The sequence below is a fragment of the Salmo trutta genome, chromosome 1 (assembly GCF_901001165.1).
Source record: "Salmo trutta chromosome 1, fSalTru1.1, whole genome shotgun sequence".
NCBI lineage: Eukaryota > Metazoa > Chordata > Actinopteri > Salmoniformes > Salmonidae > Salmo > Salmo trutta.
Genome location: NC_042957.1, coordinates 70,405,653 through 70,533,053, shown reverse-complemented (window position 1 = coordinate 70,533,053; position 127,401 = coordinate 70,405,653). Strand labels below are relative to the sequence as shown.

The following is a 127,401-nucleotide window of genomic DNA, read 5'->3' as shown; positions in this document are numbered from 1 at the left end:
TCGATTGAGGGACCTTACAGATTATTGTATGTCTGGAGTACAGAGATGAGGTAGTCATTAAAAACTCATGTTAAACATAGTGAGTCCATGCAACTTATTAGGTGACTTGTTAAGCAAGTTTTACTCATTAACTTATTTAATTTCAGACACTATATCCTCAGGCACCCCGTAGTGCCAGAAGATGTGTGTAAACAAGGCCTCCGCAGTCTGTAGGGCCGTAGGGAGACCGGGCAGAGGGAGGAGACGACAGGACTTAGAGAAACGATCCACAACAACCAGGATCGCAGTGTTACCCTGTGAGAGTGGAAGATCAGTAAGAAAATCCACCGACAGATGCGACCAAGGCCGCTGTGGAACGGGTAAGGGGTGTCGCTTACCTCTGGGCAGGTGCCTAGGAGCCTTACACTAGGCGCACACCGAGCAGGAGGAAACATAAACCCTCACGTCCTTAGCCAAGGTAGGCCACCAGTACCTCCCACTCAAACAGCGCACTGTCCGACCGATCCCAGGATGACCAGAGGAGGGTGACGTGTGGGCCCAATCGATCAACCGGTCACGGACAGCAAAAAGGACGTACAGATGCCCAGCGGGACACTGGACGGGAGCGGGCTCTGCACGTAACGCCTGCTCAATGTCCGTGTCCAGCTCCCACACTACCGGTGCCACCAGGCAGGAGGCGGGGAATATGGGAGTGGGATCCATGGGCCGCTCCTCTGTGTCATACACCCGGGACAATGCGTCTGCCTTCACGTTCTGGGAGCCTGGTCTGTAAGAAAGGGTAAACAGAAAATGGGTGAAAAACATGGCCCACTTTGCCTGGCGAGGGTTCAGTCTCCTCGCTGCCCGGATGTACTCCAGATTGCGGTGGTCAGTCCAGGTGAGAAAAGGGTGTCTAGCCCCCTCAAGCCAATGTCTCCACACCTTCAAGGCCTTGACGACAGCCAACAACTCCCGGTCCCCCACGTCATAGTTTCGCTCCGCCGGGCTGAGCTTCTTCGAGAAGAAGGCACTGGGGCAGAGCTTCGGTGGCGTACCCGAGTGCTGAGAGAGTACAGCTCCTATCCCAGCCTCGGACGCGTCCACCTCCACTATGAACGCCAAAGAGGGATCCGGATGGGCCAGCACGGGAGCCGAGGTAAACAGAGCCCTCAGGTGACTAAAAGCCCTGTCCGCCTCAGCTGTCCACTGCAAGCGCACCGGGCCCCCCTTCAGCAGTGAGGTAATGGGAGCCACTACCTGACCAAAATCCCGGATAAACCTCCAGTAGTAGTTGGCAAACCCTAAGAACTGCTGCACCTCCTTTACCGTGGTGGGAGTCGGCCAATTACTCACGGCTGCAATGCGGTCACTCTCCATCTCCACCCCTGAGGTGGAAATGCGATAGCCTAGGAAGGAGACGGACTGTTGGAAGAACAGACATTTCTCAGCCTTGACGTACAGGTCATGCTCCAACAAGCGACCAAGCACTCTGTGCACCAGGTCGGCACGTGTAGCACCACTACACCCTGCCCGTGCAGGTCCCTGAAAATGTTGTCTACAAAGGCTTGGAAGACTGATGGCGCATTCATCAACCCGTACAGCATGATGAGGTACTCATAGTGCCCAGAGGTGGTACTGAAAGCAGTCTTCCACTCGTCTCCCTCTCGGATACGCACCAGGTTGTAAGCGCTCCTGAGATCTAGTTTGGTGAAGAAGCACGCCCCGTGCATTGACTCTATCACTGTGGCTATGAGCGGTAGCGGGTAACTATACCTCACAGTGATCTGATTCAGACCCCGATAGTCAATACACGGGTGCAGATCTACCTCCTTCTTCACAAAAAAAACTTGAGGATGCGGGTGAAGTGGAGGACCGAATGTACATCTAACGCAGGGATTCAGAGACATATGTTTCCGTAGCCTCCGTCTCCGCCTGTGAGAGGGGATACACGTGACTCCTGGGAAGTGCAGCGTCTACCAGGAGGTCTATCGCACAATCGCCCCGTCGATGAGGTGGTAATTGAGTCGCCTTTTTAGAGAAGGCGAGAGCCAAATCGGCATGTTCAGGGGGAATGCGCACGGTGGAGACCTGGTCTGGACTCTCCACCGTAGTAGCACCAACGGAAAACCCTAAACACCTACCTGAGCACTCTCACGACCACCCCGTGAGAGCCCTCTGTCGCCAAGAAACAGTGGGGTTATGAGAATGGTGCCGGCTCACCTGGGGTGACGCCAGAGCACCCTGCCTGCTGCCTCGATCCCCAGAGGAACCAACCCGGCACCGACCGGCAGTGTGACCTCTGCGGCCACAGATGGTGCACGAGCGGGAACCCCCTCCGGTCTCCCTGCGCACTGCCCCTCCCAGCTCCATAGGTATCGGATAGGGGGTGAGGGAGTATGGAACCACCGGACCCCGATCAGAACGTCCGCGGGTAGCCAGCAGGTTATTCAACTGGATGGACAAGTCCACCAGCTGGTCGAACGTGAGGGTGGTGTCTCTGCTGGCCAACTCCCGATGGACGTCCTCGCGCAGACTGCAGCGGTAATGGTCGATCAGGGCGCTGTCGCTCCATCCCGCGCCGGCAGCCAGTGTCCTAAACTCCAGGGCGAACTCCTGGGCGCTCCTCGTCTCCTGCCTCAGATGGAAGAGGCACTCACCCGCCGCTCTACCCTCAGGCGGGTGGTCGAAGACTGCCCGGAAACGGCGGGTGAACTCCTGAAACTGGTCCAACGCCGCATCTCCCTCTCTCCACACAGCGTTGGCCCACTCCAGGGCTTTCCCGGTGAGGCACGAGACGAGGGCAGACACCCTCTCACGGCCCGATGGAGCCGGGTAGACGGTGGCCAAGTATAGCTCCAGTTGAAGCAGGAACCCCTGGCAGTTCGCAGCCTCTCCGTCATACTCCTGGGGCAGGGAGAGACGAATCCCACTGGAACCAGGTGGAAAAGGGGCGCTCAGAGAAGACCCCGGGTGTGCTGGTGGAGGCGCTGGAAGAACTCCCAGTCTCTCCCAGCAGTCCATAGTCTGGACAACGCGGTCCATGGTGGTGCCAAGATGGTGAAGCATTGCTGCGTGCTCCCGGACGCGCTCCTCCACCCTTATAACCGGGGTACCTGCTCCTGCTGACTCCATGGTGGGTCGGTGACTCTGTAAGGGTGCGTGCTGGTGGCAGGGAATTCAGGCGCAGGAGACCGAACTTGGTATAAACGGAGCAGTTAAATAAGTGCTCAAAACTCCGAAAACTAAAATATACAAAATAATACAAGTGGGTACAAAACCCGTTGCACATCAGAACATATCTTGCACAATGCTTACAAACAAACAATCACCGACAAGGACATGAGGGGGAACAGAGGGTTAAATACACAACATGTAATGAATGGGATTGGAACCAGGTGTGATATAAGACAAGACAAAACCAAAGGAAAATGAAAAGAGGATCAGCGATGGCTAGAAGGTTGGTGACTTCCACCGCCGAACGAACAAGGAGAGGGACCAACTTCGGCGGAAGTCGTGACATATATATATTTTACATATACTGCTCAAAAAAATAAAGGGAACACTTAAACAACACAATGTAAGTCAACGTCATTCACACTTCTGGGAAATCAAACTGTCCACTTAGGAAGCAACACTGATTGACAATACATTTCACATGCTGTTGTGCAAATGGAATAGAGAACAGGTGGAAATTATAGGCAATTAGCAAGACACCCCCAATAAAGGAGTGGTTCGGCAGGTGGTGACCACAGACCACTTCTCAGTTCTTATGCTTCCTGGCTGATGTTTTGGTCACTTTTGGATGCTGGCGGTGCTTTCACTCTAGTGGTAGCATGAGACGGAGTCTACAACCCACACAAGTGGCTCAGGTAGTGCAGCTCATCCAGGATGGCATATCAATGCGAGCTGTGGCAAGAAGGTTTGCTGTGTCTGTCAGCGTAGTGTCCAGAGCATAGAGGCGCTACCAGGAGACAGGCCAGTACATCAGGAGACGTCGAGGAGGCCGTAGGAGGGCAACAACCCAGCAGCAGGACCGCTACCTCCGCCTTTGTGCAAGGAGGAGCAGGAGGAGCACTGCCAGAGCCCTGCAAAATGACCTCCAGCAGGACACAAATGTGCATGTGTCTGCTCAAACGGTCAGAAACAGACTCCATGAGGGTGGTATGAGGGCCCGACATCCATAGGTGGGGGTTGTGCTTACAGCCCAACACCGTGCAGGACGTTTGGCATTTGCCAGAGAACACCAAGATTGGCAAATTCGCCACTGGCGCCCTGTGCTCTTCACAGATGAAGCAGGTTCACACTGAGCACATGTGACAGACGTGACAGAGTCTGGAGACGCCGTGGAGAACGTTCTGCTGCCTGCAACATCCTCCAGCATGACCGGTTTGGCGGTGGGTCAGTCATGGTGTGGGGTGGCATTTCTTTGGGGGGGTCGCACAGCCCTCCATGTGCTCACCAGAGGTAGCCTGACTGCCATTAGGTACCGAGATGAGATCCTCAGACCCCTTGTGAGACCATTTGCTGGTGCGGTTGGCCCTGGGTTCCTCCTAATGCAAGACAATGCTAAACCTCATGTGGCTGGAGTGTGTCAGCAGTTCCTGCAAGAGGAAGGCATTGATGCTATGGACTGGCCCGCCCGTTCCCCAGACCTGAATCCAATTGAGCACATCTGGGACATCATGTCTCGCTCCATCCACCAACGCCATGTTGCACCACAGACTGTCCAGGAGTTGGCGGATGCTTTAGTCCAGGTCTGGGAGGAGATCCCTCAGGAGACCATCCGCCACCTCATCAGGAGCATGCCCAGGCGTTGTAGGGAGGTCATACAGGCACGTGGAGGCCACACACACTACTGAGCCTTATTTTGACTTGTTTTAAGGACATTACATCAAAGTTGGATCAGCCTGTAGTGTGGTTTTCCACTTTAATTTTGAGTGTGACTCCAAATCCAGACCTCCATGGGTTGATAAATTGGATTTCCATTGATTATTTTTGTGTGATTTTGTTGTCAGCACATTCAACTATGTAAAGAAAAAACTATTTAATAAGATTATTTCTTTCATTCAGATCTAGGATGTGTTGTTTAAGTGTTCCCTTTATTTTTTTGAGCAGTGTATATACATAGTGCCTATAGAAAGTATTCAGGCCCCTTGACTTTTTCCACATTTTGTTAGGTTACAGCCACTAAAATGTATTAAATTGTTTTTTCCCCTCATCAATTTACACACAATACCTCACAATGACAAAGCCCACATTTTTTTCTCATTATTTTAGCAAATTTATTACAAATAAAACACGGAAATATAACATTTACTTAAGTATTCAGACCCTTTACTCAGTACTTAGTTGAAGCACCTTTGGCAGACATTACAGCTTCGAGTCTTTTTGGTTATGATACTACAAGCTTGGCACACCTGTATTGGGGAGTTATTCCCATTCTTCTCTTGAGATCCTCTCAAGCTCTGTCAGGTTATATGGGGAGCATTCTCAAGCTCTGTCAGGTTGGATGGGAGCGTTGCTTCACAGCTATTTTCAGGTCTTTCCAGAGATGTTTGATCGGGTTCAAGTCCAGGCTCTGGCTGGGCCACTCAAGAATATTCAGAGACTTGTCACGAAGCCACTCCTAGGTTGTCTTGGCTGTTTGCTTAGGGTCGGTGTCCTGTTGGAAGGTGAACCTTCGCCCCAGTCTGAGTTCCTGAGCGCACTGGAGCAGGATTTCATCAAGGATCTCTGTACTTTGCGCCGTTCATCTTTTCCTCAATCCTGACTAGTCTCCCAGTCCCTGCCGCTGAAAAACATCCCCGCAGCATGATGCTGCCACCACCATGCTTCACCGTAGGGATGGTGCCAGGTTTCCTCCAGACGTATCGCTTGGCATTCAGGGCAATCTTGGTTTCATCAGACCAGAGAATCTTGTTTCTCATGGTCTGAGAGTCATAGGTGCCTTTTCGCAAACTCCAAGTGGGCTGTCATGTACCTTTTACTGAGGAGTGGCTTCCATTGGGCCACTCTACCATAAAGGATTGATTGATAGAGTGCTGCAGAGATGGTTGTCCTCCTGGAAGGTTCACCCATCTCCACAGAGGAACTCTAGAGCTCTGTCAGAGTGACCATCGGATTCTTGGTCAGGGAGGTGACCAAGGCCTTTCTCCGCCAATTACTCAGTTTGGCCAAGTGGCCAGCTCTAGTAAGAGTCTTAGTGGTTCCAAACTTCTTCCATTTAAGAATGATGGAGGCCACCGTGTTCTTGTGTACCTTCAATGTAGCAGAAATGTTTTGGTACCCTTCCCCAGATCTGTGCCTTGGCACAATCCTGTCTCGGCGCTCTACGGACTAATTCCTTTGACCTCATGACTTGCTTTTTGCTCTGACATGAACTGTAAACTGTGGGACCTTATATAGACAGGTGTGTGCCTTTCCAAATCATGTCCAATCGATTGAATTTACCACAGATGGACTCCAATCAAGTTGTAGAATCATCTCAAGGATGAGCAATGGAAACAGGATGCACCTGAACTCAATTTCGTGTCTCATAGCAAAAGGTCTGAATACTTATGTAAATAAGGGATTTCAGATTTTTATGGGGTTTTGTGTGTAGATTTCCGAGGATTTGTTTTATTTAATCAATTTTAGAATAAGGCTGTTACGTAACAAAATGTACAAAAAGGCAAGGGTCTGAATTCTTTGCCAACACACTGTGTGTGTGTGTGTGTGTGTGTGTGTGTGTGTGTGTGTGTGTGTGTGTGTGTGTGTGTGTGTGTGTATATGTATGTATATATATATGTATATGTATATATATATATATATATATATATATATATATATATATATATATATATATTAAAAAAAATACAGTCGTGGCCAAAAGTTGAGAGAATGACACAAATATTAATTTTCACAAAGTCTGCTGCCTCAGTTTGTATGATGGCAATTTGCATATACTCCAGAATGTTATGAAGAGTGATCAGATGAATTGCAATTAATTGCAAAGTCCCTCTTTGCCATGCACATGAACTGAATCCCCAAAAAACATTTCACTGCATTTCAGCCCTGCCACAAAAGGACCAGCTGACATGTCAGTGATTCTCTCGTTAACACAGGTGTGAGTGTTGACGAGGACAAGGCTGGAGATCACTCTGTCATGCTGATTGAGTTTGAATAACAGACTGGAAGCTTCAAAAGGAGGGTGGTGCTTGGATTCATTGTTCTTCCTCTGTCAATCATGGTAACCTGCAAGGAAACACGTACCATCATCATTGCTTTGCACAAAAAGGGCTTCACAGGCAAGGATATTGCTGCCAGTAAGATTGCACCTAAATCAATAATTTATCGGATCATCAAGAACTTCAAGGAGAGCGGTTCAATTGTTGTGAAGAAGGCTTCAGGGCGCACAAGAAAGTCCAGCAAGCGCCAGGACCCTCTCCTAAAGTTGATTCAGCTGCAGGATTGGGGCACCACCAGTACCGAGCTTGCTCAGGAATGGCAGCGGGCAGGTGTGAGTGCATCTGCACGCACAGTGAGGCGAAGACTTTTGGAGGATGGCCTGGTGTCAAGAAGGGCAGCAACGATGCCACTTCTCTCCAGGAAAAACATCAGGGACAGACTGATATTCTGCAAAAGGTACAGGGATTGGACTGCTGAGGACTGGGGTAAAGTCATTTTCTCTGATGAATCCCCTTTCCGATTGTTTGGGGCATCCGGAAAAAAGCTTGTCCGTAGAAGACCAGGTGAGCGCTACCATCAGTCCTGTGTCATGCCAACAGTAAAGCATCTTGAGACCATTCATGTGAGTGGTTGCTTCTCAGCCAAGGGAGTGGGCTCACTCACAATTTTGCCTAAGAACACAGCCATGAATAAAGAATGGTACCAACACATCCTCCAAGAGCAACTTCTCCCAACCATCCAGGAACAGTTTGGTGACGAACAATGCCTTTTCCAGCATGATGGAGCACCTTGCCATAAGGCAAAAGTGATAACTAAGTGGCTCGGGGAACAAAACATCAATATTTTGGGTCCATGGCCAGGAAACTCCCCAGACCTTAATCCCATTGAGAACTTGTGGTCAATCCTCAAGAAGCGGGTGGACAAACAAAAACCCACAAATTCTGACAAACTCCAAGCATTGATTATACAAGAATGGGCTGCCATCAGTCAGGATGTGGCCCAGAAGTTAATTGACAGCATGCCTGGATGGATTGCACAGGTCTTGAAAAAAAAGGGTCAACACTGCAAATTTTGACTCTTCCATCAACTTTATGTAATTGTCAATAAAAGCCTTTGACACTAATGAAATGCTTCTAATTATACTTCAGTATTCCATAGTAACATCTGACAAAAATATCTAAAGACACTGAAGCAGAAAACTTTGTGAAAATTAATATTTGTGTCATTCTCAAAACTTTTGGCCACGACTGTACACAGGATGGATCATACACTGATTACTAATTAGGTCATAAAAGAAAGCGGCCCTGGAGGACGAAACCGACTTGACGGCTGGTTACACAAAGAAAGGGGGTTGGGTTTGAATGAAAGAGCGGGAAGACTGAGGAACAAAAGGATTGGATCTCTATCGGACCTTATGAAGCTATGCTATCGTAAATACAGAATGTTATGCATTCTAAATAACCACCCATTCGGAAAAGGAAAATGCAAGAAATATATTTACTCTGAGCTGTGCTTCGATAAATTGGTCAAAGATGGAAGGCTGGGTTGCCCAGCAGAGTTCCCCCTTGTCCTTTGAAGAATATTTCTGGGTGGATACGTTGTAGTACCCTGTGGTTCGTAAGAGATTGTTTGTTATTTCCTAGGCCACGCACATTTACAGCTTCTGCTGATAACTCGACATCTAAGACGTATCACTTCTTTAGTGAATAAGAGTTCAAAGTTCATACCAAGTTGCCATACTCAACTCGTGCCGTATTCTGGCTGGTGTAGTCCAGCGTGGTGATCGTCCTTCACATTGAAATTAGCCCTTTTGAACATATGGACACCAGTCCTCACGTTGTCGGGAACTGAAGTTAATTTCGTTAGGTTGTAGTTGATATTAGCCCTTTTAAACATATGGACATTAGTCCTCACGTCATTGGGAACACAAGGTTGACTTTCGTCAATGGGCTTTTGTAGTGGGGGAGAGAAGGGCGTGTTTCATAGTTCTCAACCAATGTCTATTCACTTGGGCTTGGCCAATGAGCGAGCATAGTTTACTTATGAATACAATTCTCTCATTTAAAAGCTAAAATTACGTTTAATCTTTTCACAAATAGTTTCATATTTAAACATTTAAATTGCACAACAATTCCATGTGAATCTGATAATTAGAACGTGTAGACTTTCCAAGATACAATTTATGTCGTTCTACCATCAGATATAATGTCCCAGACAACAACTGATCTGACATCATATTCTTTAAGTACCAACGGACACTTTCAACTGGTTGGATTACAGAAAGATTGTTCTTTTCCCTAACCTTTTGATGTTACATTACTCTCTCTATGTTAACAAAGGGCTTTCCAAGAGTCCATTCTGTAGAGTAGAGAGAGAAAAAGGGGGAACGGTATTCATGGAGGGGGGGGGGGTCCTAAACCTCACCAACAGGGCAACTTCATGACAATAGTAAGAACTTTCACTCTTCATTCGTAAAAAAAACCAGAGTGAAACCCGATTATTTGCTTATACTGTGTTGCCATGGTGTCCCTTTCAGAAAGGACACCAGGAAGTATGCTGAGGGGTTTGGAAGAATCAAATCTATATCAGAATTGGCACAAGATCATTGGTGACAAATATGCATATGCACCATCTTACGACACTGAATGGGTGACTGCTCCCCGTCCTCCCCACTTATTAGTGATGGAAGCTTCAACACTGAATGGGTCCATGACTGCTCCCCGTCCACCCCACTTATTAGTGATGGAAGCTTCAACACTGAATGGGTCCATGACTGCTCCCTGTCCTCCCCACTTATTAGTGATGCAAGCTTCAACACTGAATGGGTCCATGACTGCTCCCTGTCCTCCCCACTTATTAGTGATGGAAGCTTCAACACTGAATGGGTCCATGACTGCTCCCTGTCCTCCCCACCTATTAGTGGTGGAAGCTTCAACACTGAATGGGTCCATAACTGCTCCCTGTCCTCCCCACTTATTAGTGGTGGAAGCTTCAACACTGAATGGGTCCATGACTGCTCCCTGTCCTCCCCACCCGCGGGACACACTATTCAATAGCCAGTGAAATAGCAGGGCGGCAAATTCAAAACGACAAAAATCTCATAATTCAAATTTCTCAAACATACAACTATTATATCCCATTTTAAAGATACACTTCTCGTTAATCCAACCACATTGTCCGATTTCAAAAAGGCTTTACGGCGAAAGCATAACATTAGATTATGTTAGGACAGCACCTAAACAAGAAAAACCACACAGCCATTTTCCAAGCAAGGAGAGGCGTCACAAAAACCAGAAATACAGCTAAAATTAATCACTAACCTTTGATGATCTTCATCAGATGACACTTCGAGGACTCAATGTTACACAATACATGTATGTTTTGTTCGATAAAGTTCATATTTATCTTATTTTACTTTGGCGCATGATGTTCAGAAAATGTATTTCCTCCAAAACCCTCCGGTGAATGAGCACATCAAAAATACTCATCATAAATGTTGATACAATTTACAACAGTTATTGAAAGAATTATAGATACACTTCTCCTTAATGCAACCGCTGTGTCAGATTTCAAAATAGCTTTACGGCAAAAGCACATTGTTCAATATTCTGAGTACAGAGCTCAGCCATCAAAGCAAGCTATACAGTTACCCGCCAAGTTCTGGAGTCAACAAAACTCAGAAATAGTATTATAAATCTTCACTTATCTTTACTGATCTTCGTCGGAATGCACTCCCAGGACTCCCACAAGAAATGTTAATTTTGTTCGATAAACTCCATATTTATGTCCAAATACCTCCTTTTGTTCGCGCGTTCAGATCACTATCCAAAGGCAAAATGCGCGAGCGCAAAACCAGAGACGAAAAGTCAAAATGTTCCATTACCGTTCGTAGAAACATGTCAAACGATGTTTACAATCAATCCTTAGGGTATTTTTAACATAAATCTTCGATAATATTCCAACCGGACAATAGTGTATTCATTACAGAGGAAAAAGAAGGAACGGCGCGCCTGCTTGCCCGCGCAGTAAACAACTTGTTGGTCTCAGGCTTGAGACAGCTCTTATTCTCTCCCCAGTAACAGTAGAAGCATGAAACAAGGTTCTAAAGACTGTTGACATCTAGTGGAAGCCTTAAGAAGTGCAAAATGACCCCACTGACACTGTAGTTTGGCTAGGCAATCAATTGAAAAACTACAAACCACTTCCCGGCTGGATTCTTTCTCATGTTTTTGCCTGCCATATGAGTTCTGTTATACTCACAGACATCATTCAAACAGTTTTTAGAAACTTCAGAGTGTTTTCTATCCAAATTTACTAATAATATGCATATCCTACCTTCTGGGCCCGAGTAGCAGGCAGTTTAATTTGGGCACGTTATTCATCTGAATTTCCGAATACTACCCCGTCACCAAGAAGTTAAGGTCATCACAGGAAGTAATACTAGCAACCACAATAGAAATGCTGTGCTGACGAACAGCTAAAAGCACTATATTGCCTCTGACCTGATTATGAGCTGTAATTTTCTGTTAATTTCCTAATGATTTGACATGTTAAATCGCCAACATTCATCAACACCCAACAGGTGAACTACTACACATGATCAATGTTTATTATGGTGTGTCTTGTCCTTAATGTGCATCGGGCCAAGATTCACTCCTCAAACTCTCATCTCAGACCCGGCTCACAGCACAGAACTGGTGAGGTGAAGGATGGAGGGTGAACCCCACGGATGGTGTGAGGTCCAGATCATCCTCTGTTACTCCAGGAAGAGGAGAGAAATTAAAGTGCTGCAGGAGAGAGGTGAAGAAGAGGAAGAGCTCCATCCTGGTCAGACTCTCTCCCAGTCACACCCTACGACCTGTGAGAGAAAGACATGGGAGATAACATGAAGTCTGTCCAATAGATTATTCTAGAACCACTTCCTGCCCCGTGCTACAAAGGTACATTGAAGGAGTTATTAATACCTGCAGAAAAGGCCATGAAGGCGTCCCTCTTGATGAATCGGCCCTGCTCATCCAGAAAGTGGGCTGGGTTAAAGGTGTGGGGGCTCTCCCATTCGCTCTCGTCCTGCAGGACGGAGGTCGGTAGAGGAAACACAGACGTCCCCTACAACCAATAGAATTAGAGACAAATCCAGAGTATAAGAGATGATTGACATTAAAACATTTGCTATTAGAGATGGGGTTACTTACAGAGCAATTCAATTATCTCTAAATGTATACATTTTTGAAACATTACAGATTCAATCATATCTGGTGCTTTCTAGTATGACAGTACAGTTTCAGTATAAGAGATTTGTCTCTATAATGACGAATACATTATAGTCATGGGATTTACATGCAAATGTATGATGAAAACCGGGTATCTGACCTTTTTGATTAAGTATCCCTGGAAGGTGACGTCTCGGCTGGTGGTATGAGGGATGGACATGGGTACAATGTTGGTCAGTCTCTTGGATCACTGCATTAGTGTAGGGCAGGTTATTCCTATGACCCTGCTGATCTCCTCCTGGACCCGGTCTGAGACAGAAAGGATGGAGGACCAAAGTTACTATAAAGTTAAACCTCAACCTCAAGGGACCTTCAAACAAGAACTAGGAAGGTCGGAAATTCTAAACCAGAACTACAAAGGTTAAGCTACACAGAAACATGTTTTGTTGTATGTGACAAACGTTCTTTGTCGTAGCTACGCATGATCTTCAGTTTGTATCTGTATCTATTGGTCCTTACCCTGTATGTGGGTCATGAGTGGCAGCGCCCATCAAAGGGTTGTCCCTGTGGTGCCGGTCCCAGCAGCAAACAGATTCATCACAGAATACATGAGGTTATCGTCATGGTAGAAGGAGTCTATGGGGCCTGCATCCTGACAGACACAGACCCACAGTTAACATATAGAAGTCACATGGCTGATTCAAAGAACACACATGTTGATGACAACTCCAAGGTTATTTTAGTAAACTAAAACTAGCTAGTAAACTGAAATAATTATAAAAACTGAAACTGAAATATTTGGCTCTGAAACAATAATATAAAAACTGAAAATAAAAGTTAAACTAGGACCCCTATGTGATGTCACTGATATGTGATGCCACTGATGAAAGTTACTGCGTTAACTCTCCATAACTCCAGGGTCTGCTTTCGGACAAGGAACGAGTCCACGAAGCCTCTACACATCTGAGGGTTGATCATCTCTTATCTCCTTGTTGATGTCAACATTTTCCATCATAATTTCTAGTTTTTCAGCCACAGACCCAGCCAGGGAAACATGAAGTACACCGATCTCCTGATACAGTAAAGGAAAGCATTAGCTCATATCATTTTGCACCAAGACATCCAAAGGACTAGTTTTCCAGATCTGGGTCTGGTAAACTGCCTCTTAGTTTCCTGAGAAAAAAAGATTGAGAAACAAAGTGCACTAAATAAGTAGACGGTACCTGAATAGGTGCCGAGCCTGTAAGGTCTATGGTGTCATTGTCTGTCCACCATGTCTTGGAACTGAGGGTCATTGTATTCAAACCTGCTGCCGTACACAATGGAGATGGGGCCCCACAAGGGTGCGTTCTCAGCCCTCTCCTGTACTCCCTGTTCACCCATGACTGCGTGGCCATGTGTAACAGTTTAGCTTCCGTCCCTCTCCTCGCCCCAAACTGGGCTTGAACCAGGGATCCTCTGCCCACATCAACAACTGACACCCACGAAGCATCGTTACCCATCGCGCCACAAAAGCCGCGGCACTTGCGGAGAAAGGGGAACAACTACTTCAGGTCTCAGAGCGAGTGACATCACCCGATTGAAACGCTATTAGCGCGCACCACCGCTAACTAACTAGCCATTTCACATCGGTTACACTCACCCCCCTTTTGACCTCCTCCTTTTCTGCAGCAACCAGTGATCCGGGTCACTGCACCAATGTAACAGTTTAGCTTCCATCCCTCTCCTCGCCCCAACCCGGGCTTGAACCAGGGACTCTCTGCACACATCAACAACTAACACCCACGAAGCATCGTTACCCATCGCGCCACAAAAGCCAAGGCCCTTGCAGAGCAAGGGGAACAACTACTTCAGGTCTCAGAGCGAGTGACGTCACCCAATTGAAACGCTATTAGCGCGCACCACCGCTAACTAACTAGCCATTTCACATCGGTTACACTTGCACGCCTCCAACTCAATCATCAAGTTTGCAGACGACACTACAGTGGTAGGCTTGATTACCAACAACGACGAGAAGGCCTACAGGATGGTGGTGAGGGCCATCGGAGTGTGGTGTCAGGAAAATAACCTCATAATAATGTCACAAAACAAAGGAGATGATTGTGGACTTCAGGAAACAGCAGAGGGAGCAGCCCCCTATCTACATTGACGGGACAGTAGTGGAGAGGGTGGGAAGTTTTAGTTCCTCGGCGTACACATCACGGACAGAATGAAATGGTCCACCCACACAGACAGCGTGGTGAAGAAGGCGCAGCAGCGCCTATTCAACTTCAGGAGGCTGAAGAAATTCGGCTTGTCACCAAAAACACTCACAAACTTTTAGATGCACAATCAAGAGCATCCTGTCGGGCTGTATCATCGCCTGGTACGGCAACTGCTCCGCCCACAACCGAAAGGCTCTCCAGAGGGTAGTGAGGTCTGCACAACGCATCACCGGGGGCAAACTACCTGCCCTCCAGGACACCTACACCACCCAATGTTACAGGAAGGCCAAAAAGATCATCAAGGACAACAACCACCCGAGCCACTGCCTGTTCACCCCGCTGTCATCCAGAAGGCAAGGTCAGTACAGGTGCATCAAAGCACAGCCTCTATCTCAAGGCCATCTGACTGTTAAACAGCCATCACTAACATTGAGGGGTTGCTGCCAACATACTGACTTTAATAATGGAAAATGTATGTAATAAATGTATCACTAGCCACTTTAAACAATGCCACTTATATAATGTTTACATACCCTACATTACTCATCTCATATGTATATACTGTACTCTATACCATCTACTGCATCTTGCCTATGCCGTTCGGCCATCACTCATTCATATATTTTTATGTACATATTCTTATTCATTCCTTTACACTTGTGTGTATAAGGTAGTTGTGAAATTGTTAGGTTAGATTACTTGTTACTGCATGGTCGGAACTAGAAGCACAAGCATTTTGCTACACTCGCATTAACATCTGCTAACCATGTGTATGTGACAAATAAAATTTGATTTGAGATGATATTGAAGGCAGCACAATTCCCTGTTTAGTTGTGTCAAACGTGTTACCTGTTGACAATTGTTCAAATTTTTTTTTTTTTTTGCAATCTACTTCAATTGACTCCAGTAAACTCTGTTCTTGGAAGTTGAAAATGTATTAAATTTCAGTTTCAGTCACAAAGTCCTACAAATAGATCTTTGAACGACAGTAGTTGGCTAACTCATGTGTTTGTTTAGGTGAGTTTGTACTTCTCCTATGTTCCAAAGTAAGATTTCAGGGTGAGCAATTATTCAAATTCTCAAAACATTTGTACTATAACTTTTGGTTGAAACTCTAAATAGAGCTTATAGCCACACAGGTCAAGTTAAAAACTATTTTAGGAAATACAACAAGCTAAAAAAAAAATGTTTTTAAAGCAACTCAGGAATTCTCCTCACCTCACAAAGGGTGCGGTAGGGCCTCTTGAGATTCAGCTGGAGCATGTTACCAAGCAGGGGCAGTGGCCTGGGTCCTGGAGGCTCCTTCCCCTGTTCCTCAGAGCTGGAACCAGAGGAGAGGAGGCAGAAAAAGCACAGCCCCCAGCAGTGTCACCATGCTGGGAGTGGGGAGGAGAAGATCTTCTACATAACCCATCTTGTCAATCTGTGTTCACAGAAGCTCTACACTGGCCCACTGAGGACTTCCTTATTGATCTCTATGCCCCACCCTCAGGTACACAGGAATGTGGGGGAGGGACATGACTGAGGGTGGGATCTATTCAGGTGTAACTGCATTATTCATAGGTGCAATTGAGTTGGAGAGAGGCACTTGGTCCAAAGCCTGTTTTAGCATGGGCAGTGTCATGGAGGGCTTTCACCATTTGAAAGTAGTCAACTGAGTGGGTCTTTAAGAAGTAGAAATCAACTACTTTAAAATTGAGATAGCCCTCAATAGCACTGCCCATGCTGTCACGGAAGTATAGATGAGCTCTCTACTACATCTCTAGGATCCTTCTTCAACCCATAGGCCTTTTCTCAAATGGTTGGCTCAACTCCTGCGTCCTCTCTCCTCCATCCTCTCTTGCCTCCTTTTGAAAAAGGTCAAAGATAATCAAGGAGAGGTGGCGAGGAGAGGGAAAGTGGACAGAAATGCGCTTAGTTAAATGAGACTCCTTCTCCACTCGCTCGTCATCAGGCAAATTAAGTTGACTACTTCAAAATGGTCAAAGTCTTCAGTGGTGCTGCCCATACTAATATAGGCTTTGGGCCAAGTTCGCCCTCTATCCAACTCTATGGCAGGCTCAGAGCGCATGGCAGGCTCACAGCGCATTCGGAAATTATCCTCATCAATCTACACACAATATCCCATGATGATAAAGCAAAAACAGGTTAAGAAAAGTTTGCTAATTTATTACGAATAAAAAAATAGAAATATCACATTTTACATAAGTATTCAGACCCTTTACTCAGTACTTTGTTGAAGAACCTTTGGCAGCGATTACAGCCTTAAGTCTTCTTCGGTATGACGCTACAAGTTTGGCACACCTGTATTTGGGGAGTTTCTACCATTCTTCTCTACAGATGCTCTCAAGCCTTGTCAGGTTGGATGGGGAGCGTTGCTGCACAGCTATTTTCAGTTCTCTCCGGAGATGTTCGATTGGGTTCAAGTCCGGGCTCTGGCTAGGCCACTCAAGGACATTCAGAGACTTGTCCCGAAGCCACTCCAGCGTTGTCTTGGGTGTGTGCTTAGGGTCATTGTCCTGTTGGAAGGTGAACCTTTGCCCCAGTCTGAGGTCCTGAGTGCTCTGGAGCAGGTTTTCATCAAGGATCTCTCTGTATTTTGCTCCGTTCATCTTTGCCTCGATCCTGACTAGTCTCCCAGTCCCTGCCGCTGAAAAACATCCCCACAGCATGATGCCGCCGCCACCACGCTTCAAGGTAGGGATGCTGCCAGGTTTCCTCCAGACGTGACGCTTGGCATACATGGTTAGCAGATGTTAATGCGAGTGTAGCGAAATGCTTGTGCTTCTAGTTCCGACCATGTAGTAATATCTAACAAGTAATCTAACCTAACAATTTCACAACTACCTTATACACACACAAGTGTAAAGGAATGAATAAGAATATGTACATAAAAATATATGAATGAGTGATGGCCGAACGGCATAGGCAAGATGCAGTAGATGGTATAGAGTACAGTATATACATATGAGATGAGTAATGTAGGGTATGTAAACAATTGTGCCTTTTACTGAGGAGTGGCTTCTATCTGGCCACTCTACCATAAAGGCCTGATTGGTGGAGTGCCACAGAGATGGTTGTCCTTCTGGAAGGTTCTCCCATCTCCACAGAGGAACTCTAGAGCTCTGTCAGAGTGACCATCGGTTTCTTGGTTACCTCCCTAACCAAGGCTTTTCTTCCCCTGATTGCTCCGTTTGGCCAGGAGGCCAGCTCTAGGAAGAGTCTTGGTGGTTCCAAACTTCTTCCATTTAAGAATGATGGAGGACACAGTTCTTGGGGACCTTCAATGCTGCAGAAATGTTTTGGTACCCTTCCCCAGATCTGTGCCTCGACACAATCCTGTCTGGGAGCTCTACGGACAATTCCTTCGACCTCATGGCTTGGTTTTTGCTCTGACATGCACTGTCAACGGTATGCCTTTCCAAATCATGTCCAATTAATTGAATCTACCACAGGTGGACTCCAATCATGTTGTAGTAACATCTCAAGGATGATCAATGGAAACAGGATGCACCGGAGCTCAATTTTGAGTCTCATAGCAAATGGTCTGAATATTTATGTAAATAAGGAATTTCTGTTATTTTTAATACATTTGCTGTTTTTGCTTTGTCATCTGGGGTATTGTGTGTAGATTGCTGAGGAATATTTGTTTTAATCCATTTTCGAATAAGGCTGTAACATAAAATGTGGAAAAAGTCAAGGGGTCTGAATACTTTCCGAAGGCACTGTATAGGCTGACCATATTTTTCAACATAACGGAACAGCCTCAACAGAATGTAGAACACGGATATCACGTAGATATCATTATCTGTCATTATCTCATACTGTAATCCGCCTATACTGAGCAAGAGAATTTACTGATTAAATGTGATCACAAAACTGAATAAGAGGAAGTAGGAATACAGTTTAACCTCGATTGTATTTTAGGTCCGATTGTGTTTCACACTTTCTGAAGAAGCAGTTAGCAGATTGTGAACATGAACAAAGAATTGACACTAATCCCTCTCACAACTATAAAATACTTTTCTCCATGCTTCCTGGTAATATGAATGTCTTTGACCAACCCCTACTTTTCCATTCAGGGGAGTGAAAGAATAACCCAAGCCCAATAAAGGTTTCCCAGACAGATTTAGCATAGTCCTAGACTGGGAAACCGGCCCATAGGTTCCAGGTTGTATGACAGATATGCTAATCTGGCAATACACCAGGGAATAGGGAGGTCAAATAACTGGTCCTGCAAGATTTCTGTCCATCGTCAAAGTTTCTGTGCCTTTCCCTCTGAAAACACCAGAGAAAAACTAGGTTGTAACTGCTGAGGGTTTCTGTGCCTTCCCCTCTGAAAACACCAGAGAAAAACTGGGTTGTAACTACTGAGGGTTTCTGTGACTTCCTCTCTGAAAACAGTAGAGAAAAACTGGGTTGTAACTACTGAGGGTTTCTGTGCCTTCCCCTCTGAAAACACCAGAGAAAAACTGGGTTGTAACTACTGAGGAGATACACACGGGTCATGCTCTGATTCACAAACAAAGCATATAGGTGTTAACGGTATATGACCACAGTGTACTACTGGCTGAGACCAGCTGGTCCAGTTTTATACATTTGTAGAACAGCTGGCTTATTATTAGAAATACCTCATCATTGATCATGTATAATGGGAGTGTGGTGTTTCTAAAGTAAAGGAATACTAGTTTTTGTTTCAATTTGCATAGAGCAAATTTAATTTAAAAATAATAGCAGTAATTATACAGTAGACAAGGTTAGTTCCATGATACAGTACATATGAGTACAATGATGAAGATTCCCTTTTTTAAATATGATACATTGTATTTTATCCTAATCATATGCATCATCATCATCACAATGTTTTCAAGTTCTCTTTTACTTAACTCAAAATGAGATGTAGCTGTAAGACATGTCCATATAGATGAACTGGCATCTATGATATGTAGAAACGTAACAAAAACAATTTGTCAGGACAGAGCCCTGTATACTCAATAAGCCCTATTTTTTGTCTTCCAAACATGAACATCAGCCTCTATTTAAGTCTGGGGGGGGGGGGCAGAGTTGATCCTTCATGGTCCTTGTGTGAGGCTGTTTTACAGTCAGTTGCATTGATAAGTTAACCATCTTCAGAAACATTCTTTTAAAAAGGACAGTTTACTTTTTTAAGTGAAACCATCAACAACAAAAATCAGCTATCCCTTTAAGACGTTTACACTATGCTCCCATGACTACTGTTGATAGTTTAGATACATAACTACATCAACCAGTGTAGCATTGGGATAACATAGGAGACTTAGCATGTCTAGACAAGGGGACTAAATATTGGACTAGGCCTAAACATTTTCCACAAAGCAAAAACATGTATAAATGGAATGCTGGGACAAGAAGCAGGAATTCTCTGTCTGGACAGAACTACTTTCATTCTTGTGGAAGCTATTGTCTTTAAACCTCACATTCTCATTCAACCTCTTCATTCAATTACATTAAGGGTTTGCAAATGGGAACAAAACAGCCAATGGACGGAAATCAGTGACTGATTTGTTGACTGGACGGTGTGTTACTCTATAGTAAAGTACTCAACTCTATATTAAGAGGACGTAACAGTGCATTGGTCCATAGCTGTAAATCATCTACACATTGATAAGCAAAAACATCATTTTGTTTCAGCTTTCAGGAATAACATTGTAGTACTGTATTGTATAATTGACAGCAGTAAAGGGACAGCACACAAACAAATAAAGTTAACATGAAATGCTTAAGCTGCAGTTCAATTAGTGTGGGTAAACCAACCAAAAAACCCCTTACTTAAAGGGATAGTTCAGCGATTTCACAAGGTCATTGACCTATCCCTTAAAGTCAAATAACATATCTGTACCTCAGCAGGTGGATATAGTGATTCTGTAACTATGACACGGCATCAAACGTACTGTAGCCCTTAGAAAGGGAAGTTGTTCTTCAGTCAGTGGACACCATGCTAAGGATAGAAACCACACAGTCCAACATGCCCAAATCCTTCAAGACGTTTTTTCTTTCTGAATCTTGCAATTAGGAATTTCAATGATGGTCTGAGGACATCTCAATATCTAGCAGGCTTTTTGTGTGCCATGCAATGCAGTGCAGAGAGGTTGTTGTTCATTCAGACATGCAATTGTTAGCTAATGATCCTGCAACGTTTCTGCAAACCAATCTAATGATTTCCTACAGGAAGTGGCTTCAGTACCATGAATCTATTACATAATTTACATCCAACCAAAAAGGATGAGCAAGCGTTAGAGCATAGCATTTACCCTGGCATGGCATTAGCATGGCATTTACCCTAATAAAGAAAAAAAAAATTGTTGATTTGTTTTACAATTGCCTCACTTGAAGTGCCTCATTGTATATTTCAATCATATCAGTGATGAACAATACCCATTGTGCACAATTGTTTAGGGTCACAGTAAGAATCATATGAGGAGACCAAAATGATACATAAAGAAAGCTGCATACAAGTTCACAAAAAGGTCTATCACACATTCACAACCCTGCCTGTCACACATTCACAAGGCTGAATTGTATTGTACAGAGTAGACCACTCATATCCAGTGGTATCCAGTTGTTTACATGGTATTTAAACGTCAAAGACAAAAAAGGGGTAACATCTAAGATTCCTTACTTGGTCGTATAGCAGACCCCCCCCCCCAAACCGAACTCCCTAACCTTGCCTCTGGACTGACCTAAATGTCCAACACACAAACTGATTGAACAGAAGAGAAAGGAGTGGTTGATGGTTAAGACCCAGGCTTGGATCAACGGGTCCAGTCTGGTTGGCGGTCCAAGCCCAGCGGGGTTAGAGGGAGCCGGGGTAACACGGCCACGTTGAAGTCCGGGTGTTCAGGGATTCAACCTCTGCTCCATCACTGCACGGTGTCTGTTTGTGTGTATGTAAGTGTGTGTAGATCAAGACCTGATCATAGCTCGGTGGCGAGTTACATAGTCGAGTCCATGTACACAGGTCATCCACAAAGAGTGGAGAGATACACACGACGGATGGACAGACAGAAAAAGAGAGAAACAGAGAGCTGGAGCTCCCCCTCTTCTTCCACCTCGCGCCATCTATTTCCTGCTGCAGTGCTGGAACTGGGCGAAGCTGAGGAACACCTGTTCCAGGGAGATCTGGCTCACAGCGTAGTCGTCGATGTTGTACTTCTCTTTGGCTGCCTCCAGGGTACCAAACACCTTGGGGAGGATGAAGAGAGGGGAGAGAAAGAGGGAAATAAGAGGGTGAGTCAGTGCTTAGCCTGAAATCAAAAGCTGTATCTGACAACTTCCATAGTGTGGAGTAGTCAGATACAAATCGAAGGCAAATACACTTAGTGCCAAGAGTCATTACACTCTTCCTCCACTAGATGGTGCTCTTACACAGTCTAAAAAGACAGGTTAGGTCTCCACTAGATGGTGCTCTTACACAGTCTAAAAGACAGGTTGGCTGACAGGTAAAGGTCTCCACTAGATGTTGTTATTACAGTCTAAAAGACAGGTTGGCTGACAGGTAAAGGTCTCCACTAGATGGTGCTATTACACAGTCTAAAAGACAGGTTAGCTGACAGGTAAAGGTCTCCACTAGATGGTGCTATTACACAGTCTAAAAGACAGGTTAGCTGACAGGTAAAGGTCTCCACTAGATGGTGCTATTACACAGTCTAAAAGACAGGTTGGCTGACAGGTAAAGGTCTCCACTAGATGGTGCTCTTACACAGTCTAAAAGACAGGTTAGCTGACAGGTAAAGGTCTCCACTAGATGGTGCTATTACACAGTCTAAAAGACAGGTTGGCTGACAGGTAAAGGTCTCCACTAGATGGTGCTCTTACACAGTCTAAAAGACAGGTTGGCTGACAGGTAAAGGTCTCCACTAGATGGTGCTATTACACAGTCTAAAAGACAGGTTGGCTGACAGGTAAAGGGCTCCACTAGATGGTGCTCTTACACAGTCTAAAAGACAGGTTAGCTGACAGGTAAAGGGCTCCACTAGATGGTGTTATTACAGTCTAAAAGACAGGTTGGCTGACAGGTAAAGGTCTCCACTAGATGTTGTTATTACAGTCTAAAAGACAGGTTGGCTGACAGGTAAAGGTCTCCACTAGATGGTGTTATTACAGTCTAAAAGACAGGTTGGCTGACAGGTAAAGGTCTCCACTAGAAGGTGTTATTACAGTCTAAAAGACAGGTTGGCTGACAGGTAAAGGTCTCCACTAGATGGTGCTCTTACACAGTCTAAAAGACAGGTTGGCTGACAGGTAAAGGTCTCCACTAGAAGGTGTTATTACAGTCTAAAAGACAGGTTGGCTGACAGGTAAAGGTCTCCACTAGAAGGTGTTATTACAGTCTAAAAGACAGGTTGGCTGACAGGTTAGGGCCAAGGAGAAGGGTTAGGGAGTGAATAGGGACCGGCTGAGAAAGAGAAAGAAAGATAGTTACCTGTGCCCAGGTGAGAGTCTTGTCAGTTAAGTGGTAGTGCACCATGCCCTGGTGTTCATCTGTTAGTAGACTTCCTGTGGAGAGAAGGAAGTGATGTCATGTTAGACCAACCCCCTAAACCAGGTATTCCCAAACTGGGGTAGGCATAGCCTTGTTTCACTGCCAAAAATAAAATTAAACCATCTAGCATTCAGCGAAATAACACAATGTCAAATACAGGTAGCCTAGTCAAATAATTAACATCCAATCACATTAACCATTACTCTCTCGCGACAAAGCCTATTCCTCAGGAAACTAAAAAGATTTGGCATGGGTCCTGAGATCCTCAAAAGGTTCTACAGCTGCAACATCGAGAGCATCCTGACCGGTTGCATCACTGCCTGGTACGGCAATTGCTCGGCCTCCGACCGCAAGGCACTTCAGAGGGTAGTGCGTACGGCCCAGTACATCCCTGGGGCAAAGCAGCCTGCCTTCCAGGACCTCTACACCAGGCGGTGTCAGAGGAAGGCCCTGAAAATTGTCAAAGACCCCAGCCACCCCAGTCATAGACTGTTCTCTCTACTACTGCATGGCAAGTGGTACTGGAGTGCCTAGTCTAGGACAAAAAGGCTTCTCAACAGTTTTTACTCCCAAGCCATAAGACTCCTGAACAGGTAACCAAATGGTTACCCGGACTATTTGCATTGTGTGCCCTCCCGCTACTCTCTGTTTATCTTATATGCATACTCACTTTAACTATACATTCATGTACATACTACCTGAATTGGCCCAACCAACCAGCACTCCCACACATTGGCTAAGCGGGCTATCTGCATTGTATCCCACCACCCACCAACCCCTCTTTTACGCTACTGCCACTTTCTGTTCATCATATATGCATAGTCACTTTAACTATATCTACATACTACCTCAATCAGCCTGACTAACCGGTGTCTGTATTAGCCTTGCTACTCTTATTTTCAAATGTATTTTTACTGTTGTTTTATTTCTTTACTTACCCACCCACACACACACACACACCTTTTTTTTCGCACTATTGGTTAGAGCCTGTAAGTAAGCATTTCACTGTACTTTCTTTCACCTGTTGTATTCGGCGCACGTGACAAATAAACTTTGATTTGATTTGAAACCTTCACTCTTGCGCAGACATTTTGAAACGAAACATGACGAAATTTGAAAAATAAGCCGCGGGAGTTTGAGCTAGAATAGACGACTTTTGAGTAGTAAGACCTGTATAAAAGCAACAGATACCATTAATAAGAAGGGGGTAGAAGTGTCTTATATGGTGAGCTACCGAGTGGCTAGGACAGGCAAGCCCCAGACTATTGTGGAGGACTTAATTCTTCCTGCTGCCGCGGATATGGCTGGAACAATGCTGGGGGAAAAGGCCTAAAAAAACACACAGACAATGTCTTCATCAAACAACACTGTTACACGACACATCAGTGACATGGCAGGAGATGCTTTGAAACAATCACTGCTTCGCATACAAGCCAGTGAATTCTATGCGTTACAGCTGGATGAGTCAACAGATGTGGCAGGCCTGGCACAGCTCCTGGTATATGTCCGTTACATTTATAGGGGGTCAATTAAAGAAGACATCCTCTTCTGGAAACCACTGGAAACCAGGACAACAGGATAGGATATGTTTAAAGTACTGGACAGCTTTGTGCCATCAAATGGACTTTGGTGGTTAAGATGTGTTGGTATCTGTACTGATGGCGCGCAAAAGCCATGACAGGGAGACATAGTGGAGTGGTAACGCGTGTGTGCAAGCAGTTGCTCCCGACACCACATGGGTACACTGCAGCATCCACCGAGAGGCTCTTGCTGCCAAGGGAATGCCTGACAGCTTGAAAGACGTTTTGGACACTACAGTGAAAATGGTTAACTTTGTTAAACCAAGGCCCCTGAACTCTCGTGTATTTTCTGCATTATGCAATGATATGGGCAGCGACCATGTAATGCTTTTACAACATACAGAAGTGCGCTGGTCATCAAGGGTTATCAAGGTATTGACACATTTTTTTAATTGAGAGACGAGCTTAAAGTTCTCTTTACTGACCATAATTTTCACTTGTCTGACTGCTTGCATGATGACAAGTTTCTCATATGACTGGCCTATCTGGGTGATGTTTTTTCCTCGCCTGAATGATCTGAATCTAGGATTACAGGGACTCTCCGTAACTATCAATGTGCGGGACAAAATTGAGGCTATGATTAACAAGTTGGAGCTCTTCTCTGTCTGCATTAACAAGGACAACACACAGGTCTTTCCATCATTGTATGATTTTTTTGTGTGCAAATGAACTCAAGCTTACCGATAATGTCAAATGTGATACAGCAAAGCACCTGAGGGAGTTGGGTGCGCAATTACGTAGATACTTTCCCAAAACGGATGACACAAAAACCTGGATTCGTTATCCCTTTCATGCCCTGCCTCCAGTCCACTTACAGATATCTGAACAAGAGAGCCTCATCGAAATTCAGACAAGCGGTTCTGTGAAAATGTCATTTAAACAGAAGCCACTGCCAGATTTCTAGATAGGGCTGCGTTCAGAGTATCCTGCCTTGGCAAATCAGCTGTTAAGACACTGATGCCCTTTGCTACCACGTACCTATGTGAAAGTGGATTCTCAGCCTTCACTAGCATGAAAACTAAATACAGGCACAGACTGTGTGGAAAATTATTTAAGACTGAGCCTCTTTCCACAACCCAACATTGCAGAGTTATGTGCATCCTTTCAAATACACCCTTCTCATTAACCTGTGGTGAGTAATTCACAATTTTCAATGAACAAAAAGTTTTATATGTAAGATGGCTAAATAAAGCGGAAAATTATTGATTATTACTATTTGTGCCCTGATCCTACAAGAGCTCTTTGTCACTTCCCATGAGCCGGGTTGTGACAAAAACTCACACTCATTCTTATGTTTAATAAATGTGTCGTATAGTGTGTGTGTGGCAGGCTTACAATGATGGCAAAAAACAACATTTGAGAGTGCGCTGACCCTGGTGCTAGACGGGGTACACAGCTGGAGGTTGAATGTTTGAAGCGGTATGGGACTATAAAAATTTTAGGAACTATTGCCCTAAACCAATGACAGTCAAACATCTTGGATTATCTTTGAACCAGCCTCAGGGGGTGGGGTGCATACGTGCTCGTGAGTATTTGTGCATGTCTATGTGTGTGTGTGCGTACACTACGCGCGCCTGTATAAGTTTGTTTGTGTGTGTGCACCCGTGCATGTTCATGAGTCTGACTCAGAGTGTGTGTGCGTCTCTCTGACCTGGGAAGGTGCTCTCGATGAAGTCCTTGAAGAGTTGCAGGTCGCCATCCTCCACCTCCTTGTCCACTCGTACTTTAGCCAGTAGTGTGTAGCCACTGCCAAACTTACTCTTCAGGTGCTGGGGACTGCCCAGACACTTAAACTGACCGTTCACCATCACAGCCAGCCGGGTACACAGAGCCTCACATTCCTCCATACTACAGCAGAGAGAGAGAAGGGGAAGAACAGTGGAACAAAAGAGGAGAGGGAGAAAGATAAACCAAGCACGACAGCATCTATTTTATTCTCTGAGTCACTCTGTTCCTTTCTGTGACACAGTAATGACTGTACTGGAAGTTGGAGGACGATGATGGTGATTAAGAGGATGGTGTGTGTGTGTGTGTGTGCTATGCTGACCTGTGAGAAGTGATGATGATGGCCTTTCCAGACTCTCGTGTGCGCGTCACGGCGTCCCACAGCAGTCGCCTAGCAACCGGGTCCATGCCAGTGGACGGCTCGTCCAGGAAGATGACCGGGGGTCCACCAATCAGAGCCACAGCCGCACTCAGCTTCCTCTTATTGCCCCCGCTGGAGGGAGAGAGGTAGAAGGGGGGGGAATAGGAAGGGATTTGAGGGAGAAGGGATGGGGAGGGAGAGGGGCAAGAGGGAGAGAGAGGGAGGGGGCAAGAGGGAGAGAGAGGGAGGAAGGAGGAAACGGAGTGTGTTTGTACTCAGTAATATCTTGACATTCATGAGAAATGTCTCAAGAGAGAGGAGTAGTGTACACTATAGGACAAGATATATCTCTAGAGAGAGAAGGACTAGTGTACACTATAGGACAAGATATATCTCTAGAGAGAGAAGGACTAGTGTACACTATAGGACAAGATATATCTCTAGAGAGAGAAGGACTAGTGTACACTATAGGACAAGATATATATCTAGAGAGAGAGAAGGACTAGTGTACACTATAGGACAAGATATATCTCTAGAGGGAGAAGGACTAGTGTACACTATAGGACAAGATATATATCTAGAGAGAGAAGGACTAGTGTACACTATAGGACAAGATATATCTCTAGAGGGAGAAGGACTAGTGTACACTATAGGACAAGATATATCTCTAGAGAGAGAAGGACTAGTGTACACTATAGGACAAGATATATCTCTAGAGGGAGAAGGACTAGTGTACACTATAGGACAAGATATATCTCTAGAGAGAGAAGGACTAGTGTACACTATAGGACAAGATATATCTCTAGAGAGAGAAGGACTAGTGTACACTATAGGACAAGATATATCTCTAGAGAGAGAAGGACTAGTGTACACTATAGGACAAGATATATCTCTAGAGAGAGAAGGACTAGTGTACACTATAGGACAAGATATATCTCTAGAGAGAGAAGGACTAGTGTACACTATAGGACAAGATATATCTCTAGAGAGAGAAGGACTAGTGTACACTATAGGACAAGATATATCTCTAGAGAGAGAAGGACTAGTGTACACTATAGGACAAGATATATCTCTAGAGGGAGAAGGACTAGTGTACACTATAGGACAATATATATCTATAGAGAGAGAAGGACTAGTGTACACTATAGGACAAGATATATCTCTAGAGAGAGAAGGACTAGTGTACACTATAGGACAAGATATATCTCTAGAGGGAGAAGGACTAGTGTACACTATAGGACAAGATATATCTCTAGAGAGAAGGACTAGTGTACACTATAGGACAAGATATATCTCTAGAGAGAGAGAAGGAGAACAACAAATATAGCAAGAAAAGGGCTCTGTGACCTGCAAGTGCCTTACAAACACCAGATTAATTATTTTGTATGTGAACAATAGACGGCCTCCTGTAGTATGATCTGTGAAGAGATTTCAGCCACAAAAGTCCAGACACACACACACACACACACACACACACACACACACACTGTCCCCACCCCAAACCAACAAACACACACACACACACACACACACACAGTCCCCCACCCTGAAACCAACCCACACACAGTCCCCCACCCCCAAACCAACACACACACAGTCCCCCTCCCCCAAACCAACACAAACACAGTCCCCCACCCCCAAACCAACACAAACACACACACACACACTGTCCCCCACCCCCAAACCAACACAAACACAAACACACTGTCCCCCACCCCCAAACCAACACAAACTGTCCCCCACCCCCAAACCAACACATACACACACACACACACACACACACACACACACTGTCCCCCTCCCCCAAACCAACACACACACACTGTCCCCCACCCCCAAACCAACACACACACACACTGTCCCCACCCCCAAACCAACACAAATTCACACTGTCCCCCACCCCCAAACCAACACAAATTCACACTGTCCCCCACCCCCAAACCAACACACACACACACACACAGTCCCCCTCCCCCAAACCAACACACACACATACACTGTCCCCCACCCCCAAACCAACACACACACATACACTGTCCCCCACCCCCAAACCAACACAAACACACACTGTCCCCCGCCCCCAAACCAACACACACACACACACTGTCCCCCTCCCCCAAACCAACACACACACACACACTGTCCCCACCCCCCAAACCAACACACACACACTGTCCCCACCCCCAACCCAACACAAATTCACACTGTCCCCCACCCCCAAACCAACACACACACAGTCCCCCTCCCCCAAACCAACACACACACACTGTCCCCCTCCCCCAAACCAACACACACACACTGTCCCCCTCCCCAACACAAATTCACACTGTCCCCCACCCCCAAACCAACACACACACACACACACACTGTCCCCCACCCCCAAACCAACACACACACACACACTGTCCCCCACCCCCAAACCAACACACACACACACACACTGTCCCCCACCCCCAAACCAACACAAACACACTTTCCCCACCCCCAAACCAACACAAATTCACACTGTCCCCCACCCCCAAACCAACACACAGTCCCCCTCCCCCAAACCAACACAAACACACACTGTCCCCCACCCCCAAACCAACAAACACACACTGTCCCCCTCCCCCAAACCAACACAAACACACACTGTCCCCCACCCCCAAACACACTGTCACCCTCCCCAAACCAACACAAACACACACTGTCCCCCACCCCCAAACCAACACACACACACACACACAGTCCCCCTCCCCCAAACCAACACACACACTGTCCCCACCCCCGACCCAAGACAAATTCACACTGTCCCCCACCCCCAAACCAACACACACATTGTCCCCCACCACCAAACCAACATAAACACACACTGTCCCCACCCCCAAACCAAACACACACACTCCCCACCCCCAAACCAACACAAATTCACACTGTCCCCACCCCCAAACCAACACAAATTCACATTGTCCCCCTCCCCCAAACCAAACACACACACACTCCCCACCCCCAAACCAACACAAACTCACACTGTCCCCACCCCCAAACCAACACAAATTCACACTGTCCCCCACCCCCAAACCAACACACAGTCCCCCTCCCCCAAACCAACACAAACACACACTGTCCCCCACCCCCAAACCAACAAACACACTGTCCCCCTCCCCCAAACCAACACAAATTCACACTGTCCCCCACCCCCAAACCAACACAAACTGTCCCCCACCCCCAAACCAACACACACACACACACACACTGTCCCCCACCCCCAAACCAACACACACACTGTCCCCACCCCCAAACCAACACACACACACAGTCCCCCGCCCCCAAACCAACACACACACACACACACACTGTCCCCCGCCCCCAAACCAACACACACACACACACTGTCCCCCACCCCCAAACCAACACACACACACACACACACACACACACACACACACACACACTGTCCCCCACCCCCAAACCAACACACACACTGTCCCCACCCCCAAACCAACACACACACACACACAGTCCCCCGCCCCCAAACCAACACACACACACACACTGTCCCCCACCCCCAAACCAACACACACACTGTCCCCCACCCTCAAACCAACACACACACACACACACACACACACACACACACTGTCCCCCACCCTCAAACCAACAAACACACACTGTCCCCCACCCCCAAACCAACACACACACTGTCCCCCACCCCCAAACCAACACACACACACTGTCCCCCACCCCCAAACCAACACACACACACACTGTCCCCCTCCCCCAAACCAAACACACACACACACACACACACTGTCCCCCTCCCCCAAACCAAACACACACACACTCCCCACCCCCAAACCAACACAAACACACTGTCCCCCACCCCCAAACCAACAAAAACACACACTGTCCCCCACCCCCAAACCAACACAAACACACACTGTCCCCCACCCCCAAACCTACACACACACTGTCCCCCACCCCCAAACCTACACACACACACTTTCCCCCACCCCACCCCAACACACACACACACAGCCCCTCCCCCCTCACTCTCTCCTCTGAATGCTTACCTGTAGCTGCGGCACAGTTTGTCAGCATGGGGCTCCAGTAGTAAGGACCGTAGCACGTTCTCCACGCAGCCCGACACGTACTTCTCTGGAATCCCCCGGAGCCTAGCGTACATGCTCAGCGTTTCTCTTCCTGTCATGTGATCCAGGACAGCGTCGAACTGCGGGCAATAGCCAATCCGCTGCTGTACCTACGACACACGGGAGAGAGGGTGGTGTCATGCAAGGTGATTTTGTGAGTTTCATAGTATATTAGAACTGGTTTGTGTTCAAGAGGAACAAAGCGTAGGAAAACAGCCCCTAATTGAGAAGGTCCTATCTGTACACGTTCAATAAGAAATGCTAGCTTTTGTTTTCTGTTGCAAAATGCCTTGCTACGGTGTGACCTAATTAACTTTTAAGTAAGGGCGGCAGGTAGCTTAGAGGTTTGAGTATACCCGAGCCGACAAGGTGAAAAACCTGCCGATGTGCTCTTGAGCAAGGTAGTTAACCCTAATTTGCTCCAGGGATGCCGTACTACTATTTCACTGCACCTATCCTGTGTATGTGACATAAAAAACCAGTGCAAATGTTTTCCTCTCTCTCTCCTTCTCCATCTCTCCTACCTTCTTGACATCCCTCAGAATGCTGTAGCCGTCAATGTAGGCATCGCCAGAGGTGACGGTCTCGTCCCCGGTGAGCATCTTGAAGGTGGTGGTCTTCCCTGCTCCATTGAAACCCAGCAGGCCAAAACACTCTCCTTTCCCCACTGCTAGAGAGAGTCTGTCTACCGCCAGTACTGTTTCACCACTGCTGTATACCTGGAGGGAGGGAGGGAGTGAGGGAGATCACTGCTGTATACCTGGAGGGAGGGAGGGAGGGAGGGAGATCACTGCTGTATACCTGGAGGGAGGGAGGGAGGGAGGGAGATCACTGCTGTATACCTGGAGGGAGGGAGGGAGGGAGATCACTGCTGTATACCTGGAGGGAGGGAGGGAGGGAGATCACTGCTGTATACCTGGAGGGAGGGAGGGAGGGAGATCACTGCTGTATACCTGGAGGGAGGGAGGGAGGGAGATCACTGCTGTATACCTGGAGGGAGGGAGGGAGGGAGATCACTGCTGTATACCTGGAGGGAGGGAGGGAGGGAGATCACTGCTGTATACCTGGAGGGAGGGAGGGAGGGAGATCACTGCTGTATACCTGGAGGGAGGGAGGGAGGGAGATCACTGCTGTATACCTGGAGGGAGGGAGGGAGGGAGATCACTGCTGTATACCTGGAGGGAGGGAGGGAGGGAGATCACTGCTGTATACCTGGAGGGAGGGAGGGAGGGAGATCACTGCTGTATACCTGGAGGGAGGGAGGGAGATCACTGCTGTATACCTGGAGGGAGATCACTGCTGTATACCTGGAGGGAGATCACTGCTGTATACCTGGAGGGAGATCACTGCTGTATACCTGGAGGGAGATCACTGCTGTATACCTGGAGGGAGATCACTGCTGTATACCTGGAGGGAGATCACTGCTGTATACCTGGAGGGAGATCACTGCTGTATACCTGGAGGGAGATCACTGCTGTATACCTGGAGGGAGGAGGGAGGGAGATCACTACTGTATACCTGGAGGGAGGGAGGGAGATCACTGCTGTATACCTGGAGGGAGGGAGATCACTGCTGTATACCTGGAGGGAGGGAGATCACTGCTGTATACCTGGAGGGAGGGAGGGAGGGAGGGAGATCACTGCTGTATACCTGGAGGGAGGGAGGGAGGGAGGGAGATCACTGCTGTATACCTGGAGGGAGGGAGGGAGGGAGATCACTGCTGTATACCTGGAGGGAGGGAGGGAGATCACTGCTGTATACCTGGAGGGAGGGAGGGAGATCACTGCTGTATACCTGGAGGGAGGGAGGGAGGGAGATCACTGCTGTATACCTGGAGGGAGGGAGGGAGGGAGGGAGATCACTGCTGTATACCTGGAGGGAGATCACTGCTGTATACCTGGAGGGAGATCACTGCTGTATACCTGGAGGGAGATCACTGCTGTATACCTGGAGGGAGATCACTGCTGTATACCTGGAGGAAGGGAGGGAGATCACTGATGTATGCCTGGAGGGAGGGAGATCACTGATGTATGCCTGGAGGGAGGGAGATCACTGCTGTATACCTGGAGGGACGGAGATCACTGCTGTAGACCTGGAGGGAGGGAGGGAGATCACTGCTGTAGACCTGGAGGGAGGGAGGGAGATCACTGCTGTAGACCTGGAGGGAGGGAGGGAGATCACTGCTGTAGACCTGGAGGGAGGGAGGGAGATCACTGCTGTATACCTGGAGGGAGGGAGGGAGGGAGATCACTGCTGTAGACCTGGAGGGAGGGAGGGAGATCACTGCTGTATACCTGGAGGGAGGGAGGGAGATCACTGCTGTATATCTGGAGGAAGGGAGGGAGATCACTGATGTATGCCTGGAGGGAGGGAGATCACTGCTGTATACCTGGAGGGACGGAGATCACTGCTGTATACCTGGAGGGAGGGAGATCACTGCTGAATACCTGGAGGGAGGGAGATCACTGCTGTATACCTGGAGGGAGGGAGGGAGATCACTGCTGTAGACCTGGAGGGAGGGAGGGAGGGAGATCACTGCTGTATACCTGGAGGGAGGGAGGGAGATCACTGCTGTATACCTGAATGGAGGGAGGGAGATCACTGCTGTATACCTGAATGGAGGGAGGGAGATCACTGCTGTATACCTGGAGGGAGGGAGGGAGATCACTGCTGTATACCTGGAGGGAGGGAGGGAGATCACTGCTGTATACCTGGAGGGAGGGAGGGAGATCACTGCTGTATACCTGGAGGAGGGAGGGAGATCACTGCTGTATACCTGGAGGGAGGGAGGGAGATCACTGCTGTATGCCTGGAGGGAGGGAGGGAGATCACTGCTGTATGCCTGGAGGGAGGGAGGGAGATCACTGCTGTATACCTGGAGGGAGGGAGGGAGATCACTGCTGTATACCTGGAGGGAGGGAGGGAGATCACTGCTGTATACCTGGAGGGAGGGAGGGAGATCACTGCTGTATACCTGGAGGGAGGGAGGGAGATCACTGCTGTATACCTGGAGGGAGGGAGGGAGATCACTGCTGTATACCTGGAGGGAGGGAGGGAGATCACTGCTGTATGCCTGGAGGGAGGGAGGGAGATCACGCTGTATACCTGGAGGGAGGGAGGGAGATCACTGCTGTATACCTGGAGGGAGGGAGGGAGATCACTGCTGTATACCTGGAGGGAGGGAGATCACTGCTGTATACCTGGAGGGAGGGAGGGAGATCACTTCTGTATACCTGAAGGGAGGGAGGGAGATCACTTCTGTATACCTGGAGGGAGGGAGATCACTGCTGTATACCTGAAGGGAGGGAGATCACTGCTGTATACCTGGAGGGAGGGAGATCACTGCTGTATACCTGAAGGGAGGGAGGGATGGAGATCACTGCTGTATACCTGAAGGGAGGGAGATCACTGCTGTATACCTGAAGGGAGGGAGGGAGGGAGATCACTGCTGTATACCTGAAGGGAGGGAGGGAGGGAGATCACTGCTGTATACCTGGAGGGAGGGAGATCACTGTTGTATACCTGGAGGGAGGGAGGGAGATCACTGCTGTATACCTGGAGGGAGGGAGGGAGGGAGATCACTGCTGTATACCTGGAGGGAGGGAGATCACTGCTGTATACCTGGAGGGAGGGAGGGAGGGAGATCACTGCTGTATACCTGGAGGGAGGGAGGGAGATCACTGCTGTAGAACGGGAGGGAGGGAACGAACAGACAGACAGACAGACAGACAGACAGACAGACAGACAGACAGACAGACAGACAGACAGACAGACAGACAGACAGACAGACAGACAGACAGACAGACAGACAGACAGACAGACAGACAGACAGACAGACAGACAGACGTACCTTGCTGAGGTCCTGCAGTATGAGTGGGCTCCCCACCATAGACTCTACTATGGGCGAACACTCCATAACCCTCTTCCTCTCCTCCGCTACGTCCCTGTCCTCCGGCAGTAGGGCCGCATCCCCCATCAGAGGCAGCTAGGAGACATACTGACTGTCATTATCAATGAGGTCTTTTTATACTATTGGCATAATACAGCTGTAAGAAATTGCAGGAGGGAACAGTAATGTTGAATTTTGACATGTAGCCAACCACACCAAAATGATACCAGTTTTTCAGAAATCTGAAATTCTTAAGAGAAGAGTAGAATTTGCTCTCGACTACAGTCCTATATAAACAAATGGGCATTAGTTTAATCTCGCTCAGGGCATCAGGTGGGCACATTTTCTGAAAACTCCGCCCGCCCGGGGCATGAGGCAGCACCCTATAGTCAAGCCTCTGGCCCCTCCCCTTCTGACCTGTTTACGTCTGCTGGCGAGGCGGGTGAGGAAGCGGCGGAGGGTTTTGACACACTGCATCTCGATGATGAAGAGGAGGGTGATGAAGACTACACCCTGCAGGGACAGGGCCACCAGGAAGCGCCCCACCCCCGGCTCTGACATGGAGAAGTAGTTCTCCTGGTACGTGATGTCTGGAAGAGGGAGGAGCACCAGTCATGGCTACGAAGGGTTAACTAGAAAATAGCATGACAGGTTCTTCATCATCCTCATTACCATCGTCATAGTTAGAATCCTTCTCATCAACATTATTGTGATCATCATCACAATATTACTACAACTACATATCATGTAACACAGTGGTATTCAAACTTTTTCAGCCGAGCCCATTTTTTATTTTTCGCCAGCATTTCCGGGGACCCATTCTTATTTTATATTTTTTATTCTGGCGACCCCACCCTAAATCTAACATCAACCTTAAAAAAATTTTAAAAAAATAAAAAAATATATACTGCTCAAAAAAATAAAGGGAACACTTAAACAACACATCCTAGATCTGAATGAAAGAAATAATCTTATTAAATAGTTTTTTCTTTACATAGTTGAATGTGCTGACAACAAAATCACACAAAAATAATCAATGGAAATCCAATTTATCAACCCATGGAGGTCTGGATTTGGAGTCACACTCAAAATTAAAGTGGAAAACCACACTACAGGCTGATCCAACTTTGATGTAATGTCATTAAAACAAGTCAAAAGGAGGCTCAGTAGTGTGTGTGGCCTCCACGTGCCTGTATGACCTCCCTACAACGCCTGGGCATGCTCCTGATGAGGTGGCAGATGGTCTCCTGAGGGATCTCCTCCCAGACCTGGACTAAAGCATCCGCCAACTCCTGGACAGTCTGTGGTGCAACGTGGCGTTGGTGGATGGAGCGAGACATGATGTCCCAGATGTGCTCAATTGGATTCAGGTCTGGGGAACGGGCGGGCCAGTCCATAGCATCAATGCCTTCCTCTTGCAGGAACTGCTGACACACTCCAGCCACATGAGGTCTAGCATTGTCTTGCATTAGGAGGAACCCAGGGCCAACCGCACCAGCATATGGTCTCACAAGAGGTCTGAGGATCTCATCTCGGTACCTAATGGCAGTCAGGCTACCTCTGGCGAGCACATGGAGGGCTGTGCGGCCCTCCAAAGAAATGCCACCCCACACCATGACTGACCCACCGCCAAACCGGTCATGCTGGAGGATGTTGCAGGCAGCAGAACGTTCTCCACGGTGTCTCCAGACTCTGTCACGTCTGTCACGTGCTCAGTGTGAACCTGCTTTCATCTGTGAAGAGAACAGGGCGCCAGTGGCGAATTTGCCAATCTTGGTGTTCTCTGGCAAATGCCAAACGTCCTGCACGGTGTTGGGCTGTAAGCACAACCCACACCTGTGGACGTCGGGCCCTCATACCACTCTCATGGAGTCTGTTTCTGACCATTTGAGCAGACACATGCACATTTGTGGCCTGCTGGAGGTCATTTTGCAGGGCTCTGGCAGTGCTCCTCCTGCTCCTCCTTGCACAAAGGCGGAGGTAGCGGTCCTGCTGCTGGGTTGTTGCCCTCCTACGGCCTCCTCCACGTCTCCTGATGTACTGGCCTGTCTCCTGGTAGCGCCTCCATGCTCTGGACACTACGCTGACAGACACAGCAAACCTTCTTGCCACAGCTCGCATTGATGTGCCATCCTGGATGAGCTGCACTACCTGAGCGACTTGTGTGGGTTGTAGACTCCGTCTCATGCTACCACTAGAGTGAAAGCACCGCCAACATTCAAAAGTGACCAAAACATCAGCCAGGAAGCATAGGAACTGAGAAGTGGTCTGTGCAGAACCACTCCTTTATTGGGGGTGTCTTGCTAATTGCCTATAATTTCCACCTGTTGTCTATTCCATTTGCACAACAGCATGTGAAATTTATTGTCAATCAGTGTTGCTTCCTAAGTGGACAGTTTGATTTCACAGAAGTGTGATTGACTTGGAGTTACATTGTGTTGTTTAAGTGTTCCCTTTATTTTTTTGAGCAGTGTATATAAAATTTTTAAAAATCACATCAACAAACAACCTTTTACTCATTACATTTGTATCTCTATCAAAATGAAGAGAACCAATACATACATTTACACAATAACATTTTATTTTTCAAATTATCTTTCTCAATGACATTTTATTTTTCAAATTATCTTTCTCAATAACATTTGTATATTGTCCCATAAAATAATCCTCTATATTTTTGGTTCCCACCCCCCTCCCAAAGAAACTACTAATACAATAGGTATTCGTACTGAACTACAGACACTGTGATACAGCTACAGCTGCTGTCTCCCTGCTGTAGGAGAACACAGTACTCACTCAAAGCACGGCAGAAGGCCGTGGCCATGGGGTTGGAGGTGCAGAAGGTGATGAACTGGTAGTTCTGGTAGAACTGGCTGAAGGACATGCCCAGGCAGTAGTTAGGGAAGAGCAGGAACACCTTGTCCAGGTTACGAGACAGGTCCTGTAGATTTAGCTCTGGGAGGGGGAGAAGAGAGGAGGAGGGGAAACAGGAGGAGGAGAGGATGGGAAGAAGAGGAGAGAAGGGGAAACAGGAGAAGGAGAGGACGGAGGAGAGGAAATAAGATAAGAGAATCAAGGTAAGGGAAACTCATCAAATGTATTTCCACAGCGTATTTTGCCAGCCTTATCCCCAGTTCTGAAGCAAAGAAGTGCAGCAGTGTGCAGTAGGGGTTTGTTATTTTTCGCTGTTTACTAGCAGAGAAACTGGCTCGAAATCGCCAAATCTTAATGATTCCCCATGTAGTTAGAAGTGTAGTCTCTGAGCTGCCTAAAGGTTCAGTGTTCCAGTAGACCTAAGGACTTTTCACACCTCAGAACCAAACTGGGCCAAGCTGTACTTGCTACGCATCCCCACAGTTGCTGGACCATCCTGAAAATATCAGAGGCGGCACAGTTTGGTTTGGGTCGACGCGATAGTGTGTAACGCTAGTATCTAGTATCCTGGCCCTGGCTCTCACCTGGGATGGTCATGATGGTGACGGTGAGGAAGGTGGCGGTGCCGCTGATGATGTTGAAGATGGTGAGGCGGGTGTAGGCGGTGGCAGCGGCGGAGAACAGGAAGCTGAGCAGGTACATGAGGGGGATGACGGCCCAGCCATATAGGAGCAGGATTAATAACACATCAACCAGGTGGTTGTCCGCTATGAAGGCCTTGACCCCAAACGCCCGGAACACCACCTGTTGGGAGGGAGTGTTTGGATAGCAGCTAGTTTTCAGTATTCCCCTCCCCACTCATACCATTAACAGACAGTCCTAGCAAAATTCTTGCTTCAGAAATTGCTCTTGCTAAGAAACTTACTTTGTTTATTTTTTACCATTTTCAATGAAAACAATCACAGTAATGTACTTAATTGTTACCCAGAAATGATTTGATATTAATATAAAAACAGCTGCATTGGGCCTTTAAGTAAATCCAGATGGTATACTGACCAGCATGAGCATGCAGGGCAAGAAGAAGTTGACCAGGTCCCAGAGCAGTGCAGAGAACCAGAAGTTGGAGAGGTAGACGCCGCTGACCTGCTGTACGTGCTTGGACTTGAGTGAACGCTCTGTAACCAGGAGCAGGGCGAAGGTACTGGACAGGGATGCCATGCCATACATCAGGTTGATGGCGATGGCGAAGCCCGTCTGACCTCTGTGTCGAGGAGGGAAGGAGTGAGAGAGGGGGAGGGTTACCCTTTATTATTTAAACAGTCTCTAAACTTTCCATGTGAAAAAAGCAATTTTAATTGAATTGAGAGAGCGAGCCGGGAGAGAGAGAGAGAGCGAGCCGGAAGAGAGAGAGAGAGAGAGAGAGAGCGAGCCGGAAGAGAGAGAGAGAGCGAGCCGGAAGAGAGCGAGCGAGCGAGCGAGCCGGAAGAGAGAGAGAGAGAGAGCGAGCGAGCGAGCCGGAAGAGAGAGAGAGAGAGAGCGAGCGAGCGAGACGGAAGAGAGAGAGAGAGAGCGAGCGAGCGAGACGGAAGAGAGAGAGCGAGCGAGCGAGACGGAAGAGAGAGAGAGAGCGAGCGAGACGGAAGAGAGAGAGAGAGCGAGCGAGCGAGACGGAAGAGAGAGAGAGAGCGAGCGAGCGAGACGGAAGAGAGAGAGAGCGAGCGAGCGAGACGGAAGAGAGAGAGAGAGAGCGAGCGAGCGAGACGGAAGAGAGAGAGAGAGAGCGAGCGAGCGAGACGGAAGAGAGAGAGCGAGCGAGCGAGCGAGACGGAAGAGAGAGAGCGAGCGAGCGAGACGGAAGAGAGAGAGAGCGAGCGAGACGGAAGAGAGAGAGCGAGCGAGCGAGACGGAAGAGAGAGAGAGAGAGAGAGACGGAAGAGAGAGAGAGAGAGAGCGAGCGAGACGGAAGAGAGAGAGAGAGAGAGAGCGAGCGAGACGGAAGAGAGAGAGAGAGAGCGAGCGAGACGGAAGAGAGAGAGAGAGAGAGCGAGCGAGACGGAAGAGAGAGAGAGAGAGCGAGCGAGACGGAAGAGAGAGAGAGAGAGAGAGCGAGCGAGACGGAAGAGAGAGAGAGAGAGAGAGAGCGAGCGAGACGGAAGAGAGAGAGAGAGAGAGAGCGAGCGAGACGGAGAGAGAGAGAGAGAGAGAGCGAGCGAGACGGAAGAGAGAGAGAGAGAGCGAGCGAGACGGAAGAGAGAGAGAGCGAGCGAGACGGAAGAGAGAGAGAGATAGAGCGAGACGGAAGAGAGAGAGAGATAGAGCGAGACGGAAGAGAGAGAGAGATAGAGCGAGACGGAAGAGAGAGAGAGATAGAGCGAGACGGAAGAGAGAGAGAGATAGAGCGAGACGGAAGAGAGAGAGCGAGCGAGCGAGACGGAAGAGAGAGAGAGAGAGCGAGCGAGACGGAAGAGAGAGAGAGAGAGCGAGCGAGACGGAAGAGAGAGAGAGAGAGCGAGCGAGACGGAAGAGAGAGAGAGAGAGCGAGCGAGACGGAAGAGAGAGCGAGCGAGCGAGACGGAAGAGAGAGAGCGAGCGAGACGGAAGAGAGAGAGAGCAAGCGAGCGAGACGGAAGAGAGAGAGAGAGAGCGAGCGAGACGGAAGAGAGAGAGAGAGCGAGCGAGCGAGACGGAAGAGAGAGAGAGCGAGCGAGCGAGCGAGACGGAAGAGAGAGAGAGCGAGCGAGCGAGACGGAAGAGAGAGAGAGAGCGAGCGAGACGGAAGAGAGAGAGAGAGAGCGAGCGAGACGGAAGAGAGAGAGAGAGCGAGCGAGACGGAAGAGAGAGAGAGAGCGAGCGAGACGGAAGAGAGAGAGAGAGCGAGCGAGACGGAAGAGAGAGAGAGAGCGAGCGAGACGGAAGAGAGAGAGAGAGCGAGCGAGACGGAAGAGAGAGAGAGAGAGCGAGCGAGACGGAAGAGAGAGAGAGAGCGAGCGAGACGGAAGAGAGAGAGAGAGAGCGAGCGAGACGGAAGAGAGAGAGCGAGCGAGACGGAAGAGAGAGAGAGAGCGAGCGAGACGGAAGAGAGAGAGAGAGCGAGCGAGACGGAAGAGAGAGAGAGCGAGCGAGACGGAAGAGAGAGAGAGCGAGCGAGACGGAAGAGAGAGAGAGCGAGCGAGACGGAAGAGAGAGAGCGAGCGAGACGGAAGAGAGAGAGAGCGAGCGAGACGGAAGAGAGAGAGAGCGAGCGAGACGGAAGAGAGAGAGCGAGCGAGACGGAAGAGAGAGAGCGAGCGAGACGGAAGAGAGAGAGCGAGCGAGACGGAAGAGAGAGAGCGAGCGAGACGGAAGAGAGAGAGCGAGCGAGACGGAAGAGAGAGAGCGAGCGAGACGGAAGAGAGAGAGCGAGCGAGCGAGACGGAAGAGAGAGAGCGAGCGAGCGAGACGGAAGAGAGAGAGCGAGCGAGCGAGACGGAAGAGAGAGAGAGAGAGCGAGACGGAAGAGAGAGAGAGAGAGCGAGACGGAAGAGAGAGAGAGAGAGCGAGACGGAAGAGAGAGAGAGAGAGCGAGACGGAAGAGAGAGAGAGAGAGCGAGACGGAAGAGAGAGAGCGAGCGAGCGAGACGGAAGAGAGAGAGAGAGAGCGAGCGAGACGGAAGAGAGAGAGAGAGAGCGAGCGAGACGGAAGAGAGAGAGAGAGAGCGAGCGAGACGGAAGAGAGAGAGAGAGAGCGAGCGAGCCGGAAGAGAGAGAGAGCGAGACGGAAGAGAGAGAGAGCGAGCGAGACGGAAGAGAGAGAGAGCGAGCGAGACGGAAGAGAGAGAGAGCGAGCGAGACGGAAGAGAGAGAGAGCGAGATGGAAGAGAGAGAGAGAGAGAGATGGAAGAGAGGAGGGTAAAAAAAAGTCAGGAGGAAAATAAAGAAGGGCATGGAGCTGGGAGGAGTGACAGAAAAAAAGAAATAAAAGTAAGGGAGGAAGCAAATGATGTATTGAGTGGTGAGGTCGGCAGGTAGAGGGGAAAAGGAGGGAGAGAAAGAGATAAATATCATGAAACAATAAATATCCTGATAGCCAGGAGAACATCTTCACCAGACCTCTATCCTCTCATCCTTCTTTCACTCCATCCTTCCTGCCATCAATATACCTTCCCTGACCGAACCACTACCAATCTCTCTCCATCCTCTCACCTCCAAAAACACCTCCTGATGAATGGTGTTGGTCAATATCTCCCCCTCAGACTCTAACTTGTTATCAGCCTCTGTTGCTTCCCCATCGATCCAGCCAGACCTCCAGCAGGGCCGGGAGCTCATCGACTGGATGTGCATCCCAAATGGCACCCTATTCCCTACATAGTGTACTACTTTTGACCAGAGCCCGATGGGCCATGGTGAAAAGTAGTGCACTCTGTAAGGAATAGGTTGCCATTTGGGAAGTACCCTGGTTTAATTGGGGTTTAGTGGCTGTAACAGATGTGTTGACCACAGGTGTTTAAAGGATAGACAAGAATAAGGACCCAAAACAAGGTGGTTGATGGAAAAGTCAACTTCTATCTAAAAACAATAAGGAAGTTATGGACTGAGTCAGAGTGGCTCATGCAGAGTACCCAACTAAACATTCACTCCTCTTCTCAAATGTGTTCAAGATAACACCTGTGTTCCTTCCATACCCTCGTCTCCTTCTCTCCTCTTTTTTCATCCATTCTCCCTTCCTTTCCCATCCCCTCCTCTTTTCATAACACCCTCTCCACTTCCATACCACCATCCCTCCCTCCCCCTCTCCCTCTCTCCCTCCATACTCCCCACTCCCCACTCACTCTGTCAGCTGACTCTGGGCGCTCTCGGAGATGTTGCGGGGCATGGGCATGTTTCCCGTCATAATCGATGCGTTGGGCCCTGCCAGCATTTTGAACAGGGTGTTGTCCACCATCATCAGGGCTGTAGCGGCCGTGTGGTAGCCCTGGTTATTGAAGTAGGCCGTGACCTCGACCAACTTCCCCGTGCCGCCGCTGAACGATGCACCCACCACGCAGCGCTCGTTGAATGCCCCGCCCTCCTCCTCGGTCTTGGTGAGCACGTACTCCGTGAAGTCTGAGGAGAAGAAGCAGGGGATAGGGTGGATCAGTAAAGACAAGCTTTTTCCATGGGTGCATCTCTATGGTCTAAAGCCTGAAGTAGCTTCCACCATGCGTGTCTGAGATTGACTACATTGCAGACAACTGCACAGAATCACTGATCTACAAATCACCTTTCATCTCAAATAACTAGTGATCCCTTCCAACATGCTGACACGCTTACCGCTAATATTGACATCCTGGGCTTTCTGGACAGCCAATTGTGAGGAATACACCTGTGCCAGGGCGATTGCCAGCGGTCCCTTGCCGGGCTCCAGGGCCACGGGCACAGTGGTGGGGCCATAGCGGCCCAGTGCCAGCCTCAGCTGCGGTGAGTCGTGGCGCCCGGGGAAGGTCTTTGCCACCACCAGGGCCAGCACAGTGAAAACCAGGGGCACCAGGAACTGGGCCACAATCACTTTCCAGTTCCTCCAGCTATAGAGCGCCCGCTTCAGGAACATGGCATAGAACTGCTGCATGTACAGTCTGGCCTGGGGGGGAGACAGAGTACACACAGACAGACAGAGAAGATGTGTTAACAGGCAACCTTCTATATTGACATTTAGCATACTTCCTGTCTGAACTCACACACAAAAACTCTCCTCTCTCACCCCGGTGTTGAGCTTGATGTTGGAGCAGTCCTCGGAGATGAGCGTGCCGCTGTCAGTGAAGTCGGTGACGTCCGTCATGCCGCTGTAGCTGCTGGTGTCGTCCATGGTCCAGTCATGGGAGCGTCTCTCGTGTTGGTACTGCAGCGCCGGCAGCTGGATGGCCTGGATGTCCAGGCTAGAATCCACCAGCTTCCCCACTCTGGAAATACACAACAATGTACAGCTCAGTACAGTAGCAGTGTATCTAACCCAAACCCTGGATGTCCAGGCTAGAATCCACCAGCTTCCCCACTCTGGAAATACACAACAATGTACAGCTTAGTACAGTAGCAGTGTATCTAACCCAAACCCTGGATGTCCAGGCTAGAATCCACCAGCTTCCCCACCCTGGAAATACACAACAATGTACAGCTTAGTACAGTAGCAGTGTATCTAACCCAAACCCTGGATGTCCAGGCTAGAATACACCAGCTTCCCTACTCTGGAAATACACAACAATGTACAGCTTAGTACAGTAGCAGTGTATCTAACCCAAACCCTGGATGTCCAGGCTAGAATCCACCAGCTTCCCCACTCTGGAAATACACAAGAATGTACAGCTCAGTACAGTAGCGGTGTATCTAACCCAAACCCTGGATGTCCAGGCTAGAATCCAACAGCTTCACCACTCTGAGGACTCGCATAAGGAAATACAAACATAAAAAAAAGTGGACTTCTCTAGTCTGACAGTACACAGGGATCAATACAACTTAGTGGACTTCTCTAGTCTGACAGTAGACAGGGACCAATACAACTTAGTGGACTTCTCTAGTCTGACAGTACACAGGGACCAATACAACTTAGTGGACTTCTCTACTCTGACAGTACACAGGGACCAATACAACTTAGTGGACTTCTCTATTCTGACAGTACACAGGGACCAATACAACTTAGTGGACTTCTCTATTCTGACAGTACACACAGACAAATACAACTTAGTGGACTTCTCTACTCTGACAGTAGACAGGGACCAATACAACTTAGTGGACTTCTCTACTCTGACAGTAGACAGGGACCAATACAACTTAGTGGACTTCTCTACTCTGACAGTAGACAGGGACCAATACAACTTAGTGGACTTCTCTAGTCTGACAGTACACAGGGATCAATACAACTTAGTGGACTTCTCTAGTCTGACAGTAGACAGGGACCAATACAACTTAGTGGACTTCTCTACTCTGACAGTAGACAGGGACCAATACAACTTAGTGGACTTCTCTAGTCTGACAGTACACAGGGATCAATACAACTTAGTGGACTTCTCTACTCTGACAGTAGACAGGGACCAATATAACTTAGTGGACTTCTCTAGTCTGACAGTACACGGGGATGAATTTAGTTATAACAATTTAACTGAGCTTCCCTACTGAACGGAGCTTTATCAGGACAACATAAGGAAATTTACAATTTACAGTAGTTAGATACCTAGTATTAGATTATGACATAATTCAATTAATCTGTAAATTCAATTAACTATGCTGAGTTTTTCCAAACCATGTGTCCTGACCAGGAAACTTTAGTTTCAGGATCCATTTTTCCAGGTGGTCCGGAAGAATGTAGGAACCTTTCTTTGTACTATATGACATCTTGACCGTTTTAGACTGTACAAATGTATTTATAGACATGAAACATATTCATTCATAATTGGATGAATCTTTGTGTTCCGGAAGTGGCTTAAGGAGAGAGCACTCTGTGTGAATCAATGGATGTTGATGCTGAAATCTCTTCACAGAACTCAGGAACACACCCCGGGGTCTATTGTACACCAAACAAAGCAGCTCATCGGAGAGTACTTAATAAGTGGGAGTGTGTTTGTGTTATTGGTGATGGTGAGCATTTTATGTCATTCCAGCCCTGCTAACTCTCTCTCGCCTTCTCACTCTCTGAGGGGAAGAACAGGAGCTTGGACAACCACAATAGCCAGAACGCTATTTCGGTCCGTTTCAAATGAATGATTAATTCAGCCAGCCAATCTCCACAACGCCTGACACAGGCAGCGCCCCCCTCAAAGAGCTTCATCTAACAGTTCTATAAGTGGTCAACGAGACCCCTATCCAGGGTGTGAAAATGAAAATGGACTCGGGGCCTCTGCAGTAGCTGTATGAAATTGATAATGACCAAGAGACCGCATATGTAGTAAGATGAAAAGATGCGGAAATGACTTGGCCAAGGTAGGAACAGTCTGAACAGGTGTTAAATTAGGTGGCTTTCAGTATATTTGAAATGAAACTGAAATGGCAGGACTAATGTAGATGGTCCACCCCTTCAAAGAGCTGGGTGGGAATAAAGCTGAATGAAATTGATAATGGAAAGAGGCTGAATGTAATAGCCAGGATATGTACAGACTGAACACGTGTTAAGATGGTGGCTTTTAGTGGAGTTGAAAAGAAACCCTAATGATAGGACTAATGTCGATGGTGTTACACCTTTACCTACAGTACATGTATGTATCAGTGTGTACAGACTGAACACGTGTTAAGATGGTGGCTTTTAGTGGAGTTGAAAAGAAACCTCAAATAGAGGACTAATGAGGCTTTTGTAAACGGGTAATGATGGAGACACTCACTGATAGACCCACATTGTGAGGTAAAAATAATGAAGCCTGAAATGAGATATTTTGGAGGTAATTGCTATATTCTGTTTAGAGCCTTCACAGCTGTGTTCTACTGAAAAAACACGTGCCCACAAAACCCCTGTTGGCAATCACATTTTTCTGGATTTTTTTGTAACTCTCTCTCACTGTTCAAATAAATCTACCATTAAAATTATAGACTGATCATTTCTTTGTCAGTAGGCAAACGTACAAAATCAGCAGGGGATCAAATACTTTTTTCCCCTCACTGTACATTGACTTCAATATAAAACCTAGGAGGCTCATGGTTCTCACCCCCTTCCATAGACTTACACAGTAATTATTACAACTTCCGGGGGATGTCCTCCAATCTATCAGAGCTCTGGCAGCATGAACTGACATGTTGTCCACAAAATCAAAGGAACAGAGAATGAATTTAGTACTGAAAGCATAAGCTACAGCTTGCTAGCACTGCAGTGTATAAAATGTGGTGAGTAGTTGACTCAAAGAGAGATAAAGACAGTAGTTGAACAGTTAACAAATTAATTTCTTCCAAAATGAAAGAGAACCAAGAGAGAGACATTGTCTTTTTTTTTTACTTTCAGTTTCACTTACTTAGCTAGCAAATGCAGCTAGCTAGTTTAGCCTACTCAAACCCCCTGCTCAAACAGAGGGATGCCATGTTAGCTAGCTGGCTATGACGATCCAACACAACACTGGAATTCTTCCAAGTCAAGGTAAGCTTTTGATTTTACTAATGTAACTGTTAAACTGTTTACTGACTGCACACTAACGTTACTGCATGATTGTAGCGGGTTTAGTAACGTCTTTTTTCTATTAGCTATGTTGACTAGGACGTTACTTTAGCTAATATGATGACAACGATGTAGGCTTTAGTGGTTATGATATTTTTTGGCTTGGAAAGGTTTCTTCGCCTGGTCACATATAGCTGATGTGTTGTGCATTGAAGACGTCCACAAGCGAAGGGAAAAGGTGAGAGGAGGAGAGAGCATAGCTGTGAGAAGGAATACAACATGGCTGCTATGAAACAAATGTTCACTAGTGATCAGGGGTGTATTCATTCCAATATGCTGTAATAGAAATAAGGCCATGCGCATGAAACAAATCATCCTCCATCATCTTAAACTATATATATATATGTTTGGGTATGTGTGCACACTTAAAAGCCTGCAGGTACATACATACTCATGACAAGTGTTAATATTTATTACAACTGCAGGCTTTAAGTAAAGGTACTCTCCCTGGGAGCTGTGGTGAGAGGTCCAGACCTAGCTGGTACTCTCCCTGGGAGCTGTGTTGAGAGGTCCAGACCTAGCTGGTACTCTCCCTGGGAGCTGTGGTGAGAGGTCCAGACCTAGCTGGGAGCTGTGGTGAGAGGTCCAGACCTAGCTGGGAGCTGTGTTGAGAGGTCCAGACCTAGCTGGTGCTCTCCCTGGGAGCTGTGTTGAGAGGTCCAGACCTAGCTGGTACTCTCCCTGGGAGCTGTGTTGAGAGGTCCAGACCTAGCTGGTACTCTCCCTGGGAGCTGTGTTGAGAGGTCCAGACCTAGCTGGTACTCTCCCTGGGAGCTGTGTTGAGAGGTCCAGACCTAGCTGGTACTCTCCCTGGGAGCTGTGGTGAGAGGTCCAGACCTAGCTGGTACTCTCCCTGGGAGCTGTGGTGAGAGGTCCAGACCTAGCTGGTACTCTCCCTGGGAGCTGTGGTGAGAGGTCCAGACCTAGCTGGTACTCTCCCTGGGAGCTGTGGTGAGAGGTCCAGACCTAACTGGTACTCTCCCTGGGAGCTGTGTTGAGAGGTCCAGACCTAGCTGGTACTCTCCCTGGGAGCTGTGTTGAGAGGTCCAGACCTAGCTGGTACTCTCCCTGGGAGCTGTGGTGAGAGGTCCAGACCTAGCTGGTACTCTCCCTGGGAGCTGTGGTGAGAGGTCCAGACCTAGCTGGTACTCTCCCTGGGAGCTGTGGTGAGAGGTCCAGACCTAGCTGGTACTCTCCCTGGGAGCTGTGGTGAGAGGTCCAGACCTAGCTGGTACTCTCCCTGGTAGCTGTGGTGAGTGTGTGATCCCATACCTGAGGAAGACCTCCTCCATGGTGGTGACAGAGGCTCCATAGCTGGCGATGCCCAGCTCCTCTCTGTTCATCTCCAGCTCTGCAAACAGCAGCTCAAACCTGGAGAGGGAAGAACGTTGATCCATCAGAGATCAGTCAGACCCGGGTCTAAAACAGTCTTCTGTCATGGGGATCTATGGTTACATCACAGGTCGTTAAACAACCTCAACAGTGAGTCTATACTGCCTCCAGATAAAACCAACAATGATGGTAGGGACCAAAATACCACCCTATTCCCGTTTTACTGCACTACTTTTCACCAGGTCAAAAGTAGCGCACTAAATAGGGAATAAGGTGCCATTTGGGACATAAGCTATATATCTACTTGAAACATCACCCTTACCTCTAGAAGTAGAGGTGTCTGTAATCATACTGTAGCAAGCAGCAACACCCTCAGATTGGACCCAACTTGGGCTCATCAAAATAGACTGACAAGAATAGTATGTGTCACACTAAACACCGAGCTGTGGCCAGCGGCACTGATGGCCTGTGTGAGACTGGGTATTGATTTTGTCTTACCGGTTGGTGCTCTCTTTGGGCAGAATGTATGAGAGCTCAGCCCCAGCACTGCTCTCCAGCGTGGCATTGGGAACGTACATGTGGACCAGCTGTGTGATCTCAGACACGTTGCACAGCGCGTCCTTCACGATCACCATGTGGTAGCCAGCACCTGAGATGCAGGAGGATCAAGTTAGATCTCTGAATCACTCTCCTATCACCTCATGACATTCTAACCTCACCTCATAACTACTAGTTATTCACACTGTTCTGTCTTGTAGTCTTCACTCCCACCACTTCCACTTCTCACCCCTTCTATCCAACCCTTTTCTTTTCACCACTACATTCCACCTCTTCTCTCTGTTTCTACAACCTCTCCATCACACCTGTTCATTTCATCATCCCTCCTCTCTTCCCTCTCTACCCATTCTTCTTTTCTCCCTCCCTCCTCTCACCATATTTGTTCTTGAGAAACAGCGGCGAGCCGCAGCACTGCAGCTCTCCCCCAGCCATGATGACTATACGGTCCCCCAGCAGGTCGGCCTCGTCCATGAAGTGTGTAGTCAGCAGGATGGTGCGCCCGCGCTTCTCGCCCTGGAGCAGGTCCCAGGTGGCCCGCCGTGCCGACGGGTCCATGCCCGATGTGGGCTCATCCAACATCACCACCTGGAGGGGAGGAGTGGTGAGATGGAAGGATGGATGGACAAAAAGATTGAGACAGGGAGGAGGGGTGGAGGAAGGGGAAGATTGAGGGATGGAAGGGAAGGGACAGAGAAAGAGCCAGAGGGGTAAGATGTGTTGAAATAGCCTTGTGTGTTGCACATACAGTGCATCAAGTATTCATACCACATTTTGTTGTGTTACAGCCCAAATTCAAAATGGATTTCATAGATTGTTTTTCTCACCGATCTACAAACAATACCCCATAATGACAAAGTGAAAACATGTTTTTAGGAATTTTTGAAAATGTTTTGAAAATTAAATAAAAGTCTAATTTACCTAAGTATTCACACCCCCGAGTCAATACTTTGTAGAAGCACTTTTGGCATTGATTACAGCTGTGAGTAGGCTGGGTCAGTCTCTAAGAGCTTTCCACACATGGATTGTGCAATATTTGCCCATTTATTATTTTCTAAATTCTTCAAGGGCTGTCTAATTGGTTGTTAATCATTGCTAGACACCCATGTTCAGGTCTTGCCATAGATTTTCAAGTAGATTTAAGTCAAAGCTGTAACTTAGCAACTCAGGAACATTTACTGACTTCTTGGTAAGCAACTACAGTGTATATTTGGCCTTGTGTTTTAGGTTATTGTCCTGCTGAAAGGTGAACTCATCTCCCAATTTCTGGTGGAAAGCAGACAGAACCAGGTTTTCCCCTAGGATTTTGATGGTAGCTCCATTCCGTTTCTTTTTTATCCTGAAAAACTCCTCAGTCCTTAACAATTTCAATCACACCCATAACACAATGCAGCCACCCCGATGTTTGAAAATATGAAAAGTGGTACTCAGTAATGTGTTGTACTGGATTTTCCCCAAACATAACACTTTATATTCAGGACAAAAAGTGTATTTCTTTGCAAATTTTTTCAGTATTAGTTTAGTGCCTTGTTACAAACATGATGCGTGTTTTGGAATATTTGTATTCTGTACAGGTTTCTTTCTTTTCACTCTGTCAATTAGGTTAGTATTGTGGACTAACTACATTATTGTTGATCCATCCTCAGTTTTCTCATAGTAATTAAATTTTGTAACTGTTTTAAAGTCACCATTGACCTCATGGTGAAACCCCTAAACGGTTTCCTTCCTCTCCGGCAACTGAGTTAGGAAGGATGCCTGTATCTTTGTAGTTACTGGGTGTATTGATACACCATCAAAAGTGTAATTAATAACTTCACCATGCTCAAAGGGATATTCAATGTATCTACCAATAGGTGCCCTTTGCGAGGCATTGGAAAACCTCCCTGGTCTTTGTGGTTGAATCTGTGGTTGAAATTCACTTCTAGACTGAGGGGCCTTACATATTGTATGTGTGGGGTACAGAGATGAGTTAGTCATTCAAAAATCATTTTAATCTAGGGTATGTGGGACGAAATCGTCCCACCTAGTCAACAGCCAGTGGAATCGAGTGGCGCGATATTCAAATACCTTAGGAATGCTATTACTTCAATTTCTCAAACATATGACTATTTTACACCATTTTAAAGACAAGACTCTCGTTAATCTAACCACATTGTCCGATTTCAAAAAGGCTTTACAACGAAAGCAAAACATTAGATTATGTCAGGAGAGTACCCAGCCAGAAATAATCACACACCCATTTTTCAAGCTAGCATATAATGTCACAAAAACCAAAACCACAGCTAAATGCAGCACTAATCTTTGATGATGTTCATCAGATGACACTCCTAGGACATTATGTTATACAATACATGCATGTTTTGTTCAATCAAGTTCACATTTATATCAAAAACCAGCTTTTTACATTAGCATGTGACGTTCAGAACTTGCAAACATACCGAAAACTTCCGGTGAATTTACTAAATTACTCACGATAAACGTTCACAAAAAACATAATTATTTTAAGAATTATAGATACAGAACTCCTTTATGCAATCGCGGTGTCCGATTTTAAAATAGCTTTTCGGCAAAAGCACATTTTGCAATATTCTGAGTAGATAGCTCGCCATCACGGGCTAGCTAATTTGACACCCACCAAGTTTGGCATTCACTAAACTCAGAATTACTATAAGAATAATTGGATTACCTTTGCTGTTCTTCGTCAGAATGCACTCCCAGGACTTCTACTTCATCCACAAATGTTGTTTTGGTTCAAAATAATCCATAGGTATGTTCAAATATCCTGTTTTGTTCTTGCGTTCAAGACACTATCCGAACGGTGACGCGTGGACGCATGTCGTGACAAAAAAATTCAAAAAATATTCCATTACCGTACTTCGAAGCATGTCAAACGCTGTTTAAAATCAATTTTTATGCGATTTTTCTCGTAAAATAGCGATAATATTCCGACCGGGAGACGTCTTTTTCGTTCAAAGACTGAAAATCTAAAATGGACTCTTCACGTGCGCACCCGTCTCATTGTTCTCAGATCGACCACTATCCAAATGCGCTACTGTTTTTCAGCCTGGGACTGCAAAGTCATCATTCAACGTTCTGGCGCCTTCTGAGAGCCTATGGGAGCCTTAGAAAGTGTCACGTTACAGCAGAGATCCTCTGTTTTCGATAAAGAGGGTATAGAAGGCCAAGAAATGGTCAGAGAGGGCAATTCCTGTATGCAATCTTCTCACGTTTTGGCCTGCCAAATGAGTTCTGTTATACTCACAGACACCATTCAAACAGTTTTAGAAACTTTAGGGTGTTTTCTATCCAAATCAAACAATTATATGCATATTCTAGTTTCTGGGCAGTAGTAATAACCAGATTAAATCGGGTACATTTTTTATCCGGATGTGAAAATACTGCCCCCTACCCTAGAGAGGCTAAACACTATTATTGCACACAGAGTGAGTCCATGCAACTTATTACGTGACTTGTTAAGCAAATGTTTACTCCTAAACTTATTTAGGCTTGCCATAACAAACGGGTTGAATACTTCTTGACTCAAGACATTTCAGCGTTATATTTTTCGTACATAAAAAAACAACATAATTCCACTTTGACATTATGAGGTATTGTGTTTAGGCCAGTGACAACAATCTCAACTTAATCCATTTTAAATGCAGGCTGTAACACAACAAAATGTGGAAAAAGTCAAAGGGATATGCATTTATTCATGCAATTATGGTATGCCTGTAGTTTGACAATGCCAAGCTAACTAACCCTCTGGGGTTAATAAAGTCATTTTGAATTGAGTGACAAGACAAAACCTTCTGCTCAAAAGCAGTGCACTTGAAAAGGGAAATGGGTGGCATTTGGGACGCAATCCAATACTGACCTTGGAGTCTCCGATGAGGCCGATGCCGATGGATAGTTTCCTCTTCATCCCACCTGACAGGGTCTTGGAGAGGGAATGCCGCTTGTCCTCCAGGTTCAGGATCCTGATGATCCGGTCCACCTCAGCTGGAATCTTCTCCTGGGAATACCCCTTCAGCTGGAGACGAGACAGAGAAAAACATAAGGAATAACCCTTCAACCGGAGATGAGACGAGACAGAGACATAAGGAATAACCCTTCAACTGGAGACGAGACAAAGAGACATAAGAAATAACGTTTCAGCTGGAGATGAGATGAGACACAGAGAGAGAGAGGGAGAGAAAGACATAAGGAATAACCCTTCAGCTGGAGATGAGAGGCATAAGGAATACATACCAATAGAGAGCGAGAGCATGAGAGAACGCAAGGGAGAGCGAGCACGAGAGAAATAAGTGGGAAGAAGGGAAGCATGGAATGTGAGGAAAAGTTAGAGTGAAATTGAGAAAGTAAACTTAAAAGGAACGGTAAGAGGACAGAAGGTAAGGATAGTAGAGGGGAATGGTGCCTGCCTGCCTGTCTCTGTACCTGCCTGTCTGTCTCTGTGCCTGCCTGCCTGTCTCTGTGCCTGCCTGCCTGTCTCTGTGCCCGTCTGCCTGTCTCTGTGCCCGTCTGCCTGTCTCTGTGCCCGTCTGCCTGTCTCTGTCTCTGTCTGCCTGTCTCTGTCTGCCTGTCTCTGTCTGCCTGTCTCTGTGCCCGTCTGCCTGTCTCTGTCTGCCTGTCTCTGTGCCCGTCTGCCTGTCTCTGTCTGCCTGTCTCTGTGCCCGTCTGCCTGTCTCTGTCTGCCTGTCTCTGTGCCCGTCTGCCTGTCTCTGTCTGCCTGTCTCTGTGCCCGTCTGCCTGTCTCTGTGCCCGTCTGCCTGTCTCTGTCTGCCTGTCTCTGTCTGCCTGTCTCTGTCTGCCTGTCTCTGTCTGCCTGTCTCTGTCTGCCTGTCTCTGTCTGCCTGTCTCTGTCTGCCTGTCTCTGTCTGCCTGTCTCTGTCTGCCTGTCTCTGTCTGCCTGTCTCTGTCTGCCTGTCTCTGTCTGCCTGTCTCTGTCTGCCTGTCTCTGTCTGCCTGTCTCTGTGCCCGTCTGCCTGTCTCCGTCTGCCTGTCTCTGTGCCCGTCTGCCTGTCTCTGTCTGCCTGTCTCTGTGCCCGTCTGCCTGTCTCCGTCTGCCTGTCTCCGTCTGCCTGTCTCCGTCTGCCTGTCTCCGTCTGCCTGTCTCCGTCTGCCTGTCTCCGTCTGCCTGTCTCCGTCTGCCTGTCTCCGTCTGCCTGTCTCCGTCTGCCTGTCTCCGTCTGCCTGTCTCCGTCTGCCTGTCTCCGTCTGCCTGTCTCCGTCTGCCTGTCTCTGTCTCCGTCTGCCTGTCTCTGTCTCCGTCTGCCTGTCTCTGTGCCCCGTCTGCCTGTCTCTGTGCCCGTCTGCCTGTCTCTGTGCCCGTCTGCCTGTCTCTGTGCCCGTCTGCCTGTCTCTGTGCCCGTCTGCCCGTCTCTGTGCCCGTCTGCCCGTCTGTCTGCCCGTCTCTGTCTGTCTGCCCGTCTCTGTCTGTCTGCCCGTCTCTGTCTGTCTGCCCGTCTCTGTCTGTCTGCCCGTCTCTGTCTGTCTGCCCGTCTCTGTGCCCGTCTGCCCGTCTCTGTGCCCGTCTGCCCGTCTCTGTGCCCGTCTGCCCGTCTCTGTGCCCGTCTGCCCGTCTCTGTGCCCGTCTGCCCGTCTCTGTGCCCGTCTGCCCGTCTCTGTGCCCGTCTGCCCGTCTCTGTGCCGTCTGCCCGTCTCTGTGCCCGTCTGCCCGTCTCTGTGCCCGTCTGCCCGTCTCTGTGCCCGTCTGCCCGTCTCTGTGCCCGTCTGCCCGTCTCTGTGCCCGTCTGCCCGTCTCTGTGCCCGTCTGCCCGTCTCTGTGCCCGTCTGCCCGTCTCTGTGCCCGTCTGCCCGTCTCTGTGCCCGTCTGCCCGTCATCTGTGCCCGTCTGCCCGTCTTCTGTGCCCGTCTGCCCGTCTCTGTGCCCGTCTGCCCGTCTCTGTGCCCCGTCTGCCCGTCTCTGTGCCCGTCTGCCCGTCTCTGTGCCCGTCTGCCCGTCTCTGTGCCCGTCTGCCCGTCTCTGTGCCCGTCTGCCCGTCTCTGTGCCCGTCTGCCCGTCTCTGTGCCCGTCTGCCCGTCTCTGTGCCCGTCTGCCAGTCTCTGTGCCCGTCTGCCCGTCTCTGTGCCCGTCTGCCCGTCTCTGTGCCCGTCTGCCCGTCTCTGTGCCCGTCTGCCCGTCTCTGTGCCCGTCTGCCCGTCTCTGTCTCCGTCTGCCCGTCTCTGTCTCCGTCTGCCCGTCTCTGTCTCCGTCTGCCCGTCTCTGTCTGTCTGCCCGTCTCTGTCTGTCTGCCCGTCTCTGTCTGTCTGCCCGTCTCTGTCTCTGTCTGTCTGCCTGTCTCTGTCTGTCTGCCTGTCTCTGTCTGCCTGTCTCTGTCTGCCTGTCTCTGTCTGCCTGTCTCTGTCTGCCTGTCTCTGTCTGCCTGTCTCTGTCTGCCTGTCTCTGTCTGCCTGTCTGCCTGTCTCTGTGCCTGTCTGCCTGTCTCTGTGCCTGTCTGCCTGTCTCTGTGCCTGTCTGCCTGTCTCTGTGCCTGTCTGCCTGTCTGCCTGTCTCTGTGCCTGTCTGCCTGTCTCTGTGCCTGTCTGCCTGTCTGCCTGTCTCTGTGCCTGTCTGTGTGTTTGCATGTCTTACCTGTGTGTAGAATAGCAGGTGCTCCCGGACAGTGAGGTTGTCAAAGAGCACGTCGTGCTGCGGACACAGGCCCAGACTGTGGCGAATCAGAGCCATGTCCTGACCGATGTCATAGCCGTTAATGTAGGCCCTGCCACTGCTGGGAGGAAACAGACCTGGAGGATACACAGAGAAACATAGCTGTTAATGTAGGCCCTGCCACTGAAACAGACCTGGAGGATACACAGAGAAACATAGCTGTTAATATAGGCCCTGCCACTGAAACAGACCTGGAGGATACACAGAGAAACATAGCTGTTAATGTAGGCCCTGCCACTGAAACAGACCTGGAGGATACACAGAGAAACATAGCTGTTAATGTAGGCCCTGCCACTGAAACAGCCCTGGAGGATACACAGAGAAACATAGATGTTAATATAGGCCCTGCCACTGAAACAGACCTGGAGGATACACAGAGAAACATAGCTGTTAATGTAGGCCCTGCCACTGAAACAGACCTGGAGGATACACAGAGAAACATAGCTGTTAATATAGGCCCTGCCACTGAAACAGACCTGGAGGATACACAGAGAAACATAAGGAGTGAGTTTTACAATACAAAGCCTATTGTGAGTTTGGTTTTAGAGTGGAGGCACACTGGCCTGTCTATGCTTTCGGTTCTGTTAGCGTCATCACTGTTTTCAGTCTGTAGATTGTACAAGGGAAAAGTAGCAATGTGTATAGCTGTGTTTGTGTGTGTGTGTGTGTGTGTCCCACCTGTCAGCATGGACAGTGTGGTGGTCTTCCCGGCTCCGTTGTGCCCCAGCAGAACTGTGATCTGGCCCTCAAACATGTTCACCGTCAGATCCTTGACAGCCTGCCGCGTCTTGTTACCCACTTTGAACTCCTGGCAGGATGAAAATCATTCCATCTAAATCATTACAATGGCCAACCTATCCCTGGATTAACATCATTACAATGGCCAACCTAGCCCTGGATTAACATCATTACAACGGTCGGCCAACCTACCTAGCCCTGGATTAAAATCATTACAACGGCCTGCCTACCTACCTACCTAGCCCTGGATTAAAATCATTACAACGGCCTGCCTACCTACCTACCTAGCCCTGGATTAAAATCATTACAACGGTCGGCCAACCTACCCCTGGATTAAAATCATTACAACGGCCTGCCTGCCTACCTACCTAGCCCTGGATTAAAATCATTACAACGGTCTGCCTACCTAGCCCTAGATTAAAATCATTACAACGGCCTGCCTACCTAGCCCTGGATTAAAATCATTACAACGGCCGGCCAACCTAACGCTGGATTAAAATCATTACAACGGCCTGCCTACCTAGCCCTGGATTAAAATCATTACAACGGCCGGCCAACCTAGCCCTGGATTAAAATCATTACACCGGCCTGCCTACCTAGCCCTGGATTAAAATCATTACACCGGCCTGCCTACCTAGCCCTGGATTAAAATCATTACACCGGCCTGCCTACCTAGCCCTGGATTAAAATCATTACACCGGCCTGCCTACCTACCCCTGGATTAAAATCATTACAACGGCCTGCCTACCTAGCCCTGGATTAAAATCATTACAACGGCCTGCCTACCTAGCCCTGGATTAAAATCATGATTACAACTGCCTACTTATCCACGGAGAAAATCATCAAGGACCGCAGCCACCCGAGCCACGGCCTGTTCTCCCCATTTCCATCACTCAGACGCGGGCAATGTAGGAGCATCATGGCAAAAACTTCCTGCATTGTTGGAGCCTAACAATTTCACTGTACCCTGCAATTACATGTGCAAACCTGTGCATGTGACTAATAAACTAATTTAATGATTACAATGGCCTACCTATCCCTGAGGGAATAGGTATTTTGCTCTTTATTATCCATCTCCAGCCTCATCCTCTCTAGCCCTGGGTCTAACCACCTCATCCTCTCCAGTCCTGGGTCTAATCACCTCATCCTCTCCAGCCATGGGTCTAATCACCTCATCCTCTCCAGCCCTGGGTCTAATCACCTCATCCTCTCCAGCCCTGGGTCTAATCACCTCATCCTCTCCAGCCCTGGGTCTAATCACCTCATCCTCTCCAGCCCTGGGTCTAATCACCTCATCCTCTCCAGCCCTGGGTCTAATCACCTCATCCTCTCCAGCCCTGGGTCTAATCACCTCATCCTCTCCAGCCCTGGGTCTAATCACCTCATCCTCTCCAGCCCTGGGTCTAATCACCTCATCCTCTCCAGCCCTGGGTCTAATCACCTCATCCTCTCCAGCCCTGGGTCTAATCACCTCATCCTCTCCAGCCCTGGGTCTAATCACCTCATCCTCTCCAGCCCTGGGTCTAATCACCTCATCCTCTCCAGCCCTGGGTCTAATCACCTCATCCTCTCCGGCCCTGGGTCTAATCACCTCATCCTCTCCGGCCCTGGGTCTAATCACCTCATCCTCTCCGGCCCTGGGTCTAATCACCTCATCCTCTCCGGCCCTGGGTCTAATCACCTCATCCTCTCCGGCCCTGGGTCTAATCACCTCATCCTCTCCGGCCCTGGGTCTAATCACCTCATCTCCTCCGGCCCTGGGTCTAATCACCTCATCTCCTCCGGCCCTGGGTCTAATCACCTCATCTCCTCCGGCCCTGGGTCTAATCACCTCATCTCCTCCGGCCCTGGGTCTAATCACCTCATCTCCTCCGGCCCTGGGTCTAATCACCTCATCTCCGGCCCTGGGTCTAATCACCTCATCTCCGGCCCTGGGTCTAATCACCTCATCTCCGGCCCTGGGTCTAATCACCTCATCTCCGGCCCTGGGTCTAATCACCTCATCTCCGGCCCTGGGTCTAATCACCTCATCTCCGGCCCTGGGTCTAATCACCTCATCTCCGGCCCTGGGTCTAATCACCTCATCACCAGCCCTGGGTCTAAGGGCCTAGCGTCATAATCATCTTCTCCATTATCCTTCTCCTCATCGCCTTCTCCCAAACTTAGCCAAGTGTTTTATCTACCCAGCCCTGGGTTGTGTTGATTAATCTTCAAACGGAAGAAAACATACAAAAAATGTACCAAAAATCTCCTCCTGCCTAGTTCCAGTTCAAAAACATCCTTACATAACAATATGAAATGAGATGCTCTTTTACATGTTGAGGACCACACTGAAATAAAGACACACTCCCATAATGGTAAAGCTACAAGGGGGTTTCTTTCTTTTTTTGTAAAAACCTGTTCAACCACCTGATGTCTCAGTCTCAATTCGCTCCCAACTCCTTGGCCCAAACCTTCTATGTATAGGGAACTGGAGAGTCTGGACAGTATAAGCAGTGTAGTGGAGGAGCTTCCACCATGTTGCTTCCACTCTACAGATCTGCAGACATCATAGGGTTACAGCCAAGGGGAGGGCTAGGGATCGACTTGGGACTGGGTGGACAGGTTGCATTTAAGACCTTGCCTTGTTCAGGTGTTTGATCTTGACTCCTGAGACCAGTCCGGCTGGCTCCTCCTCGATGAACTCTCCCTTCAGAGCCTTCTCCACATCTTCCTCTTCCTTCACCATGGCCATGCGGGGGCTGCTACACCAGTAGGACGGCTGGACAGGGAGGGAGAGAAAGGGAGAAAGAAAATAAGTGGAATGCTTCTCTTTCCTCAGCTCGTACCCTTATGGTCAGTATCAGAAAGATGCCTCTATCATGGGTCTTGTCTATGGAATAAACATTAACCTAGTCAGGGATGGCAACTCCAGTCCTCGGGGCCTGATTGGTGTCACACCTTTCCCCATCCCTAGTCAACACAGCTGATGAAACTAATAGCATTCTAAACTGAAGAACATGATTAGTTGATTATTGGAGTCAGGTGTGTTAGCAGGGGCTTTGGAAAACATTCAGTGAGACCCAAACTAAGGTCAATGGCAATGCATCCAAAACAAAACCACCCGATACGGCTGCTAATGGGGAAGTCATTGAGTTGTTAGAAAGCCTGTCTGCCTCTCTGCTCCTTATCAAGACACTACACCAGCGTTTCCCACACTCGGTCCTCGGGACCTCAAGGGCTCCACGTTTTGGTTTTGCCCTAACACTACACAGCCAATTCAAATGATCAAAGCTAGATGATTAGTTGATTATTTGAATCAGCTGTGTATTGTTATGGCAAAAACCAAAACCTGCACCCCTTAGGGTCCTGAGGACCGAGTTTGGGAAACCATGCACCACACACACCAAACTAAATCAACAAAACGGCCCTCTTGAAGGAGAACAACAGCTATGACTGTAAATTAAGGTCGGGATGAGGAAGTGGGTGGGCTGTTTTATGCTTAATTAATTAGCTATCCATCCCATGCTCTAATCAGTAAGGATATAAATTACAATAATGTAAACGACTATGGAATGGTTAACTGAGTAGGTAGGGAGTAATCACTACTGCAGTACTGCTGAACTCACAAAATGAATTTCCATGGAAATGGACAATACAAGCATTGTATTGTTGTCTAGAGTTTGTAATTTCCCTGTCTCTCTCTATCAAGCCAACTCACGCCGACTAAGACCATTGTTCATTTCTGGATACCATGTCAGCAAATGAAATACATGTTTCCCTTCCAGCACAGATTCAATGAAAATGTGATCATCTTAGTCTATCTTACTGGTAGTCAATCTAAGACCTCCTAGTCTGACCTATTTAATGCTAAGTGGCTATTAAGAACATCTCCCTCTCCTCTAACCCTAACCATAGTGGACCTTAAAGGAACCATCAAACACATCTGTCTAACCCTAGTGGACCTTAAAGGAACCATCAAAGACATCTGTCTAACCCTAGTGGACCATAAAGGAACCATCAGACACATCTGTCTAACCCTAGTGGACCTTAAAGGAACCATCAAACACATCTGTCTAACCCTAGTGGACCTTAAAGGAACCATCAAAGACATCTGTCTAACCCTAGTGGACCTTAAAGGAACCATCAAAGACATCTGTCTAACCCTAGTGGACCTTAAAGGAACCATCAAAGACATCTGTCTAACCCTAGTGGACCTTAAAGGAACCATCAAAGACATCTGTCTAACCCTAGTGGACCTTAAAGGAACCATCAAACACATCTGTCTAACCCTAACGCAGGGGTTCTCAAACTTTATGGGGCTGAGGACCCCTATCGTGGTATCAAATTCATCAGGGACCCACCGTCTTCCATTGCAAAACATCTTGCTATTGTGTGCCCTAATGCAGCGGTTCCCAACCCCCGGGCCGCGGACCGGTACCGGTCCGTGGGTCATTTGGTACTGGGCCGCAGAGAAAGAATAAATAACTTACATTATTTCCGTTTTATTTATTATCTGAGTCTGAACAATGTTTTATTTTGAAAAATGAACGCGGACCACAGACACCTTCTCTTATACACAGAAATAACATGGTTATCCCGAGGGAGATCACTGGCCAGAGTGTTTGAATTACGGGAGCCGCTGCAGAGATTTCTCTCAGAAAAAAAAGTCACCGCTGGCAGCACATTTCAGTGACGAGGAATGGGTCGCAAAACTCGCTTACTTGTGCGACATATTCAACCTGCTCAATGAACTCAATCGGTCACTTCAGGGGAAAATGACAACTGTCTTCAAGTTGGCAGATAAAGTAGCCGCATTTAAAGCCAAACTGGATTTGTGGGGACGGCGCGTGAACAGAGGTATATTTGACATGTTTCAAACATTCACGGGGATTCTGGAAGAGACTGAGCCCGAGCCTTCATTGTCCCAGCTGGTGCACGATCACCTGTCTTTGCTTTTAAAAGAGTTTGTGCGCTACTTCCCATCCACAAAAGACCCACGAACTGCCAGGGAATGGATCCGCGACCCATTTGTCAACAAACCAGGTGAATCCAGCATGTCAAGATGGATTAAAGTCTGGATTAAAGTCTGGATTCTGGATTAAAGTCACGGCAGAATACCCTGAGATCGCCACAACAGCATTGAAAACCCTGTTGCCATTTCCGACATCCTATTTGTGTGAAGCGGGATTTTCTGCAGTGACAGCAACCAAAACAAAATGACGGAGTAGACTGGACATAAGCAACACACTTCGGGTGTCATTGTCTCCCATTGCCCCTAGATGGGACCGTCTCGTTGCAGAGAAACAAGCTCAGGGCTCCCACTGATTTAGCGTTATGGTGAGTTGTATTTTTCATGCACTTTATATTTGTTTTTGTGTTGTATCTTATTTTTAAGGCATGTTTAAACGTTACCATAGCGACCAGAGAGCGTTAGAGGCAGAGAGGATGTTACTCATGTTATGTTGTTGGTGCGATGTTACGAGGACGCTGCTAATAAAGTTGCATACGAGTACACAGTGGATTCACGTTTATTATTATATTTTTTTTTCATGCCGGTCGTATCATTTTATGCCGATCGTATCATTTTATTTTCTGTATTTATCCGCCACACCTTAAAGGCCGGTCCGTGAAAATATTTTCTGACATTAAACCGGTCAGTGGCCCAAAAAAGGTTGGGGACCGCTGCCCTAATGAACACGTTTGGGTTTCCAGTCCTGGAAACACAGCCAGCCTCACTCTCACTGTCTGACACAACATATACTTCCTGATATTTCTTGCAAATAAAAATAATTAGTCATTCTGCATTCCTCTCAGACTAGGAGTCAACGGCCAAAGCTCTAACTTGCATGTGTCAAACTCATTCCACAGAGTGCCGAGTATCTGCAGGTTTTTACTCCTTCCTTGAACTTGAACAGTAAGGAATTTCCACACGTTTGTTTAGGGCTTAATTTAAAAAAACTGCAGACACTCAGCTCTCCATGAAATGAGTTGGACACCCTTGCTCTAATAGATTTCTCCCCTGGGAACACTGACTTCATGTACACACACCAATCTCCCCCCGCACCACCACCCAGACCCAACCTACACCCACTCCTACGTACCAGTAGGAAGAAGTAGCAGGGCAGGGGGACTCCGTACTCCCCTGGGAACACAGCCTCCACGTACCAGGCCACCAGGCCATAGAGCAGGGCATCCAGCAGCAGCAGCCCCAGCACCTGGGCCAGGGAGAAGTCATCGTCCACCGTCACCGACTCAAACAGGTTACACCACTGGATCCCCGTGCCTGAGGGAAGGGGGGGAGATGGACGGGAGGAGAGAGAGGGAGTAAAGTTGGGTAGAGACATTTGAAATAGATGGTGAAGACTCATAATTAGAGTGCTGGTATTTAAACACAACATTGGTATGAGCGCATTGGTGTGAGTGTGCGTCTCTCTGTGTGCATCTCTGTGTGCATCTCTCTGTGTCAACATGTGAACATGGCTCACCTTTGCCCTCAAACATGCCCAGTAGCTGCGCTCCCATGGCCATGGCCACATTGGAGATGAGACAGGCAGACACCTTCTGGGCGTGGCTAAGCAGGTCGTAGCGAGGCCATAGGAATAGGTACGGCAGGTAGGACAGGAAGTAGATGAAGCCGCCCGCCGCCGCCGCCACATTGGCTGGAGAGGGAGAGAGACGGAGTGTGTTTGAGATTGATTATAGCAGTCAGACTGCAAAGAATCACTGATCTACAAATCCCCTTGGATCCCAAATAACTTGTCATTAGTGATTTTGTAGATGGCCTTGCTCAAACTGATCTCCTTAAACACGCTGAGAGGGAAAGGTCTGGAGGGGGGGAAACGGTTGTCACGACGTGGCCCTTTGGGGTGTATATCGTGGCCCTCCCCCCCACCACAAGTTTTGACTTTACAACAGGTCATAAATTCCTGGCAGAGACTCTCTCCCCCTGGTCATGCAGAAAGAGGGGGGAAATAAACCTATGGAACAAAGAGCTTCTCTTGGTTCAACTCCTATTCCCAAAAATTGGAGGATTAAACAATATTAATATTTTTGAGAATGTGGGAATGGTCCGTGGGTATTTAAAGAACAATCCTGTCAAAGTTGTTTTATTTTGTGACATCAGAAAGGATGGTAGCACAGAATAATGGTAGCTTTGGAAGTGTACATTTCTCAGTTATTTTCTACCTGAATGTTGTGTAAAATATATGATTGAATATGAAACTATTTGTGAGAAGAGAGCGCCGAGAGAGAGAGAGCGCCGAGAGAGAGAGAGAGCGCCGAGAGAGAGAGAGCGAGAGAAGAGGAGAAAGATAACCTCCTCCATCCTTTCAGATTAGATGTGAAGGCAGTATTCAGCCTCTGTTCACCCATCAACTCCTTTCATCTCTATGGGTAATTACATAGAAGACAACTCTAGACCAGGGAGAGGTAGTTAGAACAGGGGACTCATTGGTCCTGTGTGTACAATGCTAGGGTTGAAGATTAATCTTAAGACAGTTCTTCTGTGCCCGTCTACTGAACAAGAGATAGGCTATCTGTATTTGCTATTCCTTCAACCTGCATTCCAGAGAGAGACAGAGAGAGAGAGAGGGGGAGGGAGAGAGAGAGGGGGAGAGACGGACCGAGAGAGAGGGGGGAGAGAGAAAGCACACGAGAAACATTACTCACAGAAAACATTTGTCATCTTGAATCCTATTCCACCTGCTTTCCCTCCTAGGGACATTAATAATTCAGTCCCCAGAGAGGCCAGGGTGCCTACCTGACAGTAGGAGAGGGAGAAAGAGTGAGGAGAGGTGGAGAGAGAAGTCCCCAGAGAGGCCAGGGTGCCTACCTGACAGTAGGAGAGGGAGAAAGAGTGAGGAGAGGTGGAGAGAGAAGGGGATATGCACTACTCTACCTTTTCCTGACAAATGGGGGAGTGGTGAAACAATAGAAATAAATTAGGCGATAGAGAGCGTGAGACAGAGACATTTTCCTCAGATTAAACAGACCCACAAAGAATTTAAAAACAAATCCAATTTTGATAATCTCCCATATCTATTGGGTGAAATACCACAGTGTGCCATCACAGCAGCAAGATTTGTGACCTGTTGACACAAGGGCAATCAGGGAATAACAAACACCATTGTAAATACAACCCATATTTATGTTTATTATTTTCCCTTTTGTACTTTAACCATTTGCAAATCATTACAACACTGTATATAGACATATGACATTTCATACAAAAGTTCCAAAATAATAAAGTTTTGTAAGTGTAATGTTTACAGTAAATATTTTATTGTTAATTATCTATTTCACTTGCTCTGTCAATGCAAACATATGTTTCCCATGCCAATAAAGCCCCTTAAATTGAAATTGAATTGAGAGAGACAGGGAGAAATAAAGACAAAGGAAGAAATGCCTCATCTCTAAAACGCAAGACACTCCACAGCCCACAAAGGGGCACTCCATCCACATCAGCCCCTGATCCAGTCCCCAGTGGACCCCAACATTCAGGCCTGGATGATTCCTCCATTACTACCAGCAAGAAGCAAAAAGCAATGAAGAAATAATGTTTCAGTTTGCTTCCTGAATTTAAATGAAGCACCCTTTGCAGAGTCATGCCGAGGAGCCCATCAATGGGAATACCCACTCACCTAACTCTGCAGTTCAGATCTGAATGTGAGTTACCCACTCACCTAACTCTGCAGGAGGTCAGAGTTTCAGGCAGCGGAAGGCCACCTGGGGAGGGGTCCTGTTGTGACTAGGGGCCAGGCACAGCTGAGGCCAGCTAAAAGCCCTTTCTCGCCCTACTCTAATAATGACATCATACTGTATGTCACACATCCAACCAATAATCTAAAAAAAAAGAAGCAGGAGAAAATATATCATGCACACCGTAATCAGACGCAATCTCAAGGTTTTAATTTGCTAAGCTTTCAGCTACTCTTAAAAGCCAAAGCCTGACAAAAATTGTATGACTGCTGGGAGTAAATAACAGCTTGCCTGATTACACCAGAGTACAAACTGGTCTTGAACACAATCACAGATCATTTTAATCTCTATCTGCACTCTTTTGTCGAGGAACGATTTGGAGAAATTGGACTGGACTTTTTTGTTTGAAAAGAAAGAAATTGTGAAAGAGAAATGATAAAGGACTATCAAGCATAATCAACTGAAGGCCATTTAATAATCACCATTTCCTTTTTGTGTGAGGGTATTATATTAGCAATAACCAAATGAGCCTGTGTGAGATTGGCTGTGTGTGAAATTGGCTGTGCTTTAATCCTCTGTCACGTTCAGTCGGCACAAACCAAGAAACCTTCCCGAAACTGAGTGAAATGAGGAGGTACCCTCTGAACTTGTCCAATAAGAAACACTTATTTTTGTTTTACGTTTTGAAACTTTTTTCTACAGTGCCTTTCTGAACATAACCCTGACAACGGTGAACAGAAACAAGCACACAACCTCTGTAAAAGTCAGTCCGGAGACTTGTTGACATGATTTTTTGCTAACCTCACAAGTCATCTTTCCAGCACAACTCTGACCACACCAGCAGGGCTAAGAAAGCAGCAACAGCATTGTGCCGAGCTTATTAGCTCAACACCCAGGATGTGTAGAACTGGAAATGTAATGTATCATATAGCATCAATCGCCTTCGATTAGAACGTAAACAATTGATTATTCTAAACCTCCCAAGCATGTGTATTGGCTGCTAAACATAAACGTGTAGACATACAGGTTTTTCACCACATCTCCTCTCCCTTTGTTCCAGTTTGTCACGTTGAGTGACTGTTTTATTATTCCATGATGCTGAATAAACATTTGATTGCCCATCTTCCAGGCTCCAATGACTGATGGAGCTGGTTTACTGCTGTTCACTCAGAGGAAAGACGAAACAACCTCAGGAGAGTCAAATAATATGATCTACACTACATTTACGGTTGAAGTCGGAAGTTAACATAAACTGAGTTTGAATGTATTTGGCTAAGGTGTTTCACAATTCCTGACATTTAATCCTTGTAAAAATTCCCTGTCTTAGGTCAGTTAGGATCACCACTTTATTTTAAGGAAGTGAAATGTCAGAATAATAGTAGCGAGAATGATTTCAGCTTTTATTTCTTTCATCACATTCCCAGTGGGTCAGAAGTTTACATACACTCAATTAGTATTTGGTAGCATTGCCTTTAAATTGTTTAACTTGGGTCAAACGTGTCGGGTAGCCTTCCACAAGCTTCCCACACTAAGAATTTTAGCCCATTCCTCCTGACAGAGCTACTGTCCTCCCTCCTACTACATTCCTCCTGACACTGTTACTGAGTCAGGTTTGTAAGCCTCCTTGCTCGCACATGCTTTTTCAGTTCTGCCCACACATGTTCTATGGGATTGAGGTCAGGGCTTTGTGATTGCCACTCCAATACCTTGACTTTGTTGTCCTTAAGCCATTTTGCCACAACTTTGAAAGTATGCTTGGGGTCTCCAGACATCTCCAGACATCAGTCAGGAAGTTAAAGCTTGGTCGCAAATGGGTCTTCCAAATGGACAATGACCCCAAGCATACTTCCAAAGTTGTGGCAAAATGGCGTAAGGACAACCAAGTCAAGGTATTGCACCCCCACAACATGATGCTGCCACCCCCGTGCTTCGCGGTTGGGATGATGTTCTTCGGCTTGCAAGCTTCCCCCTTTTTCCTCCAAAAATATTGATGGTCATTATGGCCAAACAGTTCTATTTTTGTTTCATCAGACCAGAGGACATCTCCAAAAAGTATGATCTTTGTCCCCATGTGCAGTTGCAAACCGTAGTCTGGCTTTTTTATTGTGGTTTTGGAGCAGTGGCTTCTTCCTTGCTGAGCAGCCTTTCAGGTCATGTCGATATAGGACTTGTTTTACTGTGGATATAGATACTTTTGTACCCGTTTCCTCCAGGTTCATCACTGTTGTTCTGGGATTAATTTGCACCTTTCGCACCAAAGTACATTCATCTCTAGGAGACAGATGGAAGGCCGGACAGACATCTTGAGACACACACACAAACAAACCTCTTGAAACACACACACACACACACACACACCTCTTGAGAAGAAGGCACTGATCATGAAGCTGAAGTTGATGGTTGCCACGGCGAAGAAAAGCAGGAAGACAAAGACCAGGGTGGGGTCACTATAGGTCAACACAGCTCCATTAGGGCTCACCTAGAAAGGGCCAGAACAGGAAAGAACATCATTATCTTTATGAATACTAAACACACTGAATTGAACACAGAGACCTGGGTAGGGATTCATTTGGGCACACCGTAGAAAAAACGTAGTAAAACCTTTTGAAACACAGAACAAAAACAAGCATTTCTTATTGGAACATTTTAGGTAGTCCTTCCATGATTGGCAGTTTTCTTTCGTTTGGTGTCTAATTAACACGACCCTGGACAGATGGAGATCCAGTAGACTAGAGGTTCTTAAGCTTTTTCAGCTCGAGATCCAAATGAGAAATTTACTGTCCTCGAACAACCCAAATTAAGAAGAAATAGTGTGAGAGGTGTGTCGCAACCCATTTCCAACATGCTCAGGGCCCACTTTGGGTCCCAAACCATGGTTTAGGAAACACTGCAGTTGACACTCATCTTTATTATGGTGCCTTCAGAAAGTATTCACACCCCTAGACCTTTTCCACATTTTGTTGTGTTATAGTCTGAATTAAAAATGGATTGAGATTGTTGTCACTGGCCTACACACAATACCCCATAATGTCAAAGAGGAATTGTTTTTAGAATTGTTTACAAATTAATAAAAAAAGAAAAAAAAAAAAAGAAATGTCTTGAGTAAGTAAGTATTCAACCCCATTGTTATGGCAAACCTAACTCAGTTCAGAAGTAAACATTGGCTTAATCTTTCTGGCGCAGGCGTTCCGCTAGCGACCCACCTCGACAACATCCGGTGAAATTGCAGAGCGCGAAATTCAAATTACAGAAATAGTAATATTTAACATTCATGAAAATACAAGTTTCATACATCAAAATAAAGCTTAACTTCTTGTTAATCCAGCCGCTGTGTCAGATTTAAAAAAGGCTTTACAGCGAAAGCACACCATGCGATTATCTGAGGACAGCGCCCCCACACAAAAGCATTAAAAACATTTTTCAACCAAGCAGGTGCGCCACGAAAGTCAGAAATAGCAATATAATAAATGCCTTACCTTTGAAGATCTTCTTCTGTTGGCACTCAAATGGTCCCAGCTACATCACAAATGGTCCTTTTGTTCAATAAAGTCCTTCTTTATATCCCCAAAAACTCAGCTAGCGCGCTTCATTCAATAATCCACCGGTTTCCCTCCTTCAAAATGCATACAAAATGAATCCCAAACGTTACCAATAAACTTCTCCAAACAACATTTATAATCAAACCTCAGGTACCCTAATACGTAAATAAACGATAAAATTTAAGACGGAGAATTGTTAGTCTTTACCGGTGATAAACAACAAAGAACACGCTCTCATCCACGCGCATGAAAACACTACAGCCAAAATGGGAGCCACAAATTCTAGCTCATTTTTCCTAAAACAAGCCTGAAACTCTTTCTAAAGACTGTTGACATCTAGTGGAAGCCCTAGGAACTGCAATCTGGGAGGTTTTCGCCTCACATTAAACATGACTGCCATTGGAAACAGTGTTGGGCTGAAATTTTTCTTTTTTTGGATGGGTTGTCCTCGGATTATCACCTGCCATATCAGTTATTTTATACTCACAGACATTATTTTAACAGTTTTAGAAACTTTAGAGTGTTTTCTATCCAAATCTACCAATTATATGCATATCCTAGCTTCTGGGCCTGAGTAACAGGCAGTTTACTTTGGGCACGCTTTTCATCGAGACGTCAAAATACTGCCCCCTAGCCCAAAGAGGTTTTAACAAGCCACATAATAAGTTGCATGGACTCTACAAAGACCAGGGAGGTTTTTCAATGACTACTATTGGTAGATTACATATATAAAATAAAAGCAGACATTTAATATCCCTATTTTCTTTGAGCATGGTGCTTATTAATTACAGCTTAATTAATCACTACAAAGATAGACGTCCTTCCTAACTCCGTTGCCAGAGAGGAAGGAAACCGCTCAGGGATTTTATTTTATTTTATTTAGTTACAGAGTTCAATGGCTGTGATAGGAGAAAATGTAAGAAGACTCACAGCTGTAATTGCTGACAAAGTACTGACTCAGGGGTGTGAATACTTATGTAGATTAAATATTTCTGTATTTCATTTTCAATAAATGTGCAAATATTTCTAAAAACATGTTTTCACTTCGTCATGATTGGGAATTGTATATAGATGGTGAGAAAAAAATCTAGTCAATCAATTTTGAATATAGGCACTGTATATAAAAGGTATTTAGCCAGGTACTGTTGAGGACACTCATCTTTGTTATATCAACCTTATTCAGCCAGGTACTGCTAGTCAGAGACATTCTCTTGACATTACCTCGTTAGTCAAGAGGTGGACAGTTGAAAAAAACAAGTGAGAATGAAGAATCATGCCCTCCTTAAAGCAATAGAAAGAAAAGACTAGTTAAGGGTTGTTTGTTTGTTTTTTGTAACATAACAGTTATGTATAGTGCAAACTCACCTTGATGCAGAAGAGCAGCGTGACGAAGAACATGGAGATGGAGAGAAAGAGGAAGAACATGAGGAACCAGGCCGTCCAGTGCAGCCAGTTACTGAGGCCCATCATCCGCATGTACTCCTGTAGAGAGTAAGTAGAGTGAGATTGACAGTTTGCTTGACTGACAGGTAATCCACCACCTCACCCCCTCACCCACCTTGAGCTTCCTCTCCTTCTCCTGCACCACGGCCCTCACGATGTTCAGGGAGGTATAGGTGAGGCTGAGCACCAGGAGGAGGGGCAGCTGGTTCTGGATGGCCAGGATGAACACGTCGTAGATGAACGGCGGGAAGGGGAATCGGCGGAGGACCACCCGGGTGTGGGAGAGGAGCCAGGCTGCTCTTGTGCTGTTATAGGAACGCATGATGGCCTGGTTGACCGCATGCTGCACTGCCAGGAAGCCCTCGCGGAAGTAACCTATGGAGAGGAACGAGGTTATGTTAGAATAACTGCATCCCAATTCTCACAATGTGGCCCTTGTGCATTCCTCCCCATGGATCAGTGCAAATATGGGCTACAGCCTAGGGAGTTTCTTTAATCAGTCTCCTGACAATGTTAGTCTGTGAAACCCAAGTCATGTTTTCCTGTTTGCTTATGGCGGAATACAGCTCATTCAGTTCAGTGTTAGTGCCAGCATCAGTCTGTGGTGGTATGTAAACAGCTACAAAGAATACAAATGAAAACTCTCTCGGTAGGTAGGGTGGTCTACAGCCCATCATGAGATACTCTACCTCAGGTGAGCAATAGCTCGAGACTTCCTTAGATATCATGCACCAGCTGTTGTTTACAAAAATACATAGACCGCCGCCCCTTGTCTTACCAGACGCCTATGTTCTATCCAGCCGGTACAGCGTATTACCAGCCAGCTGTATGATGATATTGTCGTCATTCAGCCACAACTCCGTGAAGCATAAGATGTTAAAGTTTTGAATGTCCCGTTGGTAGTTTAATATTCCCCGTAACTGGTCGATTTTTATTCTCCAAAGATTGCACGTTTGCTAGCAATGTGGAGGGAAGTGGGGGTTTCTTCGATCGCCTACGAATTCTCAGATGGCAGCCCGACCTTCGGCCACTATTCTACGCAGATCACGGGGATCGGGGCCTGTTCCCGAGGAAGCAGTATATCCTTTGCTTCAGGCTCGTCAGAGTCATGACAGGAAAAAAAGGATTCTGCTAGTCCGTGGTGAGTAATCGCAGTCCTGTTGGTCTAGAAGTTATTTTCGGTCATAAGAGACGGTAGTGGCAACATTATGTACAAAATAAGTAAAACAATTTGTTACAAACAACGCAAATAAACAAACAAAACTAGCAGCTGGGGCCACGTAAAACATCTGCCTTCTTCTCCGGCGCCATTCTCGACCTCTATACCTTGGGCCCATTGTTTTTCCTGTTCATGTCATACTGTATACTGGTGGGGAAAAAAACGTCTGGTTCTAAGTATGACACTCTTCCATTACCATGGAGATAAAGAGGAAATGAGGACTCATTCTGACCTTTTTACCAGATCATTCCTTAACCCCACCAGAAGTTCATATTAACATATACTGATCTGAAAATGATGACAACAGCTACTCACTGAACAATCTGAACTGATGAAGGGATAGATGGCATTAAGAGTGTGGCTCAGTTCTCCAATGTGGCTCAGTTGGTAGAGCATGGTGTTTGCAACGCCAGGGTTGTGGGTTCAATTCCCACGGGGGACCAGTACGGAGAAAAAAAAAATGTATGAAATGTATGCATTCACTACTGTAAGTCGCTCTGGATAACAGCGTCTGCTAAATGACTAAAATGTAAATGTAAAGAGGCAGGAGGTAGGCCTCAGTAATGATGAACCCTTTTAAATTTTTATCCATATTTAAAATTCATGAATTCTGACAAACTCTTTGTGGTTATTGTCATGTAGACTGGAATGGTTTCCTCTAGGCGAGCCTTGGGCCATATTCATTAGGCACCAATTATTTTATTTTTTTAACACAAACATTTTCGTAAATGTTTTCCATTGTGTGCTTTAATGAATATGACCCTGATATCTCCCATTAGAGACACATTAACACAGCCACTTCATTTGAGATCAAAGGTCTGGCTCAGTAGAGGACACCAGAACGCCAGCTCTCTTCTGTTCTCGTCACTCGCTCATCATCTCTTCCTCTTTTGGGAGTCAGAATATTGACATAGCTTCAAAGTGGAAGGAGGAAGGGAATCAAAAGGGCAGGGTCTAAGATGGAGGATCTGGAGCCATGAGCAAAGAGATGGGGCAAATCTCAACAATATCCTACTCTCTATTTAATACACTACTTGTTACGCAACCACCATCGTTTCTGGATATATTCTGGAAAATATTTGTAAAAATATATGAGCCATCACCATTTATCAGAGAGAAACGTGAATACATATGGATGGACAAAAAAAAAAAAAGTTTCCTGATGATGAAGGCAAAGCTGTGAAAAATACAATTTGGGTCAGAAAGGTAGTGTGACAAGGGGGTATCACTAGATTACAGGGCTCAGCCAAACACTGTTGCCCTGTGACACAGAGTAAGGGTTGCCATGGGAACACAGCGGGAGCAAGGAGGAAAAGTTATCTTTCAAGGGGCTGTGCAAATAGCTAAAGCTCTCTCATCGAGTGTGTGATCTGTGAACACGAGATAATGACAGTGCACCTGACTGCGGCAGTTGGTTAAACCCTCCTGTGTAGGAGTACAGGTTTACATTTTATATTGTATATGCCACTTACGGGTCACTTCATGCAAAGTAGAGTTGGGTTTAATAAAATAAAAAAGTGTTTGTTAGCTTCAGACAGCTACTGTCTCTCCACACACACAAACTCCTTCCTCTCGTATCTGGCTCTGATCCACTGTTCCCGAAGGAGCCTGCAGAAACACTTGGTGTTCGTTTACTATATTTACTGTGTTTATGCTTGAAAAGATTCCCTGTCAATAATGTCTCATTAACCAACATGGATGACAGATCAGGGTGGTGTTCATTAGGGCACGCAACTGAAAATGTTTTGCAACGGAACACAAAAATAAGTATTTCTTATTGGACCAGTCCAGATAGTTCCTCCTTGTTTCAGTCCGTTTGGTGCCTAATGAACACAACCCTGGAGTTCTCATCCAGTGAGTGTGTAATGGTGTACTTATCTTTTAAATATAATAAATATTATATTGCTCCTCTGTCCTGTCAAATAATCAGGATTGCCAAGTCAAAATATTTTTATTACAGAAATGATTAGGAATGGACGGTCACCCATAAACATATTTTGACACCCTTCTCTCCAATTCCCTCTGCCTCGCTCTGAATTTATCATTCCCATTCCACGTCTTCTTCCCGCCCTCACTACCCTCGTCTTTCACCACTTTCCCTCACTATCTCTCTCTCTTCGCTCTGTCTGTCTTATCAGTAATCCGTCTTAACATGTACACAGGCAATATGAACAGGAAAACAAACATATGAAGCCTGAGACTATGTTTGTGTGTTCGTGTGTGTGTATATATATTTATTATTATCCTCATGGGTGCTGGAAATCCCTCAAAGTCTCACAAGGATAGTAAAACAAGGAACATTCTCCATTGTGGGGACATTACCCACCTCCTCATGAGTACAAAGGCTATGTTAAGCTTAAGGGTTAAGTTTAGGGTTACAATTAGGGTACAGGCTCACCAGGCGTGCCCCCCTGGAGGTCGTACTGCTCCCTGGGCCCGGGCAGTTGGAAGAGGGGGAACAAGTTGAGGGTGTGCCAGTCAAAGTCATTGTTGATGTTTAGCTCAGACTTCTCCTTGGCCGGGGCATTACGGGGACTAAAGCTGAACCGCAGGTGGTAGCTGACCTGTAGGGGATAGGAGGAGGAGAGGAGGGAGGGAGAGAAATAGAGAGAGTAAAAGAGAGAAAGACATTATGAACAACTGGAAGAGTGTATTTTCTTTTTGTAGATGTGAAAGATCAGATGATGTATATTGATCCACCACCATCTACCTCCCTGCCCACCACACACCTAATCAACACATTCCACTGACACACACACACACACCCTCTCTCTGCACTACCCAGACAGACAGACACACCCTCTCTCTGTACTACCCAGACAGACAGACACACCCTCTCTCTGTACTAACTGGTCCCGTGTGGCTCAGTTGGTAGAGCATGGTGTTTGCAACGCCAGGGTTGTGGGTTCGATTCCCACGGGGGACCAGTACGGAAAAAGAAAAAAAAAATGTATGAAATGTATGCATTCACTACTGTAAGTCGCTCTGGATAAGAGCGTCTGCTAAATGACTACAAATGTAAATGTAAATGTACTACCCAGACACACCCTCTCTCTGTACTACCCAGACAGACAGACAGACCCTCTCTCTGTACTACTCAGACAGACCCTCTCTCTGTACTACTCAGAGAGAGAGAGACAGACACATCCTCACTCTGTACTACTCAGACAGACAGACACTGGGCCTGAGATCATTAAGCTATCAGCTCAGTCTGCTCAGGACTGACTGACCACAGGTCTCACTAAAAGACAGATGGAAAGAGGCAGAGAGAGAAGGAGAATGAGAGATCAAGAAAGAGGGAAAATAAAAAGAACAATAGAAAAGAAGACAACACAGTATGATTCATCTCCCAACAGGCCCTGGTCAAAAGTAGTGCACTATATAGGGAATAGCGTGCCATTTTGGGACACAACCAAGCTCTCCATCCAACCATCAGAGCGGGCTGTGAGTGAGCCTCTTTCAGGTAAAACAGGGTCCAGTTTCATAAACCTGTGAGTCAGAGTAACTACATATGATAAGCAATAGTGTGTGATGTGTCCAGCCTCAAAAATATGTTGCATAAAGCCTACTTCCTTTTTCTATATTTGTTCTTTTTTTACTGCATCAGAATAGTATACACAGAGCGTTTCATCCACCAACTTTTGGGAGAGGGTGACAGAGTTAAATCTCCATCGGGAGGATGGTGTCCATCAACCCAGCCAGGGAATTCTCCTCTCTTTTTCCTGACTTCCTTCCAGCAGGTCATTCCTGCTGCACAGGTTTAAAAAACACTGTGAAGCTTTAGCTTTTGGTGTGTCAAGATCTGCCACTTTCTGTCCAATTAGGTCATTTCTGTAGAATATTTATGTCTCTATAGGCAATCCCTTTTGGCTCAAGAGCACCCTCAGATGCAAATAGCCTCAAACGAGGAGGAAATACTAAAGTATGGTTAAAGGTTAGCATGTCAAGGATTTGGCTGGACTGCAGGTGACTCCAGGATTATTGTATTTGAATGAGGGGCAATAATACTGTCAGTGAGAACCAGATGCTTTCATATGTAAACAAAGAGCTGATTCAGGGTTCAAGGTTCAAGTAGGGTGACCACATGTCCCAGATTGTGCGGGACAGTCCTGCATTTTGGCCTTACGTCCCGCAACCAAACAATCATGTCCCACATTTTACCAACAAATTAAAACATCACTAATTTAGAAAAAATATACATTTGTCACATATTTTAGTCAGACTTCCTATTCATTTGTTGAGAAGTGACATTCCAACCGGTCTTGTTTGAAGTCACGTTGAGCTTACGACAAGATAAATATCAAGGATGTGGTGCTGGTGATGTTAAACACTTCTCCAGTCGTTGTTGAGATCTGATATTATGCGCAACGCAAGAGACGTAGGCCAATGTCATATCATCAACCAATCACATTTGTCAAATCCTTTCGGGCTAAATTCCAGCTAAACTTGGAGAGGACTGTTAACTACTAACAAAGTGTGTGTAACGAAGCGCTACTAATGTAAGTAAATAGTCATATTAGACAAAGATATAAGGTCATTTTGTCAAACTTGTGAGGCTCTCCATGCTCATTAGTTGCTCATTCAACATATCCCTAAGACAAACCAGCAATGATTCCTTGGCAAAATATTCCCAGATTTTGTGTGAGGAAAAAAGTGTTGGCAAGGTACACTTCGATTAGTTCGCTCGGTGCTGTGGTAGGGAGATGTGTGCGCCTGTGTGTGGGAAAATGATTCAGGTGTAGGCTACACTGTCCCACCAATGTCCCGTAAAATCATACCATTGTCCTGCTTTTGGGCATTTCAAAATGTGCTCACCCTAGGTTAAAGTACAGTGAAGCTGACTGGTCACACACATACTGTCATTTATTTTTTATTTCACCTTTATTTAACCAGGTAAACCAGTTGAGAACAAGTTCTCATTTACAACTGCGACCTGGCCAAGATATAGCAAAGCAGTGCGACACAACTAACAACACAGAGTTACACATGGAATAAACAAAACAAACATACAGTCAATAATACAATAGAAAAAGTCTATATACAGTGTGTGCAAACGAGGTAGGATGAGAGAAGTAAGGCAATAAATAGGCCATAGTGGCAAAATAATGACAATATTGGAATTAAACACTGGAGTGACAGATGTGCAGAAGAAAAATGTGCAAGTAGAGATACTGGGGTGCAAAGGAGCAAAATAAATGAAATAAATAACAGTATGGGGATGAGGTAGTTGGATAAGCTATTTACAGATGGGCTATGTACAGGTGCAGTGATCTGTGAGCTGCTCTGACAGCTGGTGCTTAAAGCTAGTGAGGAATATATGAGTCTCCAGCTTCAGTGATTTTTGCAGTTCGATCCAATCATTGGCAGCAGAGAACTGGAAGGAAAGGCGGCCAAAGGAGGAATTGGCTTTGGGGGTGACCAGTGAGATATACCTGCTGGAGCGCGTGCTACGGGTGGGTGCTGCTATGGCGACCAGTGAGCTGAGATAAGGCGGGGCTTTAACTAGCAAAGACTTACAGATGACCTGGAGCCAGTAGGTTTGGCGACGAATATGAAGCAAGGGCCAGCCAACGAGAGCATACAGGTCGCAGCGGTGGGTAGTATATAGGGCTTTGGTGACAAAACAGATGGCACTGTGACAGACTGAATCCAATTTGTTGAGTAGAGTGTTGGAGGCTATCCTGTAAATGACATTGCCGAAGTCAAGGATCGGTAGGATGGTCAGTTTTACGAGGGTATGTTTGGCAGCATGAGTGAAGGATGCTTTGTTGTGAAATAGGAAGCCGATTCTAGATTTAACTTTGGATTGGAGATGCTTAATGTGAGTCTGGAAGGAGAGTTTACAGTCTAACCAGACACCTAGGTATTTGTAGTTGTTCACATATTCTAAGTCAGAACCGTCCAGAGTACTGATGCTGGACAGGCGGGCAGGTGTGGGCAGCGATCGGTTGAAGAGCATGCATTTAGTTTAACTTGCATTTAAGAGCAGTTGGAGGCCACGGAAGGAGAGTTGTATGGTATTGAAGCTCGTCTGGAGGTTAGTTAACACAGTGTCCAAAGAAGGGCCAGAAGCATACAGAATGATGTCGTCTGTGTAGAGGTGGATCAGAGAATCACCAGCAGCAAGAGCGACATCACTGATGTATACAGAGAAAAGAGTCGGCCCGAGGTTTGAACCCTGTGGCACCCCCATAGAGACTGCCAGAGGTCCAGACAACAGGCCCTCCGATTTGACACACTGAACTCTATCTGAGAGGTAGTTGGTGAACCAGGCGAGGCAATCATTTGAGAAACCAAGGCTGTTGAATCTGCAGATAAGAATGTGGTGATTGACAGAGTCGAAAGCCTTGGCCAGGTCAATGAATACAGCTGCACAGTATTGTCTCTTATCAATGGCGGTTATGATATCGTTTCATTTTTACATTTACATTTTAGTCATTTAGCAGACACTCTTATCCAGAGCGACTTACAGTAGTGAATGCATACATTTCATACATTTTTTTTTCTGTGCTGGCCCCCCGTGGGAATCGAACCCACAACCCTGGCGTTGCAAACACCATGCTCTACCAACTGAGCTACAGGGAAGGTTTCGGACCTTGAGCGTTGCTGAGGTGCACCCATGACCAGCTCGGAAGCCAGATTACACAGCGGAGAAGGTACGGTGAGATTTGAAATGGTCGGTGATCTGTTTGTTAACTTGGCTTTCGAAAACCTTAGAAAGGCAGGGTAGGATAGATATAGGTCGGTAGCAGTTTGGGTCTAAAGTTTCTACCCCGTTGAAGAGGGGGATGACCACGGCAGATTTCCAATCTTTGGGGATCTCAGACGATACGAAAGAGGTTGAACAGGCTAGTATTAGGGGTTGCAACAATTTCTGAGAATCATTTTAAAAAGAGAGGGTCCAGATTGTCTAGCCCGGCTGATATATATGGGTCAGGATTTTGCAGCTCTTTTCAGAACATCGGCTATCTGGATTTGGGTGAAGGAGAAATGGGGAGGCTTGGGCAAGTTGCTGTGGGGGGTGCAGGGCTGTTGACCGGAGTAGGGGTAGCTAGGTGGAAAGCATGGCCAGCCGTAGAAAAATGCTTATTGAAATTCTCAATTATCGCGGATTTATCGGTGGTGACAGTGTTTCCTAGACTCAGTGTAGTGGGCAGCTGGGAGGAGGTGCTCTTATTCTCCATGGACTTTACAGTGTCCCAGGACGTTTTGGAGTTTGTGCTACAGGATGCAAATTTCTGTTTGAAAAAGCTAGCCTTAGCTTTCCTAACTGCCTGTGTATATTGGTTCCTGATTTACCTGAAAAGTTGCATATCGCAGGGGCTATTCGATGCTAATGCTGTACACCACAGGATGTTTTTGTGCTGGTCAAGGGCAGTCAGGTCTGGAGTGAACCAAGGGCTATATCTGTTCCTGGTTCTACATTTTTTGAATGGGGCATGCTTATTTAAGATGGTGAGGTAAACACTTTTAAAGAATAACCAGGCATCCTCTACTGACAGAATGAGGTCAATATCCTTCCATGATACCCGGGCCAGGTCGATTAGAAAGGCCTGCTCGCTGAAGTGTTTTAGGGAGCGTTTGACAGTGATAGCAGACCCATTACAGACACAGGCAATGAGGCAGTGATCGCTGAGATCCTGGTTGAAGACAGCAATAAATGCATGTGTTAACACATGCATTTATTATTTATTATCTATCTTTCAACACCACATCCACGTGGTTCAGAGCGTTGGTTGAGGTCTTCCCCCTCTATCCAGCAAGGAGAGGATTCAGATAGTCTTTCCCAGTTCGTCCAAATACGCTCACTGTCATGCATCTCATCTACCTTCTACCCCGTTCCCTCACCACGTCCCTTCCCAGTCTCGAAGCCTGCATCTCTCCTTCACCAATGATAAATGAATAAACTAAGAAACAATTTATTGGTTTGTTAGGAAATGGGCAGGCGTACAGAGCAACATTTTGGTCGACCGAAAGTCTGTTGTTTTGACCAATCGATTGGTCAACATTTTTAAACGTGTATTTTTCCATATATAGACACACCCTATGTGTTTTACTAAAATCAACTATATACATTGAGTTTGTCTGATGCTTTAAGCACACTGATGAAATAAGACACAAATTACTCAAGAGGGAGCCAGAGATCAAGATAACCAGGGAAAAAAGACAAAAAACCTGACACGACCATTCTCCTCCCGCTCCTGCTGGCTTTCGCAGATTCCCTTACTCTCTTGAAGTTTCCGGTAATAGGCCAATTTATCTTAATATTTCTACCGATCTGCATGCCAGTTATGGTTATGTGGAACTGTTTCATTTAATTTATAAATACGTCTTTGTATCTCAAAATCATTTTCATGTGTTTAATCATAATTCTCTTCAAATCTAGGTTCAATTGATACAAATCTAAAAAGTAACTTATTTTGCCATTGCCAACTACGTAAAAATAACCTATATAAAGCCAACAATTAAAAACATTGCAGCCTGAAGGTAGAAAACATCCTGATAAAAATAAATATAGAAAATCACATTGGCTACATGGCCTGTCTGCAACTAACTTGAAACATTGTGTCAACTATTAACTTGGGTCTGGCACAAGCTAACAAACTTGCAACATTGTATAAAATATTCTGTGCCTTCTGTGCCAGTGTGCTCCAGACAGACAGCTGTAGGCTATTTGGGCAAGGGATAATAAGTAATCAGGTAGGCCTATTTTATGACGTTTCCACTGGATCAGAGCTTGATATTATTCCCTTCATACTGAGTGGTTATTGAAAGGGAGGGAACTGGAATGATTTTTCAAATACATTGAGGAACTATTGTAATTCTCAATGGACGTAAAAACAGAGTTCGTTTGCTTGCTATTTGAGGTGAAGAAAACATGACTTTGAGAAGCTCCACAGCTCATTAATGGTGGTGTGTTAAAGCAATCAGAAATACTATCAGATCCCCCAAATGGGCACATTTCTATGCCTACATTTGCGTGCAGGCCAGGTATCCTATAGTCCTACTTCGACTATGACTAAAGTCACAAAATTCGTAAATGGAATGAAATTTGTATTACATTTTTTCTCACAAGAGTAGCATAGATTGTATGCTCCGCAAACAACGTGTCCACTCTTCCAATGAGAAAAGTAAAAGACAGGAATAATAATAAAATTAATGCTTAAACAGAAATTACCGTAATCACATCTGTCAAACAGACAATGTAGATTAGAAATAATAGGAATTAACGGTAAATGTACTACTGGTGATATATGTATTGTATTGGAGGGAGAGAGCACAGAAAGACGTGCATTGTGCATCTTAGCCACACTCACCTTCTTGGACTGTGCCATCCCCCGCAGCCTACACAATGGATTAGTTCACTGAGATGGGCGCGAATAAGACAGGTGTCTCGTGTTCCATAAAATAAAATATACAGTGCTTTCGGAAAGTATTCAGACCCCTTGACTTTTTCCACATTTTGTTACGTTACAATTTTATTATAAAATTGATTTGTTGTTTTTTCCCCCTCATCAATCTACACCCTATACCACATAATAACAAAGCAAAAACTGGTTTTTAGAAATGTTTGCTAATTTATAAAAAATAAAAAACTGAAATATGACATTTACAAAAGTATTCAGACCTTTTACTCAGTACTTTGTTGAAGCACCTTTGGCAGCGATTACAACCTTGAGTCTTCTTGGGTATGACGCTACAAGCTTGGCACACCTGTATCTCTACAGATCCTCTCAAGCTCTGTCAGGTTGGATGGGGAGCGTTGCTGCACAGCTATTTTCAGGTCTCTCCAGAGATGTTTGATCGGGTTCAAGTCCAGGCTCTGGCTGGGCCACTCATGGACATTCAGAGATTTGTCCCGAAACCACTCCTGCGTTGTCTTGGCTGTGCTTAGGTTTGTTGTCCTGTTGGAAGGTGAACCTTCGCCTCAGTCTGAGGTCCTGAGTGCTCTAGAGCAGGTTTTCATCAAGGATCTCTCTGTACTTTGCTCCGTTCATCTTTGCCTCGATCCTGACTAGTCGCCCAGTCCCTGATGCTGAAAAACATCCCCACAGAATGATGCTGCCACCACCATGCTTCACCATAGGGATGGTACCCAGTTTCCTCCAGACATGACGCTTGCCATTCAACCCAAAGAGTTAGATCTTGGCTTCATCAGACCAGAGAATCTTGTTTCTCATGGTCTGAGTCTTTAGGTGCTGTCATGTGCCTTTTACTGAGGAGTGGCTCCGTCTGGTCACTCTACCATAAAGGCCAGATTGGTGGAGTGCTGCAGAGATGGGAGAACCTTTCAGAAGGACAAACATCTCCACAGAGGAACTCTGGAGCTCTGTCAGAGTAAACGTCTGGTTCTTGGTCACCTCCCTGAACCAAGACCCGTCTCCCCCGATTGCTCAGTTTGGCCGGGCCGGCCAGCTCCATTTAAGAATGATGGAGGCCACTTTGTTCTTGGGGACCTTCAATGCTGCATACATTTTTTGGTACCCTTCCCCAGATCTGTGCCTCGACACAACCCTGTCTCTACGGACAATTGCTTCAACCTCACGGCTTGGTTTTTGCTCTGACATGCACTGTCAACTGTGGGACCTTATATAGACAGATGTGTACCCTTCCAAATGATGTCCAATCAATTGAATCTACCACAGGTGGACTCCAATTAAGTTGTAGAAACAAGGTGTACTTGAGCTAAATTTTGAGTCTCATAGCAAAGGGTCTGAATACTTATGTAAATAAGGTATTTCGGTTTATTTATTTTTAATACATTTGCAAAAAAGTCTAAAAACCTATTTTCACTGTCATTATGGGGTATTGTCTGTAGATTGCGGAGGATATTTTTTTTAATGCACTTTAGAATAAGGCTGTAACGTAACAAAATGTGAAAAAAGTCAAGAGGTCTGAATACCCTCCAAAGGTATATATATTTGCTACTGCTCGAACAAAAAATGAAAAAACCTTGGACGATCAACAGCCTATCGACCAAACAATCGACCAAACAATCGACCAGGCGACTAATGGGGGTCAGCCCTAAGTGCAATACAAACTATATGAATACACTGTTAAACCAACCTGTTGGGGCAGTGGCTCGTCATCGTGAGTGAAGGAGTGCTCAAACACCACAGCAGCCAGAACCTTCCGAGACTGAGGGTCCTTTCTCACAAAGTCCTCAAACTGCTCCTCTGTCTCAAACCCATGCACTGTTGGGGCAAACAGAGAGAGAGAACGTTAGTTGAAGTGACAAAATCCCATGTCATGTCTACCAATTTTTCACACCGACTCTCCCTTGAACTTCTTTGGGATTGGTGTCCCTTCCACGGGACGGTTGAGCAAACATAGGCTAATGCGATTAGCATGAGGTTGTAAGTAACAAGAACATTTCCCAGGACATATGGGATATTGGCAGAAAGCTTAAATTCTTGTTAATCTAACTGCACTGTACAATTTACAGTAGCTATTACAGTGAAAGAATACCATGCTATTGTTTGAGGAGAGTGCACAATTTTGAACATGAAGTTATAAATAAACAAATATGGCACAATTCGGCAGTCTTGATAAAAAAATAACAGAAATGCAATGGTTCATTGGATCAGTCTAAAACTTTGCACATACACTGCTGCCATCTAGTGGACAAAATCTAAATTGCACCTGGGCTGGAATAATAAACTATGGCCTTTCTCTTACATTTCAAATATGGTACAAAAAAATACAAAATAATTGTTTGTTTTTTCTTTGTATTATCTTTTACCAGATCTATTGTGTTATATTCTCTTACATTCCTTTCACATTTCCACAAACTTCGAAGTGTTTCCTTTCAAATGGTACCAAGAATATGCATATCCTTGCTTCTGGGCCTGAACTACAGGCAATTAGATTTGGGAAAGTCATTTTAGGCAAACATTTTAAAAAAGGGGCGGATCCTTAATTAACCTTGTGAATTCTACCAGTTGACATGGAGACATACTGTAAGAAGAGAAACATGTGGCAGGAACAGAACAGTCACACAGGCAAAGACAGACAGACAGACAGATCCTCTCTCTGTACTACCCTGGTTTGAAAGCCAGCTGAACACACAACAGGCTCATATAACAGTGGCATGATATAGACACAGTGAAGTTGTGAAATAAGCCTCACTTTCACCCCGTGTTCCAGTTACAGAAAACAAACAATATCATATCTTGAGCTCAAAATATGTTTTCTATTCATTTATAGATTTGTCTACCGCTCCCATAGATTTCAACATAATCTTATCTTGAGCACTGGCATTCAGGCCAACACACACATGCACACACAGGCCCTCTCACTCTAAAACAATTCCAAATCAAAAGTAGCAGTCAGTATCTGCTGCCACCAGCTCCTTCTCATTGACTGCAACAGATTTGCCAGTTCTTACTGTGAGATGTTACCCCACTCTTCCACCAAGGCACCTGCAAGGACCCAGACATTTCTGGGGGGGAAAAAGCCCTAGCCCTCACCCTCTGATCCAACAGGTCCCAGACGTGCTCAATGTGATTGAGATCCGGGCTCTTCGCTGGCCATGGCAGAACACAGACATTCCTGTCTTGCAGGAAATCACGCACAGAACGAGCAGTTTGGCTGGTGGCATTGTCATGCTGGAGGGTCATGTCAGGATGAGCCTGCAGGAAGGATACCGCATGAGGGAGGAGGATGTCTTCCCTGTAACGCACAGCGTTGAGATTGCCTGCAATGACAACAAGCTCAGTCCGATGATGCTGTGACACACCACCTCCACCTCCAAATCAATCCCGCTCCAGAGTACAGGCCTCGGCGTAACGCTCATTCCTTCGACGATAAATGCAAATCTGACCATCACCCCTGGTGAGAGAAAACCGCGACTCGTCAGTGAAGAGCACTTTTGCCAGTCCTGTCTGGTCCAGCGACGGTGGGTTTGTGCCCATAGGCGACGTCGTTGCCGGTGATGTCTGGTGAGGACCTGCCTTACAACAGGCCTACAAGCCCTCAGTTCAGCCTCTCTCATCCTTTTGCAGACAGTTTGAGCACTGATGGAGGGATTGTGCATTCCTGGTGTAACTCAGGCAGTTGTTGTTGCCATTCTGTACCTGTCCCGCAGGTGTGATGTTCGGAAGTACCGATCCTCTGCCACTACGAGGACGATCAGCTGTCCGTCCTGTCTCCCTGTAGCGCTATCTTAGGCGTCTCACAGTACGGACATTGCAATTTATTGCCCTGGGCACATCTGCAGTCCTCATGCCTCCATGCAGCATGCCTAAGGCACTTTCACGCAGATGAGCAGGGACCCTGGGCATCTTTATTTTGGTGTTTTTCAGAGTCAGTAGAAAGGCCTCCTTAGTGTCCTAAGTTTTCATAACTGTGACCTTGATTGCCTACTGTCTGTAAACTATTAGTGTCTTAACGACCGTTCCACAGGTGCATGTTCATTAATTGTTTATGGTTCATTGAACAAGCATGGGAAACAGTGTTTAAACCCTTTACAATGAAGATCTGTGAAATTATTTGGATTTCTACTAATTATCTTTGAACGACAAAATCCTGAAAAACGGACGTTTCTTTTTTTGCTGAGTTTATTTCTTTTTTCCTGTCCCTTTTTCATATTGATTCTATACTGAACAAAAATATAAATGCAACATGTAAAGTGTTGGTCCCATGTTTCATGAGCTGAAATAAAAAAAAATCCCAGAAATGTTTCATACGCACAAAAAGCTTATTTCTCTCCAATTGTGTGCCCAAATTTGTTTACATCCCTGTTAGTGAGCATTTCTCCTTTGCCAAGAAAATCCATCCACCTGACAGCAGCAGCTTATCAAGAAGCTGATTAAACAGCATGATCAATACACAGGTGCACCTTGTGCTGGGGACAAAAAAAAGCCACTCTAAAGTGTACTCTAAAGTTTTGTCACACAACACAATGCCACAGATGTCTCAAGTTGAGGGAGCATGCAATTGGCATGCTGACTTCAGGAATGTCCAGCAGAGCTGTTCCCAGATAATTTTATGTTAACTTCTCTACCATATGCCGCCTCCAATGTCATTTTACAGAATTTGGCAACCGGCCTCACAAGCTCAGACCACGTGTAACCACACCAGCCCAGGACTTCCACATCCTCTTCTTCACCTGGCGGGATCGTCTGAGTGGGGCCCTTTTGTGGGGAAAAACTCCCTAGTGGGTGGGCACACCCACGGCTGCGCCCCTGCCAAGTGATGTGAAATGCATAGATTAGGGCCTAATTTATTTATTTAAATTGATTGATTGATATCCTTCTATGAACTCAGTATAATCTCTGAAATTGTTCCATGTTGCATTTATATTTTTGTAAAGTGTATTTGTATAATCTATTACAAGATGTGCATACATTTTAACGTGTCATACCCTGTTAAGAGTTATTCTACATGCATGACATTCTAAACCTCCATAGTGACCGCTCCCTTCCCCATCCTCTCACAATCTAAATTATTCAGAGCGTTGATCTCAGACGGGCTAGTGTGCGTGTGTGTGTGCGCACGCGCGCGTCCATCCATCCTACGGCACCAGACTGACAGGCTACGGGGGTGAGCTCCTCTCCATCTCCCCCGCCTCCCCATCTGAATCAGACAGTGAAGAGACTGGCAGGGCCATACATGTTGCCTGAGGAGTCAGGTGCCATTTCTGGAGGAACCAGTATTCCCAGGACAGCTGAGGCTGGTATGCGAGCCTACAATAACACCAGGGCAGTGGTACGTGCTTTACTACCACAACAACATCCAGTTATATAGCATAGTGGTACATGATATAGTACCACAAGAACATCCAGTTATATAGCAGAGTGGTACATGCTATACTACCACAACAACATCCAGTCATACTGCATAGTGGTACATGATATAGTACCACAAGAACATCCAGTTATATAGCGTAGAGGTACATGCTATACTACCACAACAACATCCAGTTATATAGCGTAGAGGTACATGCTATACTGCCACAACAACATCCAGTTATATAGCAGAGTGGTTCATGCTATACTACCACAACAACATCCAGTTATATAGCATAGTGGTGGTACATGCTATACTACCACAACAATATCCAGTTATATAGCATAGTGGTACATGCTATACTACCACAACAACATCCAGTTATATAGCGTAGAGGTACATGCTATACTGCCACAACAACATCCAGTTATATAGCATAGAGGTACATGCTATACTACCACAACAACATCCAGTTATATAGCATAGTGGTACATGCTATACTACCACAACAACATCCGGTTATATAGCATAGAGGTACATGCTATACTGCCACAACAACATCCAGTTATATAGCATAGAGGTACATGCTATACTACCACAACAACATCCAGTTATATAGCATAGTGGTACATGATATACTACCACAACAAGATCCAGTTATATAGCGTAGAGGTACATGCTATACTACCACAACAACATCCAGTTATATAGCATAGTGGTTCATACTATACCGCCACAACAACATCCAGTTATATAGCATAGTGGTACATGCTATACTACCACAACAACATCCAGTTATATAGCGTAGAGGTACATGCTATACTGCCACAACAACATCCAGTTATATAGCAGAGTGGTTCATGCTATACTACCACAACAACATCCAGTTATATAGCATAGTGGTGGTACATGCTATACTACCACAACAACATCCAGTTATATAGCATAGTGGTACATGCTATACTACCACAACAACATCCAGTTATATAGCGTAGAGGTACATGCTATACTGCCACAACAACATCCAGTTATATAGCATAGAGGTACATGCTATACTACCACAACAACATCCAGTTATATAGCATAGTGGTACATGCTATACTACCACAACAACATCCAGTTATATAGCATAGAGGTACATGCTATACTGCCACAACAACATCCAGTTATATAGCATAGAGGTACATGCTATACTACCACAACAACATCCAGTTATATAGCATAGTGGTACATGCTATACTACCACAACAACATCCAGTTATATAGCATAGAGGTACATGCTATACTGCCACAACAACATCCAGTTATATAGCATAGAGGTACATGCTATACTACCACAACAACATCCAGTTATATAGCATAGTGGTGGTACATGCTATACTGCCACAACAACATCCAGTTATATAGCATAGAGGTACATGCTATACTACCACAACAACATCCAGTTATATAGCATAGTGGTGGTACATGCTATACTACCACAACAACATCCAGTTATATAGCATAGAGGTACATGCTATACTACCACAACAACATCCAGTTATATAGCATAGTGGTACATGCTATACTACCACAACAACATCCAGTTATATAGCATAGAGGTACATGCTATACTACCACAACAACATCCAGTTATATAGCATAGTGGTACATGCAATACTACCACAACAACATCCAGTTATATAGCATAGTGGTGGTACATGCTATACTACCACAACAACATCCAGTTATATAGCATAGTGGTGGTACATGCTATACTACCACAACAACATCCAGTTATATAGCATAGTGGTACATGCTATACTGCCACAACAACATCCAGTTATATAGCATAGAGGTACATGCTATACTACCACAACAACATCCAGTTATATAGCATAGTGGTGGTACATGCTATACTACCACAACAACATCCAGTTATATAGCATAGAGGTACATGCTATACTACCACAACAACATCCAGTTATTATTTACATTATTTACATCATTTAGCAGACGCTCTTATCCAGAGCGACTTACAGTAGTGAATGCATACATTTCATACAATTTCATACAATGTTTTATTTTTTTTCTGTGCTGGCCCCCCGTGGGAATCGAACCCACAACCCTGGTGTTGCAAACACCATGCTCTACCAACTGAGCTACAGGGAAGGCTATATAGCATAGTGGTACATGCTATACTACCACAACAACATCCAGTTGATAGATGAGCAGATGATGATGTGCAAGTAGAAATACTGGTGTGCAAAACAGCAGAAAAGTAAATAAAAACAGAAAAGTAAATAAAAACAATATGGGGATGAGGTAGGTAGATTGGGTGGGCTATTTACAGATGGACTATGTACAGCTGCAGCGATCGGTTAGCTGCTCAGATAGCTGATGTTTAAAGTAAGTGAGGGAAATATAAGTCTCCAGCTTCAGCGATTTTTGCAATTCGTTCCAGTCATTGGCAGCAGAAAACTGGAAGGAAAGGCGGCCAAAGGAGGTGTGGGCTTTGGGGATGACCAGTGAGATATACCTGCTGGAGCGCGTGCTATGGGTGGGTTTTGTTATCGTGACCAGTGAGCTGAGATAAGGTGGAGCTTTACCTAGCAAAGACTTATAGATGAACTGGAGCCAGTGGGTCTGGCGACGAATATGCTAAATGACGTAAATGTACATTTCCATTAGGTTTTCCATCCATTTTTGTGTCCATTATAAGCTACCACTCCATGCAGGACACAGTGACCAGCACAGAGATTAGGTCCCAGTCACCTCACAACAGAACACAGACACAGGCTGGACAGACAGACGGAGTCTCTGCTACAAAGACTTGGCAGACCAACCCCATCTTCGGTCTATGAGATGGCCTCTCACTGTAGGACGTACTTACACTGGCAGAACTGAGCTTGTTTTCATGCTAAAGACAGTATGTTTCCTCCAGCAGAGGAACATCTTGTGTTCAGAGGTTTTAGTCATACTCAACATCATCATCCGTTCCCATCTAAACCATCATCGTTATTATCATCACATCATCAGAACCATATGGCTACAACCATGGTTAAAAGCTCCACTCTGCCACGTCCTCATTATGTTTCTATGCTCTCCACAGCCCTCACACTCTCTCCTTTACTCACCTGAACTGATGACGGGGTCCAGGCTGCGCTGCACGTCCTCCGCCACCCGTCGCACCACACTGGCGTTGCCCGGCACGTAGGCCAACTGGTAGTGATGGTAGTTGTCCAGTGGGTACTGCAGGCCATCCACAGAGAAGCTCTGGTAGAGCGTGGCGTTGGGGTAGTCCTTGAAGGGCACGTTCTCGCGCAGCACGATGAGGATTCCCGAGAAGAGCAGGGGCAGGGCGATCTCCACGAGCGTCACCAGGATCTGACGCTTCTGTAGGGGGGGGGGGGGATGTATTGGCAGAGGAAAGAAACAAAGTGGTAGAGGAACATCAGCCAAGGTTTTAGAAAGAGGAGAGAAGAGAGGGAGAGGGATCAGTGAGCTGAGCATGACAGAACATTCGTCACCTAAATCATCAAAAGCCTGGACTCGGTAGATAGTAAATCAAAGTGATTACTATGGAATATGAATTCTCTCTATGACCTCTGACACTGAACGTGGCTCAGACTGGAAAAACTATCCATTAGCAGTAGTGTAATGTACATTTCCATAGTTTCAGAAGAAAATTGGTGATTTAATGTTAGATCAAATGTCCAAGCTGCCATTTGACCAGATCAGTCAAGACATCAATTATTTGAATGCTCATAGGAGAGATATGGTGCATTTCACAAGTTCCTCTGCTCATAGGATATGTGAAGGCCACCCCTTGTACAGTGACTGGAGAAAGCAGCAGCTTGGACAGTGTTCAATTATCACAGTGGAGATGCTCTCATCTCATTCTCACAGGTCAGGGCTGAACCTAAACAGATATTTCTGGAGACATTGCCATACAGAGTGAGTGTGTACCATAGAGTACAACAGTATCCAAGAGACAGTTTCATGGGGCCACCGAGTCCCCTTGGCAATGGTACTGGGACAACAGGACTAAAATCAAATCCTACTATGCCGGCTCTGACGCTCCTCGGATGTGGCAGGGCTTGCAAACTATCATGGATTACAAAGATTAACGTGAGCCTACCAGACAAGCTAAATTCCTATTCTCGCTTCGAGGCCAGCAACACTGAACCATGCATGAGAGCACTAGCTGCTCTGGATCTGTATGATCATGCTCTCCGTAGCCGATGTGAGTAAAACATTCAGACAGATTACCAGGTTGCATGCTCAGAGCATTAGCTGACGAGCTGGCAAGTGTCTTCACTGGCATTTTTAACCTTGACTATAGCTCAGCGTTTAACAACATAGTGCCCTCCAAGCTCATCACTAAGACCTTGGAACTGCACACCTCCCTCAGCATCTGGATCCTCGTCTTCCTGACGGGCTGTCCCAAGGTGGTGAGGGTAGGCAACAACACATCCGCCATACTAACCCTCAACACGATTGCCCCTCAGTGGTACTTGCTTTGTTCCCTCCTGTACTCCCTGTTCACCCACGACTCCAACACCATCATTAAGTTTGCTGACGACACAACTGTGGTTGGCCTGATCACCGACGATGAAACAGCCTACAGGGAAAAGGTATGCCACCTGGCAGTGTGGTGCCAGGATAACAACCTCTCCCTCAATGTCAGCAAGAAAAAGGAGCTGATCGTAGACTAAATGGAAACAGAGGGCCGAGCTCTCCCCCATCCACATCGACATTGCTGTAGTGGAGCGGGGTCGAGAATTCAAGTTCCTCGGTGTCCACATCACTAAAACATTATCAGGGTCCACACACACACCAACACAGTTGTGAAGAAGGCACGACAACACCTCTTCCCCCTTATGAGGCTGAAAGAATTTGGCATGGGCCCTCAGATCCTCAAAATGTTATACAGCTGCACCATAGAGAGCATCTTGACTGGCTGCATCACCACTTAATATGGCAACTGCTTGGCATCCGACCTCAAAGTGCTACAGAGTGCAGCGCGTATGGTCCAGAACATCATTGGGGCCGAGCTCCCTGCCATCCAGGACCTCTATACCAAGCAGTGTCAAAGACTCCAGCCACCCAAGTGATAGATTGTTCGCTCTGCTACCACACGGCAAGAGGTACTGATGCACCAAGTCTGGAACCAACAGGATCCAGTTAGTCCGGGTAGCAATTGGTTATCTGCATTGACCCTTTATGCACCGACTCGTCACATAGGTTGCTGCTACTATTTATTATATAGCCTGCTGCCTAGTCACTTTATCCCTACCTATATGTACATACAGCATCTACCTCAATTACAGTGCACACACCAGTCTAAATAAGGTCCCACAGTTGACAGTGCATGTCAGAGTAAAAACCAAGCCATGAGGTCAAAGGAATTGTCCGTAGAGCTCTGAGACAGGATTGTGTCGAGGCACATGTCTGAGGAAGGGTACCAAAACATTTCTGCAGCATTGAAGGTCCCGAAGAACAGTGGCCTCCATCATTCTTAACCTCTCTAGGGTAGGGGGCAGTATTTGCACGGCCGGATAAAAAAAACGTACCCGATTTAATCTGGTTATTACTCCTGCCCAAAAACTAGAATATGCATATGATTGTTTGATTTGGATAGAAAAAACCCTAAAGTTTCTAAAACTGTTTGAATGGTGTCTGTGAGTATAACAGACCTCATTTGGCAGGCAAAAACCTGAGAAGATTCCAAACAGGAAGCGCCCTCTCTGACCATTTCTTGGCCTTCTATACCCTCTTTATCGAAAACAGAGGATCTCTGCTGTAACGTGACACTTCCTACGGCTCCCATAGGCTCTCAGAAGGCGGCAGAACGTTGAATGATGACTTTGCAGGCCATGACTGAAAAACAGTAGCGCATTTGGTAAGTGGTCGATCTGAGAACAATGAGACGGGGGCGCGCGTGCACTTGAAGAGTCCATTTTAGATTTTCAGTCTTTGAACGAAAACAGGGTTTCCCGGTCGGAATATTATCGCTTTTTTACGAGAAAAATCGCATAAAAATTGATTTTAAACAGCGGTTGACATGCTTCGAAGTACAGTAATGGAATATTTACAATTTTTTTTGTCACGATACGCGCCGGGCGCGTCACCCTTCGGATAGTGTCTTGAACGCACGAACAAAACAGAGGATATTTGAACATAAATATGGATTATTTTGAACCAAACCAACATTTGTTATTGAAATAGAAGGCCTGGGAGTGCATTCTGACGAAGAACAGCAAAGGTAATCCAATTTTTCTTATAGTAAATCTGAGTTTGGTGAGTGCCAAACTTGGTGGGTGTCAAAATAGCTAGCCCGTGATGGCGAGCTATCTACTCAGAATATTGCAAAATGTGCTTTTGCCGAAACGCTATTTTAAAATCGGACATAGCGATTGCATAAAGGAGTTCTGTATCTATAATTCTTAAAATAATTGTGTTTTTTGTGAACGTTTATCGTGAGTAATTTAGTAAATTCACCGGAAGTTTGCGGTGGGTATGCTCGTTCTGAACGTCACATGCTAATGTAAAAAGCTGGTTTTTGATAATAATATGAACTTCATTGAACAAAACATGCATGTATTGTATAACATAATGTCCTAGGAGTGTCATCTGATGAAGATCATCAAAGGTTAGTGCTGCATTTAGCTGTGGTTTTGGTTTTTGTGACATTATATGCTAGCTTGAAAAATGGGTGTCTGATGATTTCTGGCTGGGTACTCTGCTGACATAATCTAATGTTTTTCTTTCGTTGTAAAGCCTTTTTGAAATCGGACAGTGTGGTTAGATTAACGAGAGTCTTGTCTTTAAAATGGTGTAAAATAGTCATATGTTTGAGAAATTGAAGTAATAGCATTTCTAAGGGATTTGAATATCGCGCCACGGGATTCCACTGGCTGTTGTGTAGGTGGGACGATTGTCCCACATACCCTAGAGAGGTTAATTTGAATAAGTTTGGAACCCCCAAGACTCTAACTAGAATGGGCCGGCCGGCCAGCCAAACTGAGCAATCAAGAGAGAAGGGCCTTGGTCAGGGAGGTGACCAAGAACCCGATGGTCACTGACAGAGCTCCAGCGTTCCTCTGTGGAGATGGGAGAAATTTCCAGAAGGACAACCATCTCTGTAGCACACCAACCGATCAGGCCTTTATGGTAGAGTGGACAGACAGTAGCCACTCCTCAGTAAAAGGCACATGACAGCCTGTTTGGAGTTAATGGCACCTAAACACTCAGACCATGAGAAACAAGATTCTCTGGTCTGATAAAACCAAGATTAAAATGTTTGGCCTGAATGCCAAGCGTCACGTCTGGAGGAAACCTGGCACCATCCCTAAGGTGAAGTATGGTGGTGGCGGCATCATGCTGTGGGGATGTTTTTCAGCATCAGGGACTGGGAGACTAGTCAGGATTGAGGGAAAGATGAACGGAGCAAAGTACAGAGATATCCTTGATGAAAACCTGCGCCAGAACACTCAGGACCTCAGACTGGGGCAAAGGTCCACCTTCCAACAGGACAACGACCCTAAGTACACAGCCAAGACAAAGCAGGAGTGGCTTTCGGGACAAGTCTCTAAATGTCCTTGAGTGGCCCAGCCAGAGCCCGGACTTGAACCTGATTGAACATCTCTGGAGAGACCTGAAAATAGCTGAACAGCGACGCTCCCCATCCAACCTGACAGAGCTTGAGAGGTTCTGCAGAGAAGAACAGGGGAAACTCCACAAATACAGGTGTGCCAAACTTCTAGCCTCATACCCAAGAAGACCCGAGGCTGTAATCGCTGCCAAAGGTGCTTCAACAAAGTACTGAGTAAAGGGTCTGAATACTTCTGTAAATGTGATTTTCCGTTTTTTCTAAAAAACTGTTTTTGCTTGGTCATAATGTGGTATTGTGTGTAGATTGATGAGGGGGGAAAAAAACAATTGAATCCATTTTATAATAAGGCTGTAACGTAACAAAATGTGTTAAAAGTCAAGCGGTCTGAATACTTTACAAATTCATTGTACCTCGTAACCCTGCACATCAACTCGGCACTAGTACCCCGTGTAGATAGCCAAGTTATGGTTACTCATTATGTATTTACTCCTCGTGATATAATCTTTCTAGAAATGTTCTATTTATTCTCCTCTCTGCATTGTTGGGAAGGGCCCATAAGTAAGTATTTCACTGTTAGTCTACACCTGTTTTTTTTTTTTTTTTTTTAAATGAATGTGACAAATTAAATTTGATATGAACTCTGTTCCACAGGGAATAATGCACAACCAGTTGAACAAGATACGAGTTACACAGCCTGCTACAGTCCAGCTAGCGTCTAATTTCTAGGTCTGGGTTGTGCTCAATCAGGAGTAAACAGAAAAACAGATTGATACAGGGAAGGACTACCTGGACTGGTCCAGTAAGAATAGTTTTTGTTTTCCATTGCACAAAACGTTTTAATACAGTGTGCCCTAAGGAACAGAACCCTGGCAAAACATGAAAGGGAAACAAACCATCTACTGATACAAGGAAGACCATGTGTAATCTCAGAACACCTACAGTATGATACACATACAGTATACTGTCCAATAGAGAAATCCAAAATAATGGAAATCTAGGGTTAAAAGTTTCTGAAAATAAATAACATCCAAAGCATCCCGATGCTCTTTATAGTGAGGGATCAATACGCAAAACAAACAAGATCAAACTGACATTAAATTCTAGACTATATAGAAATGATTCTTAAATGTCATCTATGATTGAATTCAAATGGCTTTACCCCTACCAATTGTTTTACATTTTGGATACAAAAAGAATGCGAGCAAACTTTCATGCAATGCATCTATTAATACTCTTAAATCATAGACTTAACATATTTTCTACTGTATAAGTTCCATTTGCCCCTAGTTCCCTTACAATGAACTCCTCGCATCAGCTAACTATGTGCTTTAGGTTCTGTATTAACAATAGTCAGCTAACTATGTACTTTAGGGTCTGTATTAACAATAGTCAGCTAACTATGTACTTTAGGGTCTGTATTAACAATAGTCAGCTAACTATGTACTTTAGGGTCTGTATTAACAATAGTCAGCTAACTATGTACTTTAGGGTCTGTATTAACAATAGTCAGCTAACTATGTACTTTAACAATAGTCTCACAATAGAAGTGCTAATATAGGATAAATGTTGCCTTTTAGATCTAAAGGAATACTATTACATAGACAGAGTTTCACCTGATCCAAGATCAGCACTCCTACTACTCAACCTACTCTGAGATCATTTTTGAATACAGGTGACCCTCACAGAGCAGTTCTCTCTGGGTCAATCCCTGGTTACCTGGTATGAACCTCACATGCACTCTGCAGTGTCTCTGTGATGGGGCCAAGATGGAGACCCTTTTCCTGCCTGGGCTCAATGGAGTCTCCAGGAGTGTGTGTTAATGGTAATGAAACAACAATCTTAAAAGGGAGGCAGAAAGCAGGAAATGGAAGCAACTACACATACTAACACACACACTAACACGAGGAACTGTGGTGTGACATTGTCGTGTGTGTGTGTGTGTTTCGTTGTGCAACCACCCTCCCAGATTTGTGAAGGGTTTTGACTAAGTCTTTGATATGAGAGCCATTGTGAGGAGCTATCGTTAATAAACAGCCCAAACTACTGTGAAACAAACCCTAACACACCAGCACGTCTTTTATACACACACAAGAAAGACTACAGAAGTGTATTTACTTACCATTCAATTCAATCTTTCATCAGTGAATAAATATCCCAGCCCAATGTGTTTCACCACCTACTGTTTCAATGCAGCATGAAGCTTGGCAATATATCAAGACTGAGGGTCGTCAGAGATACCTTTCAGGGACCGTATTCATAGAGAGTTTCAAAGTAGGAGTGCTGATCTAAGATCAGGTCCATGTAATCTTATGAATTACTATTGAAAAGGCTAAACTGATCCTAGATCATCACTCCTACTCTGAGACACTTTACAAATACAGGCCCAGGATTTGTGAAAGGACAAAGCTTGGATAGGTGGCTATATCAAACCATCACATATTAATCACTCACAACAGTCGTTTGAAGAACTGGTCAATTCATCCACACCATGGAACCTAGTGGTTACCATGGAACCTAGTGGTTACCATGGAACCTAGTGGTTACAGTGGTGGGATGGCAAAGTTACCATTTCAATATATCATTTGGAAAACAAAAGACCGCAGGGTAATTTAGATGACTACTTTTTGACCTCCACCTTAACACGTTTCAGTGTAACAACAACGCGACAGCCAAGACACGCACCAGGCTCTCATGTCCCATCGCTAACCTCTAAATTAACTTGTCACATGATAAATCAATGTTGGAGGCAGAGTTGGGGTCAATTCGAAATGAAGTGAGGAAGTACACTGAAATTCCAATTCAGGAATAGAAATACATTTGCATATATTATCAATAATTTCTCATTTAAATGAAAAGCTTCTTCAAAAGTTTTAATTTGAAACACTTCCTGAATTGACTTAATTTATCTGCAAACATTGATTTCCCCAAGGATTGATAGAACTATGGAGCTGCTAGACCAAACATGGGTCAAGACGGTCTTGTGACAGAACCTGTGGCTGTGACACTGTTTGTCAGCAACATGCAATGTGTTGTGGACACATCAGCTTGTAGACGAGGCCTTTAACCATTTACTTGGTTACAATCTAGACTGGTCCCAGATCTGTTTGTGCTATCCTGCTAACTCCTTGTCACTCATTGTCTTGACAAACAATACATGCACTCATCTCCCCCCGTCTTGACTACTGCAACTTCCTACTCTCAGTATCAACTCAAGCTCCCTCCATAAGCTTCAAATGGTTCAAAACTCTGCAGCCTGACTCCTCACCCACAATCCTGGCAGCATATCACCCCTGTCCTCCGTAAACTCCACTGGTTCCCTGTCTCCCAACGCATTGATTACAAGATCCTCCTTCTAACCTACAAAGCCCTTCACCACCTTAACCCCCCTTACCTCTCAGACCTTCTCCCCTACCAACCCATACACACACTCTGTTCCACCACTGCAGGCCACCTTGTCATCCCCAGGTCACAGCTCCAGAGCTTCAGCAACAGGCCTTCTCCAGGGTTGCTCCTAGGCTCTGGAACTCCCTCCGTTCAGTCCACTATCTAACCCTAAACCAGTTTTGTATACAACCCCAATCCCACCCCTCACCCTAAACCAGTTTTGTATACAACCCCAATCCCACCCCTCACCCTAAACCAGTTTTGTATACAACCCCAATACCACCCCTCACCCTAAACCAGTTTTGTATACAACCCCAATACCACCCCTCACCCGAAACCAGTTTTGTATACAAACCCAATCCCACCCCTCACCCGAAACCAGTTTTGTATACAACCCCAATCCCACCCCTTACCCTAAACCGGGTTTGTATACAACCCCAATCCCACCCCTTACCCTAAACCAGGTTTGTATCCAAATCACAACCCTCCCCATACACTGAAACATCATACTCCTTACCTTCTTTGAGCCAACCCCTCTCTTTATTCATGTTTTTGTGAAGTCTGATGTCTTCACTCCTGTTTTTTGTTTTTCTTACAATTGTAAAGTGGCGTTGGATCCTTGAAAAGCGCTATATAAGTCCCATGTATTATTATTAAATAGTACTGTACACATTTCACTCTGCAAAGTACAAGTCACAATAAAGTTATAGATCTTATTCAGATAGATAACTGTAGCATCCCCCTGAACATTTATATTCAATATCCCCACACCACCCACCTGCTGAAGTCAGTTCTCCCCACACCACCCACCTGCTGAAGTCAGTTCTCCCCACACCACCCACCTGCTGAAGTCAGTTCTAACCAAACCACCCACCCGCTGAAGTCAGTTCTCACCCACACCACCCACCTGCTGAAGTCAGTTCTCCCCACACCACCCACCTGCTGAAGTCAGTTCTCCCCACACCACCCACCTGCTGAAGTCAGTTCTCCCCACACCACCCACCTGCTGAAGGTACTTCTCCCCACACCACCCACCTGCTGAAGGTACTTCTCCCCACACCACCCACCTGCTGAAGGTACTTCTCCCCACACCACCCACCTGCTGAAGGTACTTCTCCCCACACCACCCACCTGCTGAAGGTACTTCTCCCCACACCACCCACCTGCTGAAGGTACTTCTCCCCACACCACCCACCTGCTGAAGGTACTTCTCCCCACACCACCCACCTGCTGAAGGTACTTCTCCCCACACCACCCACCTGCTGAAGGTGCTTCTCCCCAAACCACCCACCTGTTGAAGTCAGTTCTCCCCAAACCACCCACCTGCTGAAGGTAGTTCTCCCCACACCACCCACCTGCTGAAGGTACTTCTCCCCACACCACCCACCCGCTGAAGGTACTTCTCCCCACACCACCCACCCGCTGAAGGTACTTCTCCCCACACCACCCACCTGCTGAAGGTACTTCTCCCCACACCACCCACCGGCTGAAGGTACTTCTCCCCACACCACCCACCTGCTGAAGGTACTTCTCCCCACCCTACCCACCTGCTTTAGGTACTTCTCCCCACACCACCCACCTGCTTTAGGTACTTCTCCCCACACCACCCACCTGCTGAAGGTACTTCTCCCCAAACCACCCACCTGCTGAAGGTACTTCTCCCCAAACCACCCACCTGCTGAAGGTACTTCTCCCCAAACCACCCACCTGCTGAAGGTACTTCTCCCCAAACCACCCACCTGCTGAAGGTACTTCTCCCCAAACCACCCACCTGCTGAAGGTACTTCTCCCCAAACCACCCACCTGCTGAAGGTACTTCTCCCTAAACCACCCACCTGCTGAAGTCAGTTCTCCCCACACCACCCACCTGCTGAAGTCGGGTTCTCCCCACACCACCTACCTGCTGAAGTCAGTTCTGCCTAAACCACCCACCTGCTGAAGTCAGTTCTCCCTAAACCACCCACCTGCTGAAGTCAGTTCTCCCTAAACCACCCACCTGCTGAAGTCAGTTCTCCCTAAACCACCCACCTGCTGAAGTCAGTTCTCCCCACACCACCCACCTGCTGAAGTCAGTTCTCCCCACACCACCCACCTGCTGAAGTCAGTTCTCCCCACACCACCCACCTGCTGAAGTCAATTCTCCCCACACCACCCACCTGCTGAAGTCAATTCTCCCCACACCACCCACCTGCTGAAGGTAGTTCTCCCTAAACCACCCACCTACTGAAGTCAGTTCTCCCTAAACCACCCACCTGCTGAAGTCAATTCTCCCCACACCACCCACCTGCTGAAGTCAGTTCTCCCCACACCACCCACCTGCTGAAGTCAGTTCTCCCTAAATCACCCACCTGCTGAAGTCAATTCTCCCCACACCACCCACCTGCTGAAGTCAGTTCTCCCCACACCACCCACCTGCTGAAGGTAGTTCTTCCACAATAGTAATCCAAACTGGCGTGCTATCGCCATTTAGACAGGAGACTGGAGACAGACCAGAACTACAGCAGGACCTGGACAGACAAAAAGAGAAAGAGAAATGTTCAGTTACTACATTTATCTGGTTCTGAACTGGGCTTATCAATGTATTTGGTGTGTTGACGGAAATTTGCCAGGGCCTGTACTTGAGCAATCCTACCAAACACAGTTGATCCACAGAGGTTTTCACCTCCAGATAACCATCATTTCATAATGTAAACATAGAAAATCAAATTAGCAAAAAAGAGAACTGAAACTTGATGTTTCTCAGCTCGGTATTTGCATAGACTGTACATATCAAACACAATCAGAAAACCTAATTCCGGGTTCTGCAAAAGGAATTTGAATTGGGGGAAGAAAAACACTGTCTGAGTCTGACAACTGGGGAATGACGACATTGAGCTCAATGGAGGACATGAGAAGAGAGGGTGAGAAGAAACGCAAGAGAAGAAAACACTAAGCAAAAAGTATACTGTTGACAATCGCTCACCAAACCAGTTGAACCTAGTTTGTTAAGTGAATGTTAACAGGACATGCTTGTTTAAATGTTTTCGGACTGCCTCCACAGAGTAGCTTGGCTCAGCCCGGCTGCACTCGGCGGTATGAAAAGGGTATTATCGAGTTGTGAGCCATACCCTTTTCTGTCAATCTACTTCAATGGCCCTGAAACTCTGTGTTTCAACAGCCTTGGAGAGCAACAATAAACAAACAGTCTGCTGTGGACAGATGACAACTGTCATGCGCCTGTCATATCACCACTACATTCACTGTGTGTGAAGGCAAGGCAGGTCATTTCCTTTTGAAATATAAGGCATCTCTATCCTCAGTTGCTATAAATCTGATTACGTCTTTCTGTTTGGACAAAGGGACTGCTGTTGTAACTGGCCTCAAAGAAATAGGGTCCCTCTGTTTAAGGGTAGATATAAACAACAATCAACCCTTGTACTTCTTGCCAAATGGTCAGTGTGTCTTCTTGTGTCACGTGCGGAGGGTCACATCAGAATAATAATAATAATAATAGTTAATTGGGTGAGGAAGGTAGGGAGTAAAACTGTCTCAGAGGCAGTCTTCATGCTCAAGTTAATGTGCTGAAGATCTAATTAAAGACGAATGTATGATAGAAAAAGCAGTGCCATTAATCTCAAAGATGAATGTCTCTCTTTCATGGCCTAATATTAGGCCAAAATTAATTTAAATCAACAAATACTCTGTCTAAACTCTAGAATTAAGCTATTAATGTTCCATTTTAAATCATTGTATAAGGGATAGACAAAAGACTACCTGCGGAAGACACATTTCAACTGAATGCCTTTATCTGTACAACTGAATACGTATCCCCTTTTCCCTTTCATGCATTTACAAATGCAATGCTGATGCAGTTAGATTATATACTACTTGTCGTTCATGTGAAATTTGAACGTCAGTTGCTGATTAAACTAAGCTAAACATCCAAGTGATGTTGGTCTTGATATGAACATCATAGATGTAACGCAAATAATACGTCTGTATTTTTCATAGAAATTACGCCCTCCCGTCTTCACCGTTATTGGTCCAACCGAATTATTTGGCCTAAATGATTGGACAAACGACAATCCCCAATACTGATGAAGCAGGTCCAAAACAAATAATTCCCCATAACAACGTTTGCTTTATGATATTTCTCAGTCTCAGAACAACTATTAAATACAGTTTTATGAAACCCTTATTGAATCATTCCAAATGCAAGGCAACCTTACCTTATAAAAACAAGGCTCGGTATGTGAACTTCATAGGCTGTCCTTAGTCAGCGTATACAATTCCTCCTTTTTAAAACGATGGCTTTACATGTCCTCTCCGTTTACTTTCGACTCAACACCCGAGGTTGCGTTCGTTAGGCTGTGGATGTGTGCAGTTGACAGCCCTGTGTATTTTACTCAGTAAATGCCAGTTAGGGAGGCGATGACATTGCACCAGACACAGTGAAAGGCCGAATTCATTGTGCAAATCCAGATTCAATCGTCAACAGATGCAATCACGTGACCTGATCATGTCTACAGTCACGTGACCCTACACCAGCTGTGGGGGGTTTTGGCTGGGTCCTTGCTGTCCTGGACGTCCCAATGATCCCGAATAGCACTAACCGTCTGTTCCCTTTTCTTTCGAAATACAGGAGTCATTTGGGGACATGAAACTTGTATGTCAGGGCATTGTGTAGATAGGGTGCTATTGAATAGTCATTTAAACTTGTGACAAGTGCATGGCCCAATAATCATATACTGCTCAAAAAAAATAAAGGGAACACTTAAACAACACATCTTAGATCTGAATGAAATAAATAATCTTATTAAATACTTTTTTCTTTACATAGTTGAATGTGCTGACAACAAAATCACACAAAAATAATCAATGTAAATCCAATTTATCAACCCATGGAGGTCTGGATTTGGAGTCACACTCAAAATTAAAGTGGAAAACCACACTACAGGCTGATCCAACTTTGATGTAATGTCCTTAAAACAAGTCAAAATGAGGCTCAGTAGTGTGTGTGGCCTCCACGTGCCTGTATGACCTCCCTACAACGTCTGGGCATGCTCCTGATGAGGTGGCGGATGGTCTCCTGAGGGATCTCCTCCCAGACCTGGACTAAAGCATCCGCCAACTCCTGGACAGTCTGTGGTGCAACGTGGCGTTGGTGGATGGAGCGAGACATGATGTCCCAGATGTGCTCAATTGGATTCAGGTCTGGGGAACGGGCATCAATGCCTTCCTCTTGCAGGAACTGCTGACACACTCCAGCCACATGAGGTCTAGCATTGTCTGTCACGTGCTCAGTGTGAACCTGCTTTCATCTGTGAAGAGCACAGGGCGCCAGTGGCGAATTTGCCATCTTGGTGTTCTCTGGCAAATGCCAAACGTCCTGCACGGTATTGGGCTGTAAGCACAACCCCCACCTGTGGACGTCGGGCCCTCATACCACCCTCATGGAGACTGTTTCTGACCGTTTGAGCAGACACATGCACATTTGTGGCCTGCTGGAGGTCATTTTTGCAGGGCTCTGGCAGTGCTTCTCCTGCTCCTCCTTGCACAAAGGCGGAGGTAGCGGTCCTGCTGCTGGGATGTTGCCCTCCTACGGCCTCCTCCACGTCTCCTGATGTACTGGCCTGTCTCCTGGTAGCGCCTCCATGCTCTGGACACTACGCTGACAGACACAGCAAACCTTCTTGCCACAGCTCGCATTGATGTGCCATCCTGGATGAGCTGCACTACCTGAGCCACTTGTGTGGGTTGTAGACTCCGTCTCATGCTACCACTAGAGTGAAAGCACTGCCAGCATTCAAAAGTGACCAAAACATCAGCCAGGAAGCATAGGAACTGAGAAGTGGTCTGTGCAGAACCACTCCTTTATTGGGGGTGTCTTGCTAATTGCCTATAATTTCCACCTGTTGTCTATTCCATTTGCACAACAGCATGTGAAATGTATTGTCGGTCAGTGTTGCTTCCTAAGTGGACAGTTTGATTTCACAGAAGTGTGATTGACTTGGAGTTACATTGTGTTGTTTAAGTGTTCCCTTTATTTTTTTGAGCAGTGTATAAGCAAGAATACTTGAATTCTACCAGTATATGATATTAAGAAAATAAACCCTTTTTCATCAGTGCAACTCCTTGCACATAATTTCACATGCATACATACTGTATGTTTAACTCACGAGTGGTGCAGCAGTCTAAGGCACTGGATATCAGTGCTAGAGGCGTCACTAGACACCCTGGCTCGAATCCAGGCTGTATCACAACCAGCCCTGATTGTGTGACGCCCTATGGGAATCCCAATTAGCCAAGCATTGTCCGGGTTTGGCCGTCACTGTAAATAAGAATTTGTTCTTAACTGACTTGCCTACTTAAAAAGGTTAAATTAAAACATTTGTAAAAAATGATTCAAGTGCATGTGTGTGAACGCTCCGGGTGTGGCCCCCTGGTGGTCATACTGCTCCCTGGGCAGGGCAGTTAGAAAAGGTGGAACAGGTTGAGGGTGTGTCAGTCAAAGCTGATATTCAACACACACATCTGCAAGTCCACATGCTTGTTTTAAATAGAAATTGATACCGGGTGCACAGAAATATCTTCACACAAAAGTCACTCGATGGTACAACGTAGGAAAAAAAACAAGCCAAATGTCAACCTTTATGTAGAAAAAGGTAGTTTACTTGTCCTTTTTGGAATGAAGCCAAAACCAATCATCCAATTTCAAGTAAAAGGTATGTTGTCACAGTTCTTTCTTCCCCTCCTCCACATATACATATGTACATAACAGACAAGGGATATAACAGTCTGACCTAACAGTTTTAAAAACATATTTAGTCACAATCATTTGTGCACAAGGGTTGTGTCTGAAATGGCACCCTATTCAGTGCACTACTTTGACCAGAGACCAATGGGGCCGTGGGCAAATGAAGTGCACTACATACGGAATAAGATGACATTTCAGACAGAGAACAAGACTCCGTGTCCTGATGTAGGCATACAGTACTTAACACATCAAGTAATCATTTGCCTTTTAGTGTCTTCACTTCCGTTTCTCCAAAAGGAGGCAATGCAACTCCACTTAATGGAATAGCATTAGTAGTTGATTGTTCAAGCATAGAAAACGTCACTGAGAAAAACAAACGCTTCTATTTCAATAGAAGTGCCAGACCTCATTCAAGACGAACCCATTGGGAGAAACGGTGGGCAAAACGAATAGACTTGCTTCGACAAAATGTGTTAGATGTTGTGAACTTCAAATTTCATGTCGCACTGTGCACCTCTTAGTTACTAAACTGTGACCTCATTGGTCAATGTTCATGGCTCTAAATGTTCAGATGACATCACTGATAATTCAACCACAGAAATATAATAGATTATATAGATTGTATCTCTAGGGCATCAATTTTAGTGGTTTCTAACAGACAGATGTAATCATGTGCTCTCACCCATGAAAGTAGGTGTTATGGGGTCAAAGGTTAGGGATGGTGGGGATGACTGAAATATTCTGCTTCTACAAAATGTTATGCTGTTTTCAAATGAAACAATACGTTGCTCTTGTTAAAGCTTGTAGAATTGATTTGTTCCTGTAGTATAGGTTCTCTCCTGTGCTCCAGCTCTAAACAGTAACAGGGTACAGTAGATGCAGCGCAAACCACATATTGTATTGGTAATGTATCAGTACATACAAAACTGTAGCTAAGAATGTATTTCAGTACGCTTGAATGACTATCATATCAGTCTTTACAGGTAAAAGCTATTTACCCACCGATAGTCACCTCAATTAACTTTTAAAGTACCTTTGGTATGTGAACAGAAACGACAAAAATGGATCAGAGAAAATTCAGACTCAAAATAAGGCTTTAGACTTCACAATAGTAGATATCTAAAGTACAGATTGAGCCTGGAATCCAAACTGAACATGGCTTTGTTTCACTACTCAGTTTAGATCCCAGGCTAGTACAGAGTAGCCAACTCCTGACCATTCTGTACAGGCAGTGCATATCAGAATCTCTTCACTGGTATAAACGGTGATTCATCAAACTCCCAACATCAGAAGAGTTGCAGAGAGCAAAAACAAAATTGTTGCATTGATTAATAACTGTAATCAATTACAGTCAACAATGCAGGTTGTGGTTCTTTTCACGTGTGAAAGTCTTCATACAGACATATTTTAAAATGGTCCATGAGGTGTCTTTTTTTTAGGTGGTAGCTGCAATCCTTTCACATCTGAGATAGGTTGTTGTTGCAAAAGTCAATGTGTGAGAACAGCGCAGAACACAATCTGGATCAATGCAATGTAACAAAGTCATGAGGTGGATAGTGAAGAGTTGTTCCAGTGGCTTTTAGGCTGATGACGGTAGTCACAAATGACACCCTCTTCCCTATGCAGTGCACTACTTTTGAAATGGAATCTGGTCAAAGTAGTGCACCTTTGATAGGGAGTCATTGGGATACAAACGAAGTCAGTCAAATATGAGAGGGAGCCATCTTATCTTTCTCAAGCAGAAGATGTCTGTTTACTCGTGTGAAATGTAACGAATTAAAGAAAAGGTCTGGATTCTGGTATGACCATTTGGGTTTGTGTGTAAAGCTCACAACAGGTATTTGTGATCTTATGGCGTTCCAGGAACCAGTGCAGATTTCAGGCCTTCATGGAATGAAGAAGAGTATTGTCAACGACAGGACAGTGCTCCTGGGTCATGTTCATTAGGGCAGGAACATTTAAACGTTTTTCAACAGGAGACAGAAATTATCATTTCTTATTGGACAAGTCCAGGTAGTCCTTTTACTTTTGGGTCTGTTTGTCTTCAGTTTGGTGCCTAATGAACACGACCATGGCAAAAGAGGGTGAAGTTAAGGCAGGGTGAAGTTGTGGCAGGGTGGTAGAAAAACATCTGAATCCATTCAACGGTGAGTCAAGTCAGTGCTTACAGGCTTAGGAAACCTACACTTGAGGCATATACCACCTCTTCATCCTCCCCTTCCCTCTCCCCTCCGCTGTGAGCTGCTGCGTTCTTCCTCTTTACCTGTTTGCGAGCTGCAGCCCGGGGTCTTTGCACCGGCACCAGGTGGCGGAACCTGGGCAGAGCCACCGTGGTGCTGGAGGCGGAGCCTGGAGTGGGGGCCGGGGGCAGCGCCGTGAAGGTGCAGGGCATCAGGAGTGAAGAGGAATTGGAGGAAGGGCTGACACTCTGGACAGAGGAGTAGCCTGAGCTGTGGAAGTCGGTTGTGATGAATGAGGAAAGGGACTCTCGCGGTCGGTTCCTGAAGCTCCCCTCTCCTTCATACTCCTCTTCCTCTTTGTCCCCCTCACAGAAACTGTCATCATCGCTGGAGAGGGCTCGGCAGTGCAGTTTGGAGTCCTCGGGCTCTGTTGCTAGCTCCAGTGTCATGGCCAGAACAGAGGCTGCACAGAAGAAGATACTGTTAGCATATCATAGTGAGTGTGGTGAAGTGTAGTGACCACATGTAAACAAAAATCCAACCCATGTCAATTACTAGGACCTCACGATACACGATTCTATATGTATTGCGATTTGATGTTGCCAACATATTGCTCACGATGTCTGCTGCAGATAAGAGAACATGAGAAAACGAGTTTTGATCAGTCACGGAAATAAAAAAAAGTGCTGAAAATATATTGATCACTATTTATTTTTAAAGATGGAAAACAAGCTATAGGAAGAAAAATAAGAGTTTTGGCGCAAGTACAGCCGACTAGCGCTAGCTACAGTCAATTATTTTTATTTACTTACAAATCCATACTTCGGAGTCAAATATCGATATAATAATCATCCTGAAATACGCAACTATCGATTTCCTCCCCATCACTATCAATTATGGATGCCTTAAAAGGGAAACGTCACAAACTCTTTGTATTTGTTTCATTAGTCCATTGCTGATGTAGTCAAAAACAATTGTGCAATAGATTAAGATATCCAACTTTAAAATAGAGAAATACAGCCGCTGGTACGATGCTGCGTTTTGCATGCGTGTCTGCCTCTGAGCAGTCTGGTCTGTACCCCACATAAGGAGAATAATGTCTGACTAAGTCTTCCAGTACATAGTGAAGTCACTTCATCTAGTTCACCAGTTAGAATGGCCAGCATGACACTCATCTTCCATTAACCCCCATCTCTAGATAGGGCTGGGGTGTATTCATTAGTGCAAGCTTTGCAATGGAAAACAAAAAACAGGCATTTCTTATTGGACACATTCAGGTAGGTCCCTCCCTGTTTGGTTGCTAGTGAATACACCCCTGGTATAGAGCTGATCATAAATGATCAGAACTCATATAGTTGATTCCCTCCACTCACTCTCTCCCTCCTTGGCCTCCTTCTCTCCTTCGCTCTCCTGGTCCCCCTCGTATCCGGAGCAGGAGGTGTCCAGGCTCCAGTCCAGCATGTCCCCCACCAGGGTCTCTTCCTGAGTGGACAGCTCAGCCGTGGGTGTGGCCACAAAGCTGCCTCGGTGCACAGGCAAGGACTCCTCCCGTCTCCTGAGGGAGAAAACAGCATATTTATCCAAGTAAGCTTGGAGTCGCGCGATATGGTGTGTGGTCCTCCCACTAGGACTGGGGAAACCATGCAGTTTATTAGGCTACAGATGGAAGTTATGAAGAATGTCACAGGGTGGTGAAAGTGCAGTGATGAGCTTGATGCTCCTTCCCAAGATATAGAGGGTCTTATTCTGTTGACATGATGCTCGACAAATAGAAATATTCCCAGTCTTCTCCAGAATAATCTCATGTAGACTAGCCTGTCCTGGGGTAGGAATAGTTTATTTAACACAGATTTTTTGACAAAACTAAAATATATATATTTTTTTTTTTAAATCGGTAAAGTTGAAAATGCCATGGAAACGCATTGAACTTTAGATTTTTATTCGGAACGTGAAAAGTTCAGCCAAAAGGTACATTATGTGTACTACATCATCACGCAGGCCATTCGGTGGAAACACCACTAGTGGAAAAACTTTGATGAAACCTAGCTACTGAGTCTTCTTAGCTTAGTTTATTCATCAATGTTTTTTAAATTGTTAATAAAGTCAAAGGATGACACAAAAGTGTAATATTTATTTCCATTGTGGTCATCTAGTGGGCAGATGGCAATTACTCAGTACAGCATAAACAAACGACTTTGGTTTGAAAGCACTTTTTTGGATGAGACCAGCGCTGGACAACCACCATAAAAGGCTACGTGAGAGTGGTCAAACCTGCCCAATCCCAAATTAACCCCTAGCTTTTACAATCTGCCTAGACACTTGGCAAGGATTGGACAGATGAAAATCCTCCCTGGCCTATAAGAGAACAAGGTGGAGCTAATCATTATATTGCTCTCACATTTGCGTGGCTTAACGGTAGTAACCCACCTCTTGCTGTTGCTAGAGGGGGAGGAGAGGAAGGTGTGGATGTCAGCTGGCTGGCCCGTGAGGCTGGGCAGCACCATGTAGGGTTCCACCTCCGGGACCTCCAGGACCTCACACAGCTCCTTGAAGTCAATCACCTGGGAGAGAACACAGGTACACAAACACACTGGTTAGGGTAGTGTTAAGTAGGCACCAAATGGAAGACAAAGCTCTTCAACGGAGAGGTACGATCTGAACTTGTCCAATAAGAACATCTTGTTTTTCTTTGCTTAGTGATGGGGGGGACAATATTATATTGATATTCTGACTCCAAATATCGATTTGTAAAAAATAAAGACAAAGAACACTAGGTAACATAAGTTAGCACTAGTCGGCTGTACCTGCACAAAAACTTTTTATCATCCTATAGCTTTTTTTTTGCCAATCAAAACTCGCTCTCATGTGCTCTGTAGCAGACATACAGTGACTAATATGTTTGGAACATCAAATCACAATACATATCAGCACCTAAGTATTGTTATAATATATTGCAAGGTCCCTGGCAATTCCCATCCCTAGTTTTGCTATGGTGTGTCTTTATGTGCACACCACCAGTACAGCCAAAAGGAGAAAATCCGGGCCAGCAGCCCAGCACTGTGCACTTCACCTTGACATATTAGTTTGAAAAGGGCAACGGTCCATGTCAGGAGATGACAAGCTCACCTTTTCTTTGCTGATGTGTTGGTAGGCCTCATCCTCAAACCTCTGCTTGACACCTGTCAGAGACATGTGCCTGTAGTCTTTGGGTACATCCTTACTGAAGCTGTCAGAGAGAGGAGAAAGAGAGACATGAAAGAAGAGAGGAGCATGATTAATCATCCAGTCTGTGTTCTCCAACTGTGTTATACCCAATGGGAAATCATATCAGTATATGATATTACTTTGTTTGAAAATTGGACGTTGTCAATAAAGTGCAGTGCCTCTCACTAGTCTGACTCACACAAGTCTGGTGCAGGATGAGTCATCATCCCCCACATACACAGTCCTTAGCAAACACACCTCTCCCCTCCCTGCCCCACACACACACACACACTCTCCCCACCCCACACACACGCCCCACACACACACGCACTCCCCGCACAACACACGCACCCCCACACACACACACACAACCCCCGCACACACCGCCACACGCACCCCGCCACACACACCATAGGTCCAGCTCCCTCCCACTCACCTTTCGATCCCAGCCAACACCCCACCCCTACAGCCCTCTGTATCCGGGTCACTGTGGCCCTTCGCTAATGATGATCTACGTTGTGGTTAACAAGCAGATCCTCTGCGTCCCAAATGGCACCCCATTTCCTACACATTGCACTACCTTGGAAAACATGTATCCTATTCCCTAGTGCACCATTTAGGACATAGCCACAAACAAACAACCTGATCTTGTAATCAATACCATTGTCCAATTTGTCTGTCTGCAGCGCTGGCTAGCAAGAGTCTAAGACATCACCACACTTCTTTGTTCATTTGTTTTTATAAGTATGTGACTTCATGTGATTTTCTACAGTGGCTGGAAATACAACGAGTGCTCCAAGAACTGCAGGAGGGAAAACGTAGAACATCAGGAGCTGGCCTCTGTACGTGTGTGGTGAACGACAAACAGCGGTCGGTGCATTTTACTGGCTTTATAATGAGACAGCAACGGACAGCCCTCCTGCCGGGGACATGAAGGAGAGGGAGGTTGTGAGTGGGCAGAGTCTTAACAACCACCCATGTGGTAAAAACCACCTACCACACACCGAGAGCAAACCCAGCCTGATCAAAAGGGCTAAGAGGACCAAAACACAACCTTTCACCTCTTCAACTAAAATCACTATAGAGATTGGCATTCCTCACCTGCTGGAAATCACTCATATTGAAAAGCAGCAAGGCATTCATCAGAACTGCTACCTTTCTGACCTGCAGGGGGTTCTACAGGAATGGTGCCCAGAGAACACTTCAGGATTGTAATAATACTAGAGCAGTCCTTTAAATAGCACTTCACATTGACTAGTGTGTGTGGATGATGAACCGAGGAATGAAAAAAAACATCTCAGTAAGTTATATAAAGATGACTTCTCACAAACACATTCTAAAGAAAACACCTGCATGTACGCTAATGTTGCCTTATTCCCCCTAACGAAGACTCCAAGCATAAAAAAATATATAAATAAAGCTAATGATTCACTCTAATTGGCTAATTACTCAATAGGAGCTAAATGCCTGTTGCCTTCCAACCTGCCTGTTACTCCCATCCAACAGGCCCGGCTAATCAAACCCAGAGCAGCAGGTGATGAGCTGTCAAAGGGAACCTTCAGGCGAGGCTGTGGAGGATAAGCGGTTAGCTGACAGCGCTAATTAGCGACTAGTAAATTAGCACAACTAACTGCCGGCTGCTTCCCAGAAGAAAAAAAAAAATAATCCACTAGATAACACAGCCCAGCCCCAAAGTCAAAATTAGCTATAACGTACAAAATAATTTAAGGTTAGGATTGGGCACAAGGTTAGCAGTGTGGTTTAAGGTTAGGTTCATAATCTTAAATTCTGATAAAAAAAAAAAAATAGGCAGGGTTTATGACTTTGTGGCTGTGTTAACTAGTAACAAAAAAGGGGAGAAATGCTAATTGCTAGAATACTAATTGATAGCAGGATGGGCCTGCTGAGGGACAATGGGGATCTCCAGGAAGAGGGGCTATTGATACTCAACACAGCTAGCATGAGTGCTAACAAGGTTGTTTACTACCACAACCAGCAGGCAAGCTTAAATAGAAACAGCTTGGTTTCTACCATTTACATTTAAGTCATTTAGCAGACGCTCTTATCCAGAGCGACTTACAAATTGGTGCATTCACCTTATGATATCCAGTGGAACAACCACTTTACAATAGTGCATCTAAATCTTTTAAGGGGGGGGGGTTAGAAGGATTACTTTATCCTATCCTAGGTATTCCTTAAAGAGGTGGGGTTTCAGGTGTCTCCGGAAGGTGGTGATTGACGCCGCTGTCCTGGCGTCGTGAGGGAGCTTGTTCCACCATTGGGGTGCCAGAGCAGCGAACAGTTTTAACTGGGCTGAGCGGGAACTGTGCTTCCTCAGAGGTAGGGAGGCGAGCAGGCCAGAGGTGGATGAACGCAGTGCCCTTGTTTGGGTGTAGGGCCTGATCAGAGCCTGAAGGTACGGAGGGGCCGTTCCCCTCACAGCTCCCGTAGGCAAGCACCATGGTCTTGTAGCGGATGCGAGCTTCAACTGGAAGCCAGTGGAGAGAGCGGAGGAGCGGGGTGACGTGAGAGAACTTGGGAAGGTTGAACACCAGACGGGCTGCGGCGTTCTGGATGAGTTGTAGGGGTTTAATGGCACAGGCAGGGAGCCCAGCCAACAGCGAGTTGCAGTAATCCAGACGGGAGATGACAAGTGCCTGGATTAGGACCTGCGCCGCTACCAACAATGAATAGCCACAAAAGCGCTCAGACTAAGGCTGGACGATGTGTAAACTTGATAAAACAAGCCATACTGGCAATTGCAGTATGGAGGATTTTCTTTTCTCTAGTATGTAATTGCTAACATCTTCGAACTATCAGCTTGACACCCGAGGTCAAATCTCTAGCCAATCAACTTTTACAGTGTATTTGTAGCAGTGGAGTGTGAGGGTTGTGCGTTTTGCTTTCACAGCTATACACCCACCCTCCTCCGCCAATATGCCTCTATCACCTTGGTAACCCTCATGAGAACAAAGTCAAGCCAGCGAGCATCCCTTGTTTGTCAGGCATTGGATTACAAGGGAGAGAAATAGAAGGAACAAATATTGGAGAAAGAACAGTACAAGAGAGGACAGAGACTTTCTAACCCAGACTAACATTAGCCCGTGTATCTAGTATGCATATAGCAATTCCATATAGAACTGTTCAATAACCTGTAATAGTGATTTCTAGGATCTCCGTGGCATGTATTATAACTTACCACTTGACATAGAGTAGTACAGCGCAGGGGACCAGGTCCTGCTTGGAGAAGCCTGTATACTCAGCCAGCTGGATGGGCCAGATGGGAGCTGCAATGCAGAGAGAGGAGAGAAAGAGCAGGGGTCAAGGCGACACACTAGAGCATCGAGACTGATATGACGTCCAACAAATAATAAAATAACACCACAGAATTTATGAGAAGCTGATGAACTACAACTAGACTAGGTTTTCAAAGGGTGGGTAACAGGGAACTGTTGTCAGTGTTGTCAAAAAATTGGGGTTGCAAGAAATTCTTTTGAAAAAAATGGGGTCCCCAGAAATTCTGCTGGGAAGAAAAATGGGGTCCCCGCTGAAAAGGTTTGAATACCACTGCTCTAGGAATGTTTGAAAACCTAGGTCAACAGTGGGCATGTGTCATGTATGGTTACTTAGCAACTCCCTTGGGACTGGGGATACACTTAGATAACTCTCAATTTTGAAGACCCCCCTCAGAAAGACTTTTTTGTTACACTTCAGCTCGAAGCTGATCAAGTGAATACAGAAGTACATCATCGGGGTAGATTACATATCAGTTTGTAGACAGACAGTTTAGAAGACAAATGGCCTGCATCCCAAATGGCACCCTATTCCCTATATAGTGTCATTTGGGACACACACGTAGACCGCCTGTTCGCCCGCCTTACCGTAGTGGTGCAGTGCCCGTGTGAGCAGCAGGGTGGCGTTGGCCAGGTGGGCTGAGGAGTATGTAGTGAGGGCTGAGTAGAGCAGGGTGAGCTCACACAAGTAGCTGAACAAGTGGACACTGAGCCGCTCTAGAGGTAACAGAGACAGCAGCACCTGGCCGTAGTCCAGCAGAGTGGGAGTCTGCTGAGACAACACCAAATGAGTTGAACTCATAGAAATAAAAATGACTAGACAGAACTACAAGACAGTTGAGAATTTTGAACACCCCCCCAGACAAAAGATTTTCACTTCAACAGATGCCTTTAGCCCAAGCTGATGAAATGAATACAGATGCCATCATCGGGGCAGATTAAACATGTTGACATAAGATGGGTATAGACTGCGTGTGTGTGGTGTGTGTCCACTCCACTCACCCTGATCTTGCCCTCCAGCACAGAGATGACCTCCCCCATCATGCGGACCAGGTCCTCATACTTGTAGGTGTTGTCTGTGAGCCACACCGCCTCCCGGATGGTCAGGATATCCTTACTGATGTACCTAGAGAAGGAGACGTGGGGCATATTCCTTAGGCAGAAAACAGACAAACAGGGAGGGACTACCTGAACTAGTCCAATAAATATAACGCTTGTTTCCGTACAGTCTAATAATTCTGAATATTGAAAACCCCTCAGAAAGATGTTTGTTGCACTTGAGCACCCGCCTTTAGCTAAAGCTGATCAAGTGAATACAGAAGTGCATCGGGGCAGATTACATAGAGGATGCTTAGGGTTGCAAAATTCCAGCTACTTTCCCAAAATCAGGAAGGAATAAGCAGGAAATCCAAAATTCCCCAACCAGGATTTGTGGAAAACCTGGGGATTTTGGGAAAATTACAGGAACGTTCTAACCCTAATCATGCTACATCCACCTCCAACGTTTTTCTGTCTCGTACCGCGTGCAGACGACCATGCAGGCGATGCCCAGCAGCTGCAGGCGGGCCTTGGGCACGGAGCGCAGGGCCAGGTAGCGGTCCACGCAGCCCACCGTCACATGGAGCGTCAGGCTGGAGAAGTCCTTCATGGTGGTTACCTCCACCAACCAGTCCACCAGGATGTATCTGGAGAGAGATGAATACTGTTATGTACCTAGAGAAGGGGACACACACACACGAGAGAGAGAAACACTAATGTACCTAGTGAGGGGAGAGGAGAGGCACAGGAGAGAGAGAATAATATTGTTATGTACCTAGACAAATGTGGTTATGATAGTAAATAGCATATTTTTTTATATAATTTTTTTTACTAGGCAAGTCATTAAGAGTGCTTAGAATTTTGAAAGCCCCCTCAGACAAAGAATCTTTGCCCTTAACTCAAGCCATTAACCAACTCAATTGGTACGAAGTCAAGTGACCTTCAGCGTGGGTAGTCAGTTCTAGTCCAAACCGGTATGTTACCTCATGGTGTCGTTGATGCCCTGTCGGAGCACCTCCTCTGCCCTGCGTCGGGGCACGGGGGGACAGGAGCGAAACAGCTGGGCCACAAGGTCAGCACAGGCCCTCTGCTCCAGACCCAGCGGGTTGTCACTGCTGCACACCTTGGCCAGGGACAGCTGGACGCGTGCACACACACACAGAGAGAAAGAGAAAGGGTCAAAAGGGCACAGGTCATGCCTGGCTTGCCAAGCAAGCTCGAACAGGAGGGCGAAGGTAAAAAGAAAAACACACCACCTGTGCTCAGTAACATCCTCAATGATTAATCCACTTTAATTGGTTGGGAGAATAAACAAAACCATATATTTTGTTTGTGTGTGGATTTGGGCTGCCTGTTACAGTCAATGGCTACATTATCATGTCTATGCCATTGGAGAGATATACACACACAAACGTTCAAAAGTTTGTGGGTCACTTAGAAATGTCCTTGTTATCCATGAGAAATGAATATGAAATTGTCAAGAGGTTATAAATAATGATTTGTAATTGAAAGTGTCCTTCAAACTGCTTTTGTCAAAGAATCCTCCATTTGCAGCAATTACAGCCTTGAAGACCTTTGGCATTCTTGTTGACAATTTGTTGAGGTAATCTGAAGAGGTTTCGCCCCATGCTTCCTGAAGCACCTCCCACAAGTTGGATTGGCTTGATGGGCACTTCTTCAGGTCAAGCTGCTCCCGCAACAGATCAATAAGGTTGAGATCCAGTGACTGTGCTGGCCACTCCATTATAGAGAATTTACCAGCTGACTGCTTCTTCCCCAAATAGTTATTGCATTGTTTGGAGCTGTGCTTTGGGTCATTGTCCTGTTGTAGGAGGAAATTGGCTCCAATTAAGCACCATGCACAGGGTATGGCGTTACAAATTGGAGTGATAGCCTTCCTTCTTCAAGATCCCTTTTACCCTGTACAAATCTCCCACTTTACCACCACCAAAGCACCCCCAGACCATCACATTGCCTCCACCATGCTTGACAGATGGTGTCAAGCACTCCATCTTCTGCATCTAACAAATGTTCTGTGATCAAAACACCTCAAACTTTGATTCGTTTGTAAAAAGTTATGGACAATCTTCCTCTGTCCAGTTCTTTTGCCCATCTTAATCATTTATTTTTAATTGGCCAGTCTGAGATATGGCTTTTTCTTTTCAACTCTGCCTGGAAGGCCAGCGTCCTGGAGTAGCCTCTTCACGGTTGACGTTGAGACTGGTGTTTTGCGGGTACTATTTAATGAAGCTGCCAGTTGAGGACTTGAGGCATCTGTTTTTCAAACTAGACACTAATGTATTTGTCCTCTTGCGCAGTTGTGCACCGGGGCCTCCCACTCATTCTATTCTGGGTGGGGCCCGTTTGCGCTACTCTGTGAAGGGAGTAGTACACAGCAATGTACGAGATCTTCCGTTTCTTGGTAATTTCTCACATGGAATTGCCTTCATTTCTCACAACAAGAATAGACTGACGAGATTCAGAAGAAAGTTATTTGTTTCTGGCCATTTTGAGCCTGTAATTGAACCCACAAATGCTGATGCTCCAGATACTCAACTAGTCTAAAGAAGGCCAGTTTTATTGCTTCTTTAAAACCTGTTGGGGCTAGGGGGCAGTATTTGCACGGCCGGATAAAAAACGTACCCGATTTAAACTGGTTACTACTCTTGCCCAGAAACGAGAATATGCATATAATTAGTAGATTTGGATAGAAAACACTCTAAAGTTTCTAAAACTGTTTGAATGGTGTCTGTGAGTATAACAGAACTCATATGGCAGGCCAAAACCTGAGATGATTCCATACAGGAAGTGCCCTGTCTGACAATTTGTTGTCCTTCTGTTGCATCTCTATCGAAAATACAACATCTGTGCTGTAACGTGCCATTTTCTAAGGCTTCCATTGGCTCTCTAAAGCCACCAGAAAGTGGAATGGGGTGTCTGCTGTCTCTGGGCAAAGAACAGCAGCAGAATTTGTAAGTGGTCAGCCTGGGGACAGTGAGACTGAGATGCGCGTTCACGAGACTACTCCCTTTTTTTCTTTCAGCCTTTGAATGAATACAATGTTGCCCGGTTGGAATATCATCGCTATTTTCCGAGAAAAATAGCATAAAAATGTATTTTAAACAGCGGTTGACATGCTTCTAAGTACGGTAATATTTGTAATTTTTGTCACGAAATGCGCTCGCGCGTCACCCTTCGGATAGTGACCTGAACGCACGAACAAAACGGAGCTATTTGAATACAACTATGGATTATTTGGAACCAAAACAACATTTGTTATTGAAGTAGAAGTCCTGGGAGTGCATTCTGACGAAGAACAGCAAAGGTAATCCAATTTTTCTAATAGTAATTCTGAGTTTAGTGAGTCCCAAACTTGGTGGGTGTCAAAATAGCTAGCCGTGATGGCCGAGCTGTGTACTCAGAATATTGCAAAATGTGCTTTCGCCGAAAAGCTATTTTAAAATCTGACACCGCGATTGCATAAAGGAGTTCTGTATCTATAATACTTAAAATAATTGTTATGCATTTTGTCAACGTTTATCATGAGTCATTTAGTAAATTCACCGGAAGTTTTGGGTGGGTATGCTAGTTCTGAACATCACATGCTAATGTAAAATGCTGGTTTTTGATATAAATATGAACTTGATTGAACAAAACATGCATGTATTGTATAACATAATGTCCTAGGAGTGTCATCTGATGAAGATCATCAAAGGTTAGTGCTGCATTTAGCTGTGGCCATGGGTAGGAGATGCACTGCAGTACTTAATGCAGCTAGTGAACACACCAGATACTGTTACATTTGATTTTGACCTCCCCTTTGTTAAGGGAGAAATTATTCCATTTCTGTTTGTCACATGTCTGTGGAACTAGTTCAGTTTGTCTCAGTTGTTGAATCTTATGTTCATACAAATATTTACACAAGTTCGCTGAAAATAAACAGTTGACAGTGAGAGGACGTGTCGTGGATGAATCAGAATTAGTTGGGTAACATAGATAATTAAGATGTTTTATTAGTATAATATGCTTATGTGAGATACTTGTCATTAGAAAGTGTCCTTTGGACTCTGGTATGTTTCAGTTGCACATTTCCCTTAGCTGGGGCTCAGAGAGGGGAGAGGTCAGACTTGTTTTTTACATGTCGTCTCTGTTGCTATGCAGAATATCAGCAAGAGAGGAGGACAGAATGATATTGTCTTCATGTGAATGTGTCTTTACCTATTCTTAAACCATGTGAATGGATGGTGTGATTAATGGGGAACCAATTATTTGTCTCCACAATGTCTGTGCGCAGGTCACTCCCCTAAGTGAGCTTGTCCAGGAGTGGGAACAAGATGTGTCTTACTGAGGATGGGCCACTATGAGATAGCACTGACAAAGGAGATTTATGATGTATTATGATAAGAATGCCTAAAAAGCATTCCAGAGGACATAAGCTAATGGTTCTGTTCAATACCACACCAGGGAGGGACAGTTCTAAGGTGACCAGATACTGGTCTATTTAATGAACCCTGTTGACATAGTAGTTACTGTCTGTGGTGTTTTATGGATATCTGTCATAAAAAACTTAACCTTTGTGAACTGTTACTAAGATCTGTGGTTTGTCAATGTACGTTGAAGGGGGTGTATCTTTGCTAAAAAATATCTCTGTAGCCATTGTGTAATCACCTTCCTGGTTTATTCGAGAGAGTGCATTATTTAAGGTCAAAGAGGCTTTTGCAAAAGTATCTTAAGTATTAAAGATGTAGTTAACTCGGACTGGTGTGTTTAACTCTCCTCATTTGGTAATGCAGAAATTAGCCACCACAGACGTTTCTTTTTTTGCTGAGTATACACACACACCCGTTCAGAAGTTTGGGGTCACAGACATTTCATTGTTTTTTAAAGAAAAGCACATTTTTTTGTCCATTAAAATATCAATTACAGTGTAGACATTGTTAATGTTGTAAATGATTATAGTAGCTGGAAAAAGCAGATATATAAAAACCAAACAGATCTTTTTTATTAAAGATCACCATTGGTCAGAATTGGCCTGCCTCTGTAAACGAAGCCAAATAGACACACACCTGTGCTTCCCAGCATCCTTTGGCTGCGTAGTCCCGGAGCGTGCGTATGAACTGGAGGTACCTGCCTGGGTCCGCCATCTGAGAAGACAGCACAGAACCACAGTTAGTTATGAGGTAGTTTTTTGACTAACATCAACACAAGAGGGGTTTTATATCATAGTTTACACCCTTTAACTACACAACATACATTGTTACAAACAAAGCCTTTTGAGATGTGGAGAACCAGAGAGAAGGGAAACTCACTGCGGTTTTACGGTTATGTTCCCAAAGCAGGTAAGCGCTCTGTAGACAGCCCGACTGAGACGACTCTTCAAGTAGTGTCAGGGCCTCGGCGCGCTTGTCATCCTCCTGAAACACACACATAGATTAAACCATGTTTCAATAGTCAGTGTTAAAAAAAGCACATTAAATACTCCTCTCTATCCAGCACAACAAGGCCTACTGAATATGTAACAGGGTTCTGAGTATGCAGTATGTTAGTCAAGACCAGCCCATCAAGATATACATAAAAAAAATACAGCTGAAGTCCGAAATCTACATACACCTTAGCCAAGCACAGTTCCTGACATTTCATCCTAGTAAAGATTCCCTGTTTTAGGTCAGTTAGGATCACTGCTTTATTTTAAGAATGTGAAATGTCAGAATAATATAAAGATTTATTTCAGTTTTTAGTTCTTTCTTCACATTCTCAGTGGGTCAGAATTTTACATACACTCAATTAGTATTTGGTAGCATTGCAATTAAATTGTTTAACTTGGGTCAAACGTTTCTGGTAGCCTTCCACAAGCTTCCAATAATAAGTTGGGTGAATTTTGACCCATTCCTGACAGTGCTGGTGTAACTGAGTCAGGTTTGTAGGCCTCCATGCTCGCACACGGTTTTCAGTTCTGCCCACAAATTTTCTATAGGATTGAGATCAGGGCTTTGTGATGGCCACTCCGATACCTTGACTTTATTGTCCTTAAGCCATTTTGCCACAACTTTGGAAGTATGCTTGGGGTCATTGTCCATTTGGAAGACCCATTTGTGACCAAGATTTTACTTCCTGACTGATGTCTTGAGATGTTGCTTCAACATATCCATATCATTTCCTCCCTCATGACACCATCTATTTTGTGAAGTGCACCAGTCCCTCCTGCAGCAAATCACCCCCACAACATGATGCTGCCACCCCCGTGCTTCATGGTTGGGATGGTGTTCTTCGACTTGCAAGCTTCCCTTTTTCCTCCAAACATAACAATGCTCATTATGGCCAAACAGTTATATTTTTGTTTCATCAGACCAGAGGACATCTCCAAAAAGTACGATCTTTGTCCCCATGTGCAGTTGCAAACCGTAGTCTGGCTTTTTTAATGGCGGTTTTGGAGCAGTGGCTTCTTCCTTGCTGAGCGGCCGTTCGGGTTGTGTCGATATTAGACTCGTTTTACTGTGGATATAGATACTTTTGTATCTGTTTCCTCCAGCATCTTCACAAGGTCCTTTGCTGTTGCTCTGGGATTGATTTGCACTTTTAGCACCAAAGTACGTTCATCTCTAGGAGACAGAACGCGTCTCCTTCTTGAGCGGTATGACGGCTGTGTGGTCCCATTGTGTTTTACTTGCGTACTATTGTTTGTACAGATGAACGTGGTGCCTTCAGGCATTTGGAAATTGCTCCCAAGGATTAACCAGACTTGTGGAAGTGTACTTTTTTTCTTGTTCTTAGGTCTTGGCTGATTTCTTTTGATTTTCCCATGATGTCAAGCAAAGAGGCACTGAGTTTGAAGGTAGGCCTTGAAATACATCCACAGGTACACCTCCAACTGACTCAAATTGTGTCAATTAGCCTATCAGAAGCTGCTAAAGCCATGACATCATTTTCTGGAATTTTCCAAGCTGTTTAAAGGCACAGTCAACTTAGTGTATGTAAACTTCTGACCCACTAGAATTGTGATAGTGAATTATAAGTGGAATAATCTGTCTGTAAACAATTGTTGGAAAAATTACTTGTGTCATGCAGAAAGTAGATGTCCTAACCGACTTGCCAAAACTATAGTTTGTGAACAAGAAATTTGTGGAGTGAAAAACGAGTTAATGACTCTAAACTAAGTGTACGTAAACTTCCGGCTTCAACTGTACACATAACAAACCCTGAATAAATGTCAGAGTCATTAAGGATTGCTGGTTTGTACAATTATTACTGAAACAAAGCTGCTTTAAAAGATCCGTGTGGGTTCATGGGAGAGCAGAAACAACAAGGTGTGTAGCGAGCAATCAATAAGCGAAGAAGAGGGAGAAAACATTTATCCTAACTGGACTGATGACTCGCAGGGCTGCCTAGAATGTGTGTCTTCACAGCCTCATCAGAAACTAACTGGAACTGTGTTGTGGTTTGGTTACCATAGAAACGGCTGTCACTACAAAAATCACCACACTAACGCCTCTGCCTTTCTGGAAGACTTGCAGTGGAGTGTGTACACTTACATCAAAAAGCTGGAGGACTCTGGCCAGACAGTGCAGCAACGGTCCCCTCCTCTCCTACAAAAAAATAAGAAACCGCTAAATGTGAAAATGTAGCCTAATGAAAGCATTGTTAGAGCACAACCTTATAGTCTACAAAACATTTAACTATTTTAATAGAAACATTGGAATTTTCATTAAAGTCCATTCGTTCCATTGAGCAAAGACAGGCTCATCTACTTATTAAAAAAAAATATATATCTCTCTCTCTATCTCGCTGGACAAAACAGAGGCTATACATGCAGAGCACCACAAGAGGGGACAGGAAAAAACAGGATGTAAGGGATGGAACTTTCTGGCGGGGTCTGTTGGTCAGAAATAAATGGGGGGGGCGAGACACACCGTTGCACAAAGCAGCATAAGTCTCTCCCTATTTGTCTTCATTACCAAGGTCCTGTAGGCCTTCGGCAGACTTTTGGTAACAACATGTTTCTGAATCCACCTCTCCTTTCTTCCCATGCAGTGTGATGCCTACAGTTTAGTAAGTTAGCAGACACTCTTACCCAGAGTGACTTACAGAAGCAATTAGGGTTAAGTGCCTTCCTCAAGGGCACATTCACCTAGTCGGCTCGGGGATTAGAACCAGCGGCCTTTCGGTTACTGGCACAACGCTCTTAACGCCCCGGCTGCCTGCCGCCTTTACACATCTTAATCAGTGTTGATAATGGATGGAAAGACGATGGACAGCTCTGAGTGAATAAACCAGGAAGGCACAACCATAGAAACAGATTCAACATTACTCATTATATTTCTATGGGTAAAACAGCCCTCTAATTTGTATCCAGGATATTATACTAAACTTGTGTTTTTCCAATAGGAACCAAGGGAGAGGACAATGATGGTTGCCGAGGTTGGCTGTGTCTATGAGCCATCTCCCCCAGCCAAGCTCAACCAGGCCTAGCCTGGTAAACACTTACCACATTGGTTTCACACTCAGCCTTGAGCCTGTCAAACACCACAGCCTTGCAGCAGCTCCCAGTGGGGGACCAGGGCGGGCGGATGAACACCCAGATGAAGGGGTCGGCAGTAGGGGAACGCAGGCTCTCCGCCAGGCTGAAGAACTGGGACGCCTTCCGGCCGCACACGTCGGCACGCCCTTCATCACTCAGCAACGCTGGGACAGAGAAGAGGGAGATTATTATTATACAGGAATTAATTCAGTGATTTGGTCAATGTCAATCACTGATCAACCTCATAACCAATTCAATGAGAAACAATGGATGACAAATGCAGTGAGACTTACGTCCTTCATTGTACAAATATGCAATCCCTAGTTTCACAGCTGCCTCGAAGTTCCCCTTCTCTGCAGCCCTGAAAGAGGAGACAGAAACCCAGAAACATATTAGGGTATGTATGCGCACTTTCAGTCTTCCTCATGTGAAACTGACATTGGAAGATGTACAGAGTCGAGGGCAGGGTTTGGGAGGAGTCCATCCTACCTCTCAAAGAGCCAGACTGTGTTGGGGGATGGCCAGGTATCCCTGAAACTGACCCGGGCCCAAACACTAGAGTGGTTATCAATGATGTCACGGAGCTGAGAGTGTACCTGGGAGATAACCAAATGCCTCAGTTAGCCTCCAACATAGCAATCCCTCATGCGTGTTCAAAATATACTTCTTCCTTTCAATAACTGAGTAAACATAACATTCCTTATACATGCTAAAGGGGGGTGTATATAGGAGGAGACATACACATTGTGACTAACCAATTCAGGTGGTGACAAAATGTTCAGAAGACACTCCCTCAAATGATGTTTACTCCAGCGGCTGTTCAATTGTTAGAGTGTGTGTGTTTTCAGTGTGTGTGTGTACACGTGTTTAACTTGTGGGGACCAGAAGTCCCCACAAGAATAGTAAACAAACCAAAATTTGTTTCAGATTAATGTTAGGTTTAGGGAAAATTAGATATTGAATGGGACTGAATTGTATATCTCCACAAGGTTAGTTAAACAAGACCGTGTGTGTGTTTGTGAGACTCACAGCTCTGACAGCCAGCAGGTCCTCAGCAGAGAGGCATTGGAGCACACACAGAAGCACCTCTTCAGGTAGAGACAGCAGTGTTAGGGCTGGAACACGCTTACGGACCCGCTTCCGTGCTGGAACCGTGAAGCATTTGGAACAACGACAGTGTAGCACTAAAGATAGGCGAGAGAAGTATACTTATTTTTTTAATCACTCATGCCATTTTAGATACAGATAACCATCAAACGCAAAAACCTCCCTCTTTCCAACTCAACTGACGCTCCAAATAAACGAACTCTTACTCACAGTGCCCCCATACATTTAGTATTTAACTGTGGGACACCGTTAACTACTGACAATGTTTCAGACACTGTTTATTCAATAGTATTTGTTTACAGTAATTCCCACCTGAATGTCTGTTTACGTTTGCTTTGTTTACTACAGCTTGCTGGCTCAAACTAAATCAAATTAGGCTAAAGTGACCCAGTTAGATATAATTTATATATTATTAATTTTATGATATATCGGTAGTTATAACCAATGGAATCTATTTTGACTAATTAGCGGGCCAAGTTCTGGCTAATGTTTGAGTTCATCTTAACTCAGCGCCCAAATTTCCCTCCTCAAAACTAGGTAAACTTAAATGCTACTGTAAAGCTTCTTAGATTGAAATCCCAAAAAGTTAATTATATATTTGCGGCGCTTTCAAAACCACACTAATGTAATGACTTTACAACGTAGCTAACTATGATATAAATGTTACGAACGCTTTAGTTTCAAATAAGGCACATTTATAACGTTGGCCACTGAACTAACGACTGGCTCTAGTACTGGCACCAAGCTGTATACCAGTAGCTAGCTAACTAGCCATCATTACATCAGCAAACCATAACAGATAGCTAGTTAGCAGCTAACGTTATCAAGTCAGCTATCTACTGTAGCTATAACACGTTCATGCTATCCACTCAAACACAATTCAAGTTCATAACCTAAATTGTATAAGCTGAAACAGGTTTCTGACTAAAACGTTTAAATGTTAGATGGCACATTTACACCGTAGCTAATTGAGTCGGAGATACTTACCGCCTGCTTTCATTTCGTGGAAAGATCACCTTAATTACGGCAAGCTCCCTAGCGTTCAAGTTGTGCAACCACAAAGCTGACAGTGAACAAAATACGAGTAAAAATAACTTGTGCTATAAACTGTGGTAGTTACAATTAATTATCAATTCGTCTAATTCAAAAACACAGCTTGAGAGCGCTGTCTAGCTTGATAGGATGTTGTGAAATTGATAGCATGAATTCAAATCCATGCATGCATCCCTCTCAACTTTTGAGATCCTCCCAAAATTGGCTAAGCACCGCCCGCGCGCAGAGTTTAAACATCAACTTCGTTTTCATTGGCGGAAAACGAGTACGCCCAGCTATTATCTAACGAGCTTCTGATTCGTCCAGGAGAAGAGCGACAATTTCGATTGGTTTGTCGTTACAAATAATTAAATAAAGACCACTGATTGGATAATATGAAACCATTTTCGAAGTACGCGCTTCGAAATAGATGCATTTGATTGGTTCAAGGGGTTACCAAACGCGATGACGCGCCCGGCCTCTTGGATTGAACCTTGGGATATGTAGTAGTCATCATTTACGTTTTAAACGTACCATATTTAAAGAGACATTAACAAGAAAATACAGTATCACTCAAGATAATGAATTTAATAAAAACATATTTCTTAAATGTGTTAATGGTATAATTGTTATTAATTACAATTTTACATAGCTATGGGAGCGGTTGCAATTTACAGAATTGTTACCTGGAGGAAAAGGGGGGAGGGTCATGCTTTTTAAATTCCAGTAATGGAGAGGGTTTAGTATTTTTATTTTTTTTAAAGTAATATTTGTTTGCACGGACTAGGCCTACTGATGTCCTGTTCAGTTTGAGAGAGAGAGCCTGAAGATGAAAAGGAGGACCAGAGGTAAGCTCTACTGCTATAATTGTTTTGAATAAAAACAATATGTTTCATTGCCCATAATTAAGCAATTTATCAGAGTTCTTGACCTCACAATAAGCCATATTTGAGTAATTTGCATAACTGGACAGCGCATGTGTGCCTTAAGTAGGCTAATTCGAGAAGGCCTAATTGATTTAAACAGTCTTCATTTTAATTTGACTTTAGGATACTAACAACAAGAGGACTTTGTGTTGAAGCCTATTTATTCCTATTCCTATTCCTACTGACAGACTAAATTATAGTCTACTATCCATAGATTGTGTCAGCCAATTTTTTCAGTCACCATGCACTCCTTAAATGTCTCAGTGAAGGGCTTGGTGTGTTAAGGTAAAACCAGGGCTCGAATTGAGGTGTTATGTTAGAGAATATGAGGGTACTGTGGCTTTAAAAAAAAGAAAATGGCTAAAAGCAGAGGCCTACCCCTTGTTAGCGTAAGATAAAAAAAATCTACAAAATGATGGATCTGATTATATAAAGAGATCTATAACGACGCTTCCGTCATGTCTTTCTGGGGAAAGACGTGACTGATGCAAATGGGATATCTTTCGTTTGTCTCTATGACATTCAGAGCCTGCGCTACAACCTTCTATTGCCGAGGAGACAAAAAATGTACTGTGCTTGGGAAGTCATGTGGGATTCTGTCACTATCAATTGACGTTCAACATTTCAACAGGCTATTAAACAACATACTAACTCAAAATCAGTCAGGAGCAAGCCAGCTACCCTAAGAAGGAAGGAAAATTAATCATTTAGGCTATATTATTATTATTATTTCAAGGCTATAGCCTGCCATTTAAGAAATCAATTGTGAAGCATTTGTGACACGCTGGCAGGAGCGCTCAGCATTTCAACACATCAACAGAACCTAACAACATGCCTATACATTTTGCTTTTAGGCTGTATGAAATTAAATGCATTACTTAGAATTAAATAATAATGGAACAAAAAATGCCTTATTAGGCTATACAGTAATTCTACAGTGCCTTTTGAATTCACTTTTAGAAACACAAATTTGGCCAGTCTTTGGTATGAAGATCATGCACTGAGCTATGCGTGCCTAATTTGTTAATTTAGCCTTAGCTGATGCTTTCATATTCTCATGCCCTAATCACAGTCAACACAAATATATTTTGTAACAACAAAATCATGGAATAAAATAGAGTAAATTAGAAAATTATAGTATCCCAAATGAAAAGAAGTGCATATAGGTCTACCTGATGATATGCGGCTACTGTGTTAAAAAATGTGTCTTTTTCTCAAATTCAGTGATGATCAGACAACATTTTTACAGTTATAAACAACTTTAGCACTGTTCCAAACTTAGACTATCCTCTTTCTTAACAATTGGCTGTTCAGATATCAAAACGTCTCAGTGCTGCAGCATGCGCTCATTCGTTGGCATGCTTTGTTGTGGTATTAAAAAAGACTGCTTGTCTCCAGTCATGTAAAATGACATAGAATTGCATGAAATGCATTTATAAAAGGATATTTTTTCTCAAACTGCAAATAAGATGATAGATTCATGCAGTGCTTTTAGTATAATTGAGAACTTTTCACCACTACCCTTGTCGCGGTGGTATGCAAATCCACAACCTTCTGGCTATTTTGCCATGTAATGCTTACAAAAGGAATAACAGTTTCTAAAACTGCATATCTAAGGCTCTGGTCTGTGAGGGTAAACGGTAGGCATGTTCTCTGCTATCCACTTTATGTTTTGATTATAATTTTGGGTATAGGGGAGGGTCACTTTATTTTAAGCGTTCAGGTAGGGGAGGGTAAAAATATGTTTTACTGAAGGGAGTGCCATCCATTTTCATTTCAGAGAGGCCAGATTTTCCCCAAGTGTCCCTCATCATAAATAACATACTATCTCCAATACAAGTGTCAATACAGCCTACGATGAGCTCGAATAATAGGCTCACAAGAGTTTGGGGAAAGGTTTCTTTTTCTAATTTGTGGCCTATCAGACCTTAGTTACTCAGATGATAGTCTATAGTCTAACTTAGTGTGGAAGAGTATTACTCGAACTGATAGAGCCGGCATGTGATTTGCAGCAGGGTAAAGGCAAGGTTAGTGCTATCCTGAATCCTTGGGACGTCCCTAGTGTCATGACGTGGCCCTTTTTAGGTATAGCTAGTGGCTTCCCCCTCTCTCTCTCTCTCTCTGTCCTACTCCCAGGTTCTGTAATCTCAGGTCGTAAATTCCTGGCGGAGACACTCTCCCCCTGGCCACGCAGAAAGAGAGACACAGAGAGAACAAAGGATTTCACATGGCGAACTCCTAAATCCCCAAAATGGGAATTTGATAGAAAATGTCCACTTGTGAGAAGGTGGGAATGGTCCTTGGACACTTAAGGGACGTGTATGACGCGTGTGTTTCATTTGGTGACCTCAGAGAGGACAGGAAACACACATAACTATATCTCCGAATATGTACATTGCTCAATTATGGGGTTTGCATCTAATTCTTGTATAAAATGAATGAGTAAAGATGAAACTATTATGTAATGTGATGATAAACCTTTAATGAAAGAGAATTCTATTCCTTTTAAAGTTTAACTAAGTCATTGTCCCGCCCCCATGAGCACAGACCTGATCTGGCGTCATGGAAAAGCCCTTTTCTACTGTTACAAATAAAACCTCTCCTGAGGAAATCCTCTTCAGACCACAAAAACCTCAGTATAAGCTAAGGTTGAAATGGTTGTTGAATTCCTAACCATACCACGTGGAGCATTGGTATGA

The 127,401-nt window shown here is 45.5% G+C and overlaps 2 protein-coding genes and 1 pseudogene across 2 annotated transcripts; all 3 read right to left on the bottom strand.

Annotated features, from left to right (window-relative positions):
• Window positions 1-11,475: 11,475 nt before the first annotated feature.
• Window positions 11,476-15,919, bottom strand: LOC115198210 (cytochrome P450 2K1-like; annotated as a pseudogene).
• A 3,329-nt stretch (window positions 15,920-19,248) lies between these two features.
• On the bottom strand, window positions 19,249-101,162 carry LOC115206616 (ATP-binding cassette sub-family A member 3). Its single transcript, XM_029773773.1, has 31 exons — window positions 100,880-101,162; window positions 99,084-99,178; window positions 88,807-89,065; window positions 82,028-82,155; window positions 73,359-73,524; window positions 69,857-70,116; window positions 69,664-69,780; window positions 67,118-67,238; window positions 62,548-62,721; window positions 62,164-62,345; window positions 58,704-58,841; window positions 56,021-56,150; window positions 55,265-55,419; window positions 52,544-52,699; window positions 49,047-49,257; window positions 48,613-48,763; window positions 48,055-48,153; window positions 43,357-43,555; window positions 42,930-43,236; window positions 42,449-42,722; window positions 38,697-38,901; window positions 38,225-38,444; window positions 37,563-37,721; window positions 35,184-35,356; window positions 34,728-34,862; window positions 31,402-31,596; window positions 30,800-30,987; window positions 26,709-26,879; window positions 26,313-26,509; window positions 23,022-23,095; window positions 19,249-21,781 (listed from the first exon to the last, which is right to left on the bottom strand). The coding sequence occupies exons 2-31, from the start codon at window positions 99,135-99,137 to the stop codon at window positions 21,659-21,661; spliced, it is 5,121 nt and encodes a 1,706-aa protein (XP_029629633.1). The 5' UTR covers window positions 99,138-99,178; window positions 100,880-101,162; the 3' UTR covers window positions 19,249-21,658.
• Window positions 101,163-103,276: 2,114 nt separating this feature from the next.
• Window positions 103,277-123,979, bottom strand: LOC115206612 (cyclin-F-like). Its single transcript, XM_029773759.1, has 17 exons — window positions 123,732-123,979; window positions 122,667-122,821; window positions 122,127-122,233; window positions 121,931-121,998; window positions 121,605-121,801; window positions 120,652-120,705; window positions 118,432-118,536; window positions 118,189-118,266; window positions 114,106-114,260; window positions 113,605-113,769; window positions 113,087-113,210; window positions 112,673-112,853; window positions 111,991-112,078; window positions 108,714-108,813; window positions 108,015-108,148; window positions 106,961-107,142; window positions 103,277-106,050 (listed from the first exon to the last, which is right to left on the bottom strand). The coding sequence occupies exons 1-17, from the start codon at window positions 123,742-123,744 to the stop codon at window positions 105,572-105,574; spliced, it is 2,385 nt and encodes a 794-aa protein (XP_029629619.1). The 5' UTR covers window positions 123,745-123,979; the 3' UTR covers window positions 103,277-105,571.
• Between the last annotated feature and the right edge of the window lie 3,422 nt (window positions 123,980-127,401).

Bases quoted from the DNA above. Each gene is read 5' to 3' on its own strand.
- LOC115206612 (XM_029773759.1), bottom strand. The intron at 122,234-122,666 runs GTGAGTCTCACA...GTTATCTCCCAG, and splicing joins ACCTGCTGGCTGTCAGAGCT to GTACACTCTCAGCTCCGTGA. The intron at 113,211-113,604 runs GTACGAGACAGA...CTCCTTCTCTAG, and splicing joins TGCATGGTCGTCTGCACGCG to GTACATCAGTAAGGATATCC.
- LOC115206616 (XM_029773773.1), bottom strand. From the start codon at position 99,137: ATGGCGATAGCACGCCAGTTTGGATTACTATTGTGGAAGAACTACCTT. The intron at 37,722-38,224 runs GTGAGAGCCAGG...TCCCCCTCCCAG, and splicing joins CACCATCATGACCATCCCAG to AGCTAAATCTACAGGACCTG. The intron at 21,782-23,021 runs GTAACTATCTTT...ATCCTCCCCAAG, and splicing joins AGACTCTCACCTGGGCACAG to GTGTTTGGTACCCTGGAGGC.